This window comes from Pecten maximus, chromosome 17 (genome assembly GCF_902652985.1).
Source record: "Pecten maximus chromosome 17, xPecMax1.1, whole genome shotgun sequence".
Lineage (NCBI taxonomy): Eukaryota > Metazoa > Mollusca > Bivalvia > Pectinida > Pectinidae > Pecten > Pecten maximus.
This window is the reverse complement of record NC_047031.1, coordinates 32,393,956-32,538,134: the sequence shown is the minus strand read 5'-3', so window position 1 is coordinate 32,538,134 and position 144,179 is coordinate 32,393,956. Positions and strand designations below refer to the sequence as shown.

The 144,179-nt window shown below is 36.5% G+C and overlaps 6 protein-coding genes, 2 long non-coding RNA genes and 1 other non-coding gene across 10 annotated transcripts in view; 5 read left to right on the top strand and 4 right to left on the bottom strand.

Annotated features, from left to right (window-relative positions):
• LOC117315895 (low affinity immunoglobulin epsilon Fc receptor-like) overlaps positions 1–719 on the bottom strand; it is a 6,467-nt gene extending 5,748 nt beyond the window's left edge. For both annotated transcript variants that reach the window (XM_033870311.1, XM_033870310.1), the window contains exon 1: positions 1–719. This exon is cut by the window's left edge and continues 30 nt beyond it. In XM_033870311.1, coding sequence (XP_033726202.1) covers positions 1–595 — 595 coding nt within the window. In that variant the 5' untranslated portion in view covers positions 596–719.
• Positions 720–17,968: 17,249 nt separating this feature from the next.
• On the top strand, positions 17,969–24,123 carry LOC117315807. The gene is made up of 2 exons (XR_004529776.1): positions 17,969–18,170; positions 23,177–24,123. It is a non-coding gene; the product is annotated as an uncharacterized LOC117315807 (long non-coding RNA).
• Positions 24,124–34,606: 10,483 nt separating this feature from the next.
• On the bottom strand, positions 34,607–39,981 carry LOC117315330. Its single transcript, XM_033869478.1, has 4 exons — positions 39,970–39,981; positions 37,696–38,062; positions 36,213–37,364; positions 34,607–35,546 (listed from the first exon to the last, which is right to left on the bottom strand). Exons 1-4 carry the CDS (start codon positions 39,979–39,981, stop codon positions 35,185–35,187), a joined length of 1,893 nt encoding a protein of 630 aa, XP_033725369.1. The 3' UTR covers positions 34,607–35,184.
• A 6,100-nt stretch (positions 39,982–46,081) lies between these two features.
• LOC117315809 (galactoside 2-alpha-L-fucosyltransferase 2-like) lies at positions 46,082–47,700 on the bottom strand. Its single transcript, XM_033870206.1, has one exon. The coding sequence runs from the start codon at positions 47,295–47,297 to the stop codon at positions 46,215–46,217; it is 1,083 nt and encodes a 360-aa protein (XP_033726097.1). The 5' UTR covers positions 47,298–47,700; the 3' UTR covers positions 46,082–46,214.
• Positions 47,701–63,779: 16,079 nt separating this feature from the next.
• Positions 63,780–75,353, top strand: LOC117315329 (uncharacterized PPE family protein PPE54-like). The gene is made up of 3 exons (XM_033869477.1): positions 63,780–63,893; positions 69,052–69,894; positions 75,252–75,353. Exons 1-3 carry the CDS (start codon positions 63,780–63,782, stop codon positions 75,351–75,353), a joined length of 1,059 nt encoding a protein of 352 aa, XP_033725368.1.
• A 51-nt stretch (positions 75,354–75,404) lies between these two features.
• Positions 75,405–125,612, top strand: LOC117315445 (UPF0394 inner membrane protein YeeE-like). The gene is made up of 10 exons (XM_033869635.1): positions 75,405–76,678; positions 102,883–102,966; positions 103,318–103,475; positions 104,708–104,756; positions 105,151–105,253; positions 119,961–120,084; positions 120,499–120,559; positions 121,273–121,442; positions 121,763–121,914; positions 122,139–125,612. Exons 1-10 carry the CDS (start codon positions 76,450–76,452, stop codon positions 122,284–122,286), a joined length of 1,278 nt encoding a protein of 425 aa, XP_033725526.1. The 5' UTR covers positions 75,405–76,449; the 3' UTR covers positions 122,287–125,612.
• On the bottom strand, positions 103,175–122,234 carry LOC117315446. Its single transcript, XR_004529701.1, has 2 exons — positions 121,752–122,234; positions 103,175–103,473 (listed from the first exon to the last, which is right to left on the bottom strand). It is a non-coding gene; the product is annotated as an uncharacterized LOC117315446 (long non-coding RNA).
• A 3,337-nt stretch (positions 125,613–128,949) lies between the features above and the next one.
• Positions 128,950–129,113, top strand: LOC117316033. Its single transcript, XR_004529811.1, has one exon. It is a non-coding gene; the product is annotated as a U1 spliceosomal RNA (small nuclear RNA).
• A 1,408-nt stretch (positions 129,114–130,521) lies between these two features.
• LOC117315328 (protein hinderin-like) lies at positions 130,522–143,196 on the top strand. The gene is made up of 9 exons (XM_033869476.1): positions 130,522–130,622; positions 131,484–131,525; positions 132,629–132,756; positions 134,603–134,814; positions 135,137–135,252; positions 137,447–137,553; positions 137,952–138,922; positions 139,815–139,997; positions 140,682–143,196. The coding sequence occupies exons 1-9, from the start codon at positions 130,574–130,576 to the stop codon at positions 140,893–140,895; spliced, it is 2,022 nt and encodes a 673-aa protein (XP_033725367.1). The 5' UTR covers positions 130,522–130,573; the 3' UTR covers positions 140,896–143,196.
• Positions 143,197–144,179: the final 983 nt, after the last annotated feature.

The window sequence follows — 144,179 nt, the reverse complement described above, 5'->3', positions numbered from 1 at the left end:
CCTGAACAACTGCCAGCGAATCCTTCATTTCCTCATTCTGTCGTCTTCTTTGTTCAAGCTCTGACTGAATTACATCTAGAGAAGCCTTCATTTCCTCATTCTGTCGTCTGCTTACTTCTAGAGAAGAGTTCATCTCCATCTGAAGTTGTCTGCTTGTTTCCAACTCTGCTTGAAAAAGTTCGAAGGAAACGTTCATCCCCACAATCTGTTTTCTGCTAGTTTCCAACTCTGACTGTATAACTCCCAAGGAAACGTTCGTCTTCTGTTTATAGCGGCGATTTATTTCCAATTCTGCCGTAATCGCTCCGAGGGAAGCCTTCATTTCGTTATTGTGTCCTCTGTACGTTTCCAGTTTTGTTTTAAAAACTTGCAGGGAATCATTCGTTCCACTCAGAAATGATTTAATTTCTTCACGCTTTCGTCTACTGGACTGTAACTCAGACTGGAAGTAACGACGTATCTCGGGTAAGGCCTTTTCCATAACCTCAGACGACTGAAGCGCATTACATTGGCGCCTTTTGTGGTCAGGAATGATATTCTGCTGGTAAGATGTATTTACAAGTAGAACTAACAATACAATGTAGATCGTCGCCATTGTTGGTTCTAATACCTATTGTTTCTTCCTCGATTTGATAATGTAAAATACCACACTAGTAATGTTTATTCCCCCCACGTGTTGATACTGTAAGCCTCTGACTAGTACCTCCTTATCCGTCAATGTTGTAGTTGTTTTGCATGCTATATATAACACAACGTACATTTGTACTTTAAGAAAACAATGTGATTGAAGTGCCCCAAAATGGATGTAAGTGGAATGTATTGCCTTCATTGTTTATAGCTGTATCCGATTGCAAGTATCGTTTCCGACCAATGAAAGTGGTAATATCAGTTACAACATCGATGCAAGTGGAGTGTTTGTATGATTCAGTGTATATACTGATATTGAGTATATACGAAATCCGGTAATTGTTCTAATAAAACTGTTTTTACCCAGCTTACAAGAATTAACGTCTTCATTAGAGTATTCTACCTAGCCTGGTGGTTTCGCTCTGTTCATTCAGCTTAGTCATGTTGACATGTTAAAGACTTTCCCTACATTTTTATCTAGGTCCATATTTGCTTTACATGGACATTTTCCGAATATTTGGGTCCGGTCCCATATCATTTTTTACAATCAGGATGTTACTTCCCTCTTCAATTGATATTTTTTGGCAATAAAGTGTGTCATTGAATTAATACATTCATCTTTTTCTGACTTGGAGAATAATTGTCCTGACAAAAGAGGTGGTGTCAGAGGAAGGGCGTTATTCTAATAATTATGTAAGGTCATAATAGAAAATAATCGTGGCCTATTTTGTAGGTGTTTATATCGAACCAATGAGCTCACACCCATATTCTCAACGTTTGGGGACAACACCGGATATTGGTACTTATCGAAGCGAATAAAGTTGTCAGCAGGCCAAACAAGAGGTAAGATTTTGGAAAGCTACTAAGTTTCTAAGGATCCAAGAGGACCCAGGTTCGACATGTTGATTTATAACGATTTCCGTCGTCAGCCCAACCAAAACTGATGTATTGACATATCTTCCATATCGCTGTGTGTCCAGGCTGTGTGTCCTGACTTTATGTCCTGACTGTGTGTCCTGACTCTGTGTCATGAGAGTGTGTGCTGACTGTGTGTCCTGAGAGTGTGTGCTGACTGTGTGTACATACTGTGTGTCCTGACTGTGTCCTGATGAGTATCCTGACTGTGTGTTCTGACTGTGAGTTCTGACCGTGTGTCCTGACTGTGTGTCCTGACTGTGTGACCTGATTGTGTGTCGTGACTCTGTGTCCTGACTGTGTGTTCTTACTCTGTGTCCTGACTGTGTCCTGATGACTGTCCTGACTGTGTGTCCTGACTGTGTGACCTGACTTTGTGTCGTGACTGTGTGTCCTGGCTGTGTGTCCTGACTGTGTGTCCTGACTGTGTGTCCTGATGAGTATCCTGACTGTGTGTCCTGACTGTGTGTTCTGACTGTGAGTCCTGGCCGTGTGTCCTGGCAGTGTGTCCTGACTGTGTGACCTGATTGTGTGTCGTGACTCTGTGTCGTGACTGTGTGTCCTGATGAGTGTCCTGACTGTGTGTCCCGATGAGAGTCCTGACTGTGTGTCCCGACTGTGTGTCCTGACTGTGTGTCCTAACTGTGTTTCCTGACTACGTGTCCTGACTGTGTATCCTCAGTGTCCTGACTGTGTATCCTCAGTGTCCTGAGTGTCCTGACTGTGTGTCCTAACTGTGTGACCTGACTGTGTCCTGACTGAGTGTCCAGACTGAGTGTTCTGACTCTGTGTCCTGACTTTGTGTCCTGACTGAGTGTCATGTGTGTCCTGACCGTATTTCCTGACTGTGTATCGTGACTGTGTTTCCTGACTGTGTATCGCGACTGTGTGTCCTGACTGTGTGTCCTGAGTGAGTGTCATGTGTGTCCTGACTGTAATTCCTGACTGTTTATCGTGACTGTGTTTCCTGACTGTGTATCGTGACTGTGTATCGTGACTGTGTGTCCTGACTGTGTGTTCTGACTGTGTGTCCTGGCTGTGTTTCCTGACTGTGTATCCTGACTGTGTGTCTGGATTGTGTGTCTGGACTGTGTGGACGAACTGTGTGTCCAGGCTGTGTGGCCGGACTGTGTGTCCTGAGAGTGTGTGCTGACTGTGTGTACAGACTGTGTGTCCTGACTGTGTGTACAGACTGTGTGTCCTAACTGTGTTTCCTGACCGTGTGTCCTGACTGTGTGTCATGACTGTTTGTCCTGACTGCGTGTCCTGTGTGTCCTGACATATTTATCCCGCGTTATGTTATTCGTTCAACACTAATCTGCGCATTTAATGGATCAAAGGTCATTCAACACCTACTCCGATATCGCCATGACACTTCAGTGAAATCGTTGGGATGAGGAATTTGCACTTGTGGAAACAATTATAACTCTGTCTACGTTGGACAGCCATATCATCACAGAATTAAGTGTGTACTTGTCGAGTGATCACATTAACGGAAATGAAAAGGAGAACTGATGTGCTATCCATTTGGGAACACTGTAATTGATAATAAAGAGAAAGTTAAGTGCCCACTAGTTAGTCGTGTGACGTACCTTTTATTTCAAGATGAAATGTCCATCTATCTAAAGAGTACCCCTTCAATCACTACTAGAGATGTATGCATGTACATGTACCAAACAAATTTAGATCCTCTATATTAAATGCTGTGAATATGACAGAAAAAAAAACATTACACAGGTCCAATCAAGTGCATATTGAGTTTCAGAATATGGTTTCAACATAAATAAAATAATTTTGGCATTCCTCTTAAAACTATACTAGTTCTATGTCAATTCATCTGCTGATATATCAATATGATGGGAAAATATATGATGATCTAAAGTTATGATGTTTTTATTTTTAAGATGTTATGATTTGCATGCCAGCATTGCCCACGTAAACCATCTTTAACTTTGTTGAAAATATTAATAATTAACACGGGCATGCATACATAAAGTTTACACGCCAAGACAACAATACAATTTGAATTATCCCAGAGTTATCACATATATTGGTGGGACTGACGGTTTCGGGGGGTATTGTGGTAGGCTGTAGATGTATCCGTTTAACATATATTGGTGGGACTGACAGTTTCGTGGGGTATTGTGGTAGGCTGTAGATGTATCCGTTTAACATATATTGGTGGGACTGACGGTTTCGTGGGGTATTGTGGTAGGCTGTAGATATATCCATTTAACATATATTTGTGGGAACTGACAGTTTCGGGGGGTATTGTGGTAGGCTGTAGATGTATCCGTTTAACATATATTGGTGGGACTGCTGACGGTTTCGTGGGGTATTGTGGTAGGCTGTAGATGTATCCGTTTAACATATATTGGTGGGACTGACAGTTTCGGAGGGTATTGTGGTAGGCTGTAGATGTATCCGTTCAACATATATTGGTGGGACTGACAGTTTCGGGGTGTATTGTGGTAGGCTGTAGATGTATTTTTAGGTTGTTCTTATCCTCAGTCGTATCAGTACATTCATCAATGGGGCGTTTTCTCACATTGGTTGCCACAACCTCCATTTCAGCCAAAATTTCTTATGACGAAGATGATAAATTTATGTTCTGAAAATACAAATATGTCCTTCTTCTATGTATGTCATATGATAATGCAGATACATGTACAAATTCAAGTGGCTTAATTCTGCGCGTGGAATGGATTAGGTGTTTTCATGGAGAAAGTTAAGTAATGGTGACAGAGTATATCAAATCAATTCAAGGGGAACTGAAGCGTAGTTCTATGATATAAGCTGCTGCAGGTTACTATCGTTGTACTTGTAACATTTTGAGTGTTGTATTTAGGGAGATGGGGAGACCATGACTTATTGATACACATAGAAAAAGAATACAAAAGTCTTTTGTCGAGTGTATATAAAAGAAATGCAAACATTAACGATACAAGCAATAATGAATCATTGATGACTTCATTGCATTATTTATCCTGATTTGGAGATAAAAAAAACGCAGTTTTAAACATTTTCGTTTTGGTCCATATTTTCGTTTTTCGTTCTATGTCAATCCATATGCCGTACGCTAAAGTACCAATTTGCCGTACACTAATTTTCAACAACCAGTCAAGCCGGCGTTCACTTTCGAAGAACATTTCTAGGTGATATTTTTACGATAATTTGAATTAACATCAGGTATTATGTACAGTATACGTTATATTGAAAAAACGACAAAATAATCACGGATCTGGCTAGAAATGAATGTTCAAACTGGATATGTAGTTGACAGACCAAATGTTTGGTCTGTTCCAGATGGCATGTTTTATGGCAGATATGTCAATACATCAGGTTTTGTTGACGTTTTTTGGCTGACGACGGTATTTGTCATAAATCAACATGTCGAACCTGGGTCATGTTGGATCCTTAGGAAATTTAGTAGCCTTCCAAAATTTTACCTCCTGTTTGGCCTGCTGACAACTTTATTCGCTTCGATAAGTACCAATATCCGGTGTTGCCCCAATACGGTGAGAATATGCATGCGAGCTCATTGGTTCGATATAAACACCTACATGTACAATAGGCCAAGATTATTTTCTATAATGACCTTACATAATTATTTGAATAACGCCCTTCCTCTGACACCACCTCTTTTGTCAGGACAATTATTCTCCAAGTCAGAAAACGATGATTGTATCTATTCAATGACACACTTTATGTCAACATGACTATGCTGAATGAACAGAGCGAAAACATCAGGCTATGTAGACTACTCGAATGAGTTTCATTAGAGCAATGACCGGATTTCGTTGATACTCAATATCAGTATATACACTCAAGCATACAAACACTTAGCTTACATCGATGTAACTGATATTACCACTTTCATTGGTCGGAAACGATACTTGCAATCGGATACAGCTATAAACAATGAAGGCAATAAATTCCACTTAAATCCATTTTGGGACATGTAAATCAAGTGTAGACCATTGGACAATGGCATTGTTGTCTTGCGGTACGTTGTGTTATATAGAACATGCACTACCACAGCATTGTCGAACACGGAAGTACTGTAAAAGACTTAAAGTATAAACACGTGGAGGAGTTCGCATTACTATTGTGGTATTTTACATTATCAAATCGAAGAGGAAACAATAGGTATTAGAACCAACAATGGCGACGATGTACATCTTATTGTTAGTTCTTATAAATACATCTTACCAGCAGAATATCATTCCTGACCACAAAAGACGCCAATGTAATGCGCTGCAGTCGTCTGAGGTTATGGAAAAGGCCTTACCCGAGATACGTCGCTACTTCCAGTCTGAGTTACAGTCCAGTAGACGAGAGCGTGAAGAAGTTAAATCATTTCTGAGTGGAACGAATGATTCCCTTCAAGTTTTTGAAACAGAACTGAAGACTTACAGAGGACACAATAACGAAATGAAGGCTTCCCTGGGAATGATTAAGACTGAGTTGGAAATAAGCAGACAACAGAAAGAGGAAATGAATGGCTCCCTCGGAGCGATTACGGCAGAATTGGAAACAAATCGCCGCTTTAAGCAGAAGACGAACGTTTCCTTGGGAGTTATACAGTCAGAGTTGGAAGCAAGCAGAAAACAGGTGGCGGGTATGAACGTTTCCTTCGAACTTGTTCAAGCAGAGTTGGAAACAAGCAGACAACTTCAGATGGAGATGAACTCTTCTCTAGAAGTAAGCAGACGACAGAATGAGGAAATGAAGGCTTCTCTAGAAGTAAGCAGGCGACAGAATGAGGAAATGAAGGATTCGCTGGCAGTTGTTCAGGCAGAGTTGAGAATTACAAGAGAACATCTGCGTAAGTTGAATACTTCCTTTGAATGTAATATCGATATAATTTCGAATGTTTGACATGTTGCCTTTATAATTTATAGCATGATGTGGACAGAATGAAACATCAGGGAGGAAATATGTGTTAACATTTGTGTCATCAAATGCGTTACAGTGGCCTTGTTTGAATGTGCATGTTTGATGCCATAGCCAAATGAGGTATTTGATCACATGTAGAAAATAAACTATTTTCAAAATGACTTTTTGAAAACAATTTATTATTCTAAAATTAAACAAGAAACATATGCCCCTCGTATGGGACGTTTCTGCAAGACGGACGTGATATTGGAATACAATTTGAAACGCAATGGATGTAAGAGACATTCTCCCAAAACCAAAACCCATTTTCATTGATATTACTTTGTGTAATGAAAAACATAAGGAAAAATCTGTAACGAGCTCACGGGTGAAAACGCCCAACGTTGCTTAACTTCGGTACACAGACACCCCACCCAACGGCACAGCCGCACGAGTTAGACATTGAACTATGCAGCTGAAATGCCCATATCCCTGAACCATCACACTATAAATGTTTATTGTAATTCTGCTTACGTACAGTTGTGTGATCGCAGAACGTTCCAAAAACATCGTGCGCACAAATGTGCGATACAAACCGCACAACTGTGCGATGTAAACCGCACAGCTAACGATAGGGTTATAAATATTACGGGATAACTAGTTATACGAAAAGATATAAGGAAAAATAAAAATTACGATATAATTAAGATGGTCGCTTATATATATGTGCTGCATAACAACTGTTTTCATTCATGGAACATGTATGACCTGTTAAATTTTGCAATTTAACTACCGTCATTTTGTCTCGCAAGTATTCGTGATGTTTTCGACGGCCTGGTGATACTGTAGAGAAAACTGGTGTGGGTTCTCACCAGCCTTCTCTAGAAGACTAATGAATGCTCCCGTATCCCAAAACCCATACAATACAGTGAGTACTCACGTTTCGTGGTCTTGCTTGTGTGGTGGTTCAGGATAAAGAGGGCGCTCTCCGTCACCTCGCGGGATTACATACGAGAGCGCACCTCCAGCTCGTGCACGGAGCGAGTTCCAACCAGGGGATATCACTCTCCCTGGATTTTCACTACACTCCTCCTCGTTTTATGAAGGCCCCCTTCTGGACGTTGGTTCCTCAGGCCGAGCAGATGGAGAGGAGTCGTTCAGGATGCTCATGGGTCCAAGGTTAGCCTGTGGGTGTCCGGGTCGAGGAATCTCCCGAGAGAAACAAGTGGTACGAGCCCCCTTAAGCTAAACTTTTAGTTTTACCCATGAATGGGAACGTTACTTATTTTGAACCGTTCCCTTCATGGAACTTTATGTTTGTATAATTTATTTAAGCCCTATCATATTACCTAGGGTATAATGAGGAAAAGAGGGGAACTATTGTTTATTTTCTCCTTTACTGGCAGTTCTAGACATAACTGCCATATAGACGACGGATGGCGGGGAGCTCTTACTCCCAAATTCCCTAACTATCAATCCTGCTCCCTTTGAGCGGACACCTATAATTTTATACTATAAGGGTGAGATTGAGAGCTGTTCCGAAGGCCCCAGCCTGAGTTCCTTGAACAACCTTAATTTACCCTTGATTTACCATGACTTTATGTCCTTACTGTAATTATACTGTAATATTATTACTATTATTAAGTTTCAAAAAAACCCATTATAACTTTTCCCCCTCCCTTCGTAAAGGGAGATACTTTGAAGTTCAATAAAATCCATAATAAGACCCTATAGTGGCTGTTGGTCTGGACTTCCCCCGTAGGGGCGTAGGTGGCATACTGGATTATTCGAACCTTCTGAGGGGCGGCTCTACAGGAGGGAGTAAACCCTCCTGGCGTTGGTGTTGAGGACCTCCGCCAGCTGGCCTGGGTCCTCCCCTATCAAAGAAGCCAACTCCCGGAGCTCGTGCCCCAGGAGCCAGGGAGTGTTGGGTCCCTCCCCTGCCCCAGAAGGTACCAGATAGGGGGCATCTGACGCCAGCAACAGTCTACTGGATTCGTGCTCCCTCAAGGCCCGGCGAGAGGCTTCGGTCCTAAGGGACACAGCCGTCACCCCCAGGTACAGGTTTGGAAGGTACCTCTCCCATTCCTGCACCTGTTCCACTGATCCTGTGACACAGTGTCAATGTATCACAAGCTCGGTGGCGCCGGGCACCTGGCGAATACATTTCAGGGCTAAAGCGGCCGCTCGGCCGCTTCCCCCATCCCTGCAGTGAAGGACCAACGGTAGGGAGGCCTTGACCACTGCCCTTGAAGGACCGTGGTCAAAACGACCTCCTGACCTTCCGTTTGACTCCTCCTGCAGGCGACCGGGTCTCTGCATCTCGGCCGGCACGTGCAGTTGGAGGTGAGGTCTATTCCGACCTCCCCCAACGACCCGCCGGCCGAGTTGTCCAAGCACCTTAAAAATTGTAGAAGGTGCTGGCCCTCCCCCACCCGATGAGGGTGCAGGCCCACGGATACCACGATCCTGGCATCTCCCTGGACCTGGGTCCTCATCAGAGGCCAACCCCTCGGGTAGGCGTAGTTAGCTACCCCCCCCCCCCCCCCCCCCCCTCCATCCTCAGCTCTCTCCAACTCGGCAAAAGACCTGTCCCCCGTCCGCACTCATAGACTGCCACTCGGGAAGATCTAGCCTGTAGGGGGGGGGGGGGGACACCGGAGCACGGGACCAGAAAGCGCCCGGACTCACAGTAGCCCTCACTCAGGCGTGGGGGTATCTTGTCCAATATGGTCAGCTGGAGCCTCCAGTGGAGGAGACTTCCAACGGACCGAGGAGGCGAGGGGGATACATCCCGGGGATCTCGGAATTCAGTATTGATGGCCTCTGCCACCTCTCCTTCTCGCAAAGAGAATCCCCGGGAGGCCCCTCCTCTGTAGGGAGATGTAGGCCCTTAATCAGTCCTAACAGCTCCCCGACCTCCTCGCACCCGCAATCGTGGGTCTGAGCGCAGAGCATGCGCTTCAGGCCCGCGATCCACGGGGCCACATTCTCCTCCAGGGTCCCACGATGACCAGAGTGGCCATTTAAGTGAGAGATCCTGGAGGCCCCCCTCTGCTGGCAGGTGAAACAACCACCGTCCACGCTGGCTAGGAAGTTCAAATGAACTTCCAGCGCGTGGGACCGAAGGCTGGTCACCTCCCTATCGCAAAGGGGGCATAACTCACCATCCTGGCAGACACGGACGGTGATTGAATCACCGTCGGTGTTTGCCAGACGCGGCCGGGATCCCAGAGGCCATTCTGGGCTAGGCTAGGGAGGTCGCCGGCAATGCTGTATAGGCTGAACGGCGAAGCCCAGCTGTGCACTGGACGCGGCCTCCCTCTCCCTCTTACGGGCCCTCTGCTGGTTTCTTTTGTGTGTCTTCGCTGAGCCCCCTCCTTGTATAGGAGGGCGGCCCAGAGAGGGCAGAGGTCGTTTTGGGCCCGGAGTTCCTCCTAATCCCCCTCCCTGTATGGGAGAGTTGGATAGGAGGGACTCTGAAGCGGGGAGCCCGGATTTTGGGGTGTTACCCCGCCTCCTCCGGGACCTCCTCCTCTTCCTAGGGTGGAGGGCACGTTCGGTGTCCTCCAATCCCCAGGAATCGCTTCCTGGTCTAGATGTCCCTTCGGCTCCTGCGGGGATCACCCCAGGTATTAGCATGGATGTCTCATCCGCAGGAGTCGAGAGAACTGGTGGGGATATATTATGGCTCGTGGAAGGTGCCACGCGGGGTTCCGATGGAACCGCGGTGGCCTTAATTTCCTCCACGAGCCTAAGGGTGGGCAACGGTACCCCTAGGGGTACCTTCGGGACAGCCAATGGCCCGTCCGGGCGGTCAGCAGTCCTGAGGGGTATCCCCCGCGGATACAGTCGGGGTTCTGGACTGGCCTCCCAGGGATCAGATTTTGTCTCCCCAGAAGGCAGGTCATGTATTTTAGTGGGGCCCCGGGTTGGTGAAGGGGCATCCCCCCGGACGTTTCAGGGGGAATGTTGTCGCCCTCAAGGTCCGTCTTCTCCGGCTCTGCCAGAAGAGCACGGACGGGCCTTGGGGGCGAGGAAGTCTCCGACTCCAATTGAGGTGTCGGGTTTTCATATGTTTTGGACTCCTCTGTCCCTGTGGACAGTGGAGTCCCTTAGGGATAAGTCCCACCCACCGGCCCCTTTGGGGTCGATGGCCATGGGGGTTCGGGTTCCAATAACCCTTGGACCTCCCTAAGGAGGTCCTCGAGTCCATCTTCCCGGTGGTGTAACTCAAGGATGTCCATTTATAATCCTGCAACAGAATTGACTGAGAGTTGCATTGTATGGATCGGAATAGTAGCATTTCCTATCTATATACTCCTATACACCACCTGCATTTGTGCCTACACACACCACCTGTATTCGCTTGCCTAACTTACCTTCCCCCCTCCCGTAGTGTAACCTAGGGTAGAAAGTAGTTGTCAAATCTACGGGGTTGTCTGGTTTGTCTCCCCGAACGCGTTACTGGTTTATTCTGGTTCCCCCTCAAAGGAGTGCTATCGGGAGAGCCAACGGTATTCGGGCGGTTTGCGACCCCGGGGCCTGTTGATGGTTTGTTTGGGGACACCACATTTGGCGGTATGTTACTACCGCTTCCGGGGTGTCTTCTTATTGCGGGTACATGTGGTACAGGAACGGACATGCAGTTTAGCGTCCAACCTCATAGTGTGCCACCAGACATGGTGCTTCAGTCTTTTGTAGGTCTTGTTTTTCCCCATATGGCCCCCTAATGTGTGATCATGGGCACAGGTCAAGGCCATCGCTTGAAGTTGTTGTGGAAGGACCACCCTGGGACGTTGGTGTCCCTCTGGAACGACGTACAGCACTCCCTGCCTGATGGATAACATGGCGCGTAGCAACCACAAAGCTTTCACGGATCGCCCATACGAGAATAATTCTCCTTCCGTCGGTTCGATGTTCTGGTCTAACCAGTGGTAGGTCACGGGTATAGTCAGACTACTCCCTTCCGAGACTACTAACTTTATTTCCCTATGAGGGGACGAATCCCTTGATCCCTTGTTCGCGGGTGACGGTGAGCGGGACCGAGTAGGAAAGCTTTTCTGGCGGTCTGGGGACATGGAATTGTTTACCGGGACGCGGCTATCTTCCGTGTTGCCCTGGCTCCTACCATTACTCCATCCTGGTGGCGTAGAGCTACGTCCTCGGTCCCACGTCTTCCGGTCAGCATTAGGGGAACGATCCCGGTCCCTAGGCAGAAATTGACGGCCTTCATTACCCGTTGACTGTTGGAAGCGCCTCGGGGATCCCTCGTACCCGGGAGATCGAGGTCTTCGGTCGGGATTTCGATTCCCTTCGCGATACGGAGGATACCAACGCGGATCCCCCGCTGGCGGATAAAACGGAAATACCACCTCACCTCCACCCTGATTATGGTATGGAGGTGGGGGCCGAGGCTGGTAGTACGGTGAGTTAGCCGTCCCACCGCGCGCGAGCGACCGTTTGAGATCATTTACCTCATCGCGCAGCATTTTAATAACCTCCTGCTGGGTCTCACCATCTCCGGCTTTGGTGCCTTCGGCGAACTCCACCTGTCTACTCGGAAAATGGGACGAGCGAGTACCAAATAAAGCGCGCTGGTTCGCTACCGAGGCTCTTATGTACTTAAGGGCCTTGTGAACCGTTTTAGGGTTCTTCTCCATAGCCTTTTTGGCTGCCACCTTTTCCCTGCATCCCTTTAAAAAAGACTCCGTCGCGATTTGGTCCTGCGTTGTTTCGTCCGCATACGCATAGCCAGCATTGGTGGTCAGCGTTTGAACGCGCTGCGCGTACTCGGCCAAAGTCTCAGACTTCTCCTGCTTGGCGTACTGGAGCTCGCGCCTGGCTACTACCGGTACATCCTTGTCGCTAAACCTTTCCTTCATCTACTTTTTTAGGCGATGAAAGGAGAGTGTCCCGGGTAGTTTGTCTGCATACTCTAACGTGTCCCTGCTTAGGCAATCGAAGAACCAGTTAATGGTCTTACGCTCTGACCATGCGTTGTCAGCTACTATGCGGTCAAATTTTAGGATGAAGGGTTCCCATCTATCCTTACCAGTAAATGTTGGCATCTTGTGGCGCTGCGGGCTTTTACTGCGGTGTCGGTGATGGCGATGTCCATCTCTCCGATGTCTGTTGGAGGTGTCACTGGAGGAGTCCACATTAGGTTCCTCCTGACTCGAGAAATCCAAGCCCCTCTGGGTCTCTATGGTATACTGACTGCCTGTCTACTGAACCCCTATGGGTATATCTATTTGGTGTATCCCCATGTGGGTCTCTATTCCCAGCTTGAATAATATCCCCTGAGTTATCTGTTTTAGTACGGCTTGGTGTTGTGAGGCCATCTATGTACCCTAATAAAGGAGCTTCCACTTTGGGCCTACATACAGGGGCTGCGGGTAAATCATGTATCTGTGGGTGTGGTATGGGTGTAGACCCCCCATAATTATCCGGTGGTAGATTGGTGGTAATGTTACCACCATAACCACCCAGGTCCCTGGAACATAAAGGGTCTAAGTCAGCAAATGCCTGGACTGCAGCAGATACTGTGTGCCTGCCTGTTACCTGGGGACCTGGTTGATATCCATAACCTACAGGTATGTCATTGCCTATGGGTTGAATACCTTGACATGGTAGATTGTCCCCAACATAGGATTTGGTAATGCCCATAGTATCCCTAAATACTGGTGGCTGATCCACAGAACTATTCATGTTGTTCTGAGTATCTGTAAAGCCCCACGATGTTTTAATTTCTTGTGGTGGGGGTTGGACTTGTATCCCCCATGCATTGGCTTTAGACTGGGGAGGGTATGAGTTACTAGCTTGAAAAGGTGAAGGTCCTAGAGGGGCATGTTCTCGCATGTATCTACCATTCTTGGGCAGTACATTTATTATACTGTCCAAGTATAGGTTGCTTTGAGGGAGAGTACTGGACATGTCCAAACCCCCTTGTACATCCCGGTGTTGGGTGGGTTGGTCCCCCCATACTGACTGGAGCTCGGACCCTGTAGGTCCCGTGGGTTGGGGCTCCAATGGTACCCGGTCCTGAATGTACTGTGCCCCACTAGGGGTAGTTAATTGAATTGTCCCCGGTTGTAAGGCCTTACCAGGAATGGACCTGGTATCAGCGGACTCCTCCTTTAAGAGATCCGCTGTCTCCCTGTCTACTATGAATTTATCAAGCTTACCCCATAACTCTGTAAATTTGAGGTGCATGTCCCTGATCACATCGTCCTGTTTATCCAGGCGACTTTCTAAGTTTTTGCTAGGGGAGTGTGGCCCTCTGGGAGGAGTGGGTGAATGGGGTGGTGAGGTTGGCATTAAGTTAATGCCTGTAATTTTCCACTGCCCTATCCATTCTAGCCAAGTGCTCTTTGTAACCCTTATTTCCTTTAGGGCAGACAATGTTTAGTCCCCATTTCCCCTAATTTCTATTATCTTTCCTGCTGACACCTCCCCTATACCTGGGAGGGAACAGAGTTCCTCCTCTGTTGCTTCTCTTAAATTAATGCAGGGCATGACTTAAATATGATGATAAATGACACAGGGTGGTGTAAATAAGCAACACAACACAGTTTATATATGCAAAATGGGTGGTGTGGAAATAAACAACACAACACAGTTTATATATGCAAAATTAGCTGCCTCGTACAATGTTAATCGCTGTATATCTTTTACAAACGTTCCACACGTTTACATAATAAGATGACGCGTTCCTCATTTTATATCGACCACGATACATATCGCACATGTACCGTTACAATCGCCGATTGTGCGCACATTTTCCTGCACGATCCGTATCGCACATATCGCACATCGTGCGTGCGCACATCGCAGAACTTTATGCGGTCACATAACTGTATATACTGTTTTCTAAAACGTAAGATAAAAACAATTCGGTGCGACAGCTATTGTCATCAGTTTACTCTTAACGGTCACCAGTCCTCATTCTACACTTCCCGGCACCAGTCCTCAGTTTTCACCTCCCGGACACCAGTCCTCATTCTACAATTCCCGGCACCAGTCCTCAGTTTACTCTTAACGGTCACCAGTCCTCATTCTACACTTCCCGGCACCAGTCCTCAGTTTTCACCTCCTGGACACCAGTCCTCATTCTACACTTCCCGGCACCAGTCCTCAGTTTTCACCTCCTGGACACCAGTCCTCATTCTACACTTCCCGGCACCAGTCCTCAGTTTTCACCTCCTTGACACCAGTCCTCATTCTACACTTCCCGGCACCAGTCCTCAGTTTACATTCCCGGACACCAGTCCTCATTCTACACTTCCCGGCACCAGTCCTCAGTTTTCACCTCCCGGACACCAGTCCTCATTCTACACTTCCCGGCACCAGTCCTCAGTTTTCACCTCCTGGACACCAGTCCTCATTCTACACTTCCCGGCACCAGTCCTCATTCTACACTTCCCGGCACCAGTCCTCAGTTTTCACTTCCTAGACACCAGTCCTCATTCTACACTTCCCGGCACCAGTCCTCATTCTACACTTCCCGGCACCAGTCCTCAGTTTTCCCTTCCTGGACACCAGTCCTCATTCTACACTTCCCGGCACCAGTCCTCATTCTACACTTCCCGGCACCAGTCCTCAGTTTTCACCTCCTGGACACCAGTCCTCATTCTACACTTCCCGGCACCAGTCCTCATTCTACACTTCCCGGCACCAGTCCTCATTCTACACTTCCCGGCACCAGTCCTCATTCTACACTTCTCGGACACCAGACCTCAGTTTTCACTTCCTGGACACCAGACCTCAGTTTTCACTTCCTGAACACCAGACCTCAGTTTTCACTTCCTGAACACCAGACCTCAGTTTTCACCTCCTGGACACCAGTCCTCATTCTACACTTCCCGGCACCAGTCCTCATTCTACACTTCTCGGACACCAGACCTCAGTTTTCACTTCCTGGACACCAGTCCTCATTCTACACTTCCCGGACACCAGACCTGTTTTCACTTCCCGGACACCAGTCCTCATTCTACACTTCCTGGACACCAGACCTCAGTTTTCACTTCCTGGACACCAGACCTCAGTTTTCACTTCCTGGACACCAGACCTCAGTTTTCACTTCCTGGACACCAGACCTCAGTTTTCACCTCCTGGACACCAGACCTCAGTTTTCACTTCCTGGACACCAGACCTCAGTTTTCACTTCCTGGACACCAGACCTCAGTTTTCACTTCCTGGACACCAGACCTCAGTTTTCACTTCCTGGACACCAGACCTCAGTTTTCACTTCCTGGACACCAGACCTCAGTTTCCACTTCCTGGACACCAGACCTCAGTTTCCACTTCCTGGACACCAGACCTCAGTTTTCACTTCCTGGACACCAGACCTCAGTTTTCACTTCCTGGACACCAGACCTCGGTATACATTTTCCGTCGTTTTTAATTGCCTTTTCCTGAAACCCGAACTCAGTTTCCATTTACAGTTTCAAATTCGCATTAAGGAAAACATATATTAAGATTTATATACAGTGTTTATGATTACATGATGTGGAATTACATTTCGCTTTTATGATATATGTGTTGCTTTAATTGATAGAGACGATTATATCTTGGTATATATTTTTGTAGGTTTACTCATACGGGAATGTGAGGACAACTGGGTACGCCATGATATATATTGTTACCTATTTGTACAGACAAACGTAAACTATGAAGGCGCCAAAGTAAGTATGTCTTGGTGAAATAAAAAAAAAAACATCGATTAAATATAAAGATAGCCAAGCAAAATACATGAACTGTTGTGTCTTGTATTCGGTCTCAATGAGTTCGTCCTATTTTAACTCTGTGACCTATTGACCTTCACTGTGTATTAAATGTATCATTGACGTGTATATTATGTATGTAGGCTCGATGTGAACGAGACAACGCCTATGTTGCGGATATCAGAAGTGAAATGGAGTATCGATTCATCAAGACGGAATTGAATAAAATCGACAGACGTACGTACATTCTATCTTGTTTTCTCAACGCGAACATTTCAACAGCAAATTATTTAAACACGTGTTGATTGTATCCGTTTTGGGGTTTGAAATTTCCTTGTTACACCCTGGTGTAGGGAAGATTGTATTATTCCAACATACATCACATGGAAGCGAGAGATCTTCTATTAACTCTCTAGTATAAACATAAACTTTTAAAATAGGTATGGTATTGACTACATTGGAATTACAGTTTTACCAATGAAATATCAGAAATTATCGTTTTGATAAAATCGCAATTAATCACTGCTCTGTTGTCACCATCTCAGGTGATGGTATGTTTGTTTGTTTTTTAAATGTTATACCGTTTTATTTCAAAATATTTCTCTCATACGACAGAATGTATCGTTATTTCCCACGAAATCTGACAAATAGCGATATCCGGTGATATTCATTAAATATGCAGGGTTACAATCGTGATCGAAACAGGTCACGTGGTCGAAACAGGTCACACGTGATCTAAACAGGTCACGTGATCGAAACAGGACTAATGGTCGACTATCTACTAGTATTGTTCTGATGTTTTCTGTTCCCACATCGTGAATGAGTGATCTCCTCGTTTACATTTTCCTTGTGATGGTATGAATTAATGTTAGGCAAATCCATTTTTAATGCTTGTTTGTTTGCTTATTATTATTATTTACTATCACACCCAATAGAAAGTTAATTAAGTTGGACTTTTAAAAGAGTTAAACTACCCAGATCTAACGGTTTTTCTAACGAAAAAAGGTAAATCCATAAAGAAAACTGAATAGATCAACTTTTCACGGAGAAAAAGTAGTGACTTTCCGAAAAGATAACCATCCTGTTCTTCCACCACCGCAACAACATGATGGTAGGACGCACACACCACATGATGGTAGGACGCACACACCACATGATGGTAGGACGCACACACAACATGATGGTAGGACGCAGACACAACATGATGGTAGGACGCACACACAACATGATGGTAGGACGCACACACCACATGATGGTAGGACGCACACACCACATGATGAAGACTTGGAGTGGATGATTAGTCGTACTCCAATGGTCATTGAAACATTGCGCGAACATGGATTAACAGAGGTGTGGGAAAAGTTTTATGAACTGATGAGTGATAACTCCTTTCCAATGGATAATATTGCATTTCTGCTGTTTCTAGATGTGGTTCAATGGTACAGCAACTCGACAACAACCAAAATGCGATATGACACCACTGTAATAATAATCATCCTGTTCTTCAACAACGAATCGGAACGAATAAATACATAAATATAGTAAATAAAAATAATGGTTATCAACATGTTTCTAGTTATTCATAATAATGCTAGTTCATTTACAGCTTCTCAAATATATATATAAATTTTGAAGTTTGAAATAAAAATGAGTTTAAGTCTGCAGAAGAATTTAATTTTCCTTTTACAAATATTATGTACCTTTTTGATTTTACCTTCAGGATGGTATTTTTTTCTTCTATAATATATATATTCTTTGGCAGAAGTCACACGTTCATTTAAACTATTTCCAATCATTTATAGGAAACAGGCGTAATTATTACCTTGGAGGACATTATAACCGTGGAGAAAATCAATGGGTATTGGAAAGGACAGGAGCGAGGATGTTATACACAAGATGGAAGCCCGGAGAACCTAACGACTCGGGCAGGAAAGAGGATTGTGTCCTTGTGTGGAATATTGACAACCGTCGTCTATGGAATGATGCTACATGTAATATAAAAAGTAGCGTGATATGTCAGAAAAGGTAATTTTAATTCAGAATATGGTCTGTCTACAGCTTCTCAGGGTATTATTACTGTTTGTGTTTTTATTTCCCCGTATCACCTCAACGCCTAAACAATCTTATTTTATATTAAATAAATCTATAAAGGCACATTTCCGCATAAATAAATTGGAAAGTTTAAATGAAGCTGTTTATTGGTTATCAGCAATAAAGCTCCATAATGTATGGATGTTGAATTTCACGATGCTAATATTTCGAACTAGTTATCGGACTGATAATGAATTTACACAAACATAACTTACTGTAGTGAAATCTCATTCTTCGCTCGGTATACATTTTCATGCTTATACAATCCCGACGAAGGCTACTTATACCTAACAACCAATCTTCCTGCAGTCACCCCGATTTATGGCGCTGTACTTTCATCCGATAACATACACACATTGTGTACACACATCGTGACATTCTTTGTTAGATCTTGCGGAGTGTCACGTGGCGTTTCGCGAGTCTACATACATTACCGAGTTAACGAATCAGACATGTTGGGCTTCTTACGAGGGATTATTGATAAGTTGTGAGCCTCGTAGTAAAGGAGGCTCTTTTTAAGTCCTACTGTTCTCTGACTATATAGGCTGTGTACCAAAGGACTTGTCTAATTTGGTTACTTTATTTCGACGAGGTAGCAATCTTAAGTAAACATAACAAGTGGCTTTTGCAAAATCGGTGAAAGAGCAGTGTTCAATTATTTGCAAAAGAGCGGTTTAACACTGATGGTATGCATAATGATATGGAAGCAGCACAAGGAAAAGATAAGCCCTTCATATGCTACAGTGAAAATGTAGGTGGTGGAATTTAAGTGCGGCCGACAGAGCCCTGAGGATGACCCCCGTTCTTGAAGTCCTGTCAATGTTGCAACCCCAGAAATGGTCAATAAAGTTCATGATATTTTTATGATTGACAGACGATTCACAGACAGATATATAACCAGTAGAGTTGGCATTTCACAGGAAAGAGTACATTACATTCTGAAGGAGGATCTTGAAATGAGAAAGCTTTCGGAATTGAAATAAATTACAATAAATTATAAAATCCACAAAAACAAACAAGACTTACAAAGTTTAAGTCTTCAGTAGGATGATTTTTTCAGAATCCTTACTTTACTGACCTAAATCATCAGCATCCTCGCTGGCCGCGGTAACCGTAAGGTGTCCGACACTTTAACGGTAGCCTTCCACCTCTTGGTTGCGAGTTCGAAACCTACGTTGGACAGTTGCCAGGTACTGACCGTAGGCCGGTGGTTTTTCTCCGGCTCCACCACCTCCAAAACCTGGCACGTCCTTAAATGACCCTGGCTGCTAATAGGACGTTAAACAAAAACAAACAATCAGCATCCTTGAATTCTCGCATCCTCGCGATAGCTCTCCGAAAAGTATCATGGCGGATGACTGAGGCTAATCCGGGATATATGATAAAGGAATATGCTAATAATATGTTTCCGGACGTGACGTTAGGCTTATAAATTGCAAAATTGCATTATACACGTACATGTTAAATCATATTACAAAATTACACAACATCTGCTATTTGTATCACTTTCGGGGTGTCAACACTACCACCATAGGGAGGGAATAGTAGCCCTGACGACGACAATTTGTATCACTTTCGGGGTGTCAACACTACCACCATAGGGAGGGAATAGTAGCCCTGACGACGACAATTTGTATCACTTTCGGGGTGTCAACACTACCACCATAGGGAGGGAATAGTAGCCCTGACGACGACAATTTGTATCACTTTCGGGGTGTCAACACTACCACCATAGGGAGGGAATAGTAGCCCTGACGACGACAATTTGTATCACTTTCGGGGTGTCAACACTACCACCATAGGGAGGGAATAGTAGCTCTGACGACGACAATTTGTATCACTTTCGGGGTGTCAACACTACCACCATAGGGAGGGAATAGTAGCCCTGACGACGACAATTTGTATCACTTTCGGGGTGTCAACACTACCACCATAGGGAGGGAATAGTAGCCCTGACGACGACAATTTGTATCACTTTCGGGGTGTCAACACTACCACCATAGGGAGGGAATAGTAGCTCTGACGACGACAATTTGTATCACTTTCGGGGTGTCAACACTACCACCATAGGGAGGGAATAGTAGCCCTGACGACGACAATTTGTATCACTTTCGGGGTGTCAACACTACCACCATAGGGAGGGAATAGTAGCCCTGACGACGACAATTTGTATCACTTTCGGGGTGTCAACACTACCACCATAGGGAGGGAATAGTAGCCCTGACGACGACAATTTGTATCACTTTCGGGGTGTCAACACTACCACCATAGGGAGGGAATAGTAGCCCTGACGACGACAATTTGTATCACTTTCGGGGTGTCAACACTACCACCATAGGGAGGGAATAGTAGCCCTGACGACGACAATTTGTATCACTTTCGGGGTGTCAACACTACCACCATAGGGAGGGAATAGTAGCCCTGACGACGACAATTTGTATCACTTTCGGGGTGTCAACACTACCACCATAGGGAGGGAATAGTAGCCCTGACGACGACAATTTGTATCACTTTCGGGGGTGTCAACACTACCACCATAGGGAGGGAATAGTAGCCTCTGACGACGACAATTTGTATCACTTTCGGGGTGTCAACACTACCACCATAGGGAGGGAATAGTAGCTCTGACGACGACAATTTGTATCACTTTCGGGGTGTCAACACTACCAGAAGGAAAAAAAAGACCATAGGGGAGGGAATAGTAGCCCTGACGACGACAATTGTATCACTTTCGGGGTGTCAACACTACCACCATAGGGAGGGAATAGTAGCCCTGACGACGACAATTTGTATCACTTTCGGGTGTCAACTCTACCACCATAGGGAGGGAATAGTAGCCCTGACGACGACAATTTGTATCACTTTCGGGGTTGTCAACACTACCACTATAGGGAGGGATAGTAGCCCTGACGGACGACAATTTGTATCACTTTCGGGGTGTCAACACTACCACCATAGGGAGGAATAGTAGCTCTGACGACGACAATTTGTATCACTTTCGGGGTGTTAACTCTACCACCATAGGGAGGGAATAGTAGCCCTGACGACGACAATTGTATCACTTTCGGGGTGTCAACACTACCACCATAGGGAGGGAATAGTAGCCCTGACGACGACAATTTGTATCACTTTCGGGGTGTCAACACTACCACCATAGGGAGGGAATAGTAGCTCTTGACGGACGACAATTGTATCACTTTCGGGGTGTTAACTCTACCACCATAGGGAGGGAATAGTAGCCCTGACGACGACAATTTGTATCACTTTCGGGGTGTTAACACTACCACCATAGGGAGGGAATAGTAGCTCTGACGACGACAATTTGTATCACTTTCGGGGTGTCAACACTACCACCATAGGGAGGGAATAGTAGCCCTGACGACGACAATTTGTATCACTTTCGGGGTGTCAACACTACCACCATAGGGAGGGAATAGTAGCTCTGACGACGACAATTTGTATCACTTTCGGGGTGTTAACTCTACCACCATAGGGAGGGAATAGTAGCCCTGACGACGACAATTTGTATCACTTTCGGGGTGTTAACTCTACCACCATAGGGAGGGAATAGTAGCTCTGACGACGACAATTTGTATCACTTTCGGGGTGTTAACTCTACCACCATAGGGAGGGAATAGTAGCCCTGACGACGACAATTTGTATCACTTTCGGGGTGTCAACACTACCACCATAGGGAGGGAATAGTAGCCCTGACGACGACAATTTGTATCACTTTCGGGGTGTCAACACTACCACCATAGGGAGGGAATAGTAGCCCTGACGACGACAATTTGTATCACTTTCGGGGTGTCAACTCTACCACCATAGGGAGGGAATAGTAGCTCTGACGACGACAATTTGTATCACTTTCGGGGTGTCAACACTACCACCATAGGGAGGGAATAGTAGCCCTGACGACGACAATTTGTATCACTTTCGGGGTGTCAACTCTACCACCATAGGGAGGGAATAGTAGCTCTGACGACGACAATTTGTATCACTTTCGGGGTGTCAACACTACCACCATAGGGAGGGAATGGTAGCCCTGACGACGACAATTTGTATCACTTTCGGGGTGTCAACACTACCACCATAGGGAGGGAATAGTAGCCCTGACGACGACAATTTGTAAGCGCCTCTCCGTCATCCAGAGCTATGCTATCTCAGCCAGCGTAACATGAATTTAAGACTAATGTATGTGAAACGGGGAGGGGACTTTGGGCAAAGGCGGAATGAATAGTGATGCAGAGTTCTTAGTGATCACATTTATTCCGTAGCCTCAACAAGACACCCTATAACAGTAGAAACAGGTAGATTTAACAATACAATAAATAATTTAAAACTTATATTTATATTTTTTTGATTTGTACAGGTGACCACATAGTTACCATACTAATAATACAATTACACCATCAATGGATATGTTTTTCCAATATGGCCGTCAGCTGAACACCTACATATTTTTGAAATTTTGCAGATAAAGTTAATATTGAACCTATTGATATTTAATTACAAGGTAATATGTAATTTAATACAATTGTATGTACAAATGCAATTCCTAATTGAATGAAATACTTAAAACTAAATTAAAGAACTTTATAATTGGAAATACCTTATCATGAGTCTTCTTCATGTATACCTACATCTTCCCCCGAGGTCTGACCAGTTCTGTCCAGTTCTGTCCCAGCTCTGCATGTGCACATTGGGCCAGGTGTGCAAAAGGTGGTCAAATTGTCATATGTGAAGTGTATACATTATAGGGTCATGGGTCACAAAAACAAAATATTCTGTTTGGCTTGGTTCTGTCAAAGGAACAAAGTTAACAATATGAAATCCTTACAATTCAGCGAGAAGTTTTGAATTGTGATATCAAACTTCGATAAAATATTTGACGAATGTAACATTATCGTTTATTTCTAATAAGATTTATTTATTTTCAGTATCATCACTTCATGAAGATGATGGATACCACCGACCAAACCAGTCAAAGACTCTATCAAGTGATGAAGCTCACCAGTCAAAAACTCTACAACTGATCAATCTAGCCAGCCATAACTCTATCACGTGATCAATCTAACCAGCCATACCTCTATCACGTGATCAATCTAACCAGCCATAACTCTATCACGTGATCAATCTAGCCAGACATAACTCTATCACGTGTTCAATCTAACCAGCCATAACTCTATCACGTGATCAATCTAGCCAGACATAACTCTATCACGTGATCAATCTAACCAGCCATAACTCTATCACGTGATCAATCTAACCAGCCAAAGACTCTATCAAGTGATCAATCTAACCAACCATAACTCTATCACGTGATCAATCTAACCAGCCATTACTCTATGACATGATCACCGACCAAACCACACATCACGTGATAACTATTGATTGACCAACGGAATAAACTCTGGATTGAGGGAAAAACACTAAGGAAGACAATAAAATAGAAAAATACAAGCTAACAAAAACAAATAATTAAAAAAACAAAAACAAAAAAAAAACAGAAAACAAAAATAATTTTGTATATACATTTAATAGGGCCATTGTTTATATAATGATTTTTTTCCGGATTCCAACAATTTCAATTTGTAATATTACTAACAGTCCTTGCTTTTAATATTATATAAAACATTTTACAATGTATTTTATATGCATACACAATCATTCTATGCCGTATCATTAGCTAAAATTCATTGCTATATTACAGATATCATTATATTAATGATATATAGTGTATATTGTTATATGCACTGATTTTCTGGAGAAATAGAATGAAATCAGCACGGACAATGAGATGTTAGAGGGAGAAGGGTACATGATGATATGACAATGGACTTTGCTGTATTTAATCACGAAATAAATGAATATATACTTCAATCGATGGCTAATGTCTCCCATTTTTATTATATTGATACAGATTGTTGCCAGGTAATCAGACCAGATTTTGTGTCAACTATATATAATCTACGATATTTACTAGTCAGCGAAAATATGTATCAATGTTCTAAACATTTTACATTGGATAGACTAGCAACGAGCTTAGCAAGCGTATGGCAGTACATAGACAGCAACTTAGAACAGACCGTCTAAGATTCTTACCAGTCAGCAAACATATGTACCAATGTTCTAAAAGTGATTTTTATATTACATAGAGGTTACACAACGAGTGGTTGTTGGATATGGAATTTATTTCACACTCGTAAGTTATTTTTTTAAAGTTACAAAAGACACGAGCTTTAGCGAGTGTTTTTTGCAACTTTTAAAAAATAAATTCCATATCCAACAATTCCGAGTCGTGTGACCTGTTTCTACCACAATAATATCGGCTTGAATCAAAGGGAAACGTGGTCAAGTATAATTTCGCAAATAAAGTGTACCGGTGACGTCCGGGACCCGGTGATGTGACGTCATTAGATTATTGATGACGTCAATAACAATGGCAGCTTGGGTCAAAGTTCACCGTGTCAGCCAATCAAAATGCGTACAGAGTTTATACCACGTGTGGTATAACAGATTGTTAATCAACAGCTGTAATAATTAACTGATGGTCTGAGAGTTGAATTACACAGGGTATTGTGGTAGAAACCTATTTACCTAATATCTAGCTTAGATGCTCTAGAAAGGGAATCAAAAGAAAATATGTTTATTTATCTATTGAAACCAAGTCTTAATTCATGTAGTTCTCCGTAATTTCAAATAAATATTACTGTAAAATCAGTTACTTTCCTTACACCATTGATAAGTGTGTATCTTCTTTATAATGACGTCATCAATTTTGTATTTCTGTGATTTTATTATTATTATTGTTATGTACATATCCACCACAAGGAAACTATTCACCTTTAATTATATATACATTTATTGCATTTTTACCAGTGAAATATATACAGGATATCTAACAGTGTACCAGATGTATTTTACTGATGTGTGTGACTAATATTTTGATATATAAATAAATATCAAAATATTAGCCACACGAGTGAAATTCATTTTGGTATAACTGAAGATAATGCTTGATGTTCTGTTTATTACATTTTATAGCAAAACATACCGAGGCAGCTCAATCTCTCCCAGAAGTCATTGCAGTCCCCTGTAAACGGCTCACAAATGTAGCCCAAATCGTGACGTCATGAATTCTATCTTGCATTATGACGTCAAATAACATAACGGCGACCTTAAATCTTAATTTTTCTCATTGTCGTTTCTAGGCAGTGTTCTGATTGATGAATAAGAAAAAAAGAGATTTTTACAAGTGAGAAATATCAGAAAAGGTGATATTTTTCAATAATGAAAATTACCACTTATCTAGAAGTATAATGTTCGATATGTCACTGGTATAATGTAATAAAGAGATTAGTAGTATGTACCATACAAACTGTTGGTCCTACTTCCTCAGTGTTGTTGGTAAGAGGATTAACGTCAGGGTACCTACCTTTATCGTAGGGTAAGGGATTAGGAAAAGATGGTGGAAAATGACGGATATGACTACTTCTGACTTTCTTGTTATTTTTGGCTTTAGGGGGATTAACTTTTAGTGTACCTACTATTGACGTAGGGGTAGGTAAAGATGACAGAAGTTAATGGACATATGCCCAATTATTAAGATATCCCTAGAACTGACAGGAATTTGTTCTTAGCTTTCGGATGGTTGATACGGTATATACATGTATGTGTTAAGGTTAATTACCTATCACAAGTCCACGGAAATCTTTGAATGAAATATATACTAATTTTTTGGAAATCATATTATAGACCAACACAAACATAGTTTTGTCAAGTTTAAAATTTTGTAATGTGCCAGCTCATTACCTGTCACACAATTCTACGGAAATTTTTTAATTAAAGATCTGTAAACAATTTGAAATATTAATATACACTAATTGGGCGAAAATCATAATATAGACCAACAAAATCATTATTACGTCAAGTTTAAAATTTTGTTTATTGATGAAAAAAACGCAGTCCTCAGTACCACGAGAGAGTCTATGGACAGCTGTCAGAAGTAACAATCACCAGGGAGTCTATGAACAGCTGTCAGTAGTAACAATCACCAGGGAGTCTATGAACAGCTGTCAGTAGTAACAATCACCAGAGTCTATGAACAGCTGTCATAAGTAACAATCACCAGAGTCTATGAACAGCTGTCAGTAGTAACAATCACCAGGGAGTCTATGAACAGCTGTCAGAAGTAACAATCACCAGGGAGTCTATGAACAGCTGTCAGAAGTAACAATCACCAGAGTCTATGAACAGCTGTCAGTAGTAACAATCACCAGGGAGTCTATGGACAGCTGTCAGTAGTAACAATCACCAGAGTCTATGAACAGCTGTCAGAAGTAACAATCACCAGGGAGTCTATGAACAGCTGTCAGTAGTAACAATCACCAGGGAGTCTATGAACAGCTGTCAGTAGTAACAATCACCAGGGAGTCTATGAACAGCTGTCAGAAGTAACAATCACCAGGGAGTCTATGGACAGCTGTCAGAAGTAACAATCACCAGAGTCTATGGACAGCTGTCAGACGTAACAATCACCAGAGTCTATGGACAGTTGTCAGAAGTAACAATCACCAGGGAGTCTATGAACAGCTGTCAGAAGTAACAATCACCAGGGAGTCTATGAACAGCTGTCAGTAGTAACAATCACCAGGGAGTCTATGAACAGCTGTCAGTAGTAACAATCACCAGAGTCTATGAACAGCTGTCAGTAGTAACAATCACCAGAGTCTATGAACAGCTGTCATAAGTAACAATCACCAGAGTCTATGAACAGCTGTCAGAAGTAACAATCACCAGAGTCTATGAACAGCTGTCAGGAGTAACAATCACCAGGGAGTCTATGAACAGCTGTCAGTAGTAACAATCACCAGAGTCTATGAACAGCTGTCAGAAGTAACAATCACCAGGGAGTCTATGAACAGCTGTCAGAAGTAACAATCACCAGGGAGTCTATGAACAGCTGTCAGAAGTAACAATCACCAGGGAGTCTATGGACAGCTGTCAGAAGTAACAATCACCAGAGTCTATGGACAGCTGTCAGAAGTAACAATCACCAGGGAGTCTATGAACAGCTGTCAGAAGTAACAATCACCAGGGAGTCTATGAACAGCTGTCAGTAGTAACAATCACCAGGGAGTCTATGAACAGCTGTCAGTAGTAACAATCACCAGGGAGTCTATGAACAGCTGTCAGAAGTAACAATCACCAGGGAGTCTATGGACAGCTGTCATAAGTAACAATCACCAGGGAGTCTATGAACAGTTGTCAGAAGTAACAATCACCAGGGAGTCTATGAACAGCTGTCAGAAGTAACAATCACCAGGGAGTCTATGAACAGCTGTCAGAAGTAACAATCACCAGGGAGTCTATGAACAGCTGTCAGTAGTAACAATCACCAGAGTCTATGAACAGCTGTCAGTAGTAACAATCACCAGGGAGTCTATCAACAGCTGTCAGTAGTAACAATCACCAGAGTCTATGAACAGCTATCAGAAGTAACAATCACCAAAGAGTCGATGATCAGCTGTCAGTAGTAACAATCACCAGGGAGTCTATGAACAGCTGTCAGAAGTAACAATCACCAGGGAGTCTATGAACAGCTGTCAGAAGTAACAATCACCAGAGTCTATGAACAGCTGTCATAAGTAACAATCACCAGAGTCTATAAACAGCAGTCATAAGTAACAATCACCAGAGTCTATGAACAGCTGTCAGAAGTAACAATCACCAGGGAGTCTATGAACAGCTGTCAGAAGTAACAATCACCAGGGAGTCTATGAACAGCTGTCAGAAGTAACAATCACCAGAGTCTATGAATAGCTGTCAGTAGTAACAATCACCAGAGTCTATGAACAGCTGTCAGAAGTAACAATCACCAGAGAGTCTATGAACAGCTGTCAGAAGTAACAATCACCAGGGAGTCTATGGACAGCTGTCAGATGTAACAATCACCAGAGTCTATGAACAGCTGTCAGTAGTAACAATTACCAGGGAGTCTATGAACAGCTGTCAGTAGTAACAATCACCAGGGAGTCTATGAACAGCTGTCAGTAGTAACAATCACCAGAGAGTCTATGAACAGCTGTCAGAAGTAACAATCACCAGAGTCTATGAACAGCTGTCAGAAGTAACAATCACCAGGGAGTCTATGAACAGCTGTCAGTAGTAACAATCACCAGGGAGTCTATGAACAGCTGTCAGAAGTAACAATCACCAGGGAGTCTATGAACAGCTGTCAGTAGTAACAATCACCAGGGAGTCTATGAACAGCTGTCAGAAGTAACAATCACCAGGGAGTCTATGAACAGCTGTCAGTAGTAACAATCACCAGAGTCTATGGGCAGCTGTCAGACGTAACAATCACCAGAGTCTATGGACAGTTGTCAGAAGTAACAATCACCAGGGAGTCTATGAACAGCTGTCAGTAGTAACAATCACCAGCAAGTCTATGAACAGCTGTCAGTAGTAACAATCACCAGGGAGTCTATGGACAGCTGTCAGTAGTAACAATCACAGCAAGTCTATGAACAGCTGTCAGTAGTAACAGTCACCAGGGAGTCTATGAACAGCTGTCAGTAGTAACAATCACCAGCAAGTCTATGAACAGCTGTCAGTAGTAACAATCACCAGGGAGTCTATGGACAGCTGTCAGAAGTAACAATCACCAGAGTCTATGAACAGCTGTCATAAGTAACAATCACCAGGGAGTCTATGAACAGCTGTCAGAAGTAACAATCACCAGAGTCTATGAACAGCTGTCAGTAGTAACAATCACCAGGGAGTCTATGAACAGCTGTCAGAAGTAACAATCACCAGGGAGTCTATGAACAGCTGTCAGTAGTAACAATCACCAGGGAGTCTATGAACAGCTGTCAGAAGTAACAATCACCAGAGTCTATGAACAGCTGTCAGTAGTAACAATCACCAGAGTCTATGGACAGCTGTCAGACGTAACAATCACCAGAGTCTATGGACAGTTGTCAGAAGTAACAATCACCAGGGAGTCTATGAACAGCTGTCAGAAGTAACAATCACCAGGGAGTCTATGGACAGCTGTCAGAATGTAACAATCACCAGAGTCTATGAACAGCTGTCAGTAGTAACAATCACCAGGGAGTCTATGAACAGCTGTCAGTAGTAACAATCACCAGCAAGTCTATGAACAGCTGTCAGTAGTAACAATCACCAGGGAGTCTATGAACAGCTGTCAGAAGTAACAATCACCAGAGTCTATGAACAGCTGTCAGAAGTAACAATCACCAGGGAGTCTATGAACAGCTGTCAGAAGTAACAATCACCAGGGAGTCTATGAACAGCTGTCCGTAGTAACAATCACCAGGGAGTCTATGAACAGCTGTCAGAAGTAACAATCACCAGGGAGTCTATGAACAGCTGTCAGAAGTAACAATCACCAGGAGTCTATGAACAGTGCTCAGCGAGAAGTTAACAATCACCAGGGAGTCTATGAACAGCTGTCAGAAGTAAACAATCACCAGAGTCTATGAACAGCTGTCAGTATACACAATCACCAGGGAGTCTATGAACAGCTGTCAGTAGTAACAATCACCAGGGAGTCTATGAACAGCTGTCAGAAGTAACAATCACCAGGGAGTCTATGGACAGCTGTCATAGTAACAATCACCAGGGAGTCTATGAACAGTTGTCAGAAGTAACAATCACCAGGGAGTCTATGAACAGCTGTCAGAAGTAACAATCACCAGGGAGTCTATGAACAGCTGTCAGAAGTAACAATCACCAGGGAGTCTATGAACAGCTGTCAGTAGTAACAATCACCAGAGTCTATGAACAGCTGTCAGTAGTAACAATCACCAGGGAGTCTATCAACAGCTGTCAGTAGTAACAATCACCAGAGTCTATGAACAGCTGTCAGAAGTAACAATCACCAAAGAGTCGATGATCAGCTGTCAGTAGTAACAATCACCAGGGAGTCTATGAACAGCTGTCAGAAGTAACAATCACCAGGGAGTCTATGAACAGCTGTCAGAAGTAACAATCACCAGAGTCTATGAACAGCTGTCATAAGTAACAATCACCAGAGTCTATAAACAGCTGTCATAAGTAACAATCACCAGAGTCTATGAACAGCTGTCAGAAGTAACAATCACCAGGGAGTCTATGAACAGCTGTCAGAAGTAACAATCACCAGGGAGTCTATGAACAGCTGTCAGAAGTAACAATCACCAGAGTCTATGAACAGCTGTCAGTAGTAACAATCACCAGAGTCTATGAACAGCTGTCAGAAGTAACAATCACCAGAGAGTCTATGAACAGCTGTCAGAAGTAACAATCACCAGGGAGTCTATGGACAGCTGTCAGATGTAACAATCACCAGAGTCTATGAACAGCTGTCAGTAGTAACAATTACCAGGGAGTCTATGAACAGCTGTCAGTAGTAACAATCACCAGGGAGTCTATGAACAGCTGTCAGTAGTAACAATCACCAGAGAGTCTATGAACAGCTGTCAGAAGTAACAATCACCAGAGTCTATGAACAGCTGTCAGAAGTAACAATCACCAGGGAGTCTATGAACAGCTGTCAGTAGTAACAATCACCAGGGAGTCTATGAACAGCTGTCAGAAGTAACAATCACCAGGGAGTCTATGAACAGCTGTCAGTAGTAACAATCACCAGGGAGTCTATGAACAGCTGTCAGAAGTAACAATCACCAGGGAGTCTATGAACAGCTGTCAGTAGTAACAATCACCAGAGTCTATGGACAGCTGTCAGACGTAACAATCACCAGAGTCTATGGACAGTTGTCAGAAGTAACAATCACCAGGGAGTCTATGAACAGCTGTCAGTAGTAACAATCACCAGCAAGTCTATGAACAGCTGTCAGTAGTAACAATCACCAGGGAGTCTATGGACAGCTGTCAGTAGTAACAATCACCAGCAAGTCTATGAACAGCTGTCAGTAGTAACAGTCACCAGGGAGTCTATGAACAGCTGTCAGTAGTAACAATCACCAGCAAGTCTATGAACAGCTGTCAGTAGTAACAATCACCAGGGAGTCTATGGACAGCTGTCAGAAGTAACAATCACCAGAGTCTATGAACAGCTGTCATAAGTAACAATCACCAGGGAGTCTATGAACAGCTGTCAGAAGTAACAATCACCAGAGTCTATGAACAGCTGTCAGTAGTAACAATCACCAGGGAGTCTATGAACAGCTGTCAGAAGTAACAATCACCAGGGAGTCTATGAACAGCTGTCAGTAGTAACAATCACCAGGGAGTCTATGAACAGCTGTCAGAAGTAACAATCACCAGGGAGTCTATGAACAGCTGTCATTAGTAACAATCACCAGAGTCTATGGACAGCTGTCAGACGTAACAATCACCAGAGTCTATGGACAGTTGTCAGAAGTAACAATCACCAGGGAGTCTATGAACAGCTGTCAGAAGTAACAATCACCAGGGAGTCTATGGACAGCTGTCAGAAGTAACAATCACCAGAGTCTATGAACAGCTGTCAGTAGTAACAGTCACCAGGGAGTCTATGAACAGCTGTCAGTAGTAACAATCACCAGCAAGTCTATGAACAGCTGTCAGTAGTAACAATCACCAGGGAGTCTATGGACAGCTGTCAGAAGTAACAATCACCAGAGTCTATGAACAGCTGTCATAAGTAACAATCACCAGGGAGTCTATGAACAGCTGTCAGAAGTAACAATCACCAGGGAGTCTATGAACAGCTGTCAGTAGTAACAATCACCAGGGAGTCTATGAACAGCTGTCAGAAGTAACAATCACCAGGGAGTCTATGAACAGCTGTCAGTAGTAACAATCACCAGAGAGTCTATGAACAGCTGTCAGTAGTAACAATCACCAGAGAGTCTATGAACAGCTGTCAGAAGTAACAATCACCAGAGTCTATGAACAGCTGTCAGAAGTAACAATCACCAGGGAGTCTATGAACAGCTGTCAGAAGTAACAATCACCAGAGTCTATGAACAGCTGTCAGAAGTAACAATGCTGCCCTTTCCATGTCGGGATATAAATTCTTGTTATGGTTGTACTGAGTCTCTGTCATCTGCGCGATATATTATTACAATCTGTGGCAAACGTTTGGGAAAATCATATACGTTTCGGTGTTAATAACCAGATAATTTGGAAAATATTATCCACTCTAACCCAATATTTTCACATTCTAAGCGATTGTTTTTGTACAGATATCCTAATTAAGTATAATTACTGATTTTTCATCAAACCTTCAGTATTTATACTCGTAAACCGAATTTTAATCCCAGACGTTTTAAATGTGTAGCCATGCTAGAGTAACATGTAATATCTATATGAACACCTCTGTTAAAAAAGTTTAACGATGATCGTATCATAGCAATACAGTGCAATGTATATCGATTTTATTCATGCACTCTTTGAATGATATTTTGAAATTATAAAACAAAAACAGGAGTATCGCTTTCGGTAAAGACAATTTTAATCAAACTTTATAATAGTCTGTATCTTTTCCCTAAAGAACTAAATATACAAACGATTATAGTATAAAAACAAGTTATTAGTTTTTACATGTTCAAGTATTAAGAAATAGCAGAAGAAGTAGCAAATTGCAAACTTATTAATTTTCAGAATTAATCAGTTTTATAAAATGAAATCACTGCTGAAAAGTGAGGGAGGATATACATCTAATATGGTTTAAACGTCGATTGGATTGGAAACCATTACAAGCATAAATCTAAATTAACATGTATTATTCTGCAATGGTATCCAACAGTTCAGGTAAAGGGAGATAAATCAAACTTTTTACATGCTTAATTTGAGAAAAAATAATGAATAAAAATATATAAATAAATAAATAGATTAAAATATGCATGTCATTTATCCTTATAATTAAATTGTTGAAAATTTAGTAATTAATTATTATGGATAGGTCCGTTTTATAACAGTTCAAAAAGGTTGATAAACACATCGACCTTACACCCAAAAGAGATACAAGATAATTCGTGGTTAAGTGTACATTTTAAGGTACAATTGTATGTCAGATTAGTAATATACAATTACAGCCTTTGGATGAATTTGATATTTTTACCTTTTTGAGCCAAAAAGTAATGTTAACCGAGGACAAAGGTCAAGTTAATAAAACCATGTTTCGGCCGAAATAAAAAGCCTATGTTAGTTTTAATATAAAAGCTACGTTTGAGTTTCAATAATCATGCAATAAATACGAATAACACTTTAACATGCAATGATAGAGACTGATTTGTAAAGCTTTTTTAGATATCAAATTAAATGTGCATCTTTTACACAAATTACACAATCAGAAGTACACATTCAAATGCATTCAATACACTAATTCTTACATTCTTTCAATAGAAGTCATTGCTCGTCATGTTTCAAAAAACATCCAAGATATTTCACACTGCTGGACAATACCTGGGGGAAGTAATTCTTTTTTCTTACCCTTGAAAATGACTTTTTATTGGGAATCACATGAAACTATTTTTGAGTTCGCCCGCCTATCAGCAAAGGCACATTTTATATATATAAAAATATGATAATGTATAATTTTGTAAAGACAAATATGCATAGCGTAATCATAGATTAAAATAAAGTCATAAATTATCAGGCACGAGTTCCATGGAAAATAGGTTACAAACACATCGATTATTCACCTAATAGAGATGCATGAGAATTCATCGATTACTCCACAGTTAAGGGTATATCATATTACATTAATGTACATGTATAAGTTTATAAATATGTAGGCGAATTTTCCCTCAGTGTTTTATGTTCATTCTCCTAATTAAATCGATAGTATAAGGCGCTAACACTTATTTTAGTCATATACTTCTTAAGAAAGTTAGTCAAAAATTGATATGTTTTGTATTGTTTCATTCATAATGTATGTAAATTGTAAAAATGTAAATATTTATCTTTTTTACAACATTTGCAAAACAAGTTATATCAGATGATGTTAATCACTCTGGATGACCCAGATAACTTGAGAGGTCTTACTGTGAACCACAAAAAACCTGTAATATCTGAGAAAACAAAAAACAAAAAAAAGGAGAAAAAACAAACAAAAAAACCTGTAATATCTGAGAAACAAAAAAAAAAAAAAAAGAAGAAAAAAAAAAAAAAAAACCTGTAATATCATGGTAAGGTAGGTAACTGTCATGCCTTTTCTTCCTACGGCCGCCTCATTCAAAGGCAAGTGTGTTACCACTGAGTACCCTAACCGTCCCTAATGTCTGAGTTGTGACGTATATTATCCATTAAAATTAAAAAAAATAAATTAATTCTACACATATACTTAGTTATACTTGTTTCAAATTGACAATAAACAATAGGAAAATAGATAAAGCTCTCATTAAATATGCAGTTGTTCTAACTCAGAAAATACACACACATGTAATTCATATCATTTGTAGAGGAAGTTTGGTTATCGTAATAACAATGCCATTGTATTCCTGTCACAGAACAATCAAGTGCTTATACCATCACAGTATTGAACTTCACCTCTTGCTAATAAATGATCAAATCAAGTATACAGTATTAGTTGAATGAATGGTTAGTCTATATGAATGTATATAATGTAATGAAGTACAAACAGAAAGACAGGATCCAATACTTTAGGGATATTGGACGTTTTGGTTGTATGTGGTAATCTCGCGAAGACAAAGCTTGCTAACACAATAATGTCCACTGTTATACAATCCAGAGAGGCATGTTTTAAATGAGCTAGTTAATCAATACGACGCAGAACTATTGTGTTTTTGATGTGCACATGTATATTTACGAAGTAATGACTTTAAAACCATACTAGATCACGTTTGGCCACACGTTGATATAGGATTTCTGTTTTTAAAGAATATTCAGGGTTTTTTTGGGGTTTTTTTTCATTTTTTTAAAAGCTTATTTAATACACGTACATGTACACTTCATCTTCTGTAAATTGTTGTCACTGTTGTATCCGTTTAAGTTCGCAGTTACCACATTCCCTAAGTACGTCTCTGATCGGAATGAAAAACCCTTCACGACCCCTTCCGGCAAAAAAGATACCAACGCATGCAAGATCGCCATTGTCTCCCTGTACGAAAACTCCTGCTCCGGAATCACCGTGCTGATGGTGAACTCGACACAATATCTTGGACAGTCCTTTCATTAGGACCTTTCCTTCTGGGTAGGTAATACTCTCTTCATGCCCGGTGGCGGAACATTTACACACTAAAACTGACGAGAAGGCGCCGAACTTCAGTACTTGGGTATGTGGGAGACAGGTTCCAATAGCTCCAGTGTTGAACGTTAATCCTTCTCCAAGACCTACAATATAAATGACATTACTATCATATACATTTTGATTTATATAACACTTACACATATGTGTTATATAATGCACGTATCAAATTTTGAAATAATTTTTCATCAATATCCGCAAATTGAAATTTTGGTGAATTACGTAGTAGATCTTTGTTTAGTTAAAAAGTAGACACATTGAAATTCATTTTCAACCTTCATTACACATCATGTTTACACTGATGCGCAATATTTGCATTTGTTATTACATGCTAACATTTCCATATTGAAAATATTCTGCTAAAATCTTTTCAATAATTTTTATAATTTCATTATATGTCATAAAACATTTTCTGTCATTTTCTGAATCAAAAAATAAAAGCAGTCATGAAATTTTGAAAACTAACTAAAGCTTTTCCCCAAAAAACAATCCAGATCATCAGAATAAAGCTTGAATTAACTCAACGCGCTTGTATAATCATAAAAAGGAAGCTCCAGTGCGTTCATGAAATGATTGGGAAAGAGCTGGCATTCCTGGTTATTAATAAGCTTTAAAAAAAAAAACGGAAAGGGAAATATATTAAAACAATTACTGTAATGTTCAGCACCCCCTTTTGCTGCATGTGTACGATTCACCTGGGCGTGATTATGGCAGAGAGATATTCGATAAGATTGTTTAAAGACAACACAAACCTGCTTTAAAGAACGCTGCGTTCCCACTCGCAACAAAGTTGATAGATCGCGGGATTCTGCTTTCAGCTGTGACCTTTACGATAGCGGCATCCATGGATGGATAGCTACTTGGTTTGAAAGCCATTTTTACAACTTCACCACAAAGATAGTCCGTGCTCCTCTCCGGTTGATAAATAAGGTGATTGTGGTCTTGAACAACTCCAAATCTAGGATTGTTGTCAATTATGTGAGCACAGGTAATAAAACCTGTCTCCTGATCCGGCAATTGCACAAAAGGTCCAATGGTCCCGTAGACCCTGTTTGCTTTACAACTGCCACTGATGCGACCACCACAAGCTAACGGTTCAAGCATATCTGAAGGATTATTGGCCAAACTCACGGTGTGATCCTCACGAACGTCGACAGGAAAACAGATACCAGCACACTTCAATATTCGAGGAAATTCATCTTCGTCCCCAGATAGGAATCCTTTGAATTTACAACATAACACTATGCAGTCTTCTCGCAGTGCCTTGCCACCCCTAGTACGTACTGCCGATATACGGATCCCGTTCAGGTTTTTGTGGCAGTTCCAAAGAGAGTCACTATTCGCTCTCACTACATATTGCATAAGAGCATTTTCGTCCCGTGACAGACCTGGCTCTTCCATATCTAGCTCGAAATCGATGGCTCGTTCGTTGTCCTTGTCAAACCCTTTTGTGCTTCTATACATTGTCCTTATCCCTGCTGTTCGGAAACATTCACCCTGATTTTGGTCATTATCGGTATATAAAACTATGACATTTTCGCCAGTCGCAATCAGTTTGCCATACTGAACATCCTTGTGTTTACAAAGAAGCTGATCCAATATTCCTCTTACGAGGATATTGTGAATTTCCGTACTTGGAGAATCCGCTAGACATTTTTCGATTGATGTGAAAGAGGAATACTTTGCTATGACTTCCAGAACAGATACATTTCCACTATACATTGCCAGTTCTAGTGGTGTCACATTTCGATGTTTTGGTAGGTCAAGGTCAGAATAAGGATTGAAAGTGCTGTCAATCTCAGTATCGACATCGCTGTGTAAGTGTTCAATTAATATAGAACATTCCTCAGCAGATCCACGAACAGCACAGTGATGTAGTTCTGTCCAGCTGGACACTGGTGTATCTAGAAAGGAAAAATATCGTCGTATGTTATGGAATACTTTTTACTTAGTACCTTTCCATTTATTTTTTTTTTTTTTTTTTTTTTACAATTTTGAGGATAAAACAAAATCTCTTCTTATTTTTACAAGATTGCTAAAAATTATGCACAAGATATTAGCACATTTTAATGCAATTTAGAGTTAGATACAAAGAGTGCCAAGAATTAATAAATCTGTATAATGCAGCTGTTGCGTCCATCGAGGAAATATCAAAATGTGGATGGGGATGTGCAACAGAACCTCGATTTTTTTTTTTCCCCCCAAATCCCTTTTTCTCAGAATGAAGGAAATTACCTGTGACGTCTGTCCTGTTCCACATCTCAATGAGGTGCTTGTGATGATATTCATTTGCTATGTCATGGATAGTTTTTCCATCTTTAGTGGTAATATTGGAATCAAAGCCTGCCTTCAGGAGCAAACGATAAATGTCAATGTCCCCGTTTTTGACGCAGATATGTAAAGCATTTAATCCTTGAAGGTCGAGGTCAGCACCCTTACCGATACAGTGAGGACTGAGGTGGAGCAGATGTTTCACGAATTCACTGTGTCTGTGTGTCACAGCAATGTGTAATGCCGTTCTCCCCTGTCTGTCTTTTAAGCTAATATCCACATTGTCACGAATACATCTGTCTAACTGTTTAATATCGCCACGACTTGCTGCCTGGAATAGTGTATTTCGGGTACACCCTAGGACTTTGGTATCATATGTTGTACCTATAAGATGACAGATTAAAATTCGTTAGCCATTTTCTGATCTTTTATGTATTCATTTTTGCAAAAATCACGACTTAGATTCAGGAAAAAATCAAATATGAGAAACAATTGTCATTACCAACAATATACACATGTTGTCACAGTTTAATGATCTCACTCAGTGATAATACAATTATTGCATTCTGATTTTACAATAAACATGTACAATGTATATGTGCAATGTATATCATAATTACACATTGTTCCATAAATATCATATCTGATATTGAACTATCATCATAAGAACGTATTCCTATTACAAAAACGTATGACATTACATTATAATTGTCATCAAGCATTTGTATAACAAACAATACATATATGATATTATATTTTAATGATAATTAAACATTGGTGTATTACAAACAATACATATATGATATTACATTTTATCATATGACTACCGTTATATACGGTACCATAAATCCATCACGTAAATTTTCTTTATGACACTAGTGTAATAACACCTTTCGCTACGCTGATTGGCTGGTTCCGTGAGAACTGTATTCATACGCGTGGGATCGACCTACTTCTTTTTACTACGACTCGTAAAAATGGCGACTAGTGCTTGTAAACTTTGAAAAAAAATCAACTGAACGACAAATCGGTCTATTAGTATTAACAGAACATGTTGTACAATCAAAGATAAAATCCTAGATGTACACAGCCGAAGTTTTTTTCATTTTATTTATACTATAAGATGTTAATAAGGCCTATCAAACATCTATTTTATGACCCCTAGTAACATATTTTAACTCCGATAGAAAATTGCGGTTGCGTTGTCCGACGAGACATATCTAGTCTAGATTCTTTTCAAATAAACAAATAATAACATTATTTAATAAAATCCTCATGAAAAACGGCAATGTAGTTTGTTACAACTTGCCTTCAACGGTTACTCAGAATAACATGCTGACACTGTCGTCGACAAACACGTGTAATGTCAACACAAACAACACTGCCAACAAATCGGCATCCAACGTCGCTTTTCACGGCAGTCTGAACACAATGTTCAGTGGGAATATTCACGGTGGAACATTTCACATCTCCATAACCTCCCGTGAGGAAGAGGATAAACACAAAGCAGTGAAAAGGCGCCGTACAATGGTTCTGTACGACAGCGACAGCGAATAGACATGTGTACAACGAAGCCTCCATTATCGCGCCAAGTGACGTCACGGCTTCGTCACATCAAAAACAGTCGCTCATGAACTTTCAAACTAAAATATTTTCGTGATTGTTTCAAACACCAAGGACAATTTATCTATTATAGATTAAATGAAAAAATGCTGAAATTTTGTTTTGAGACGTGTATTTAATAAAATGAATCCTTTTCAGGAGTCAGTTGTGTTAGAACTATTTCTTCTCTCTTCGGTATAATTGACCTACTTCGAAGGTTCGGGTGATTTGGTTGAGATGTGACGATTCAAGGCAAAAGAGAGAACATTTTTTGATGGGGAACGATGAAAGAAAACGTCATATGATAAAAAGAATCTGTCATTCGTTTACCTTCATATTAGATTTATGATACTCGTTTAGAATTTTTTATTTTTGCTCGCCAGAGGCTCGCAAAAACAAAAAATTCAAAATTCGTATCATAAATCTAATATGAAGGGAAACTCATGACAGATCCTCTATATAATGATAATCAAACATTGGTATTACAAACAATACATATATGATATTACAGTATAATGATTATCAAAAAAGACATATCTGACATAACGGTAAAGTTACGGTTACATATTATTTGTACAATCAATAGATACATTTCATGATATTATTATGATTATTTAACTTTGTTATTTAACTTACCTGAGCTAACATTATGATATGTGTTGATTCTTGTCACTCTTGATCCATATATACATGTATATTTCATTTTCAACGTCTAATCAACTGCTCATCAAACATCTAAATTTCATAAACCCTGTGCAATAGATTTAAATCAGTCCTCAAACGCAGCCTTATAAATGTCATACGTATGAAGAACTGTTACAAATGGCTGCAGGGTTATATACTTATACATATATGTGGTTCAATGTACAAGCCGTTTCCGTCACAAAAGAAATACATGGAACTATTCAACAATACTCCTATTGTTTACATTGCGACATGCGAAACACGACAGGTAGAGAATAAAACAATAGAAATTCCGAAGTACATTTATACAAAACACCGAGGTAGGTCTCGTTAATTATTAACTTACAGAATGTATAGATATTTCCAGAACGGAACATTTCTTCTGCCAACTGTCGAGTATCACGTGATCTTGTAATTACCAACTACATTGAATTATGTCTAGGGTTAGTCAAATATCCATGGCCGTTTAAATTTATTCAAGATCAAAACATGTTCATACAGTCGTAAATGCTACCTTATCATTAATGTGATTTTCTTGAAAACAACGTAAATATTCCAAATTATAAGAGAAAACATACACACCCCTAGATTTTAGTTCGGTACCAAGTTTGTAATCAGATTCAGATTCTTTATTTTGCCGAGAGCCTTACGGCTCATAGGCGCACCAACAATACCTGTACAAAGAATACAATTATTCACGTCTAATAAATACACTTGCACACTTTCACACTCATTTACACACTCTCACATACACCAACATAAGTAAATAACTGCATAATCAAGGAGAGTGGAAATCAATGGAATGACCTTATGAGATAGAATACATATTTAATCAACCATCGAGGCAAGATGTATTTTTGTGGTAAGTACAATGAGAATTAAATCATCAAAATATCAGATTATTTATGTAATACAAGTTTAACTTAAATCAACAAAAGATAAATAAATATAGATAAAGGAACATCTGTAACTGCTAATTCAACAGGAGGTAAATGATATCGCGATGTCGTTTTTTACACAACGTATACAAGTTTTCTGAAAAATAAGGATGGTAACACACATCAAAATTATGTATTTTGAACAATCTGACCCGAACCTTTGAATATCTACACTTTTTCTAACGTCATTGGACCCACAATATTCCCGTGAAAAAAAAGCTTCTGTTTAATTTCAAGAGAAACGACTCTCAAGTTGAATGAATGAATTAAAACAAATACCTTACATCGATTCTGTTTGCTCTCCTTAATGACCCGTTTTTTCCGCAAATTCATAATCTGTGTATTTAATAACTACGCAAACAATCACATTTATCAAATATTATTCAAGGTAAAATAAACGTTCATACTCATCTTATAATGATATCAATTGAAATGTATTTGTGAGGATATACCGTAGTCCATATATAAAGTGATATCTATAGATTTGTATGAGGATATACCGTAGTCCCTATATAAAGTAATATCTATAGATTTGTATGAGGATATACCGTAGACCCTATATAAAGTGATATATATACAATGTATGTATTGATGAGGATATACCGTAGACCCTATATAAAGTTATATATATGTATTAATGAGGATATACCGTATACCCTATATCAAGTGATATATAATGATATGTATGAGGATATACCGTAGACCCTATATAAAGTGATATATATGTATGAATGGGGATATATCATAGACCTTATATAAAGTGATATATATAGATATGTATGAGGATATACCGTAGACCCAATATAAAGTGATATATATATATATATATGTATGTGTGAGGATATATCGTAGACCCAATATAAAGTGATATCTATAGATTTGTATGAGGATATACCGTAGACCCTATATAAAGTGATTGATATATATATATATATATATATAAGGGTCAAAGAAGTAATATGAACAGTATAATCCAGATAACACTGGATCCTCACATAAATGTATGGAGGATACGAATTACTTGTAATGATTATATGGGGCAAAGAAGTAATTCAAACAGTGTAAACAATAAGGTTTGTTAAATTTTCGAGGCAAACACGTTTGCCGAAGGGTTCATTGTGGTTTCTCCAGTTACTAAAACATTATTCTTATTGTATTTTATTGTATTTCCAGTACTTCTTATATATATTATGTGATTGTATTTGTGATTTTTTGTGTTTTGATAAAGGGGCGGATTGCCTCGAAAATTTAACAAACCTTATTGTATATATATATGGGGTAAAGAAGTAATTCAAACAGTGTAAACAATAAGGTTTGTTAAATTTTCGAGGCAATCCGCCCCTTTATCAAAACACAAAAAATCACAAATACAATCACATAATATATATATATATATATATATATATATGTGTGTGTGTGTGTGTGTGTGTGTGTATTGATGAGGATATAGCGTTATAGTGATATCTATATATATGTATTGATGACGATGTATCGTAGACCCTATATAAAGTGATATCTATACAATGTATGTATTGATGATGATATACCGTATACCCTATATAAAGTGATATCTATATATATGTATTGATGAGGATATACCGTAGACCCTATATAAAGTGATATATATACAATGTATGTATTGATGAGGATGTACCGTAGACCCTATATAAAGTGATATATATAGATATGTATTGATGAGGATATACCGTAGACCCCATGTATATAAAGAACCACACACATATGGACGTTACAGTACTTACCTTGTCTGATATCTACTGTTTTGAGACATGTATCTAGCTGGGTATTTATATTTGTTTTAATTATACATATCAAGAGTGACCGCAGTGTTTACATGTATCTAAGGTTATGAAAACAGGACCACCCTGGTATATATTCCTCGATTAATCATACTTTGACCCCGTATGTATATAAATGCTTCATTTATTTTGTAAATCTCATCTAATTGAGGAATAAAAGAATTGATTGATTGATTGCACACCGGTCGACCATGTTACGAATACATTTAACGTTTACGGATTGACAGGATATGACAACCAACACAGCTATTCCCCGAGTCTTTAATTAATACAATTAATATTAACAATGACCAGAAACCTTATAATCCGACCTAAGTAATTTGTCTACATGTGGTCGTCGCCTCTAAAATTAGAATCGATATATCCTTTGTTTATTGAGTAACCATACACTCACAAGTGTTATGGAGTATTTTACAGCCTATCCCAAGTATGACCAAACATAGAGCATGATATAATAATGTACCTTATACTGTAAAAGTACAATTGATCTGCTTCTGAACGCTTTGTGGGGCGGCGGTGGCCGAGTGGTTAAGGTGTCCCGACACTTTAACGCTAGCCCTCCACCTCTGGGTTGCGAGTTCGAAACCTACGTGGGGCAGTTGCCAGGTACTGAACGTAGGCCGGTGGTTTTTCTTCGGGTACTCCGGCTTTCCTCCACCTCCAAAACCTGGCACGTCCTTAAATGACCCTGGCTGTTAATAGGACGTTAAACAAAAACAAACAATGTAGCAGACGATACCACTCTGACGGAGGAACGCGCTTTACAGCAATTTAATGGAGCATGGTACATAATGCTAATGTTAACCGCCCTAAAACCTGTAATAACACCAACCTGCTCACTGTTATCCTTCAAGATGAATAGTTACTTTGTTAACAGATCGGTCATGACAAATTAAATATATAGTACTAATACATTGAATTATTAATAAATTGTATACGTTTCTTTGTTGCTTTTTTCAACGTCTTATTACTAGCCAGGGACATTTAAAGACGGGCCAGGTTTTGGAGGTGGAGGAAAGCCGGAATACCCGGAGAAAAACCACCGGCCTACGGTCAGTACCTGGCAACTGCCCCACGTAGGTTTCAAACTCGCAACCAAGAGGGATACCTAACAACTCGGCAACTGCGGCCCCACATTGTATGCGATGAATACATATTAGTAAGTACTTATGAAAAGGGTAGGTAAAAGGGGATTTTACCGTTTTAAAACGTGTCTGTTATTTAATTTTTCATTATTAGTTAGGCATGATACTGCTTTCTTTATGAGATAATATAATATTCACAGTATTGTAGACACATCAATTTATACCTACATAAATCGTTCTATTGATGAATCTACTTTTGGCATGCTGAAGGACGAATTCAAGTATATATCTAAAGAACTGTCTATATCAATGGGAGATAACTCGTTGATAACATAACGCTAAATTACATAACAATTCCTTTTGTAGGTATAAATTGTATTGTTATGTTAGCTGTGGTTTTAAATTTATTTTCTGATCTGATATTAATGTTAATTAAACAATGTTAACAGTTTTTAACGCTGTTAATGTTTAACTAAAGGACAGTAGTATTGTGTTTGTAAAACACTCAATGTAATGTTTTATATCACGATAAATATAATCATTACAGAATTTGTGTACTAGGTAAACAAATCAATATTTAAACATCATAGCGTTATACGGTGTTATAAGAAATGGTTTCGAGTGGATCTACAGAGTAAAGTTTTTCATGGAATGTGCATAACGGACAAAGTTTTAAGAAAGTGTATTGATCGATGTTTTCCAGCCTGTCAGATAACTATTTACAACTTATCGCTACTGTTAATATGTATGTGTATGTAAAAGAGTATTTGTACATAGAAAATGACTATTAAAAAAGGCAATTATTCTTTTTTCGTCATCTTAATATCTGGTGAGAGCTCCAACTTGTTTTTTTAATATTTTTTACAGACTGTATTTCCAGCAGTAATGTTTGGCTGAAGTATTAATGTGATAAAGATACATAAGCAAAGTACACGTATTCAACACAGGGGTAGTTTTACCCAACTATGTGTATCGTGTGATCGGGGATTGACTTTAACTAATCTGGTATATGAATCATTTTTATGATTCGGGGAAAATACTTCATTGAATTCAAACTTTTGTCTACGATTTTAATCGGCAAATAGTATACAGTTGTTTCATGCCTTATCCGTCAACAGTCAAAATACTTCTTCGGAGGAGGGAAACAGTTCAGTCGTTCGTCCCATCACCCTGGCAGGAGGTCGAGGCAAAACAGTTCATCGGGATGGTCACAACACCGAGAGGGAGAATTTTGACTGGATTGATCTGGCATGAAACTATTGTATTGCTACACGAATAATCAACAAGATCTAGATAAAGGCTTTAGTATCTACAAATGGCTTAAACGCTTTTTTGTCCTTAGCTTCTCGTAAATGTTCTTCAGTAGACGGGCTTTTGTGCATTTTCGAACTCCAAAATTGACTTTCCTTTGGCCTCTCGGTGCGCTGTAACAATTCCTACATGCCATTTTATAACATTCTTTTTGTTAGCCGACTCCCTGTTTTCAATTAGATACAAAAAATCCTGGTCGGAGATTTCTTCAAACATTTCTGACTTCGAATTAGCAGTCATCAATTCGCTTTTCTATTGGTAATGTTTAAAAATCACGATCAAAGACGCTTTATCGTAATCCTTTGAATGTTTGGGATGTTCTTTATCACTTAATAGTAATGAATATTGACCGGTCACTGTTTAAGTATGACAGGTTTATTAGATTTGTCTTGAATATTTGCTGGTAAACAGACGAAAATACCTTATTTATATTTACTTTGTCACTCATGTGACACATGTGTTTGATGTATACCAAAGATAACTCATTTATTACACAATTTCTACAATCCGGGTTTTATATGTACAAGGCTGGAATGAAAAACGACTCGGCAGGTTGGTAGAGTCGGAACACAATAGAAATTCTCTGGATGCAGGCAATCAATATATACAATTAGAAGTTAAACTTTTGGAGGATGGAAATAGCAAAAAAGTATTTTACTTTAGGTAAAGTATAAAAATATTCAACATATATCTATAGTTCCAATTTTTCGTTTTCTTAGCCTTTGACGAAGAGAGGTTTGAGGGATGAAGAAGACATCATTGAAAATGCCAAGAATGTGACTTTAAAATGTGGGAAGTGTCTGTTTCAACACCAAAGGCTATGCTACCAAAAACATGAACTGACTGTAGAGGTATCAAGGAGATGCCTGGAACATATTTATTAAGATATAAAACACATACAAAGGTCTTTATATAAAAGTTTGCATAGTTTACTAAGAATGTCATAGTATTGAATATTTAATATTATTTTTAAGCGTTATACAGCAAAATTACGAACACTTCAAGTTAAAATAGATGAACATTGAATCTCAATAATTGTGAGAATGTCACATTGGTATCCAGCTTGGCGGGTAATAATCCAACTTGTTGTACTGCTCAGATAACCAAGTTTTTGGCTTGGGGTAATCTTTGAAATACACAGTTGTTCCGCCGGCTAGGTATGCACCCCACCATCCGAACGTTCCGGAAGTGATGATGCTATGCTTGCACTGCGCAAGTATGGCCATATCCAAATACGCAATTCCTGTTTCACTGATGACTACGTCATCGCCATCCAGGTTCTTTTTCACCCAACCAACTGAATCACTCACGACAATGAACATAACATTTTCGAATTCATACCGGAAATACTCAAACACCTTCCGGAAGTACTGTGGTTCGGCTACATTGTATCCACGCTTCAGCTCTCTTCTCGAGCTCATATCACCGCGACGCACGTGCACGCCAACAAGTGTTTTATTACCAGGTTTGAATTTATCAATCACCCTTTTGGCTCTTCTAGTAATGTCGCCCGTGAATCGAAACAACTTCCGCACCTGCGCACTGATATGTTGAAAATATTTCCAGGACTGAAAATATCCATGAAGAGTTATATTTTTCGAATCTGTTAAGTTGTGAATTCGGCAATCGTATATCCCAGCATGCCGTTCACTGAATGAAACATCATTTGTCATGGAAATGTGCTTAAAATACTTCAGTGATTCGAAGGCAGAATATAAGAGGGATTTCTGACGTACGAACGGTGTATATCCCTGTTGAGCAGCAATTCCAAGTAACGATGCATACTTAAACATTTGATTACCAAGGCGACCGTTCATACCGACCGTCATGTAATGAAAATTGAGTAAATCCCGCGAATTATTTGATGAACTGGATTTATAATGCATACATTTGAGTGATTCAGTTGATTCACGAGGTGTAGGTTTTACCCGAAGGTTTGATTCTAACTTAAGACGGGGCGAATTATTACGCCAGTGCGAGGAGTTGAAGAAGGAAATATACCACTTGTCTTCTGAGTAGAGGGCGATGGCTAGCCACGTGTTTATCACAACCACTAGGAGAATGCATATCACCAGGAATACTTTTACTAGTTTCAGTATCAGACTACACCGTTTTCGTTTAACCTTCATGGTCACTACACACCGTCAGATGGCCACGCCTTCAAATATCAAAATAACGCTGACGCCACCTTCAACAACACAGCACATCACATCTGTAAGTTCTTTGACACTTAAAAGTTCATTGTCAAATCTATTATATCTTTCACATGAAACCAAATGAAATCCTTGAATATTCCTGTTCTGTATATCCCAATGCTTTATACTTTTGGCCATTATTCATTATGAACTTACATACAGAAGTTCCCATTACACAGACCACTCATGGTATACGTGGGTGGTGTTTGTTCCCGAATCGGTGAAACTTAAACGCCCTCAATCAGTAGTGTTGTCCAAATCGATATCATTTCCGGAATGCATTTAATTTTGTCAGCAAACGAAATTGGAAATAATCGATTTGCTTACATGCACATAATGTCTGCTGCCTTCTACACCATGTATACCCGTGTTACCATTGTCCGTGTAGAATGTACCTATTAGGAAGTCACGTGTATAACACCCTAGACCTAGCTTGGTAATATATTGTATGCATATTCATAGGCTAATTAAAGAATTCATGTAAAATTTTCAGTGGTATTTGATGAATATTGAAACCAAAATTATGAAAATCTATTTTAGTTGTGTTTGAATAAATCTCCACATAGTACCCGTAAAATATGAATGTTCTATTCTGTACAAGACTAAATTAGAATATCTATATATGGTTAAGTAAACCATAAGGCAAACCTAACAAAGCTTTTTACAAAACATTTTAGATTTAAATCCCCGATGTGATACTAACTCAGCTATTGTTTACAATTCATTGTTCTTCACAATGTATAGATATCTGAACAAGTTATGATTGTTCGCCAATGGAAAAAAAAGCATTTAAAATCATTTAAATGGATCCGTTTGTCTATAGTTGATCAAACGTTGCTGCTATCAGATTGAACAAAGAAGTTTTAAAAAAGTCGTTTTCTGGACGTTAACACGACATTATGACCAGAGTTGTATCTGAACAGGACTGTGAAATGCACATACATATGAAAGAAAACATTTCATAGGAATTCATTTTATCTTTGTAGTAAAATGTCCGGGATTATCATTTAAATAGACGTGTTGTTTTTACTGCAGAAAACCATCAACCAATTTATCAGCAGTAAAAATAGACATCACACTCAAAATATTAAAAAAAAGATATGATATGCTGTTTAGAATTATACTGACATGTAGCTGTGCTATCACGGAAGTATGTAGGCCTGGATTAATTTGAGGTTGTTTATTTTCCATATCACATACCTCCCAGGAGATGGTAGGAAACTGTAAACAGATTGACAACACAATAAGTACTAAAACAATCTAAAACAATTTGACATATTTGACATAAAATATACAACTGCATAAACATGCTTTGAGTGACACAAAGAATTTTGACTGAATGTCTAATATTACAGCGAGAATACAAAGAAATATGACCATTACATATCGTCTATAGTGTGAGACACTATGCATTTATGGCCCCGGATGCAGGGTAATATGAAGGTTTGTTTACATATTTCCCGAGGGCCATTAATTGTTTACTATACCGAAAAATAATCAGTACGCCTAATCAGTAATGATGATACTCAAAAATAAACAGAAGATATGAAATATCATTTTTATCACAAACCCCTGTGATGCCGGACGCTCAATTGATACGAAACCAAGTCAAGGTGTTATTGACAGTTTCTTTTAGAAACTCTTGGAAACAGATGGCCTGTACATTTGTTGATATTTTCGTGTTCTGAGCAATGTTGTTTTGCAGAATTTTATCTATTTCTGCTTCTTCGACTACACGAAAACGTTTGCGTTTCTGTTCGTCTACCATTTGTAAATAACTGGAAGGGAGACAACTCCTCGCAACAGAATGTAGGGGTCGCCATGGGGGCATGCGGTCCAGGGAGATATGATATTTGTCTCCCTGCCTCAGGGATATACAGTATGATGTTTTGTCCCCCTTCCACGTGATGCGTTTCGGCTAATCACAGGCACTGTTATAAACATGAGGTATAATAATACAATATATCGTCTATAGTGTGGGACACAGCACGCTGTTGATACGTTTTTAAATTACCCAATGGCGTTATGTATGTATTCAGGACCATTATCAGTATTTGAGGTTCAAAGATAAGAAAGTTTATCAGCTTATGTATTGTTAAACTGTTTCGGCCGACACTGAAGAACAATGAACGCTTTCATACTTTTATTCGCTTTAAACTTTGTTTTTCGTGGTTTGACGGCAACGAACTGCGAATCGATTCTGTCAAAGGTCAGCATGGAATCTGCTATAGAGAGAATCATATACCAACGTTTGTCTGATATGGAAAAAAAATTACATTCCAAGCTTGAGAAAGAATTTTCTCTTTTGAAGAATGATATTCTGGTTTTAAATCGCGAAAATTCAGTTTTGAAACACGAGAATGATTTACTTAGGTCAGATTTAGTGTTGTTAAACGTAGAGAACAATGAACTAAACTCCAATATAGAGTCTCTTGACAGAACAATTGAAATGTTGGAATTAGGGCTATCGGAATCACCACTAGTTAATCCGGCAAAAGAAACCAACGGAAAAGAAAACTTCCGAAGAGTCGCTAGTAAGTAGAGATTATTTAAAACCCAATCTATTGTCAAAGGAAAAAAGGATACCTCTTATTCTAATACTAATTGATTGCGCAAGATAAGTGTATTTAAAATTTGAGTTTTCAATTTATATTTGATATTTATCAATCTGATATAATGCTGTTTCATAAAAATTTCTAAAATATCTTATTAATAATACATATTAACCATATGATGAACATGATGTCAATTTGCAGTTTTTGTTTAAAATCATGATGATTGTCGCGATATGTTGGTACTGTTGGGGGTTTTTTTTTGGGGGGGGGGGGGGGGTTTAAGTGGTTCATTAACATATTAAGGATGTAATAGGAAGAAAAACGTTAACATTCTATGGTTATATTCTTGCAGTCACGGGGGATCAACAAATAGCTTTCCAGGCCAGGGTGGATCACAAACTGACCAATCTCGGTCCGGATCAGACAATTGTCTTTGGAGGTGTCGATTTCAATATTGGAAATGCTTACAACTCCGGGACAGGTGTGTTTACGTGTAGAATTCCCGGGATGTATGTTTTTCATTTAAACTTGTTTGTATATCCTAGGAAATATGTTGAACTCTTTTTTATGAAAAATGGCCAAAACAATAGCCCATTTTATGTTGGGGAGAAGGAAAGTTTAGGTGAAGATTCAACTACAGTGATGATGCAGCTTGAGACGGGAGATACCGTCTGGTTAAAAACAGATCAGTTTCACTCATCGAGACATCTTATTCATCCCGACAACAGCCTCATGTCAGGATTTCTGCTCTATACAAAACAGTAAATAACAGTTCATGGTTATGATTGACAGGAAGTTTTGTTTTTTGGTTTTTATGTCAGCATGTGGAAGTAAATGAATCAATACAGTGTACATGTATGTGTTTTTATCATTTACATGAGTGTGACATTCAGATATTTCATTCTACAAAAAGTGATATTTTTCAATAGTGAAAGTGAAAAATATCACTTATTCTGATTTAACAAATGCAGGAACTTTAAAATTTTCCTGGTAGATTTGCTATAAAATATGACAAACAGAATTTCAACAGCATTCTTAATGATACTCCTGTGGCCACGCACTTGGGAAAATAACAAAATATTAGCCCACTCGTGAAATAAAGTTGGTATTACTGGAGACACTGTTAGTTATATAGTCTATATTGGAATTCCGCCATTATTAAACATATCTATATCAAACTCCCTTTGACATTTTAGAAGGATAGTAATTAGATATATTACGGAATTAGTTTCCTGTCGGAATAAAGTTATATGCCAATGTCACGTTTGTATATATAGTTTAACGTAAATAAAGAGCCATTGTGGGGAAACAAACAGTGTTTCACAGGCTAGTTTTGTGGCGGAGTTTGGCAACCCCCACACAGGCGGTATGTTCGTGTTAAGTCTCCCTGCGATAGGTCGGAACTTTTGCCGATTTAAAGTGCTATCTCACTGAAGCATACTGCCGAAGACACCCAGCAGCACAAGCCTCCCAAAACACACATACGCACTCACCACACTCATACATGTCGCACGCACGGGAGGCCGTCCTTAAATGACCTTAGATGTTAATAGGACGTTAAACAAAATAAACCAAACCAAACCCACACAGGCTTTTGTTGTAATTTACTACCATTGTCAGTTTTAGATGTTTATTTTTAGACGTTTTTTAATGATTGTGTTATGCTATGTTATTTTTGTATTGTTAAATTATAATATGTTTAGAATTTATATTAAATGTCACCATATGCCATGTATGGTGGCCATTTTCAATCTATACATTCTTTTTGTTGTCTGTGACAGGACCGAAGATGCATAAATAAAGAATACAACGAGTTTTCACGAACGCACGTACATCAGCACACACTTTATAGCATTACACATATTGCTATACAGTAATGAATGTATAAGCCCTTGACCGTGACCACAACCTCAGCCTTTCCTAGACTAGCTATCTTAGAATAAAGTTAGACTTGAGTATTGTTGCAAAAGATGATCGAATATACAATGGTATATACTCAATAATTACATTGCCGACAGTAGCAAGTGTAGTCTACGATCACAAAAGTATAGGTGCGTAAAATAGGCCTTAATACAAGCTTGACCAAGTGTAGACTACGCCGATTGTAGTCACACACGGCCGAACACACCTTCGCTTAGAGAAGTCAGCTCGTCACGTACATTCACAACACTCCTCCCCGTTTTGATAATAGAATGTGCTATAAGCATCAACATCTGCAGGTGAAAAGGTACAATAAAGTCAGCTTTGAGACTGTCACGCTTATTGATCATATCATTTCCATTTGTATAAACGACCCCAGTCGTAAGATCTTCTAAAATAATAAATTTTACTTCACAAAGATAAATGATACGTCGATTATCCCTTAAACATTGTCATTCATCCATTACAATGCAACATGTTAATGCACATATAAAAAGCTCATATTGTTACATTTTTACATTATCTCTACATTTTTTTCCCATTGATGCAATGATAAGAGGCAGGTGCCACCATGCGCCTATAACAGTTCCAGTTGGTAAAGGGGTAGAAATTAAGCTAAAGCGTATGGTAATCCATTTTACAATGACCCAGTGTCCCGTCAGAATATCATGCATCCATTCTCTGTTCATTGTGATCAGTACGTTTTCTCCCGAATCAAAACAATGAAAGGGTTGTGCAGATATTTGATTACAATAAAATCAACTCATACAGTGGAACCTGCTTATAAAACCCAGTCATGAAAGACAAAATATTTTGATTAACAGAGTTATATAAAGATCGGTAATCCGGACGGAATACCGGGGATACGAGGGTTGGTATCCCGAGGAGCAATTTGCCATCCAAATGTCTACGGAATACCGCCAATTTCGAGCCTTGTGGAACTAGCTCGGGAGTATTAATTTTCGCGCAGCACCGATTTTCAGACATTCTGCAGTAAACATTGATGTGTTTACAGAAATATTCACCATGTATTTATTTTTTTCGCTATATTCAATGACCGCGAATTTAAAACTTTCGTAAAAATTACCAACTATACAGCAATGGCTCACAATTTTCATTGAATCATTTAATTTTAAAATTTCCACGTCGATTAAATTACGAAATTATCCATCAATGACTAGATTGTTAAACCATTTCCTTTGCTTCCTGTCTGGAGGTCTATATTTAGAGTCACTTTGCCAGTTGCACGTTCACGGCATTAACTGTAATTTGTGCTAGATTCATATTTTCATTTTTTTTTTTTTTTTTTTCATTTCATGCGTTTATTGAAGACTCCTTAACCCAAATATGACCAAGATTTAATGGCGGCATCGCCGATAAAGCAGCCGGCGCTTAGTCCATATGAACACCTGGACCCATATTCATGAAACCATTCCGATAATCAAACATGAAATCTGTGTTCAACCCAACCCATTGGGGGTCTCGATAATATGTCGGTATTTTGTATTGTACTATAGGAAGTTTTCGGTCTCGAAAAGAACATGTCCATCTTCCCTAGCTGGTCCAATTTGAACTAGTATCTCGGAAGTCCATGTAACAATTTATTTCTCGTACCCCATACACAATAGGCAGACATGGGAACAGCCATTTCCAAGCCAACCATATACTCCAATAGAACACAATAACCTTCTGCCATTTCCGTATTGATGCATTTTAACGAAAACTGCCGAGAGGGGGTCTACAAGGATATGTCAGTTTTCTTAACAGTAAGAAACAGGCGACAGGGAATTACGATCCGAAAAAAAACGGAATGATAACGACGATACATTTTCATTGACAAGAAATGTTTACATGAAGCAAACTATGTAGCTTTAATTGCAGAAAAAATATGCAATTTCAATTTCTTAATACTTCCTGGATAGGTGTCCCCTATGGTACATACTGCAAGTATCTAGGGCGGAAATATTATATATATGCTCGACGACGACGTATTATAGGATACTTTTTTTCAAGTTTGAACCAAGGACAAAATACCAACAGCAACTAAGAATGTACACGAATAACTTCGTGACAATTAAAAACAAGAGAAGCATATAAAATATTCTGGAAAATTGCATTGCACTGCTTCATCGACGACCCGCAATGCGATTCTAGGTCAATCCGGTCATATCGAACAATGGTTATCATCATAACTGAACCATTAGGCTTTTCAACAAGCATGGGCAGGTATTACTTCATATCATAACAATTAATATATATCAGTTGATCAAAAACCCGAAATCCTGATGTCAACAATCAAACTTTCGCGTGGTCTTAAACCTGCATCTCTGGGGGCCTTGTGTTGTTAGTTTTTCCATTAGTAGTCACCATCTGTCATCGATAATCGTTTTAACGGAAACATACCATTGGATACCATAACCTTGGATACCTAATAAACTTGGGCATGTGGGGAAACAGTAATGTTACCATCTAGAAATAGGAAAGTATTAATTTAGAAACCGATATCGATCATCACGCCTATACTGCAGCTGAGTCATAAATCGACTGATTTTGAAGATCATCCATTGCCCTTGTATTGTACGATTCTAGTTGAACTACAAGGTCCTTTAATATCATATCATTTTAGAAGGACGTTACGCAAACACCTTAGCACTATGATCAACTTAAAATTATTTGCTTAATGCAGTTAGTCATGCAATGTACTTTTTTTCAATGTATTAGCTATATCTCGCGGTCAAAACTTACTGATGCCGATGCTAAAGACAAGGACCTAGCAATAGAAGTCAATGATACAGCCAAAGCGATGGGAATCAAAATCGAGTATCTGCTTAGTGGAAAATGTAGTCGTCGACAGAGAGCTGCAGGTAGGCGAACATTTTGTGTGGGTTCGATCATGCATGTACATGTAGGCAAGACGGGGAGAGCCCACCACTAAACTGTACAAAATCTTCAACACGATGATTAGATAACTAGTAAAAGCAATAAAAGGATCATGGAACACCGAAGAGAATGGTCAAATGTAAGAAGGGGGGGGGGGGGGGGAACCGCCATGTATGTGTGTTCATCCCTCAAAAGCGGTGTCAATAGCTTGCTAAATTCATAGCGCTAAAATACAGCGCTACCCACTTACCATCGCTTGAAATAGTAATAAAATTATGTTCCGAGAATTATCCATTGGTATAAATTAGAAAGAACTACAGACAATTTAATGCTGCAGCAAAGGAAACATTCATTGTGACTCTAAATTCGATAGGGAAAATAAAAACAAAATTCCAAGGGAGGCCATTGAAAAGGAGAGTAATACCACATGGTACGGAATAAGTGTTTCTGCTAAGCATGAAAACAATATTTTTCTTGGCATGTTTCTTTCTGTTTTGCTGTTGTTGTTTTTTTTGTTTGTTTTTTTTTTTTTTTTCTGTTTATATATATATATTACCTAAATCCATACCTATTGACTCTTTGGTAGAAATCAATATTGAAATGCCTGCTAAATTCATTACAGACAAACCTAAGACTGTGTGGATAGCATCACAATATAAAGTACACATCATCTGAAATGGTTTACCAGGGCCTCTGATCTCGTCTAGTGAGTAACACCCAATCAAACTCCTCTGGCTTTCTTAGAGTTGTATCTTGTCGATATAGTAGGAGTAAGAACTAATATTTTCATTCCGACAATGAAGCTTGTTGTGAGATTTTCAATTTTGGTGTAAGTTGGACTTATAAGTACTTAAATACAAAACTTATGTTTTCTTTTCCACGTCATTCAGAGATATTTCAATTTCTCTTTAGACATTTGTTTATTAAGGATATTTTTACTCACGACTATATGGAAAACACTATCTGACTTTTTATCACGGTTATGACTAGTTATCCGCATATATCATTTAATCGTCCATATGTCAACGCAATAATACTAAAGCTAGTCTGGTGAAACGTCTTTTGAAATAATAGACTAAATATTGGAAAACTGTTGGATCGCGTGAAATGGTGATAGCAAATTATAGTCATCTTAAAATAATACTATTTAGTTGATAAATAGGGTAAATTCCCCAGTCAGAATTACTATGGATGATTAAGTGTTCAAATTGCCATTTTTTATTTTTATTTCCTACTGTAATGTTATATTTCAGCATACATGAATTTTGTTGATAATTTAATTTTCCAACCAAAATAGTAAGAGTCGGTTTAAAATACGGTTTCTGAAACGCAAGGGAGACAACCGGTGTTATCTTGGAACAGCAACCGTGATATTGTCTGGTACGTTGTAAACTATTATTTTACTCGAACAGAATCAGGTGTCCAAACTGGGAGTGTTAGAGAGACGTCCTAAAGATATGATGATGATGTAAATTGACACTTTAGAGCTGACCAAACATTGCATAAACATTTTAACCGTAAAATCAGGGAAATCAATCAATGGCAAATTAACGAATCATTTACTGACGTCTGTCTCCTTAAACGTATTCGTTCCATCTAAAAAAAAAAATAAAAACCTTCCACTTTCGAAAAGGGCGTTTCCGCATTTGACGATACCTTCTGCGAACACACTTAACGTACTGAAAACCAAATTCTGGAATAGAATATAAAACAGATATTTATTAAATTGTAGAATAAGAATTAAAATAAACTACAATTCAATGTTTCATACAAACATTTTTATCGTGCACATATCAGATCAAACATATATTGAATATCATTATATATGTAAAGAATTCCATTTCACGTAAATGCTATGTCCAACAGGGACAAAAACAGGGTCCATAAGATAATCACGTGACATCTTTTGGACTAATATTAACTATTCTCCTAACGGTCACGTTCGCAATAATTCCCACCGTTACGAAATACACAGCATCTACTTACGTGACCAAGTAAACAAATATCACGGTGAAATGACCATTAAGTACAATGTGACCACTTAAAGAGAAGGTGACCATTTAATACAAGAACAACGCCTTTAACAAATTTGTAAAGGATTGCCAAAATGTCGACTCACCCTCATCCAGCAAATCAGGGTCACGTCCTGTTTGTCTATGTCACGTTCCTGTTCTACATGACAATCTTCTCTTGTCATTTGATAAAGGGATTTCAATTTGCCAAGGGTACAACATCATTTATATCATTGTTGTTGTTATGGACTGAAGGCAGTCTATGTAACATATAGATACATATTTTATTTAAAATATGCTTTATGCATCAAGACATATCTAAACATAAATGTAAATATGTGTTATACAGGTCCGATTTCTGTTAGTATGGTTTGATAAATTACTGCACTAGATATACAATGTCTATGTAATGAATACTGTTCTCATTAAATCTGAGCAGAAGACGATATCTTTTATTTAATACTGTCCTATTTAAATCTGAACAGAAGATAACGTCTTTGTATTGAATACTGTCATCATTAAATCTGAGCAGAAGATGATATCTTTGTATTCAATACTGTCATCATTAAGTTTGAACAGAAGATAATATCTTTGTACTGAATATTGTCCTAATTAATCCGAACAGAAAATAATGTCTTTGTACTGAATATTGTCCTCAGTTAGTCTGAATAGAAAATAATGTCTTTGATACATAAATAAATCAAGGGAATTGGAAAAAGTGACCCGGTCTAATTAAAACCAAGAAATATATCTGTGAATCGTTGATAGCTAATCTTGTTGCATTATGCTTACGAACGTAAAGTTTCTTTTAAATCCATTATTGAAAATTACAAAATGTGTTTCTGTTTTGTTTTGCTGACAATGAATATATATTTTCGGAAAGCAGTGTATAGCCTGTCGAGGGTGTATACAGGCAAGATGTCGTCAGGAAAATTAGACCTGAAAAAATAGCTATAGACCTGAAATTGACTTGAATTGATATGAAAACATTTTGGCTGTGTGCCATCCTGAGGTTTCCAATAGCAATTTACATTAATGCTATATCAAATTATCTATAGGTGGCTACAGTTTATTAGTAAATAACAATTGACATACCACAAATAATAAAACTGCCCTGCAATATTAATGATTAACTTTCTACTGAACCACACATTATCATTGATTTCCAATTATTCATCTCCCACTAACTGCCATAAACCGTCAGTAACAATTGGAAAAGTTTTTCTTCATTAAAGTGTTTTGACCGCTGAAATATTTGAGATTAATTATTCTATAAAAGTGGTATTTTTTACAAGTAAAACATCACGTTTTTTGATATTTTTCACTAGTGAAACATAGTGAAACATATTATTTTTTTCTGATTTGACCAATCAAAAAACAAACAACAATGGGGAAAATTTTAAAATGTGACCCAGTATGTTTTGCTATAAAAATGTAATTAACAGAATACTGTTGCACTAGTGAAAAACATCAAAATATTAGCCTCAATCGTGAAATCTATTTGGTATTACTGAACAAAAAGTTAGATATATCCTCTATTCGTCTTTACCCTGGGTCCCATTTCTTATTATTATTTACTATCTTTTATTATTTCACTTTTTATTTTTTTCTGCAAGCAGTCAATGTCGCCGGTAATACCGGCTAAATGTTTTCAACAATATACAGTTGTATGTTAACATGGACACCACAAGCAACAATAATGCAATTGTTCTGGAAGTAACTAACTTCATTTTTCATAATGATAGTTAATTTCGTTGACTTCATTCATGCATTTATCAAAGTATTACGTACAAGTCATGTTCTTAAATACAAAAATACATAGCTCATCTATATTGTTTGTAAAAATACATCGCAAAGTGAGATTCTTCAAAGGTTAAAATCATAATTCTTATACAATAAAAAATGTTTAAAATAATTCGAAACATTTCCTTCTGTAAATAAGTATGGTATATACATGCAAATAGGGTTAAGCTGTCATAAAAATACAAGTTACGATGCACGAAAACCTGTTTCGAATTACGACAATTATAATAACTAGAATGTATCCACTGTACATATGTTAAGTTTTTGTCGTTAATTTGGTTTGTATTTACGATAATGACGATATCAACACCAATAAGATAAATTACAATTACAAAGTACAGTCAGCGCTACCTTGTTCGTGATACACTGACACTTTAAATCATTGAGCTACAGACAATGCATTAGTTTATGACGTATTTGCATTGTTCATCAATTTATCTTTTTATTTATTTTTTTTATATATATAAATATATAGATTTCTGACACATTCAATAATTCGATGTTAAATATCAAATAAACAAAATCCCTTGAAACAGTAATCAGCTTATCATAAACGAAAACAACAGTATTCTGCAATGTCAAAAAGGCACCTGTGTAATGTAATAGATATGGATAACATCCGCCGGATAATGCATATGAATGAGTTGTCAGCAAAAGTAAGGCAATTCAGAAGGAAAGTCGATAGTAGAAAAGGGGAAGTGAATTTACCAAATATTTGAATCTATGTACATATTTTTTTTATTTTTAAATGACTCCAACACATTTGTTTTCGTTACTTATGGTTACAATGGAAGCTATATACACTGAATCCCATTGATTTCTTGAGATGCTACATCTCCGACTGTAATTGTATTCGATTGAAAAAAAATATATTCCTGTATGTTTCGATACAACACCAAAAGTTATATACTTTACACTTTCGCCACCCTCCGAAAGTTACATACTTTACATTATTATGAACCTCCAAAAGTTACGTATACCCATCAAAATTGTTACATACTTTACACTATTACCGCCCTCTAAAAGTAACATTCCCAAAAGGTATATGCTTTACGCTATTAAAGCACTCTTTTTATTTCAAGTGAATAGAAAATTAAATGCATTCCGGAAAAAAAGTATACCGTACTCTGGTTCAAAAATTATTAGTAACGTTCGGTCCTATACGCGCGACCATTATTGGACACAATGCATGTAACTTAGTGTGAATCTAATATAAAACTGATTAAAACAATAATAATAATAAACTTACTTCTTAATGATTAATTAACTTTGACTTCAAAGAAAGCAACTTGCATCCACATATTACTCTTGGTAAATACAGATGACATATATGTAAATATTTTTTTTATTAATAATAGTTTTGTTATATTTATTTATTTTTTTATTGATTTATTTCATTCATATATTTTTTCTGATTAAATATATTGCTATACCCTTTTTGGTGTGACAAACAGTCACAGGCGTTGTTGTAGCATCTTATAGTTTTCAACAATATTAAATTGAAGCCATTTGACGAAAACCTGAAACAATACAAATACAATTGATTGGAAACAATGCTAATCCAATTAATTATATTGACAAGTGTAACAGTGCCATCATTTGAAGTATTTTACGTAGTACACAGCTGTTGTTAGAAAACAAAATGTATATCATAATAATGTTTGTAAAAATACTTTGTAAAGTGCGATCCTTCAAAGGGTCAAATCATTCTTATAAGAAATATATGGGAAAGATGATATCTTTCCTATAGGTTGGTAAGTAATTAATGCCAATGACTTAATTGAAACCATTTGACTAAGTATTAAATACAACACTTGTTGTTAAATACAAAAATGTCATTTCTAATTTTTGTAAAAATATTTTGTAAAGTGCGTTCCTTGAAATGTTTAGATAATTCTTATCAGAAAATAACGTAAAAAAATAAATGATATATTTCCAACAGGTTGGTAAGTATACATAAATGTAAATAAATGTTGTCTACCTCAACAAATACCAGTTATGATGTACGAAAACCAGTTCAGATTTACAACATTAACGATCACCAGAATATGTAAAATTGTTGTAGTCGCAAACGTTAGTTTAATCGGTGTAGACATCAATTATATCAAGATAAACTACAACTATAATTTACAGTCAAAGCTTCTTGTATTATATTATATGTGTACGATGTCTGTACAAAGTAAATGTGAACATATTGACGGTAAAATCACGTTCAAGGTTACACAGTCACGTTCTTACACGGTGACGAAGCAGTATTAACATGCCCATCTTAAGGTTTTAGATAATGTTGATACTAAAGCCATTTTAGCGGACACCCCAAACAACAGTAATACAGTTGTTTTTAAATAAAAAATAACTAACTGGAATCTTGACAATATCAATCATAATACTAACGACCTTTGGTTGGTCTAGTTCCAGATCTGAAAAATTAGAAAAGCGCAACGTGAAGTTGCTAGAATCATAACGGGCCTCCCATCTTATACAAGGACACATTCTTTACATTTTGAAATCGTGTTAGAAAAAGTATCTGCAAAAAGAAAAGAAAAAAACCTACAACTGTTTTTATAAAATGCATACTCATCAAACATCTGACTATCTTTCTTCATAATATGATGATACATCTTCTCCTTCCTATTTTGGTATAGGAGAACGCAAGTTAAATGTTATACATACCAAGCTTAGACACCAATGTAGTTCTCTCAACTATGACTTATTGAGAGTAAACCTTGTAGAAACCCCTAGATGTACCTGTGGACATATAGGTGAAAATGTTTATCACTTTTCCTTCCACTATAACTTATAAAGTGTTGAGAGAAACGTCCTTTTGCAACACCTGAACAATATGAATTAAGAAATACCTTTTGATTAAGATTTACTTTTATTCTGTAATAAATATACTTACATATTCAAAGTTTAATCAAAACGAGAAATAGATTTTGATAATTGAATAATGGTGACTGTTGTATTTTCTCCATTTTTCTCATTTTGCTTCGTATAATATACATGTATATAACTTTGCTTTTGAATACAAAATTACAAACCTCAGTAATATCACACAAAATACATTGTAAAGTGTAAACTGGTATCCTTCAAAGGTTAAAATAATTTCAATTTAAAAAAAAATAGGTTAAAACATTTTCTTTGGGTTATAAGCATGGTACATTATACATGCAAATAGACTTTCGTATGTCGTTAAAAATAACCCACTAAATATAATGTACGGAAATCTATTCATGTTTGCAACAATCACTCGATATAAAGATATAAATATGTTATAGATATTAGTTGCATAGTTACTGAAGGTTTCTCGGTAGTGACGACGCAAATATCAACGATACCAGGCCAAACTACCAGCGTTATATGACTAGGCCGCGGTGGCCGAGTGGTTAAGGTGTACCGACACTTTAACACTAGCCTTCCACCACTGGGTTGCGAGTTCGAAACCTACGTGGGGCAGTTGCCAGGTACTGACCGTAGGCCGGTTGTTTTTCTCCGGGTACTCCGGCTTTCCTCCACCTCCAAAACCTGGCACATCCTTAAATGACCCTGGCTGTTAATAGGACGTTAACAAAAACAAACCAAAATCACTAGGCCATGTTCATACACAATGAGTATTAAAACATCGCCGGTTACATCACGTTCGAGTTGGCCATGTCACACTTACCTTATAGGCCCAGTGACGTAGTGGTTTTAACCTATTCTCCGTCATTAATCGATAAACCTTCCTAAGTAGATACCCCTGTTCACGGTACACTGAACACAAGAATTTCAAACAATATCGACATAATAACAAAACCATAACTCCAACTCAACATACATATAAAACGGAAGATAAAAACCAAAATATAAAAAAGTATGAAGCACGGACACTTTAGAAGTTACGAGGTGGTCTGGATAGTAACAATCTGTAGTGTACAGACATATGAAGTATTTCATGACATATTTACATTGCTATGAATGTTAATCAACTTTATATATAACACCGAGTTAGGTATTGAATCATAAATAATACCCTGACGCCTTTAAGTAAAGTTAGTGTCTCCATACGAATTGTAAGATAGCTATAAAATTAGCACTATTTACCGCATTTCTGGATGAGTGAATGTTTAAATAGAGGAAGATATTGTCTAAAATATTCAATTAATTTTATTTCTTATTTTGTTATTGATTTGTTACATGTTTACACAGTAGAGTGGAATATATAGACAATGTTAATATATATACCAGGTATTCTAGTCTCAGGGGCCGCCGTGACCGAGTGGTTAGGGTGGCCTGACACTTTATCACTAGCCCACCACCTCTTGGTTGCGAGTTCAAAACCCACGTGGGACAGTTGCCTGGTACTAGCCTTAGGCCGGTGGTTTTTCTCTGGGTACTCTGGCTTTCCTCCACCTCCAAAACTAGGTACGTCCTGAAATCATAAAATCCTTGGAAGGACACTGTTCGCGTTTTCACTTTATTGTAATTACTAAATATTATTTCCATTATCAAACAGGGGTAAAATTGTCGTTAACATCAAAAGTAGAAGTTTTTATCAGAATTACCTACATGATATAAGTTTACGAATAAAAGAAACACTTACTCTCCTATGAAAATACTGTAACCGTACTTTATTTGGCATACTTAAATTTAAGCTCATTTCCGAAATCAAACAAATTAGTGCATTGATGAATAGGTGGCCAAAGTTATCTTAATATATAGAAACAGTATATAATAGAAAGTGCAATTAGCGAAATTTTGATTTAGCGTAATGTGTCAAGCGCGAAAGCCGCCAAAATAATATTACCGCTAAAATCATATTAACAACTAAACATATACATCTACAGTATACTATTGCTACATTATTTCTATGTAGATAGCATAAGAATTGTACTCCTGTCCCCATTCTAAGATTCGTCAGATCTAATTTTAGGGGATATTTTTGTATCATCTTTTCTCCTCCTTAACAATTTTTTTCCACATATCATACTTAACACTGCCTATGTAAGGACTTTATTTGAGCGATCGCCCGCCTCTGTAAAACTATTGGTTTCCCGAAAAAATAAAGTATATCATTGAAAACATGACTGCTCCTTGCTTATTGAAATCAACAACAAGAAAAGAAAATTGAAACCAGCCCTGTATAATGATACAGCCTCCTCTGTTAGCTCTTTCAAGGACGCGCCGTCCTTCAATGACCCCCTGTTCGTACAATGTTGAACAACTAACTCAAAATCGATAAAACGACAAAACATATATAAATGTTCATGGAGGCCATTAAAAAGGAAAGGACAGAAGATCAGGTGTTTCTGATAGTATTCGTCTTCTACCTCAGTACGACGGCAAATATGAGTCCAACTAGAAACCCATTCCTTAATGAGGTTTGTTTCTCATCTAAACATAATCCATAAACAGCTGTCAAAATAAACATATCCGTCTTAAGTTGTTGGTTTGAATGGTGGCAGCAATCCAGAAAATGATTAATTGAATTAGAAAAAGTAAAAAGCGGAACTAATATAACTAATATTCCTTCATTGTATGGGAAATTGTCGATACGAGCATAAATTTGGCAATAAGGTTGCTACCTCGTCGATATTGCAAATACATATTGGTTATTACAATCGTTCGTTACTGCTAAAAAGTCTATTTATCATTTGTATGGACACAATCATGTTGTGAATTAGGACGTAGTGATTATATTTAAGACTTTATAGTACACAGTCATAGAAATAACGAAGTTAACAAGTAATTACCAACTCGAAATAAGTTTATTTAATGACGTTGTTTATTGCATTATGCTAAAATACAGTTATCTATATTTATCAAAAACATTAAAACAAAAGCCGTGATTTATCGCAATGCCTTTCTACCTGAATACGGCTATGACGGCAGAAAAGCCTTGTGGTAAATATTGGTTTTGTTTTATTTTTCTTACATATATATTGTAGACGAACATCAGCCTAGGTCTTTGTTCTGTAATTTAGTTTTTGCCATAAAACAGGTTGAACATAATTTCCTCCCTTGCACGAAAATTGAAAATATTAGCGAAGATCTTTGGCGTCTTTGTTCGGTTTCATCCTGAAAAAAAGTGTTTGTTTTCCTTATCGAACCCCACTCGTGTTTACCTTTATGGGATATCAATGGTTATATTTGAATTATGTTGACTTTTCTATTATGTGAACATTGTATGATGTTGTATTCAAATTATGTTGACTTTTCTATTATGTGAACATTGTATGATGTTGTATTCAAATTATGTTGACTTTTCTATTTTGTAAACTTTCTGATGGTAACTTTGAATAATGTTGACTTTTCTACTATGTGAACTTTATATGTGTCTTATATATTTGAATTATGTTGACTTTTCTATTATGTAGACTTTGTAAGTTGTCTTTTATATTTGAATTATGTTTACTTTTCTATTGTGAACTTTTTATGTTGTTATTTGAATTATGTAGACTTTTCTGCTATGTGAACGTAAAATAATATCATCTTTTTTTTATAATTCATTTTTTATTTTGAAATCATGGTGTATAATACATATACATGTATAATCACATACACACAACACACAGCGACAGTATTACATTAATGTTCATATTTTTACAATTGCATTCTCATTCACTCATAGAGTACGTAATATATATTCCTACATACACACATATATCCTCACATACAACATTTTAAAACTTATTCATTGTATCAATATTCATATTCATTTATTGTTTCATTTACACCCATACACCCATGCATACATACTAGTATATCCACTCTCACACTGAAACATAACATATTTAAGAGAAAGGAAGAAGGGAAGGAGGAGGAAAAAAAGAAAAAAAGTAGTGATAGAAACAAGGAGAATAGTTGCGGTTAATTTGAATACATGTACAAAGAGAAAATTATTTATTTCTGTAGAGAGATAGAAATTAAAAGAGTTTCCTTTAGGGTAGAGATGTGGGGAGTAATATTCATAATGGCATAGGTTTAGTTACAAATAGAATATAATAGTGTTTGTAAACTGTCAGGAATAAGTTTTGGCTATTAAATATCAAGACAAATAAGGTTTTTTCCATTTACACCAAGTATTCGCGAATTTTGCTTTGAAAATATCATTCTGACCGTTTGATATGAATTTCTGCGTATTGTAGTAATCTTTTATGTTGTTTGATAATGCGTTGACATTTAAGGATTTATTAAGACACCTCGTTCTATAAATGTATTGTTTGATGATAAGAATTACTATATTATATACTGTTGCATTAATACCATTGTTTGTGAGTCCAAAAAGAAAAGACTGTTTATTTATTGCAAAAGGAATATAGAGTGCATCTACCAGTGATTCAAAATTTTGTACATGTAATAGATTTTGCACTCCCTTGCATTCCCACATCAAGTGAATTATTGTTTCTCTTTCAGAGTTACAGAAAGTGTACATAGGGCTATTTACTATACCATATTTAAACAAATTAGAATTGGTGGTAAGAATATAATGAGATATGCGATATTGAAGCCATTGAAGTTTAGTATTTTTTGTTACTTTACGTGGAATATTGTATATTTTACTCCATTCTCCTTCTTCAAATAAGAGCTGTTCATTCCATTTTGATTTGCCAGTAGCAACAGTGTCTGTTTTATTGAAAATATTATAAAAGAGTTTTGAATCACTGATACTTGAGAGAAAACACTGTATATTAGGAGGTAGCAAAGGGCGAATAACTGGTGGGATATTTTGGGGTAGAGGATCTGGCAGACATTCCCGAACTGCAGATATTAATCCATCTTAATTAAGATTACAATTAAGAATAATTGATGACAAAAATATTGACAATACTACCGTAACTATACATTATATATAATAGCTGTGTTAATTAAGATTGTGATACCAATCTTTTTAGATTCCGGTTTCTGAGGATATTAGGAGATTATCCTGTAGCTAGGAAGGTATTTTCAGATTCACTATTATTTAGTATTGTTTTGGATAACTGCCAAATGTGTTCGTGTGTATAAACAGGGTGGGTCGGGTGACTAGTCCGGACTCCAATGAGAACGTGACTATATGACCTTGACCCCGTCGTCAGGGACTGATTACATTAACGTATCCCTGACTGACCCGTAACAATACCGTGTACTTATACACCACAAATAGCTAAGGTCGTAAAAAATTAATAATTTCGGGAGTAAACAGCAGCTTCCTAAAATCACACGCTCACTCGCCACACGTATGTAGCTAGCACAGGGGGTAGGCTGTCCTTAATCAGCAGAACTACACATAATTAAAATACATTAACACTCGGTAATTATCAAACACAATAGACTGGCGCTTATGCTACCATTATTATGTATTAACGTCTTCCAAACATTCCCTTAAGATGGCAAATTATTGATCTTATTGGACCATTGGTGTTACACGAACAATATGCATTGCACGAGAGAGAGAGAGAGAGAGAGAGAGAGAGAGAGAGAGAGAGAGAGAGAGAGAGAGAGAGAGAGAGACAGAGAGAGAGAGACAGAGAGAGAGAGACAGAGAGAGACAGAGTCCATTATTGGTGCGTTTGAATAAACATTAACACGTATGCCTTGACTTCACCAACATCAAATAAAGCATACAAACCTTATTTAGTTCAACCAACTCAAATAAAATTAAATATCAAGATTAAGATTTTCATAGTCTGTGTATTCTACCGTATACGTATATAGGTCGTATACGAAGTTTCTCAATCGTTTCAGCTGGAATTATATCTAATTGGCTCCATTTAAATGAAGCTATGTGACATTCGAGTGAAGAGTAATTTAAAACATTGTTTGAATAACTATTAAGTATGACATTGTAAATGTCAGTGTGGGGAATATGGGTGGCGTGTGTCATTCAGGCGTACTATTTAGGATAATAACATTCGGTGTGGTGTTGTCGATGTGAAAAAATACTGAGGGTTTTTCAGCGTGTACGTTAAGCTCGGGGTGCTATCGATGTGTAAACAGAAAAAAAACAGTACGGGCGTTGTCGATATGTACAAAAATATTCAGAGGGTTGTCGATATGTACAAAACCATTCAGGGCGTTGTCGATATGTACAAAAATCATTTAGCGGTGTTTTAATACGAACAAACGAATGAAGGGCGTTTTCATTGCTTACAAATGTATAAAAAGCGTTTTCTTTACTTACAAGTGTATAAAGAGAGTTTTAATTATGTACAAATGTATAAAGAGAAGTTTCATTACGTACAAATGTATAAAGAGAGGTTTCATTACTTACAAATGCATAAAGAGAGTTTAAATTATGTACAAATGTATAAAGAAAGGTTTCATTACGTACAATGTATAAAAAGCGTTTTCATTACGTACAAACGTATAAAAAACGTTTTCATTACGTACAAATGTATAAAAAAAACTTTTTCATTACTTACAAATGTATAAAGAAAGGTTTCATTACGGGCAGATGTATTAAAATCGTTTTCATTACGTACAAATGTATAAAAAGCGTTTTCATTACGTACAAATGCATAAAAAGCGTTTTCATTACGTACAAATGTATAAAGGGTGTTTTCATTACTTACATATGTATAAGCGGCGTTTTTATTGCGTACAAATGTATAGAATGCATTATAATTGCGTACAAATGTATTCATGGTGTTTTCATTAGTACAAATGTATTGGCTAGTAAATTTTAACCCTCTGAAACCTGAAACTCATACTGTTACTAGGAAAACAAACCCACCTAATTATCCCCCTTTGACAATAAACAAGACTATATAATACAACGTGAATTCGTATAAACACTTAGGTGTATTTTTCTCATGTAATGGTGGGATGGCAATCTCCTATTGAATATATTACTAAAAAAGCGTCTGCTAAATTGAATTTTCTCAGAAAATTAAAGTATACTGTCGATCGCCAAACATTACAACACATGTCAATTCACCATCAATCAACTCATTTAAAAGCAACCTTAACAAGTACTGGACTAACAAGGAGATCAAGTTCCACCCATCCTGCTACACGTACTAGTTAAACAACGACCCGCCAATATTCTGTATAACACCTACCACCTATACAGTCTATACATGTATATAAAGATAGTGACCCTAGATACAGATGGTGGGTTAACTGTTAATAGTCCAAATATGAAACTGAACACCAATTCGTCTTTGTGAATGATATTTGATGACCATATTGAGGAAATTTGAAACTAAATTGTACAATATTTAAAAAAAAAAAAAATAATGATAATGTTTTAATGAGGAATCTACTATACTTGATACATAATCAAACATGCGCGCTGTAATTAGAATTATATAAACAGGTGGTCAAGAAGCGGACACGCTTATAAGAAGACCGATAACTGCTATTGCTATTGCTATATATGCACTTTACCTTTATAAGACCAATATTAGAGTATGGAGACATTGTTTGGGACATTGACCAACACGGAATCACTAATGATAGAAAACATATAACTGCACGCATCATTAGAGAAGGCACTTAACTCACTAGTCACACAAATCTGTACACCGACACTGGATGGCAAACTCTGTATTTTAGGTACTAACACCACAAAATGATCCAATTCCACAAAATAGTACACAACGTTACACCTCAATATCCCAGAAAACGTCTTCTAGACCGACACTCGAATATCCACCAACATATAATACTACAACATATAATACTACAACATATAATACTACAACATATAATACTACAACATATAATACTACAACATATAATACACCAACATATAATACACCAACATATAATACTACAACATATAATACTACAACATATAATACTACAACATATAATACTACAACATATAATACTACAACATATAATACTACAACATATAATACTACAACATATAATACTACAACATATAATACTACAACATATAAAACTACAACATATAATACTACAACATATAATACTACAACATATAATACTACAACATATGATACTACAACATATGATACTACAACATATAATACTACAACATATAATACTACAACATATAATACTACAACATATGATACTACAACATATGATACTACAACATATAATACTACAACATATAATACTACAACATATAATACTACAACATATAATACACCAACATATAATACTACAACATATAATACTACAACATATAATACTACAACATATAATACTACAACATATAATACTACAACATATGATACTACAACATATAATACTACAACATATGATACTACAACATATAATACTACAACATATAATATTACAACATATAATACACCAACATATAATACACCAACATATAATACACCAACATATAATACTACAACATATAATACTACAACATATAATACTACAACATATAATACTAGAGACGTAGACAAATTCGTACCTGTACGTTGTAGAACTAACATGTTTAAAAAAAATCCTTCTTGTTTGTTTCTGTCAACTTACGGAACGAACTTCCCAAAGACACACAGAACGACGCATCTCTTACTAAAACTTAAGACACGTCTTTATAGAAATCTGCAACAAAAGGAATCCTATTATTTCTGTGGTACATGTACTAGAATAGGGCCAAAAGTATCATGCCAGACTCCCAATGAAATGCAGTTCTTCAAACGATCATCTTTTCCACAGTAATTTAACAGCGAGCCCACTCTGTTCCTGCCGTGAGGCAGCTGAAACAAACGCCCTATTATCTATTATCTTGTCAGAACTACGAACTGATTAGGCAAATATGCTTTCAACCTATCCAAAACCAGATATCATTCGAAGCCCTGCAGTTTAGCGACAGGAACCTTTCATCTGGTCAAAATAAAGATGTAGTCTATGTACAAAACTTTATAATCAACTCTAAACGTTTTCCTTAGCCCTTTTCACCAATATAATGATTTCTGCTTTCAAATTTCATCATTGTGAATTATTTCTCTTTAAGCTCGTACTATGCCATGTGCTATTGGTTTATATCTACTAGCAGTATTTTCACAACATCAAAAATGTTTTTAAATGTTTCAACTGAAATAGCTCATGTACGAGTCAAGACTCAGGCAAATATTCTCCTCTTCCCTTCCCTGTCAATTTTTCTCTTTCTTCTTCCACTCTCCTTTTCAAGTAATCAAATAATGCTGTTAAATTTTTCAATAAGTTTTGTATTTTTGCTAATCTTTGTTATCAACTATAATGTCTGCTTTAAAGGAAACAGATTTATATAAGTTAAATAACTTGTTTCTGGATTCTATTTCATTGAATATTATATTGTTCGGATGATAAACATGTATTGTACCTATTTATGAAATAAAATATGGTTTATGCTAAATGTATTCATGGCGTTTTTAATACGTACACATACATAAAAGTGCGTTTTAAATACGTACAAATGTATATGGGTTGTTTCAATACTTACTTAAGAATTGAACTGTTACCAAATGGTAATATACAGTCAATATGAATACAATTTGGATGACAGATAGATGGAATGTAGGGCGACATGAAATATTTATCTGTTGAACGGGTATCACCGGATAGACTCGATTCATCGGAAACACTTCTGTTTTTATCGACTAGATTTGCGTTATTTTCAGAAGAATATCGGGGAGCCTGAAGTTGGTTCCGAGTTCCGAGTTCCGAGTTCCGTTTAAGTAAAACTGAAATATTATGTATTAGCTTTATTGGTTTTGGTCCCAGTTCCGAGTTCCGTTTAAGAAAAACTGAAATACTATGTATTAGCTTTATTGGTTTTGGTCCCAGTTCCGAGTTCCGCTTAAGAAAAACTGAAATATTATGTATTAGCTTTATTGGTTTTGGTCCCAGTTCCGAGTTCCGTTTAAGAAAAACTGGAATACTATGTATTAGCTTTATTGGTTTTGGTCCCAGTTCCGAGTTCCGTTTAAGATAAACGGAACTCGGAACTGGTTTAAGAAAAACTGGAATACTATGTATTAGCTTTATTGGTTTTGGTCCCAGTTCCGAGTTCCGTTTAATATAAACGGAACTCGGTACCAGTTCCGAGTTTCGTTTTACTTAAACGGAACTCGGAACTCGGAACCAACTTCAGGCTCCCAGAATATGAGCACTTGAATTCTAAATGAAAGTCGTCTTGACAGTGGGTGAAAACGATTCCAATGATATTTCTTTCGAAACAGATTCCTGTCAAATCCGTTACATCAGTGTCGCTAACTTAGCAGACGATGTTCAATTTCAAATGGGCTCGATTTTGTAAGGTAGGCCTTTGGCATCAGTGAATACACACAACCGGAAACCATGTCGATTTTTCACATTTTTTTTTTTTTTTTTACAAATGCTGGACTTTTAATGTTGTCGTGTCGAGCATTTTTGAAACGAGCCCCTGTGAGTGTGATGACATTGACAATTTCGTATCTATATAGCTTATGATAATTTTGTGTCGACTAAATTTTTTTTATTATAAAATTTTACCCTCATAACTTGTGAAGTTGCTTTATTTTTTGTTTTGGCTTATGTACATAAAACAAATAAAATGCTAGCATTCGAAAGCTCACTAGGCCGAAAGTACATGTAATTGGCGGCCATTGTTTTAACCTACAACACCTGGAGCTGTATTCCTACACTGACCGAATCACTGTAAATTGTAGTATACACTCTCATGAATACAATTTGGTTTACTAACGACATATAGGCAAATACAGAGTGTAAATATTAATGTATAAAAGGCGTTTACGTACAAATGTATGCATGGCGTTTTAATGCGTAGACATGTATAAATTGTGTTTTCATTCAGGACAAATTTTGTATGCAGGGTATTTTCAATCCGTACCCATACATAAAAGTGCGTAATATATATATAACTATCAAAGTATCTCAACGTTAATATATAATCATACAAATATTTATATTAAAATATCGTAACATTTATATATAATCATATAAATACTTATATACCGCTGAGAGCCCACTAGATGACCGTTGGTATGATATACACTATAGTTTGTGACTACCAACACGTACATATATTTATGATTTTATGAGCTCCATAAAGCGCCCACGCGGCAGCTTTATTGTAGATGTGGATATACTTCATATTTTAATATCATTAGGATCAATCATAATAAAAACGTTATAGAGTAGCTCAGTTTGTAATGTCAGGTTGGTGATTTAGGGAAGTTTTAAGTGTTTGAGTCAATAGATCGAGCTTTATCATTACAGGAAAGTAAAACTCTTGTTCAACATTTTCTTTTAATCATATGATATTGCTTATCAAGCTTCAATTGATTTTCGGCAGTTTCCGTATTTCTCCGCTAATTGTCGTCGTCGTCGTTTTTATAATTACATGTATTAACAATAATGAAAATCAAATAAGTTAATGATTAAAAGGTTGAATGAAAATTGAAAGACTTTATGTTAAATTAGTTTACGTAGTATACTAATGTTCACACATTTAGATAATTAACCTTCAGGTTTTTTTTTAATTCATCAATCAACAGGATGTGAACATTGATCATTTCCATCAGCATGTCAATTTATCTATGTCATACTTTGCCAATACATCTCAACACGGAACTGTCCTTCTACAGGTAATGCTACAACAACACTAATCCATGTAAATATACCTGAAGAATATAATTGAAGAAAACACATGAGGAATACACCTGCAGGATATTTAAGGATTAAACTGTCTTTTTTGTGTCTATGGTCGATATAGATGCCAGAGCTTTGCAAACAAACGTCATATTGTACGCTAGCACAATATGACATGATTGTTTGCAAACCTCTGGCATCTATATCGACCATAGACACCAAAAAGGACAGCTTAATGCTTATATTTACATTCTCGACATATTCGTTTTGTTATTTTTGAAAATTAGCATAAAAAATGCCAATATTCAGCGATTTCGTCAATGGGGTTCGACAAATTGAACAGCCTATTTTTTCAAAATTCATTTGTCACGTGCTGATTACCAAACAAAAATGTGCATTGAAATAATACGAAAAAAACACAGTCTGTTCAATATTTTTTTGGCTTTGCCACCAAAATGTAAATATAATTGAAGAAAATACCTGAAGAATATCATTGTATTTCGTAATAGGCGATTTGCACACACCCACACCTTCTACATTACACCTTCTACATTACAACTTCATATAGTCTGAACTAGTGACTAGTGGTGCTTTTTCTGTGTTGGGGGGGGGGGGGGGTAAGTTTGCATGTAAACTCCTTAGGAAAAGGTAAAAAGAGAATCATACCATGGGTTCCGGAAGTGTAAGCGTCTTTTGTTCGATCATAATTGTAAAAACAAAAGCTGTAGGATTATATCAAAAAGAAAAAAAAAAGATATAATTTTATAAGCCGTAAGGAAATGTAATACCTCCCAATGTGGATATAACGTGACCATGAAAAGTTCCCACAAGACAATGTGTTGGAAGCAGCATGTATTGTTACTGCTTCCACTAGGCTAACTTGTAGAAACTGGCTTCCCCTCGAACGAGGGTGTAAACAAAATAAAAGATTTAAGTTTAAGAAAATACAAATAGAGTCTCTGATACCTCATTCAGGTCATACTTCCTTCCTTACCACCCCCCCCACCCCCGAGAATGCCTTGCCTTGATTTTCTTATGTGTTAAAAATTCATGATTAGCTTAAAAGGATGATATATTTAATACTGGAACAGTTATCTCTCCATTTAATGTAATTACCTGCTCGATTTCAACTCCAATCACTGTTGTGTGACAATGATGAACTAACATCTGATGGAAATGCTTTCGTTTTCACATGTGATCACAATTTCACAATAAATTTTAAAAAATAAAAGACAATTCGCTTAAAAGCATTGCACTGAATAATTGCTTTCTTGTTTTATGCTATATTTTTCCCTCTCCGTTTCTCCCCGAATCCTAATACGCCCCATCTATATCAACATATAGACCCCGGTCCTTATATAACCCTTCAAACTATCCTAATGCGCTTCATCCCTTTTCACAAATGGTCCCAATTCCCCGTTCCTTATATAACCCAATACACTATCTTTAAACGCCTCACCCCTATTGACATAGGGCCCCGATACCCGGGTCCTTATATAACCTTATAAATTGTCGTAATGCGCCCCACCCCTATCGACATAGAGCCCCGATTCCCTGTCCTTATATAACCCTATACATTGTCCTAATTCGCTCCACCCTACTGACATAGGGCTCCGATTCCCCGTTCCGTATATAACCCAATATCCTGTCCTAATGCGCCCCACCCCTTTCAACATATGACTCCGATTCCCTGGTCCTTATATAACCCAATAGACTGTCTTTATGCGCTCCATCCCTATCTACATATGACTCCGATTCCCTGGTCCTTATATAACCTTATAATGCACCCCACCCCTATTGACATAGGCCCCGAATTCCCGGTCCTTATATAACCTTTTATCAAGGACGTATACTTATCGTACATTGACATTTCCCCGGCCCACGTTACGAGTTTACAATGTACCTGGTATACACCATTCCCCAGGTCCACCTATAGCCGTGTGTCTAAACCTTTTTACTTCGTCCCCTCCCCCGACCTTCCTTAGCCTACATATGTACTCTGTATACACCCTCTCCCTCTGGCCCTGAGTCTACTGACCCAGTGGTGTAGATTAAGATTTAGATACCGCTAATAATAGTGTCGTTATCACTAGCTCACCGTTTTACTACACAACGCTGGCTCGTGCGAACGTGACTACAACTATGCCACTGCGCATGCCCGGAACATTTTGTAACCTACAACAATTTTCATTCAGGTTTCTGTGGTTTATCGTCGGAATGAACTCGCACTGGTCACGGCTAGTTTACCTCTAATGGCCCGCAACTTCTACCGACCAATCAAAACTCTGCTAATATGAGAAGAACCAATCCGAGATGTTGACAGGCTGCAATATTTACAGTCAGAGTGACAAAGCAAAATACTATCACGGTAGAAAGTCTGTCAATGATACACCTGGTAGTTCAGGTGAAAATAACACAGGTAATACATATCTACCAGGCGTAATTAAGAGACGTACGTATCACATATATACCTGTGTAGCCTGTAAATAGATTAGTTAGGTACATGTAGGTAAATACAGGTATATATGTGTGTCAGGTATACGGCCAGCATTAACGCCGAGAACACCGACGCTGAAGGAGGAACTTTTACATTGATTACAACTGAAGAATGGAGCTTATATAATATTTATATTCTACCATTGCATGATTCGAACGTGTTGGAATATTGATGCACAAAATTTATGGATTAAATGCATTTTTTCTGAATGAATGGATTTTTGGTTAATCTTGCACGTGTAGTTTGAAAATCAAACGACTGCAGAAGATTAACAAACGTTTTGCACGTAACGTTGGTAGTCAGCGGAAAAAATTGACTCCATATATTGAAAATAGGACGACCTGCACCTGATAAACAGAAACTATCGTCCAAAGTAACTGTCTGTGAAAATCGTCATAAATCTGGATGGGGATGATGACGTCGTCATGGAGTGCGTGTTACGTCACGCGAGGGATACATGATGACGTTATAACGTGATCACCACTGTTGCAAGAACTGAGGTATCGACTAGGACTGTGTTGTTTTTATTTTATTTCATAAGCTAAAATAAGACGGAGGAATTATCGTAAAGATAACACTATACTCCTAATCACATTAATCCGAAGGTCAAATGCCGTCGCTCTATGTAATATCAAAAGGAGATATATTCATAGATTAGTGTTGGGAACTCTTCGAAAATTATCAAATCAATTAGCAGGACATTGCTTTTGGAAGTACGTTCGATATTTGAGGTTTGACAGATTCGGTGAACATTTCGACGGATCATGATTCCATAACAACTAGTTATACTGGTACTCCAAGTCGGCTACAGTTGACTTATTTAAACGTATAGTGTGTGACGACAGGACATTTTAACGTAATTGACGTCATCGCTAGTCACGTGACAGAGTGACAAGATGTCGGGCAAAACATCCCCGTCTAATCGTGTGTCCGACATCCACCTGGCGGAGACTGCCAGCATGTCACGGCAAAGTTCCACCGCCGACGAGTTTGATTCCGAACCTAGTAAGACAGGTTTCGGGGATGACAAGGAGAAAAGCACGAGTGTCGGACTAGTGGTCGTCAAACTTCTGGTGGCGTCCGTGTGTGGTTTTATATTCGGCATTGTAGCAGAAAAGGCGCGAGGTAAGTAACTGATCACGTGTCTGATGCACGTGAATTTCTTGTTATCAATTTTGTTTTGGTGTTCATCTCTAACACTAAGATCCCGATATGTAAGACAGAGTACAGGGGAAACACGGTCTCTCTCCGAACCTTTCGTTATTACATTCTCCCACGTATCGCCTCGTCCTAAAATGATTATCTCCCCTGGCTGTTGTTTTATCTCCCTTTTTTCTACATCTAATACTCCACTTTTTTCTCCTGTACATATTTATAAAGATCGTTCTCTCTGTATTTGTCCCTATCATGATTTAATCAGTAATTTTCCATTGTCTATCTAAATAGGTTCCATTGTTAATAAAAGTTATCTCGCCCTTACTTATATTCTCAGTCTCCTTTATGTATAGAATCTACCCCCGTTCGTACCACACTGTATACAACAAGTATTTCTCATTTTTGAAGTGAACCACTCCTGTCATAGTCGCTATATCCCTCCCTTTGTAGAGTTATTTCCCCTTGTTGTTATGATACCTCACCCCTTGTTAATAGACAAAAACTACATTCCCTTGACATAAAATGGTTAAACCGCTACCCTATATGATTATCTCAGCCCTCTTTATATAATGTGTTGTAAGTAAAATAGAGTAGATAGAACTACAGAATATAGTAATTTATTTAACTTTGTCACACAAACACATATCCATTTATCATTCAGATCAATAAATTCTTACACGTCGTATCCTGTAACTTGTTACAAAGCCAGAAACACTATTATAATACCTTATGAATAGGTAGTCAACGTAACCGGCGCAATGAACACGCATAAACTGAATACACATTTTCATAAATTGAATGAATTTTGAATGAAATAGTTGTATAGCATATATTGACTATTTAGATGTCCTTAACATTTCTGTGTTGATGAAATTAAAAACCCAAAGTAAACAGTAACCCATGTAAATAAGGGTGAAATTAAAACACAAAGATACATTAACCCATATAAAAAAGGGTTTATCTTGCCTGCTGTTTACATATCATATGTAGTACCACTTTATACTAACGTCTCAATAAGTCTAGATAACTGTGATATAGGGTTGGAATTAATATAGATAATTAAATGAAAACATTGAAATCATTAGAAATAAATGTAGTTTATATTATTTAAACTAATTTACATTCCTTCCCCAGTTACTAATGTACTTTAACTGTCCAAACGGGGGGAAATGATTTTAAGAAAACAAAAATTGAGATAAAAATGATTTAACTGATAATTGAAAACATTTTATTGATAATAGCAAACATTCAAATTCATTGCACAGTTGCTAAAAAAACATTACTATTCTAAACATGTAACAGAGCCCGGTGATAATATCTGAACTCATTTTTTTTTTTTCAATAACTAGTGCTTACATATTTTGATATTCTAAATTGATGCTGAAATGAAACATTTTAAGTGCCACTGTTAAAATAAATAAATAAATAATTTTTAATTCATTGACCTATCAGACACCACAACTTATATACCAAACATTCAAAAACATATGCAGTAGAAATGGTGAATCCCACGCGAAATATAAGTGATTTACAGTATTCAAAAAAATCTTTTTGTGATTTATAATTTCTTTGTTAAAATTATTATCTTTTGAATTATAAATATTACAGCAATATCTATATATATATTAAATATTATATTTCTACAAACAAGATAAAGTAATATCGATCTATATATATATAATTAAATGTTATATTTCTATATACAAGATAAAATTATATTTACTGAGGTCATAACTATAATATCGCATATTTCATCCACGTGATATTTGAACAGGACAACAATTATACTTCTTTTTTGATATATAATAAATAACATCGAAAATCATAATTATTTATTCAGGTTTTAAAGTATATTATGTATCTATCGAAACTTATTTTAGTTATACTATATCCATTATTGAACATATATAAAGGACTTGTCTATGTTTTGTAAAGTTCTGAACAACATCACAAACATTCTGTTTTGTTTTGTTGTTGTTGTTTTTTTTTTGTTTTTTTTTTACAATAACATCTGTGTCATCTACACAGTTTTCACAGCCTATCATTGATAGGTGTGTGGCTTAAAATAACGAATGATGAACTTTTAGACTTCAATCTATCTCCAGCACCATATCGCCAAATCTGAAACATATCAGCGTGCCAATCAACAACAGAATCGTTTTGTCATTTTCTGTGAATTTCAACATCTAAAGCAATGATTGCTTTCAGATCAATAACCAAATTATCATTTGCATTCTGGGTATAAAAAAATAATGGCAGTTGGAAAACAAATATTACATCGCAAAAAAAATCAGTAATGATTTTAATCAACATCATTTTCTTTCTAACATTTTTAAGCATAAAATTGTAACTTGAATATTTCTCCCAATACTTCAAGCTATCCCATCCTTTATTCAGATGGAGAAAAGCATGGGTTTCTGCAGATATTTAAGTTTGTCTACTTCCAAATCGTTAAAGAAGGGTGGCAACAATACTTTGATATTGGCTCTAACAGAAGTCATTCCATCAGATATGATAGTACGCTGAAAATGGTAAATAAGTAGTTAGTTATTTTAAGTCAGCTTATCTTTTTCTCTTTTTTTTTTATTCAAAACTCTTGCTTTTAGGAAAAACATAATAACGTATTATCTTACATAGTCTTCCTCACAACTTTCATCCAGATACATTACAAAATATTTGATTGCATAAGGATTCATTGTAGTAATTTTTGCGTATACAGTATGAAAATATTTAAATTTAAATTAAATTTACAGTGTATTTTTGAGGCTTAACAATCTTGAACCTAAATGCTTTTTGAAATGACATACATGGTCTATATGCCAAATATGTTTTTCAATGCGTGCCATACATAGTAAAACAAAATTGAAGTTTTAAGCATAAACACAATATTTTTTATGGAATTCATGATGTTATTCACTATGCGTATTTTGCTTTCCCCTTGGTTTTCAAATTTTCGTTTGTTTCTGGATTTCCAAATATGCCATTTTGTAACAAAGATGATAGTATTCAAAATTAAAGACGAATTAAAATCTAAATGATAACAACAAACCATAACATCTGTTTCAGAAATAGTATAAAACATCTAAAGGATAACAAGAAAACACAACATCTGTTTCAGAAATAGTATAAAACATCTAAAGGATAACAAGAAAACACAACATCTGTTTCAGAAATAGTATAAAACATCTTAATGATAACAAGAAAACATAACATCTGTTTCAGAAATAGTATAAAGTTCTTCTTGGTATGAGATTCTGTTGATTGCTCTATTTATAAATGGTGCTCATGTTTTCCATATTCCTTTGGCAAAAATACAAATAAATCTTAGTCCGCTGATCTTAATCTCCCAATTATTACACCCTATATCACCCAGTGCGATGGCGAAATGAAGAAGAGTCTTATACTCTTAATAAACTGTTAGAATGCATAGTCGGCAACCTTCTAGTAGTAACACCGGGGCGATTTACCGAGTGCAAGCTAGTAGATTTGTAGCATTTCGTTTGGCGACATAATCCTGCTTAGATAATCGGGTTTTTAAAATAATGAATTATAAAGAAATGCCTTTGATAACGCATGTTTTATATAACTATTAAAATGGAAAGTTTCCTTCCTAAAAATAGAGGATTGGTAAATATTTCAGTGAATAATCATTTGTTAGTAGAAGATGTTTGTCCATAACATAGGTACGAATTGTTCAAGTTATATGCATTAGATAAGTGTATATGTATATATTTGAATGATATATATTTACATAATATATAAATTATTCAGTCATTTCTCAATAACTGTATACTATAAACAATCAATTATGTATTTTCCGTTTTTTTATTATTTTATTTTATTAATTTTTCTTGTAATGTTCCAATATTGATGTATTGAGGAGATGACGTTTCCAAGTTGGCAAAACTTGTGTCCAATCCATGTTTGTCATATTAATAGTAAAACAAATATTTTCTTGATACAGTAACGTAACAGATAAAAACAAAACAAAGAATAAATTTTCACGGATACTCATGAAATGTACAAGGAGAGTAGGACCAGGTTTCCCAGAAGAATAGGCGTCTTCTACCTCATCTCGACACCCGTCATACTAATCTGGCCAAATCCGGGTAAAGTAACATTCTCAAAATGAAAACTAGTGTGGTCACAAAGGACATCGAATGAGGAAATAGTTTACTTCAAAATGACATCTTATGTTGATCTTAAACATCCCATTGTCTTCGTCAAAATAATTCAAGCTATTTTAAAGAATTAATTCTATGAGGAATTGACTTAAGATGTTTTGTCATCTTAAAAGGCCTCTTTCCCCGAACGAGTTCGCTCCGCTGATATTGTAGCCAATCAAAAGCGGCGTTATAAACCGCGACATCATCATGTGTTATTGGATGTTAAGGTAGTCTTTAACCGCCGAGGAACAGGTTTGAATCCAGCTAGATTATGTTATATAGACATATAGATGTCTTGGGGATTTTGTTTCAGTCACTAACAAAAGTGCAGTTCTTATTTCATTTGCTATATGTATAAGTAAGAACTTCTATCAGCTTCTTTTTAATGAAAAAGAAAAAGGTTACGTAATATTATGTAGATTTCTGATACATGAATTCGACATACATTCCATAAATATCATGATTCGTCATCTATACAATTACAGGAGTAAAAGATACTTCATTTATATGATATTGGAGACGGCTTATGTCGTCGATATACCTGAACACGCAATTTGCAAGATGATAAAAGACATGTTGACTGTATCAAGATATGTTTTCACTTATAAATGTATCTGGTAAAAAGGTATACCATATCGTCTTTTCGTCCTTGTATAAATATCCCGCCCTGTTGTGTTATCTTTCATAGAAATTGTTGTCATTGTTTAAAGTGCTTTCTGAGGGATACTATTTTCCTATAGCTTAAACATAACAATTGTATTATCAAAGTAATATGATAAAATAAGAACCTGAACTTGAAATAAAGATTTCTGATTCATGATTTAGGTATCTTATATTGATACTGAATTCATTGTTGTCACAAATACAATTAAAGTACATGTACGTTCATATTACAACAATGCACTGTTATAACTACCAATTACATTTTCAAAATATCAGTTTTTCATCGACGTCATTATGAAATCGAAAACGTGATAAAGAAATAATTAAAAAAAAAGTTATATGAACTTACCCAATAATTCAAACAATCTGGTAAACCTAGGTGATTAGTTTTGAATCATTATAAAAGAACTATAATACAAATCTGAGAACATACCCTGAGCAGGTGTCTGTATTTGGAAGAAATTAGAGGTGATGAATAGGATAACGTTAAACCTCGGATACTTAAACATGAACCCATAGAGATTACAACAAAAATCTGATAATATCACAAGATATTCACAATATATTTATGACCTCTTGGACCTCGATTATGGAGACAGGCTTCGTATCATTATTACCATCGTAGTTTTATTACATATTTGTATAGCAATTAACTACCAAAATAACATTGAACACTAATTGATTGAATTTGGAACAATTTTATAAAATGTACAGTTGGTAATGTTCTGTGATATCATTTGCAAGAAAAAGCATATAAATCACTAAGTCAATTGTATTACAAACACTTTTTTATAAAAAAAAAAAATAGAAAATAGTTTTAAATCGACGGCATGATGATAAATACTCGTCATCTGAAAGGCCATAACGTTGTAGTAGTGACGTAAAAAAAAAAAAAAAATAAATAAATAAATAGATAAATAAGTAATTGAATAGATAAATCAATAATTAATTTTTCTTTGTTTTCATGGTAAATACTCAAATGGGATTGGTCGAAAAATTCTTTTCATTCTTCTGTGAAAGAAATTCCGAGAATGGCGAGAAAAATGTGACGTCACAATACGACAATTGACGTTGCGTATTGATTTGAGAAAAAGAATCCCATTTAAAACCAGTAACATTGTACATAAAACATGTTTTAAATTAGAAAATCATTTTCAAAAATTAAATATAAGCATTGATGTCAATTTTTGTTTAGTTTCATTGGGGTATGAAACAAATTTTGTTTGCAAACTTCTGTAAGAATCCGCTACGCGGATTCATACAGTTTGCAAACAAAATTTGTTTCATACCCCGATGAAACTAAAAACAAATGACATCAATGCTTAAATAAACAAAAAAAAATAGAAAATAGTTTGTGTAGATTAAATCGACGGCATGATAATAAATACTCGTCATCTGAAAGGCCATAACGTTGTAGTAGGTGACGTAAAAATAAAATAAATACATAAATAGATAAATAATGAAATAGACAAATCAATAAATAAATCAATAAAAATTAATCGCAACCGCCATACCGCTACTAAAATATGTAATAAGAACTGGATTGCTACCTCAGAATTAACATATAAAAGAACAAATTCATTCAATGATAAATTAATTAGTAATGCTAACAAAGATTAACTGATTAGGTTACATGAAAGAATAATTTATTACGCATAAGGAAAGTTGATGCCCAGAGGAAATAAAACGGATATACATCAGAGAAGTAATTTAAGCTCCGGATTACCATATATCTGGTCAATGACGAGTCCCAGAAGGAAGAAAAAAATGTATGATGCAGTTTTATTTTAATGATTCAGCACAAACTCCTATTACCTTTGTTTATGAAGGTGCTATATATAGTGTATGTAGTTTATACAATCCCTTAAACAAATGCTATGCAGTGGGGGTTTCTTAGAGGGCAGATGTCATTCTACTACGTAGTCAGGGTTTTCTTTAGAGGACAGATGTCATTCTACTACGTAGTCAGGGTTTTCTTTAGAGGACAGACGATCAGCTGGTACGTAATCAGGGTTTCTTAGAGGACAGATGTCATTCTACTACGTAGTCAGGTTTTTTTTTAGAAGACAGACGATTAGCTGGTTCGTAATCAGGGTTTCTTAGAGCATAAACGCCAAGATTCTATGCAAAAATCGTCATTAAGACCAATTGATATTTACTGATGTACATTTTAGTGACGTTAACTGTGTACAAGATTACTTGATGAAAGAATTATTACAAACTATTAAAACAAACGAAAATATAAGATAGGTCACACGAGTTGAGTATATTTTTCTTAGTTGAAATTATTATTAAATATACTGTCTATAGTACTTGTCACCTCCCGAATCTTTAAAATACCATTTTCCCGGGAATCTAGTATGAAGCATGAACAATTGATATCAACCATGTACTTCTGTGCATCGAGCTCTTTGATTGGTCCTTTGTGTTCTCTGTTTTCATTGGTGTTTGGCTTTACATGTACGTTTCATCAATGATATTTTACTGATTGGTATTTTTCTATATACTTATATCACTGGTGCTATGTAATGTATCTGTTTGTTTGGGTGTCGCCAAGGTTACGTTTTATCCTCTTGTCCCCTACTGTAGCAGTGTGGACCCCCTCTATCATTTATTTTCTCCGTTATCTACCTGTGCCTTTGACACCTGTCTTCGTACGACCTTTAAAGTTAGGACAGATTAAAGAACCTACATGTTAAAACAAACAAAATCACGTTATCTTTTATATTGATTTATAGTTCAGAATTAATGCTGTCTTTGTCAATGGGTGTTTCCACTGAAATATGTTTTCGTTTTGTGTTTATGCTGAGTGTCGTCGCTATGTATTTATGCTTTATGGTATCTTTGAGGTGCACCTGCAAAGAAATTACATTTACACAAAATATACCACAGCGTCGCCACACAGCTACAAAGTATACTACAACGTCAACACAACTACAAAGTATATCACAACGTCAACACACAACTACAAAGTATATCACAACGTCAACACACAACTACAAAGTATATCACAACGTCAACACACAGCTACAAAGTATACCACAACGTCAACACACAAATATACCCCAACGTCAACACACAACTACAAAATATACAGACTTCTATACAGAAACAAGCAAAGGCTTTATATAAACAGAAACTCATTCATGAATTCGTTGTTGTTTTTTTTACATCAAACTATATTATGTTTTTATGCAAGTTGACAAAGCTTATAACTTATGTATTAGATTGATGGAGTAAAAGCTTGGGAAAATATCAACTACTCTCAATACAAAACTGACAACAAAGGATTTAACACTAATATAGCTGTCTGTAGACTAATGATTAAAACTGGCCCGTCATACCTGTGTTAGAATAGCGAGACCAGGTCTAATGAGAACAAACCCATGTCTACCCGGTCTACTAGGTCAGGGTGGCGTTTTTTGTCCGTCTTTCCTTTTCATTTTTAACACTTAAGGTCCTGTTAAAAGTGTTCGACACTTTAGGCTCTTAGCATCACTGACGAGTCCTAAACGGACTGAACTAGCTGTATCATGTCCCTAACATCACTGACGAGTCCTAAACGGTCTGAACTAGCTGTATGGTGTCCCTAACATCACTGACAAGTCCTAAACGAACTGAACTAGCTGTATGATATCCCAGAATCACTGAAGAGTCCTAAAAGACGGAATAGCTGTATGATGTCCTTAGCAATACTGACGAGTCATAAAAGGAGGGAACATATTATGTATGATGTCCCTAACATCACCGACGAGTCTAGAAGGACGCAACAGCTTTACGATGTCCCTAACATCACTGACGAGTCCTAGAAGGACCAAACAGCTGTATGGTGTCCCTAACATCACTGACGAGTCCTAGAAGGACCAAACAGCTGTATGGTGTCCCTAACATCACTGACGAGTCCTAGGATAGAAAAGCTGTATGATGCAATTTATTTTTGTTCCTGTCTCACCTCAAATTCATGAAAACCCAACCAATAACTGAAAAAGAATGTTTTACTTAAGGTCAGTTTTGATCAAAGCCTTCGTGATAAAGGTTTCCTATACCGATATCTACAGCAGACCAGGTGATTTTACTGTTGTGACGTCATTCTAAACCATGTAAATGAGATGTCATGTTACTGAAAACAGCGGAACAAAACAACCTTTAAAACAGAAAAAGGTAGGGTGTCTTAATCTATACACTCAAATGAATATTAGATATTGACATAAGATAAGTGTTTTCTCACACACTTCACACGTGCATTCCCGCTTTGGTAGGTAAACACATACACATTTGTCATTCCCAGAAGACAGTTATTCTGTAAATGTCACGACTAACATAGGACCATGTCATCACTGTATGCAGTATAAACATATACCGTACCTTTCTCAGATTAAACTGAAACTAAATTCGGCTCCTTAACATATCTAACGTCTTGTATCGATAAATCCAACAGTTTCCTCTTCTCGACCCCTACACCCATTCCTTCCCTCTTCCCTGTACCTATAAACCAATTTATAACATCATTTTGTCAGTACTGTTCGTTTGCCTAACTTATCATACTGACACAGATTAATATAAGTACATATACTTTGTACTTGTTTCTAAATCCGACTATTTACATTAATGTCGTTTCACTTCTTGCTGCTTGTATTGATATATCAATGAAATAAAGTTTAAACAAACATAGCATAATCAAGTGACGTCATCGAATTTGTTGCACATGAAATGCGCCATGGAAAAATTTCCGATGTATTTGGTTTGTGTATTTACAATTTTAATATCTAATGTTTTGTTTTGTGTAGTTACAATTTGTAATATCTCAAGTCATAAGATATAAAATACCCATGTCCAATGTTCAGGGAAGTTCGATAAATGAGTTTTAAAAGGTTTTACATTGATAAACCTTTACTACCATAGTTGTAATTAAGGAGGTATTGCTTTATTAGGAAACATCGCAGCTCGTATGCGTTTACCACAAGGTATGTGGTCAATAATCAATCACAAATCTATAATTTAGAGGATATCTCAACTTTGAGGACAAGATGTTTGGGATAAGGGGTCACTTTAACCTTACCTCGGGGTAAGATAGGGCTGTTTACACGACACAAAGGCGAAAGATCTGAGTAATCAAACGTAACAAAACATATGTAAAAATTCTGAACTTTGACCTAATTGACTTTAACCGCCCGTGGATCATAAACAATACGACTAAACCTAAAAGATATGACGAACCTACGCTGCCATTTAATGACTTTGACATGGCGTGTAATGTGACGGAAATCTCGCGAGGTCGGAGCTCACCAGCGGAGTTTATCAACTGGGAATATCAAAGTATACACAGGACAAAATACGGAACAATGAAACACATAGTTGGAAATTGTACAGAGGTCATTATGAGTAAATATCAACTAAATAAATCGTCCATTTCGAACACATTGATAATTAAGATCAAAGAATGTTTTGTCATAATATTTTGTCCTTCTTCTATCATCTTTAGTGCACTGTCTATTGACCTTAGATTTGTCGTTGAAGGGGTGCTGTTGTCTCATTAAATATGTAAGTAAAACTTGTAAGTCCCCTTAATAAGCCACCGATAATAAATATAGCCAAAATGTATTCGTTAATACACATAAAGCTTTGGCAATATTTTCAAATTTAAAAAGTCCTAACAGTTCAAATGCACTAATCTTTCAAATTTCATATTCATAAAAATTCGAATTACGTTTTCATGAAAAATATATGTTTGAGAAAGTAAAACATTTAGATATGCCCTTGAATGGTTGGAAATGTAAAGCATGATATAGGTAGAAGCAGAAACTGCTATTATCCATTTAATTGAAGATGTCATTAAAATGTTTTGATAGGTTTTATCGTGATTGAAGTGATCGGTTACTGCTATAGGAGATGAGTGAATCATACAAAAATATTGATATAAATATATAATATGCAGAGATAAATATAACGCGAAAAACTTTTTCTCAGTATTTTGCGCTTTTTATCGATTTTGAGATTTTCCGTTCCAAATATGATTTTAATGTTGTTGCTATTATTTCCCTCCTAACAGTCCGTATACAGTTGTTAATGCTTTATTTGTCGGCCTCGGTAAACAGTTCATAGGGTCGGGAAACAGTTCATAGGGTCGGGAAACAGTTCATAGGGTCGGGAAACAGTTCATAGGGTCGGGAAATAGTTCATAGGGTCGGGAAACAGTTCATAGGGTCGGGAAATAGTTCATAGGGTCGGGAAACAGTTCATAGGGTCGGGAAATAGTTCATAGGGTCGGGAAATAGTTCATAGGGTCGGGAAACAGTTCATAGGGTCGGGAAACAGTTCATAGGGTCGGGAAATAGTTCATAGGGTCGGGAAGTAGTTCATAGGGTCGGGAAACAGTTCATAGGGTCGGGAAGTAGTTCATAGGGTCGTGAAACAGTTCATAGGGTCGGGAAATAGTTCATAGGGTCGAGAAACAGTTCATAGGGCCGGGAAACAGTTCATAGGGTCGAGAAACAGTTCATAGGGTCGGGAAACAGTTCATAGGGTCGGGAAACAGTTCATAGGGTCGGGAAATAGTTCATAGGGTCGAGAAACAGTTCATAGGGTCGGGAAACAGTTCATAGGGTCGGGAAACAGTTCATAGGGTCGGTAAACAGTTCATAGGGTCGGGAAATAGTTCATATGGTCGGGAAATAGTTCATAGGGTCGGGAAATAGTTCATAGGGTCGGGAAACAGTTCATAGGGTCGGGAAATAGTTCATAGGGTCGGGAAATAGTTCATAGGGTCGAGAAACAGTTCATAGGGCCGGGAAACAGTTCATAGGGTCGAGAAACAGTTCATAGGGTCGGGAAACAGTTCATAGGGTCGGGAAGTAGTTCATAGGGTCGGGAAACAGTTCATAGGGTCGGGAAATAGTTCATAGGGTCGAGAAACAGTTCATAGGGCCGGGAAACAGTTCATAGGGTCGAGAAACAGTTCATAGGGTCGGGAAACAGTTCATAGGGTCGGGAAACAGTTCATAGGGTCGGGAAATAGTTCATAGGGTCGAGAAACAGTTCATAGGGTCGGGAAACAGTTCATAGGGTCGGGAAACAGTTCATAGGGTCGGGAAATAGTTCATATGGTCGGGAAATAGTTCATAGGGTCGGGAAATAGTTCATAGGGTCGGGAAACAGTTCATAGGGTCGGGAAATAGTTCATAGGGTCGGGAAATAGTTCATAGGGTCGAGAAACAGTTCATAGGGCCGGGAAACAGTTCATAGGGTCGAGAAACAGTTCATAGGGTCGGGAAACAGTTCATAGGGTCGGTAAACAGTTCATAGGGTCGGGAAATAGTTCATAGGGTCGAGAAATAGTTCATAGGGTCGGGAAATAGTTCATAGGGTCGGTAAACAGTTCATAGGGTCGGGAAATAGTTCATAGGGTCGGTAAACAGTTCATAGGGTCGAGAAATAGTTCATAGGGTCGGGAAATAGTTCATAGGTTCGGGAAATAGTTCATAGGGTCAGGAAATAGTTCATAGGGTCGGGAAACAGTTCATAGGGTCGGGAAGTAGTTCATGGGGTCGGAAAATAGTTCATAGGGTCGGTAAACAGTTCATAGGGTCGGGAAATAGTTCATAGGGTCGGGAAATAGTTTATAGGGTCGGGAAACAGTTTTGACTCTTGACACTTTGACTCTTTGACTCTTAATTTTTTGAAGACATCAGAAAATTGTCTAGATAACCCAATATAATCAGATATAGGCCATATTTATTAAAAAAAAATTCCTCGTCTGATATTTTCTCAAACCGCCCTGCAGCAGCTATACGCAATCAAAACGACGCTTTATAATCATAATTACTTCACTTCTAGGGCGCGTGCGGATGTTCCACGCCTGTTAACAGATTTTAGCAATTTTGCTGAGTCGGCAAAACTTAATTTACATTTAAATAGAGAGTCAGGTAACAAAAAACATGATGCGGGCGAGTTGGAGGTTTTGTCTGATATTGTCTTACGGGCATTTAACACAAAAACGTTACTTGAGGACGGCGGTCATGAAACTGTCAGTCAGTGGGCCCCATAATTCACGGGAAAATCAGTCCCTACCGTAAAAATCAAAGAAGATCGTTATGAATCAAATGCCAGTTCCATATACTTGTTGTCTCGCCTAAAGGTAGAACCCTCATTTGATCAATATGCAGACCTTATTTTTTAAATTATCCCACATCCTCATGTAGGAATCAGGATAGAGAACCAGTCTAACTATATTATATAACTATATAAATGATTTTTAGTCACCTCTGTTTTCAGTACGATATATATATATATATATATATATTCTTTTAAACGCCGATGTGGCGCAGCGCTATAAGCTTCGGGTATTTCTTTCTAGGCAATTGGGTGCCGTAGATCGTGATTTCGGGGCCTGATCAGGGCACGAGTCATTAAGTTGTCTTCCTTCGTCAGTTGTGTTACTATGTTATATATCAAATAATATATCATGTATCATGCACAGTGTATCATATGCACTCTGTGTTGGTGATCCGAAGATAAAGATTTGAATTTCCTGTCGTAGTTGTACTGTGATGAATATATATATTTATATTTACATATAAATGACTCAGCGGCGAGTCATAATGTGGTACGTATGTGGCATTTCAGTATGATTACACTATAACGTGACTATTTAGACTTAATATTCGTGGTTACTGTCGTGATGGCCTGAGGAAGACACATCAGAGAAAAAAGAAAAAGGAAGGAAAGGATAAAATAAAGAACACTTTGATATGTTAAAGGTCTATCAGTAGAATTCACAGAAGCAACGTTAACACCACGGTTATGTTAGATGTCCCATGTGAAGCTGACGCCTATAATTGTCGTAAAATTCAGATATATAAACTTCTATACATATCGATACAATATAACAACATGCCTAAACAGGCAGGCGATATAACCTGATCGATTACACACGTACTTTAAATTAGAATTTGAACTATGTTATTTAAAATTCCTTTGTATAAACTGATTTAGCTTGATTTACCGGCAAAGATCAAACACCACGGCAAGATAAGCCTGTTACATTAAGTGTGAGTTAAATAACACCGTATTACCGACATACGTCAGCGTTCGTGTTTAACTTCTGAGTACAACGTTAATCCCCTCAATGTCATAAGCAGCCTCGGAATCTCCTATTGTATTATCAGCTATTGTCAACAAGGGGTTACTGCACGAACAGAGTTCAGGTGAAACGTGTTAGCAACTTGCTGGATGATTGATGTAAACAGCAGGGATTTATTATAAAACAATAGGCTTTGTTATTAGTTGTGTAAACAATGATGTGTCATGTTAGTAGATAAAATGTGTAGTTAACTGATGCAGTAGCGTGTCACCGTGATAAGATATGTACAGTGTATTGACACAATAACGTGCCATGAGACAACAATATGTCATTTGACATCGTAACCGACACAAAAAAAAGTGTGGCTGACTCTGATATTAACATCAGATTATGTCATGTCCGTTTATTGCTATTTTACCGCCATATCCACGTTTTCCGTCCAGATTTCCACAAAAACAACAGAGATTACCGACATTAATTCCAGCTTAAAATCGATAAAAAAAAGGGGGGGGGGGGCACCGTCATGATAACAAATCGTAGTTCAAACTAATAATAGAAGGATAATAAGACCAGGCGTTCCCAGTAATTAAGCGTCTTCTGCTTCAGCGACGGTGTCATCCATACAAAAACAGATCAATCCGACTTCAGGCACATTCTCAACTGAGACCGAAAGTGGCGATAATGGAACCAATAGTCATACATATGTATCAACAAGATGATTTTAGAAATACACTTTCACTTATACGAAGCACTTACCAGTGGGCTGGACGTCTCTTTGTTTGGAAATTCCTTATCTTCGTACATTGATCGGGTTTGATAACTCTCATTGTAATTCAGTCACTCAAAGGGGCCGCGGTGGTCACGTGGTTAAGGTGTCCCGACAATTTAACACTACCCCTCCACCTCTGGGTGGGCCGCGGTGGCCGAGTGGTTAAGGTGTCCCGACACTTTAACACTAGCCCTCCACCTCTGGGTGGGCCGCGGTGGCCGAGTGGTTAAGGTGTCCCGACACTTTAACACTAGCCCTCCACCTCTGGTTGGGCCGCGGTGGCCGAGTGGTTAAGGTGTCCCGACACTTTAACACTAGCCCTCCACCTCTGGGTTGCGAGTTCGAAACCTACGTGGGGCAGTTGCCAGGTACTGACCGTAGGCCGGTGGTTTTTCTCCGGGTACTACGGCTTTCCTCCACCTCCAAAACATGGCACGTCCTTAAATGACCCTGGCTGTTAATAGGACGTTAAACGAAAACAAACAAACCAAACAGTCACTCAAAATTTTCGTTTTTTTTTTTTTTTTTTTTTTTTTTCAATTTTGGACAAAAAAGCCCATCCCAGCCTAAGATTCCATTAAGATAACACTGTAACAATAAGAGGGAGGTCATGCTACCTTTGTTTGTAATCCTTGTTAACAATGAGTGTTTTCTATACTTGGATTCGGATACGTCACCAATTAATCAATATTCACAGAATACATGTATATATCAGTTAATCTTACAGCGCTTTGCATTTTAAATTCCATTTACTGTTTTCCTTTGTCATTGTTAACAACAGAGTTTGTAATGGCCTAGCCGTTAATGAGTGTTAAATCAATACCTCGTGCCTGGTACGATATCGCCCGCCTTCTTCACAGTAAAACTGGCGTGTTGTATTGTGGTTTAGTATTGTAATACAGGCGACCTCCACCCGATCAATAATGATTATGATTATAATATTTTTGTCATTATTTATTAATACATGCCATACTGATAATCGTCAGGAGTGAGTCGGCAGATTTCTGATCCTTATTTATAATCCCATACATACATAGAAATAGCACGGTGAACTCTTACCCACCTGCGCGATCGGGTGATACAGTGGTCACACACTTGCCTTTCACCTTAGCGACCGGGGTTCGATTCCACGATCTTGAAAAGTTATGGAATCACCTGTCCGACCACAAGGGTACTCCCACTGTAGGACTTATCGCGCGTTTCTATTAATGTCAACAAGCGTGATTAATTTAAATTGATATAACTTGTTTCGTGACTGTTATAAAACTCTTACTAGCTGTTCTATGATTAAATCACACAATGTCTTCTACAAAGACTGACAACTACAACTTAATATGTCCGATCAATTATCACGTTTAGTCTATTACTCACAATGTCCTATGTTAAGATTACCGAGAACTTAGCTCAACCTTGTCATCACATTACTTTTTACAAATCACGGTATTTTGACTTTAGACTAGCTCATGCTAACGTTATTATTTTCTAGATCAGAAATTTGGTGATATATACATGCTTGTCCATACAACACAGGGTCGTAAGACATATATTACAATACTATAAACTTACATATCTTAGCGGTATGGTCGTAAGAATTATATGATACTATAAACTTACAACACAGGGTCGTAAGACTGATATTATGTTACTTATAGTTTATCTACATTGGTTTATATAGCAATTATTGATGATGCGTTAATTCCTCGTTCCGCTCATCTGTTTTAATTTGATTTTACGCTAAAATTTGAGTGCGTTAGTACGTTAACAGTACTTTATCAAGTTGTCGATGTAGGCTCATGTATACAATATCTATAATGTAAGGACAGTATGTTTAACAAGAGGAAATAAAAAAAAGAGTTCAAAAGATACAAAACATAATGAACGAACCAATATAATTTAAGCATGTTCAGGGGATTTCATATTCCCGTTAATATCATGACGACCTTGACTTACTCAATTAATTTTACATGATGGAACTGACTGTTAAAGCAAAATCCCATATTGTGTAAATGTATATATCTACAAGTATGTAAAAATGTCTATAAAATAACAACCAGCTAGTACTATCTATGAATTAAACATGACCTTCTACATACACATAAATAGCTAACCTAAGTTTATGTGGAGGTTTGTCCTAAAAATAACTCCACGTGTCAGATGTAGGAAGTAAATAATTGGTTACAGATGGTAATTAGTACTAATGATTAGGGTATAAATAGTAGGATGAGTGATTGTGACGGCGGCGATACAAAACAGGGCTCTAATAAGGAATCTATAAAAAGACAGAAATGATTAATATTATCATTTCATGGATCGTGTCGAGTTGGAAACGTGTGATTACCTGGTTTATAAGATGTCAATTGAGGATGGTAACCTCCCTAATCTAGTTTACCTGGTTTATAAGATGTCAGTTGAGGATGGTTACCTCCCTAATCTAGTTTACCTGGTTTATAAGATGTCAGCTGAGGATGGTTACCTCCCTAATCTAGTTTACCTGGTTTATAAGATGTCAGCGCAGGATGGTTACCTCCCTAATCTAGTTTACCTGGTTTATAAGATGTCAGCGCAGGATGGTAACCTCCCTAATCTAGTTTACCTGGTTTATAAGATGTCAGCGCAGGATGGTAACCTCCCTAATCTAGTTTACCTGGTTTATAAGATGGTAACCTCCCTAATTTAGTTTATACATGGCCAGGGTTCCCCGTGTTCCATTCATCCACACGTTGTGACATTGTTTTACGGATATCGGTCATAAGAAATGTTGCGTTGACACTTAGTTCTTTATTTTTCTGTATTTCAATTATTGATTTTATTTGTTTATTTTACTTTCTTACTTTTTTACCTTTTTATTAATTTTACTTTGAACAGAAACTTCTTAAAGAATCATGGTTTTCTTTATTAATGCTCTTTCAATATTTTTTAAACTTTCGGCGATTTTATTGTATTTTCGAGAAAAACCTCACAATTAATCCAGGAAAATAACATTCACAGTAAATATCTCCGACATGTAGGAGGGAGACTACTAGGGTGTGGAACTCCTTCTCGAGATTATTAAGTGTCGCCGTGGCACCAAAACAGCTTCACGTGCGTATTAATTACAAATGCAGATCTTTAAATGTTTCGACATGGACGTGAAATGATATTATTACATAATATGCAGATAACAATTTAAAATCGCCAGAAACATTATCTTTTACTTGAAATCATATTAGTCTTAGATAAACAAAGAGAAACACATTTGTACTTCCAGCTGGGGCATTATCCCGCTTAGTCATCCCGTATATGTGATAGAACCGGACCTGGCAAGTTTAAATACAAATATAATGTAAAGTGAAATGTAGTCAAACAATAGTATTGTTATGTTGTCTGTCTCGTGTAACCATTGGAATTTCTATAGTAAATATTGTATTATGATAAAGTCCACTTCACGTATACCTCTGGACAAACCAATTTCTGGACAGGTACAATAAATAAACATTAGGTAGTCCCAATAACAAAGTTGATCTACTTACCGTAGACAAGTGTTAAGGAATTGTTTTACATCACTACCATGTGAACACTGAGAACAAAAGACGTCAACATATTTGACTTGGTGTGGATTAGTGTGTATTGTATAAAGTTCATAGGCTAATCCTCTAACCACCCAATCCTGGTATTCATTACGTTGTGTTCAATCCTCACTTCCGTGACTTGCATTTTCCGAGAGATTACCTATATATAGTGTCGTGCTTGTACAACAGATACACAAGACAACAGCACCCTTTTCGGTTGGTTTCCGGGTACTCCGGTTTTGTCCGAATTAACTTATTTCGGAAAATAGATAAATAAATGAATACAATAAAATTAACAACGTTTATACTCTCAGTGAACGTAATTTGACACACTCGTTAGCGCAAAACTAAATTAAAACATATTAGAGGAATGTTGAATCACGAACCAACAATGATTGCCATAGATAGCGCAATTCTGATTTAGAGAAAAGTTGTCAGGGTGAAAAACGCTAAAATAAGATACCGCTAAAATAAGATTATCACTAAAATGATATTACCACTGAAATTAGATTACAACTGAAATTAGATTACAACTAAAATAAGATACCCGCTAAAATAAGATTACAACTAAAATATGCACGTTTACAGAAGTCGATTTTTAAAGAGTATTGTAAATAAAAATTAGTAGCTAGGGTGTAACTTAAGCTGGAATAATGACTACAAACTTCAATCAGACAATTGTTCCATCTTCAAGGATTAATCAGTAATTTCATATGACATCCAAATTGCTCATTTTGACATCTTAAAACACTAAAAGAACTCATTTTGAAAAAAATGAGGACATCACATGAACTCATTTTGATGAATGAGGACATCACAGGAACTCATTTTGATGAATGAGGACATCACAGGAACTCATTTTGATGAATTAGATATCAAAGGAACTCATTTTGATAATTAAGAACATCACAAGAACTCATTTTCATAAATGAGAACATCTAATATCAACATCGTATGACATCTACAATTGTATTTTTTACACTGTGGGGCTGTAGTACACAATGACGATAGCAGTTCGTGCGTTGTAAGGCTTTCAACTAGAAAACATATTTGAATGTTATTGAGATTGATGGCTAAGTCTGCTTCAGAAATCTTAAACATAGAAAAGATATTTCAAACTATAATATGAAATCAGTCCATTACCAATTAAGAGCTACAATGAGTTTGCGACCATGTGTTCCGGAAGGATGACGCCTGACGAGTATTATCCTTATCTAATGAACACTTGTTATTTATCTCTAGTACATTATCAATGGTTTCTATGTAAATATATTTATCCTGTAACTACCACCGCATTGTCGGAATACACCCACCATATACATTTTTGCTGTAAACGGCAGTGACGGAAAACAGCTGTATTTTGGAACCTTAGAACGTGCGTCAATTCGATTAGCCTACTTCCAAGTGAAACAACGTTTAAAAAGCGAACATATTTGGACTATTATTGATAACGTTTGTCTTCAAAATTAATATTTTTTATGACTGTTGCAGGATAAATAGAATGCATGGTTAGTGTCTTAAAATATATACTGTATAAAGTGACTCACCAAGGCTCGCCACTTTTGTCTTTCTTTACTCTCGCCAAAATACAGCTAATATTTTTGGACACTGACCATGTATTCTCTATATGTATTATGTTTATGATCCTACAGTCCCAATACAAAGCGATAGTTTGATGCAGTGGAGACAAAGATCATTTAAACTTCATCATACAGTTGTTTAATTCTTCTTAGACTCATCAAAACTACTCAGAGTCTTAAAGTATACACAATCGGCTGTTCCCACAGGCGCTTGCATAGAAAATGTGATTTAAAAAAAATATATTTGACAGTGGTACGTGTTATCTGTTAAGCTCATAACAGTTACACATACCACTGTCATACCAAAAAGAAATTGAAAGTCATATTTTCTATGCAAGCGCCTGTGGCTGTTCCATCCTTCGTAGTCTCAACAATGATATTTAGGGCCTTAACTTACATTGTTTCATCCTTCTAAGACTCATTAATCATGCTGAAGCCTTAAATTACATCAAACAGCAGTTTCACCCTGCTAAGAAACACCAATGATGCTCAGAGCCTTAAATTACATTAAACAGCAGTTTCACACTGCTAAGAAACACCAATGATGCTCAGAGCCTTAAATTACATTAAACAGCAGTTTCACACTGCTAAGAATCACCAATGATGCTCAGAGCCTTAAATTAAACAGCTAGCTGTTTCAGTCTTCTAAGACCCAATGATAATACTCTCAGAGCCTTAAATTAATTATAATACTGTTTTATCCTTCAAGATACATCAATGATGCTCAGAGCTTAATATGTAGATTACAAGGATGCGACGGAGGGGGAAAATGTAGCAAGTTCAAGTTCAAGTTCATTTATTACTTTGAGTCTTACGACTCATCAGTGTAAACATATGATATACAGGATATTTACATATATACAAAATGTTAAATTGGCCACAGGAGAATGAACAAAGCAATAATATAATATAATAGTGACATCAATCAATATCATTATTGCAATATATATATATATATCACAAGCTTGTGATCGGCACTTATTTGCCGCTAACAGATATTTCCCAAGATTACACAAGTCTTTAACATTATTTGTATTAAGTAATTGAGTAAGCTTATATACACTTGGATTATTTCTATAAAAATATTTTAAATACTTCTGTCTTAAATCAAAATACCTAGTACAACTTAAAAAAAAACAAAATGAAATTCGTCTTCTATATCATTAAGATTACATAGAGTACAAACTCTTTTACTTCTATCAATGCCAACATATCGCAGAATTTCCCAAATTCAGCTTAGTAAACATTTCAAGCTAATGAGGAGAAACAACTGCGAAATTAGCACCTACAAATAAAAATAAGATCTATATACGGTAGAGCCGAAAAAGATTCAAAGGACTTAAGATAAAACACAAGACATCGGATTGGAATTGAAATCTAGATACAGTAAGTCAATAATTTATCAAAACACGGCCTGCAGCTGTTTCATTCTTCTAGCTTAATTTTATTCTTCCCTTTTTTCTCAGAGAGAGTATTAAAGTGTTGTTCGTGACTGTTGGATATTTTCGTGACATGAGAGAGGTATCACTAACAAGATCGAATTCCTTTGATTTCATAGATCACGTAGATCAATGTCGAAGCTGTTCATTCTGTATATATATACTTTGTATTAGATCTCTCTAACTACCATTTGGGGTCCTTTTGAAAAGAGTTGCGTCTTTATTTCACGACCTACATTAGAAGTTTAAGAACAGTTGAAATCGTTTTTCTGGTGAAAAGAAGAATAATATAGGGTGTGTGAAACCGAAAATAAAGGCATGCTCCATTGTAATCTCGCAGGTGTAGGATCAGAGGAATTGACTCCGGCATACTATGGTATTCAAATTGTACCTCTCTACTGGTGCCGACTATTGATACAATGCATTCAATTTTGGATTTAATAATAACAATTCTAACCAGCTGTAAGATTTGTTATGTAGGCCTAATACTGTCCCTCAAATGTTCTTTAACAAAGGAAAGGAAATGTATACGATAAAAAACAATACTTTTTATCTTAGTTTTATGACCATATCACGTCGTTGCATGTCAAGCCGTAAATCATATCAACTCTGAAAGTCACGTGATTGCTTTATACGTATGAAACGGATCTCAGTACCTTTGTAATGGTTCCTTTGTCTAAAGATTGAACAAAAGACACGCTTATAAAAACACCCTTAAATAGGAAATTAGCGAAAGACGCAGGATATTCCGAATAATAGATATAAAACTGTACCATACAGGGATACTTACAGCTGTTGCGTCCTTCTAGTACTCGTCAGTCATGTTAGGGACATTATACAGCTGTTTTGTCCTTCTAGTACTCGTCAGTGATGTAAGGGACATCATACAGCTGTTTCGTCCTTCTAGTACTCTTCAGTAATGTTAGGGATTCACACAGCTGTTTACTCCTTCTGTGACTCGTCAGTGATGTTAGGGACATCACACAGTTGTTTCGTCCTTCTAGTACTCGTCAGTCATGTTAGGGACATCATACAGCTGTTTCGTCCTTCTAGTACTCGTCAGTGATGTAAGGGACATCATACAGCTGTTTCGTCCTTCTAGTACTCTTCAGTAATGTTAGGGATTCATACAGCTGTTTCGTCCTTCTAGTACTCGTCAGTGATATAAGGGACACCATGCAGCTGTTCCGTCCTTCTAGTACTCATCAGTGATGTTAGGGATTCATACAGCTGTTTTGTCCTTCTAGTTCTCGTCTGTGATGTTAGGGATACTTACAGCTGTTTCGTTCTTCTAATACTCGTCAGTGATGTTAGGGACACCATACAGCTGTTTCGTCCTTCTAGTACTCGTCAGTGATGTAAGGGACACCATACAGCTGTTCCGTCCTTCTAGTACTCGTCAAAGATATTAGAGACATCATACGGCTGTTTCGTCCTTCTAGTACTCGTTAGTGATGGTAGGGCCTACCAATTTGATACGTAGGAGGCGACTATTTTCCTGCTTTTAGCATCATGAACGATTTCTGTTTATATACATTTTAATGGAGGTTCCAAGTGTAAATATAGAAGATGACAAAAATGGCCTTAATAAAGTATTAGCTTTAGGGGTTTCCTTCTGCGTTGTCTAGGGGAGGGGGTATAGTTGACCCTTTTTTTCAATGGATTTATTTTTTGTTGGTATCTCCTTGCCTCACGCCTTCCCGTACAAAATCTTTGAAAATAAACTGATTAGTTACAACCGATGAAATCAACGACAATCGTATTTCCATCTGTGTAATCGCAGGATTGTTATTATTTGTTTTAATTATTGTTGAGGCGTAATATGTCACGGAGTAGGACATTCTGTAGAAAACTCACGATATTAGTCACAAAATAATGAAACGAAGGTTTGGGATATTTACGTGTGATTTTTTCTGTATACAATTTACAGCACATGGCATAAGTGTCATTTCAAGTAAATGTAATGGCCATATCTATCTGATATACTACAGTGAATGAATAACCATGATTATATCCAAGCATACTTGTGGCAAATGTTGCTGACACACAATATGTTACTGAGTATAACAATACCACGGAATCAGCGATGTGTGACCAGTACCCCGATAAACTAAGTTGAAAACATCTACTCTTGTTAAACAAGCTATGTATACATCTACACTTGTTAGACAAGCTATGTATAAGAACGAAAGCACAGAACGTCTGGAAATTTTACATTTCACATCATGTTGTTTAGCGATTGACTGCTCAATTGGGTGGTCGGGTGGCGCAGTGGTAATACACTCACCTTGGTGACCGGGATTCGATCTCTGGATCGGACATGAAATGGTATAATAGTCACCTGCCCGACCACGTGACTTTCCCCGGGTGCTCTAGTTTCCTCCCACAGTAACACACACACACCAAGGCCAACAAGACTAATTAATATAAGTTGATATAACTGGTTTGGCAATCCTTGTAAAATATGTCAAGTTTATAGTTGTTTATGTTTTAATATACATTCTTCAATGTGGAGTAAATCATGATCAAACTGCGTCATTTAAATTTCAAGAATTGTGCGCTTGTTTACCAACTTTGTCAGTGTCAGCGAGAACGAGATATTTGAAAATTAATTATCTCTCGGAAACCGCTCAGAGTTTTTATATTACCATGCTTTAATACCCCGCCAAATATTACTCGGAAACCACTCAGAGTTTTTTATATTACCATGCTTTAATACCCCGCCAAATATTACTCGGAAACCACTCAGAGTTTTTATATTACCATGCTTTAATACTCCGCCAAATATTACTCGGAAACCACTCAGAGTTTTTATATTTCCATGCTTTAATACCCCGCCAAATATTACTCGGAAACCACTCATAGTTTTTATATTACCATGCTTTAATACCCCGCCAAATATTACTCGGAAACCACTCAGAGTTTTTATATTACCATGCTTTAATACCCCGCCAAATATTACTCGGAAACCACTCAGAGCTTTTATATTACCATGCTTAATACCCCGCCAAATATTACTCGGAAACCACTCAGAGTTTTTATATTTCCATGCTTTAATACCCCGCCAAATATTACTCGGAAACCACTCAGAGTTTTTATATTACCATGCTTTAATACCCCGCCAAATATTACTCGGAAACCACTCAGAGTTTTTATATTACCATGCTTTAATACTCCGCCAAATATTACTCGGAAACCACTCAGAGTTTTTATATTACCATGCTTTAATACCCCGCCAAATATTACTCGGAAACCACTCAGATTTTTCATATTACCATGCTTTAATACCCCGCCAAATATTACTCGGAAACCACTCAGAGTTTTTAAATATACCACGCTTTAACCCCTTAAACCTTGAATCGTAATTTAACAATATATGTAAGGAGATGACGTCATAAGTTCTAATAACTTGTACCAAATGCTATTTTCCAGTTTTGGTAAAAAAAGAATATGATTCGGGTCATGTCCTAGATATTGTGGGTCTCGAGATTTTCTCAGAAAAAAAACTCCAATCTCCCTCAGAGATAGTTATGTCATACATACATAACAAGGTATATTGACATTGTACTGGGTACACATCGTTGAGTATAAAATCTCTGTAAACATTAACAGCAGATAAGTGTTGATATACAATCTGGTAAAAGATTATAGGTGTACTGTACAATAAACTGACAATGACGCATGGGAATATGTATTATAAATTTATGTCAATGAATTTACGATTTAAATGTCCTATTTTACAAAATCTAGGCCTTTTTTTCAGCCCATGTTAGCATAACAAAGTGTTCATTAAAAAGCTTGTAATAAAATTCTACACAATTACCGATAAAGCACTCACCTATCTTAGATTTCTCGCCATTAGATAGGGATACACAATACTGATGTGTACAAGGTTTGTTACACGTTTTGATTGTAAAAATAAATAGTGTTACGCCATTACTGAGGCCTGTTAAGCTGACTAGACTTTGATCAGTCGGACCTCGGTATCGTTTTGTACTCGGTATTTAATCTGACCTATATATCTATCATTATATACTATGTAGGGGTAAATGTCCGCCAGTATTGAACATTGTAATTCTAATGTAGGGCGTTAATAAATCAGGAATTAATTCGAATGCGGTAAATATTCACTAATTTTACTGTGGAATGGTGTTCATCAATTAGTAGTTCACGGAGGTTAACCTCCACCCATATCAAACAGTTTTATATCATTACGATAGATTTCACCTAAAGGTGAACGTTTAATTCGTTTACTGAAGTAAACATCTAGTCGTGCTGAACACGATAGTTACTATTACCATTCACATAGAAAGCTGTCCATTTATGATGAACGATTTTCTGTGGTAAAAATACATTGGTGATGAGCTAACACATTATACTGTAAGGGTATAACATTTATCGTTAGTCGTTTAATGAAGTAAATATCTATGCAGTGAATACCAATACTATAAAATGTCCATTCATGATGATGTGTCTGTACTATTACGGTAAATATGCGATAGTGGTGAACGTTACCAACTGATACTGTACGGGTATATCTAGTGCTTATTGTTTACTAAAGTAAATGTCCACTTGTTTTGAACGTTATGTTCACCTCTTATATGTATCTATAGAAATACTGTGCAGCGTTAATTACCAGAATATTTGAATAATCAATTAAGGAGATTTGTCAGTGCTCGTTTTATCAATGATTACCTCTTCCCAGACTTTAGAGGTAGTCATATTCAAACAGACACTTGGAATGCACGACTTCTTGCACAAGAACCTTGCTCCAAATTATCTGATGATAGTCACGTCGTCATAACAATGTTTGTGGCCCGTGACCTGATACTAAACCGTGTCATGTTGTCATTTCCTTGTTTCAGCCCACTATTCAGCGTCTGAGCCCTTTTCTGACTATGTCTTTAACAAGATACTTTTGTCGTTTCAGTATTTGAGCCCATGGCGATACGACAACAGATGGTATTTGAAAATTTCATTATGTTGAAGGTGTTTCTGGCAGCAACAGCAATGGGTAAGTATTGGAATCCAACAGCTTTAAGAACGGGGCCGCAGATATTTACAGTTTACAGTAACTTATTTTCGCTTGTTAATTTACAATAAGAAGCAGATAATGCAAATGAGGAAAAATCGTGATCATAAAAAAATAATGTCATCAAAAGTAAATAATTAAAAAAAAAATAATAATGAACCAAAAACAATAACAAAAATAGAAAAGATAATAACGAAACAAAATTGCATGTTTAATGAACAAAACAAATAATGAAAAAAGGATAATGAAAAAATTAATAACGAAAAGGTCTATTCTGTTAGCATTACAACATTTATCAATATATCCTTTATAAAGACGTTCTTCCTATTCCAGGTCAGATCTGCTTTCTCGTGATGTCGGCTATCCCGAAAGCTAGATCGTATTTGGACGACGCCATACATGATTTCGTTTGTTGTTTCCAAAACAAAGGAATCCTCACCAGCATCCTCGGCCCTGTAATTCTGGGAATAGGGATGACGATGGCAGGATCTGTGAGTAATAGAATATCATACTCGTGTGTTTTGAAAACAATTGTACGACAGATAAGACAACACATTTTTACCACAAATCGTGAGTTATATTTAGATACAGTATAACCAAAATAGTTAATACAGCGGCACCATTCACCTGTTTCGTCCTTCTACGCTGACGAATTTTTAAGGAAAATTGTTTAGGAGCTGAAGTATTTCTTTCTTTCTTCTCTTCTGTATTTCCGAAATTCAGTCACTGGTATCAATGAAGATTCGTGTAAATGCTAGTCCGAGTTTCCTCTGGCCCTGACACCTAGTCTGGTGGAGGGTCAGAGTACGCTACTATATAAAAACGTGGATTTCTCAGACACCATTTGGTTTCGCTAAGATTTTGTTCCGGATGAAATAAATTAGGCTTGACATAACACCTACATTATATGTAGGAGTTGGAGGGTGAGGGGCTATATGGACGGACGAAAACGTCTATGATATGGGACTGAATGAATGTTTTGGGGTAATTAGATGTCTCATTTATCAGTATATGTAAAGAAGGTGTTCTGTCATTTTAATTTAATTTATCTGCATCAAAATCTTTGCGACACCAAACGGTGTTGGAAAAATTCATAATTTGTATACACTAATGCGCTCTTGCCCTCCACGATACATGATGTCGGGGCCAGCAGAAACTCGCACTATATAAGGGCGACTCTGCTGTATGATAACCCCTCTCATCCACCCTACTCCCTCCTTTTTCTCCATACTATACCCCTTCTGCTCATTTTCCAGTCTTTTCTCGTCATCTGATAGACCACAAGGCCGTAATGACGGGCGTAAAACCCGTTAAATAAAATAATGATATTAAATGTACGATGCATTCATTAACCGACATATACTGTATCTATTATCGAATACATGCTAGTGCTATACATGTGTGTGTGTGTGTGGGGGGGGGGGGGGGGGGGGGGGGGGGGGGGGGGGGGGGTCTTGTGTCTCTATGATACGAGCTGGAAAATAAAGTCAGCTTTTGTTTGTCGATATCACTTTGTAAGAATATTCCTGAAAAAAAAGATCAAAATAAAAACTAAACAAAACAAAATATTATCGTGCATTAAACTTTTAATTATACAATAGCAGTATTCTTATAACTACTAAGCGTTATAACACTGATCATAACTGTTCTACCAGTCCGTGACATTTGTTGAGGGTTATGATGAGGAGAAATAATACTGATCAGTTTGTGTTTTTTATTGCAGTGTCCCGGTATGGTTCTAGCACAGATAGGTGCCTGGGTCCCTAATGCAAGTACGTGTAATATCATAATTTAGCTATGTTAAATAGTTAAATACTTTTTAAACCATATTCACATGATAGGTACGGTCATTTATTTGTTAAATCAAGACTTTTATAGTAGCAGTAATTTGTTGGTTTGTTCTTTATTCCGTTCTTCAATTTATTTTATGTATTTAATCTTTGTTCCATTGTTATCGTCGACAAGACGCGAGTTAATGGCAAACACCTTTGGATGAAATATATTATTTATATGCTGTGATGTTAACTTTGATATCAGACACCTGTTAGTGTTGTTTATACGAACACTAATAAATGTCTACCTGTTGTTGTTATTTATACGAACACTAATAAATGTCTACCTGTTAGTGTTATTTATACGGACACTAATAAGGTTCTACCTGTTCAGTTTTCAGCCTAATCGGGGTATTTCTAGGCGCATTAACCTATGGCCTACTTGACCCCTTCATCTCCAGACTGACCAAGCCCAAGGAACCGTACACGTGGTCACAGTACGTAAAGTGTTACAGGTGTAATCCCCTCAGATTAGACTTGTTTCTACCGCATCATCTACATGGGGATATATATAATGTCTACAGTAAAGCTTCATCTACATGGGGATATATATAATGTCTATAGTAAAGCATCATCTACATGGGGATATATATAATGTCTACAGTAAAGCATCATCTACATGGGGATATATATAATGTCTGTAGTAAAGCTCCATCTACATGGGGATATATATAATGTCTGTAGTAAAGCATCATCTACATGGGGATATATATAATGTCTACAGTAAAGCTCCATCTACATGGGGATATATATAATGTCTATAGTAAAGCTTCATCTACATGGGGATATATATAATGTCTACAGTAAAGCTCCATCTACATGGGGATATATATAATGTCTATAGTAAAGCTTCATCTACATGGGGATATATATAATGTCTACAGTAAAGCTCCATCTACATTGGGATATATATAATGTCTATAGTAAAGCATCATCTACATGGGGATATATATAATGTCTGTAGTAAAGCTTCATCTACATGGGGATATATATAATGTCTACAGTAAAGCTTTATCTACATGGGGATATATATAATGTCTGTAGTAAAGCTCCATCTACATGGGGATATATATAATGTCTATAGTAAAGCATCATCTACATGGGGATATATATAATGTCTGTAGTAAAGCTTCATCTACATGGGGATATATATAATGTCTACAGTAAAGCTTTATCTACATGGGGATATATATAATGTCTGTAGTAAAGCTCCATCTACATGGGGATATATATAATGTCTACAGTAAAGCTCCATCTACATGGGATATATATAATGTCTATAGTAAAGCTCCATCTACATGGGGATATATATAATGTCTACAGTAAAGCTTCATCTACATGGGGATATATATAATGTCTGTAGTAAAGCTTCATCTACATGGGGATATATATAATGTCTATAGTAAAGCATCATCTACATGGGGATATATATAATGTCTACAGTAAAGCTTTATCTACATGGGGATATATATAATGTCTGTAGTAAAGCTCCATCTACATGGGGATATATATAATGTCTGTAGTAAAGCTCCATCTACATGGGGATATATATAATGTCTGTAGTAAAGCTCCATCTACATGGGGATATATATAATGTCTGTAGTAAAGCTCCATCTACATGGGGATATATATAATGTCTATAGTAAAGCATCATCTACATGGGGATATATATAATGTCTACAGTAAAGCTCCCTCTACATGGGGATATATATAATGTCTATAGTAAAGCATCATCTACATGGGGATATATATAATGTCTATAGTAAAGCTTCATCTACATGGGGATATATATAATGTCTACAGTAAAGCTCCATCTACATGGGGATATATATAATGTCTACAGTAAAGCATCATCTACATGGGGATATATATAATGTCTACAGTAAAGCATCATCTACATGGGGATATATATAATGTCTGTAGTAAAGCTTCATCTACATGGGGATATATATAATGTCTATAGTAAAGCTCCATCTACATGGGGATATATATAATGTCTGTAGTAAAGCTCCATCTACATGGGGATATATATAATGTCTACAGTAAAGCTCCATCTACATGGGGATATATATAATGTCTACAGTAAAGCTCCATCTACATGGGGATATATATAATGTCTGTAGTAAAGCATCATCTACATGGGGATATATATAATGTCTACAGTAAAGCTCCATCTACATGGGGATATATATAATGTCTACAGTAAAGCTCCATCTACATGGGGATATATATAATGTCTACAGTAAAGCTCCATCTACATGGGGATATATATAATGTCTGTAGTAAAGCATCATCTACATGGGGATATATATAATGTCTATAGTAAAGCTCCATCTACATGGGGATATATATAATGTCTGTAGTAAAGCTTTATCTACATGGGGATATATATAATGTCTGTAGTAAAGCTCATCTACATGGGGATATATATAATGTCTATAGTAAAGCTCCATCTACATGGGGATATATATAATGTCTACAGTAAAGCTTCATCTACATGGGGATATATATAATGTCTATAGTAAAGCTTCATCTACATGGGGATATATATAATGTCTACAGTAAAGCATCATCTACATGGGGATATATATAATGTCTACAGTAAAGCATCATCTACATGGGGATATATATAATGTCTATAGTAAAGCTCCATCTACATGGGGATATATATAATGTCTGTAGTAAAGCTCCATCTACATGGGGATATATATAATGTCTACAGTAAAGCTCCATCTACATGGGGATATATATAATGTCTATAGTAAAGCATCCATCTACATGGGGATATATATAATGTCTATAGTAAAGCTCCATCTACATGGGGATATATATAATGTCTACAGTAAAGCTCCATCTACATGGGGATATATATAATGTCTATAGTAAAGCTTCATCTACATGGGGATATATATAATGTCTACAGTAAAGCTCCATCTACATGGGGATATATATAATGTCTGTAGTAAAGCTCCATCTACATGGGGATATATATAATGTCTACAGTAAAGCTCCATCTACATGGGGATATATATAATGTCTGTAGTAAAGCTCCATCTACATGGGGATATATATAATGTCTACAGTAAAGCTCCATCTACATGGGGATATATATAATGTCTACAGTAAAGCATCATCTACATGGGGATATATATAATGTCTGTAGTAAAGCTCCATCTACATGGGGATATATATAATGTCTACAGTAAAGCTCCATCTACATGGGGATATATATAATGTCTGTAGTAAAGCTCCATCTACATGGGGATATATATAATGTCTATAGTAAAGCTCCATCTACATGGGGATATATATAATGTCTGTAGTAAAGCTTCATCTACATGGGGATATATATAATGTCTACAGTAAAGCTTCATCTACATGGGGATATATATAATGTCTGTAGTAAAGCTTCATCTACATGGGGATATATATAATGTCTGTAGTAAAGCTTCCATCTACATGGGGGATATATATAATGTTCTACAGTAAAGCATCATCTACATGGGGATATATATAATGTCTGCTAGTAAAGCATCATCTACATGGGGATATATATAATGTCCTAGTAGTAAAGCTCCATCTACATGGGGATATATATAATGTCTAAGTAGTAAAGCTCATCTACATGGGGATATATATAATGTCTAGTAGTAAAGCTCATCTACATGGGGATATATATAATGTCTATAGTAAAGCTTCATCTACATGGGATATATATAATGTCTGTAAGTAAAGCTCCATCTACATGGGATATATATAATGTCTATAGTAAAGCTCCATCTACATGGGGATATATATAATGTCTATAGTAAAGCTCCATCTACATGGGGATATATATAATGTCTATAGTAAAGCTTCATCTACATGGGGATATATATAATGTCTACAGTAAAGCTCCATCTACATGGGGATATATATAATGTCTATAGTAAAGCTTCATCTACATGGGGATATATATAATGTCTGTAGTAAAGCTTCATCTACATGGGGATATATATAATGTCTGTAGTAAAGCTCCATCTACATGGGGATATATATAATGTCTACAGTAAAGCATCATCTACATGGGGATATATATAATGTCTATAGTAAAGCATCATCTACATGGGGATATATATAATGTCTACAGTAAAGCTTCATCTACATGGGGATATATATAATGTCTATAGTAAAGCATCATCTACATGGGGATATATATAATGTCTACAGTAAAGCTCCATCTACATGGGGATATATATAATGTCTGTAGTAAAGCTTCATCTACATGGGGATATATATAATGTCTATAGTAAAGCTCATCTACATGGGGATATATATAATGTCTATAGTAAAGCTCCATCTACATGGGGATATATATAATGTCTACAGTAAAGCATCATCTACATGGGGATATATATAATGTCTACAGTAAAGCTCCATCTACATGGGGATATATATAATGTCTATAGTAAAGCATCATCTACATGGGGATATATATAATGTCTACAGTAAAGCATCATCTACATGGGGATATATATAATGTCTGTAGTAAAGCATCATCTACATGGGGATATATATAATGTCTGTAGTAAAGCTTCATCTACATGGGGATATATATAATGTCTATAGTAAAGCTTCATCTACATGGGGATATATATAATGTCTAGTAGTAAAGCTCATCTACATGGGGATATATATAATGTCTATAGTAAAGCATCATCTACATGGGGATATATATAATGTCTGTAGTAAAGCTTCATCTACATGGGGATATATATAATGTCTGTAGTAAAGCTCCATCTACATGGGGATATATATAATGTCTACAGTAAAGCTCCATCTACATGGGGATATATATAATGTCTACAGTAAAGCTCCATCTACATGGGGATATATATAATGTCTATAGTAAAGCTTCATCTACATGGGGATATATATAATGTCTACAGTAAAGCTTCATCTACATGGGGATATATATAATGTCTATAGTAAAGCATCATCTACATGGGGATATATATAATGTCTATAGTAAAGCTCCATCTACATGGGGATATATATAATGTCTATAGTAAAGCTCATCTACATGGGGATATATATAATGTCTATAGTAAAGCATCATCTACATGGGGATATATATAATGTCTATAGTAAAGCTCATCTACATGGGGATATATATAATGTCTATAGTAAAGCTCCATCTACATGGGGATATATATAATGTCTATAGTAAAGCTTCATCTACATGGGGATATATATAATGTCTATAGTAAAGCTTCATCTACATGGGGATATATATAATGTCTGTAGTAAAGCTCCATCTACATGGGGATATATATAATGTCTGTAGTAAAGCTCCATCTACATGGGGATATATATAATGTCTGTAGTAAAGCTTCATCTACATGGGGATATATATAATGTCTACAGTAAAGCTCCATCTACATGGGGATATATATAATGTCTACAGTAAAGCTCCATCTACATGGGGATATATATAATGTCTACAGTAAAGCTCCATCTACATGGGGATATATATAATGTCTGTAGTAAAGCTCCATCTACATGGGGATATATATAATGTCTGTAGTAAAGCTCCATCTACATGGGGATATATATAATGTCTGTAGTAAAGCATCATCTACATGGGGGATATATATAATGTCCTGTAGTAAAGCTCCATCTACATGGGGATATATATAATGTCTGTAGTAGAAGCTTCATCTACATGGGGATATAATAATGTCTACAGTAAGCTCCACCATCTACATGGGGATATATATAATGTCTGTAGTAAAGCTCATCTACATGGGGATATATATAATGTCTGTAGTAAAGCTCCATCTACATGGGGATATATAATGTCTATAGTAAAGCTTCATCTACATGGGGATATATATAATGTCTACAGTAAAGCTCATCTACATGGGGATATATATAATGTCTGTAGTAAGCTCATCTACATGGGGATATATAATGGTCTTGTAGTAAAGCTTCATCTACATGGGGATATATATAATGTCTATAGTAAAGCTTCATCTACATGGGGATATATATAATGTCTACAGTAAAGCTCCATCTACATGGGGATATATATAATGTCTATAGTAAAGCTTCATCTACATGGGGATATATATAATGTCTACAGTAAAGCATCATCTACATGGGGATATATATAATGTCTGTAGTAAAGCTCCATCTACATGGGGATATATATAATGTCTATAGTAAAGCTTCATCTACATGGGGATATATATAATGTCTGTAGTAAAGCTCCATCTACATGGGGATATATATAATGTCTGTAGTAAAGCTCCATCTACATGGGGATATATATAATGTCTATAGTAAAGCATCATCTACATGGGGATATATATAATGTCTATAGTAAAGCTCCATCTACATGGGGATATATATAATGTCTATAGTAAAGCTCCATCTACATGGGGATATATATAATGTCTGTAGTAAAGCATCATCTACATGGGGATATATATAATGTCTGTAGTAAAGCTCATCTACATGGGGATATATATAATGTCTATAGTAAAGCTTCATCTACATGGGGATATATATAATGTCTATAGTAAAGCTCCATCTACATGGGGATATATATAATGTCTACAGTAAAGCTCCATCTACATGGGGATATATATAATGTCTACAGTAAAGCTCCATCTACATGGGGATATATATAATGTCTGTAGTAAAGCTCATCTACATGGGGATATATATAATGTCTATAGTAAAGCTCCATCTACATGGGGATATATATAATGTCTGTAGTAAAGCTCCATCTACATGGGGATATATATAATGTCTGTAGTAAAGCTCCATCTACATGGGGATATATATAATGTCTGTAGTAAAGCTCCATCTACATGGGGATATATATAATGTCTATAGTAAAGCTTCATCTACATGGGGATATATATAATGTCTGTAGTAAAGCTTCATCTACATGGGGATATATATAATGTCTGTACAGTAAAGCTCCATCTACATGGGGATATATATAATGTCTGTAGTAAAGCATCATCTACATGGGGATATATATAATGTCTATAGTAAAGCTCCATCTACATGGGGATATATATAATGTCTGTAGTAAAGCTCCATCTACATGGGGATATATATAATGTCTACAGTAAAGCTCATCTACATGGGGATATATATAATGTCTATAGTAAAGCTCCATCTACATGGGGATATATATAATGTCTGTAGTAAAGCATCATCTACATGGGGATATATATAATGTCTATAGTAAAGCTCCATCTACATGGGGATATATATAATGTCTGTAGTAAAGCTTCATCTACATGGGGATATATATAATGTCTGTAGTAAAGCTTCATCTACATGGGGATATATATAATGTCTGTAGTAAAGCTTCATCTACATGGGGATATATATAATGTCTATAGTAAAGCTCCATCTACATGGGGATATATATAATGTCTACAGTAAAGCTCCATCTACATGGGGATATATATAATGTCTGTAGTAAAGCTTCATCTACATGGGGATATATATAATGTCTATAGTAAAGCTTCATCTACATGGGGATATATATAATGTCTATAGTAAAGCTCCATCTACATGGGGATATATATAATGTCTGTAGTAAAGCTCCATCTACATGGGGATATATATAATGTCTATAGTAAAGCATCATCTACATGGGGATATATATAATGTCTACAGTAAAGCTCCATCTACATGGGGATATATATAATGTCTGTAGTAAAGCATCATCTACATGGGGATATATATAATGTCTGTAGTAAAGCTCCATCTACATGGGGATATATATAATGTCTGTAGTAAAGCTCATCTACATGGGGATATATATAATGTCTGTAGTAAAGCATCATCTACATGGGGATATATATAATGTCTGTAGTAAAGCTCCATCTACATGGGGATATATATAATGTCTATAGTAAAGCTCCATCTACATGGGGATATATATAATGTCTATAGTAAAGCTCCATCTACATGGGGATATATATAATGTCTATAGTAAAGCTCCATCTACATGGGGATATATATAATGTCTACAGTAAAGCTTCATCTACATGGGGATATATATAATGTCTATAGTAAAGCTCCATCTACATGGGGATATATATAATGTCTGTAGTAAAGCTCCATCTACATGGGGATATATATAATGTCTATAGTAAAGCATCATCTACATGGGGATATATATAATGTCTGTAGTAAAGCTCCATCTACATGGGGATATATATAATGTCTGTAGTAAAGCTCCATCTACATGGGGATATATATAATGTCTGTAGTAAAGCTTCATCTACATGGGGATATATATAATGTCTGTAGTAAAGCTCCATCTACATGGGGATATATATAATGTCTGTAGTAAAGCTCCATCTACATGGGGATATATATAATGTCTGTAGTAAAGCTTCATCTACATGGGGATATATATAATGTCTACAGTAAAGCTCCATCTACATGGGGATATATATAATGTCTACAGTAAAGCTTCATCTACATGGGGATATATATAATGTCTATAGTAAAGCTCCATCTACATGGGGATATATATAATGTCTATAGTAAAGCTCCATCTACATGGGGATATATATAATGTCTGTAGTAAAGCTCCATCTACATGGGGATATATATAATGTCTGTAGTAAAGCTCCATCTACATGGGGATATATATAATGTCTGTAGTAAAGCATCATCTACATGGGGATATATATAATGTCTATAGTAAAGCATCATCTACATGGGGATATATATAATGTCTGTAGTAAAGCTCCATCTACATGGGGATATATATAATGTCTATAGTAAAGCATCATCTACATTGGGATATATATAATGTCTGTAGTAAAGCTCCATCTACATGGGGATATATATAATGTCTACAGTAAAGCTCCATCTACATGGGGATATATATAATGTCTACAGTAAAGCTCCATCTACATGGGGATATATATAATGTCTGTAGTAAAGCTCCATCTACATGGGGATATATATAATGTCTGTAGTAAAGCTCCATCTACATGGGGATATATATAATGTCTATAGTAAAGCTCCATCTACATGGGGATATATATAATGTCTATAGTAAAGCTTCATCTACATGGGGATATATATAATGTCTGTAGTAAAGCTCCATCTACATGGGGATATATATAATGTCTGTAGTAAAGCTCCATCTACATGGGGATATATATAATGTCTATAGTAAAGCTTCATCTACATGGGGATATATATAATGTCTGTAGTAAAGCATCATCTACATGGGGATATATATAATGTCTGTAGTAAAGCATCATCTACATGGGGATATATATAATGTCTGTAGTAAAGCTCCATCTACATGGGGATATATATAATGTCTGTAGTAAAGCTCCATCTACATGGGGATATATATAATGTCTGTAGTAAAGCTCCATCTACATGGGGATATATATAATGTCTGTAGTAAAGCTCCATCTACATGGGGATATATATAATGTCTGTAGTAAAGCTTCATCTACATGGGGATATATATAATGTCTACAGTAAAGCTCCATCTACATGGGGATATATATAATGTCTATAGTAAAGCTCCATCTACATGGGGATATATATAATGTCTGTAGTAAAGCATCATCTACATGGGGATATATATAATGTCTGTAGTAAAGCTTCATCTACATGGGGATATATATAATGTCTGTAGTAAAGCTTCATCTACATGGGGATATATATAATGTCTGTAGTAAAGCTCCATCTACATGGGGATATATATAATGTCTACTAGTAAAGCTCATCTACATGGGGATATATATAATGTCTGTAGTAAAGCTCATCTACATGGGGATATATATAATGTCTGTAGTAAAGCTCCATCTACATGGGGATATATATAATGTCTGTAGTAAAGCTCCATCTACATGGGGATATATATAATGTCTATAGTAAAGCATCATCTACATGGGGATATATATAATGTCTATAGTAAAGCTCCATCTACATGGGGATATATATAATGTCTATAGTAAAGCTCCATCTACATGGGGATATATATAATGTCTATAGTAAAGCTCCATCTACATGGGGATATATATAATGTCTACAGTAAAGCTCCATCTACATGGGGATATATATAATGTCTGTAGTAAAGCTCCATCTACATGGGGATATATATAATGTCTGTAGTAAAGCTTCATCTACATGGGGATATATATAATGTCTGTAGTAAAGCTCATCTACATGGGGATATATATAATGTCTATAGTAAAGCATCATCTACATGGGGATATATATAATGTCTATAGTAAAGCTCCATCTACATGGGGATATATATAATGTCTATAGTAAAGCATCATCTACATGGGGATATATATAATGTCTGTAGTAAAGCATCATCTACATGGGGATATATATAATGTCTGTAGTAAAGCTCCATCTACATGGGGATATATATAATGTCTGTAGTAAAGCTTCATCTACATGGGGATATATATAATGTCTGTAGTAAAGCTCCATCTACATGGGGATATATATAATGTCTGTAGTAAAGCTCCATCTACATGGGGATATATATAATGTCTATAGTAAAGCTCCATCTACATGGGGATATATATAATGTCTATAGTAAAGCATCATCTACATGGGGATATATATAATGTCTGTAGTAAAGCTCCATCTACATGGGGATATATATAATGTCTATAGTAAAGCATCATCTACATGGGGATATATATAATGTCTGTAGTAAAGCTCCATCTACATGGGGATATATATAATGTCTATAGTAAAGCTCCATCTACATGGGGATATATATAATGTCTGTAGTAAAGCTTCATCTACATGGGGATATATATAATGTCTATAGTAAAGCATCATCTACATGGGGATATATATAATGTCTGTAGTAAAGCATCATCTACATGGGGATATATATAATGTCTATAGTAAAGCTCCATCTACATGGGGATATATATAATGTCTGTAGTAAAGCATCATCTACATGGGGATATATATAATGTCTGTAGTAAAGCTTCATCTACATGGGGATATATATAATGTCTACAGTAAAGCTCCATCTACATGGGGATATATATAATGTCTGCAGTAAAGCTTCATCTACATGGGGATATATATAATGTCTACAGTAAAGCTTCATCTACATGGGGATATATATAATGTCTACAGTAAAGCATCATCTACATGGGGATATATATAATGTCTATAGTAAAGCTTCATCTACATGGGGATATATATAATGTCTACAGTAAAGCATCATCTACATGGGGATATATATAATGTCTATAGTAAAGCATCATCTACATGGGGATATATATAATGTCTGTAGTAAAGCTCCATCTACATGGGGATATATATAATGTCTATAGTAAAGCTTTATCTACATGGGGATATATATAATGTCTATAGTAAAGCATCATCTACATGGGGATATATATAATGTCTATAGTAAAGCATCATCTACATGGGGATATATATAATGTCTACTAGTAAAGCTCATCTACATGGGGATATATATAATGTCTATAGTAAAGCTCATCTACATGGGGATATATATAATGTCTATAGTAAAGCATCATCTACATGGGGATATATATAATGTCTATAGTAAAGCATCATCTACATGGGGATATATATAATGTCTATAGTAAAGCTCATCTACATGGGGATATATATAATGTCTATAGTAAAGCTTCATCTACATGGGGATATATATAATGTCTATAGTAAAGCTCATCTACATGGGGATATATATAATGTCTGTAGTAAAGCTTCATCTACATGGGGATATATATAATGTCTGTAGTAAAGCTCCATCTACATGGGGATATATATAATGTCTGTAGTAAAGCTTCATCTACATGGGGATATATATAATGTCTATAGTAAAGCATCATCTACATGGGGATATATATAATGTCTATAGTAAAGCTCCATCTACATGGGGATATATATAATGTCTATAGTAAAGCATCATCTACATGGGGATATATATAATGTCTATAGTAAAGCTCATCTACATGGGGATATATATAATGTCTATAGTAAAGCTTCATCTACATGGGGATATATATAATGTCTATAGTAAAGCTTCATCTACATGGGGATATATATAATGTCTATAGTAAAGCTTCATCTACATGGGGATATATATAATGTCTATAGTAAAGCTTCATCTACATGGGGATATATATAATGTCTATAGTAAAGCATCATCTACATGGGGATATATATAATGTCTGTAGTAAAGCTTCATCTACATGGGGATATATATAATGTCTATAGTAAAGCTCCATCTACATGGGGATATATATAATGTCTATAGTAAAGCTCCATCTACATGGGGATATATATAATGTCTAGTAGTAAAGCTCATCTACATGGGGATATATATAATGTCTGTAGTAAAGCTCCATCTACATGGGGATATATATAATGTCTTAGTAAGCTCATCTACATGGGGATATATATAATGTCTACAGTAAAGCTTCATCTACATGGGGATATATATAATGTCTATAGTAAAGCTTCATCTACATGGGGATATATATAATGTCTATAGTAAAGCTTCATCTACATGGGGATATATATAATGTCTACAGTAAAGCTTTATCTACATGGGGATATATATAATGTCTACAGTAAAGCTCCATCTACATGGGATATATATAATGTCTGTAGTAAAGCTCCATCTACATGGGATATATATAATGTCTATAGTAAAGCTCCATCTACATGGGGATATATATAATGTTCTACAGTAAAGCCTTCCATCTACATGGGGATATATATAATGTCTTACAGTAAAGCTCCATCTACATGGGGATATATATAATGTCTATAGTAAAGCTCATCTACATGGGGATATATATAATGTCTATAGTAAAGCTCATCTACATGGGGATATATATAATGTCTATAGTAAAGCTCATCTACATGGGGATATATATAATGTCTATAGTAAAGCTTCATCTACATGGGGATATATATAATGTCTATAGTAAAGCTCATCTACATGGGGATATATATAATGTCTATAGTAAAGCTCATCTACATGGGGATATATATAATGTCTATAGTAAAGCTCATCTACATGGGGATATATATAATGTCTATAGTAAAGCTCATCTACATGGGGATATATATAATGTCTGTAGTAAAGCTTCATCTACATGGGGATATATAATGTCTATAGTAAAGCTCCATCTACATGGGGATATATATAATGTCTATAGTAAAGCTTCATCTACATGGGGATATATATAATGTCTATAGTAAAGCTTCATCTACATGGGGATATATATAATGTCTATAGTAAAGCTTCATCTACATGGGGATATATATAATGTCTATAGTAAAGCATCATCTACATGGGGATATATATAATGTCTGTAGTAAAGCTTTATCTACATGGGGATATATATAATGTCTATAGTAAAGCTCCATCTACATGGGGATATATATAATGTCTGTAGTAAAGCTCATCTACATGGGGATATATAATGTCTATAGTAAAGCTCATCTACATGGGGATATATATAATGTCTGTAGTAAAGCTTCATCTACATGGGGATATATATAATGTCTATAGTAAAGCTCCATCTACATGGGGATATATATAATGTCTATAGTAAAGCATCATCTACATGGGGATATATATAATGTCTATAGTAAAGCTTCATCTACATGGGGATATATATAATGTCTGTAGTAAAGCTTCATCTACATGGGGATATATATAATGTCTGTAGTAAAGCATCATCTACATGGGGATATATATAATGTCTGTAGTAAAGCTTCATCTACATGGGGATATATATAATGTCTATAGTAAAGCTTTATCTACATGGGGATATATATAATGTCTATAGTAAAGCTTTATCTACATGGGGATATATATAATGTCTATAGTAAAGCTTCATCTACATGGGGATATATATAATGTCTATAGTAAAGCTTCATCTACATGGGGATATATATAATGTCTATAGTAAAGCTTCATCTACATGGGGATATATATAATGTCTATAGTAAAGCTCATCTACATGGGGATATATATAATGTCTGTAGTAAAGCATCATCTACATGGGGATATATATAATGTCTATAGTAAAGCTCCATCTACATGGGGATATATATAATGTCTATAGTAAAGCTCCATCTACATGGGGATATATATAATGTCTATAGTAAAGCTCCATCTACATGGGGATATATATAATGTCTACAGTAAAGCTCCATCTACATGGGGATATATATAATGTCTATAGTAAAGCATCATCTACATGGGGATATATATAATGTCTATAGTAAAGCTTCATCTACATGGGGATATATATAATGTCTACAGTAAAGCATCATCTACATGGGGATATATATAATGTCTACAGTAAAGCATCATCTACATGGGGATATATATAATGTCTACAGTAAAGCTTCATCTACATGGGGATATATATAATGTCTATAGTAAAGCTTCATCTACATTGGGATAAATGTAACCCTGTAATGTCTGTAGTAAATCTTTGTTTCCCGCGCATCATTTAAACGGGGATAAATCTTTTTTATCAATATTTATATTCCTAGTACCATCGGGTAATGTTTCTGAAACGGACCAAGTATAGTTGAGGATAAAAATACGTGTTATAATGAGTATATACTTTTCATTTGTATTGGGTGGGGTGAGGGGAGAGAAAGAGAGATAGTGTTATTTGCTTTCGTTTAATCGCCTGAAATAGACATATTTGACATATACTGTAAAAGTGGAAATATTCGCGGTGTGGAAATTTTCGCTTATTTCGCTATCAGTAAATCTCCGCGAAAATTTCCACACGCGAATATATTAACACATAAAAATACTAAATATAAAAGATACAAGTTAGCGCAAAAATATCTTGACGGCGCGCAAATATCCACACCGCGAACACTTTGGAAGCTGGCTAAGCGAAAATTTCCACACGCGAAAATATCCACTTTTACAGTATAATATTTCTTATTTAGAATAAACGTTTATCCCTAAATCCAAAGTTAACAAGCTTCGAGTACTTTGGCAATCGTTTATCACTTTCATGACGCCATTAAAAATAAACGGTATTGCCTCATTAGCACGATGTTTAGTGTGATGATCTAAAAGTTAATTGTCACGTGTTTCAGTGTCCATACGTCCGTTGACAAACCATTCGTGCTGATTGCTCTACCTATGGCGTTACTCATGGTGGTGGTCATCGCCCTCATCGAGTATTTCTGGTCATGGAAGAAGGACCTCGTTTCTATGGGGGTAAGTATCACCGCGGCAACAGCGGATCTCCATATGTATATATATACATGACTATCGACATGGACATATGCCAATTGCAAATACAGATATGATCGATACATATTTGTTATGGATAAATCGAGATTAATAGAAACAAACGGGAACATGCAAACGCGACATTTATCAATGACTCATTGTATCAGTCCCCTCCCCTAATTAACATTACATCCTGATGTACAAATGTATTGTTATTCGGAGAAAACGTAAAGCGAAAAATATAGATTCCTTAAAACAAAAATACACCATAATAATATCATTTTGATATCAGAATCTATTGTATAAAACCTTGAAAATTGATCTGGAAAAAAAATTTATTAATCACAGGTTTTCCTTACTTCGTCTGTAATGCTTATTTATTTATTTTTTTAATTACAGAGAGAAAATCCAGCTGGGGTAAATATTGCCACAGCAGTGGCATGGCCGCCCTATGCATCAGGTATGGCACAATGGCTGTATATTTATATATATTTACCATTGTATGGCACTGCACTATATAACCCTACCAATTCAGTTGCGAGTTCACCAGCTTATGAACTGCCAAATGAAATTTGAATTTGAAAATTTCAAAAAAAAAATCGCACGACAAATAAAAAATCGCAGATGGTAAATATAAGCATTGAACGGCTTTCAGTTGGCATTCATAGTCAATATGAATGCCAACTGAAAGCCGTTCAATGCTTATATGTACATTGTATATTGGCGTGATAACTAAGGAGGTTACTCGCGTCGTGATAGGCTGCATGTCGACCTCATCATCATTATAAAAAATGTGTAAAGAAAATTGTTATTAATATGTATGTATGGGAAGGGAAGTTACTCCAACGAAATGTACCATTTAAACCATGCATCTCGGCAAATTCCGCCAATTCTCGGATTCCCACAGTCCAGTGTGTTGTGGTTGTAAATGTACCATTTGTGTTCGGTGTTTAACGTCATAACCACAGACATGGTCAATGGATTTGTTCGAGATTGGCAAATAATGAGGGGCCATTTTCCTTATATTCTAAAGAATCTTCACAAAACAATACCAAGTGTCTCCAACTGCATCCATATGCCATTGTAAAGATAAAGGTTATTCAAAGCGATTGTCGTTAGCTTACATTAACTGCATGTAATTCCTATTTACTCGTGTTTTATATACTTATAAAGGCGCCATCATCGGCCTACTACAGATTCCCCTGGTGATGTTTATCAAGGACACGGTAGGTGGCAGCAGCAGTTACGTCACCATAGTATCACAGTGGGTCATCACGGACAAGCTAGCTAAGACATTTCCTTATTTGGCGAAGAGAAGGTCAGGTGTTGGAAACTGGTGGCAGGTGAGTAAAGTGAGAAGACATGGCTACCTGCTATATTCGTTTTAAATTAACTTTTTAATTATTCATAAAGTAAATGAATAATTATCGCAAATGTCAAGAGAATTAGATATCAATTTCCCGGTTGCTGTTTTGATTTTTTAAACTGCTTCATTCACTTTTTCCTTCTTTATCAAAATTCTCATTCAACGCTTTCAACGTTCAGTCTGTAATAATTTACTTTTTTTTTTATTTCGATGGAGAGAACCCGGACACTATTTAAAACTACTACTGATATCCCTTTTAATCGACATAAGGTAAAGTAGGGGTTACCTCTCTTGCAGGTTTTCTTCGTGTCGTTTGTGGTGGTAGGTGCCTGTCTATCCGGCGTCGCCTCTGATACCCTGACGACTAGTAAAGGACCGCAACTTCCGGTGGCGTTCTTTGGGGGCTTCTTACTCCTGTTTGGGGCTCGTTTAGGAGCAGGGTGTACGAGGTATGGTTAAATTTGTCACTTATGTGTTCATATCACGTTCTCCTTTGATTAAATGTGAGTAGACTGATACAAAATAACACATACTAGCAAAACCAAAACATGGTGCCAATGAACAATACCAGATCGAAACAACAACGAAGTGTTTAAATGTAACTTTCGTCATCTTTGAGTTATTGTGTTAATTGTTATAACCAGTAGATACATTATTGTTGTCATGGTTACAGTGGTCATGGTTTATCTGGTATGGCACTACTGACCTGGCTCTCCTTCATCGCTGTTCCCGCCATGTTTGCCGGAGGAATCGCGACAGCATTCGCCATGCAGGCTACGGGGGCCCTCGACAACTATGTTGACTACACGGGGGCCGTGTAAGATTCGTACATCCGGGGATCTGGACGTGCAGCTGTGTAGTGTAACCTCCGGACATAGTGTGTTTCTACATCCGGAAACCTTAATCAATATGTCCCGGACTACATGAAATTCATGTCACTTCCCGTATTATATATGTATCCGGGATACCTATAATTACCCGTGTCTTACATCCGGGAACAATAAGCAATAATTGACATGCCAATCAATGTGTGACAGCCAATCAAGACTGTTGATGTATATCTTATTTTTCTTGTTTATTGAAATTAGAGATCATGATTCATTTGTGTCAGTGTTACCATAGATACCGATATGTTTATCACGAGATAGTGTGCCACTTTTATACATATTTATATTACATTGTTATATATCATTATATATTTTCCTTAAGGTTGTACATCAATAATTACTGCCAATCATCTTTAATAATTGTCAGTGGGTTCAGTTTTAAATATTTTCGAGGATTTAGTCAAATTGCGAAAAATTGATATATTGAAAATAAAAATAGCAGGGGAGATGTAATTTTATCATTATCATCTAACAAGAAAAATATAAATTCAAATTTACGGAAACCAACTCAAGGTCTAATGAATGTTTAAGATCGGTAACGACATCTGACAATGACCTTCGTTGGCAATAGCAACAGGATCACCGTATCAGTATGATGATTCAACGACCAATTAATGTTATACAAAATATATATCAAAATATTGAGTGATGAATTGGACCATATAATCAACATTTTGATTTTAATAGTGATGATCATACCAGGCATTTTTTTTTTTGACGTAATCAACTATGAACCTGATTTGGATTTTAGTTTGTTCAGTTTCTGTTACAATGTTCAGTAGTTGATTAATTGATTGATAAAATGATATTACGTAAGTTTAGAAACTGTAATATTTTGCAGGTTTGATTTCATTTTTCTAGCATTGTAATATAAAATGAAACAAATGACAAAAATATTACAGCGTCAACAATCAAAGAAAACTATATACCTCAGTTTAAACAAAAATAAAGGGTAAAATACACTACAGTACACAATACGTAGGAACTGGTATACTATCAACACACAATAATATATTTCTACACGAGACAAGAACATTCCATGATATCCAAGTGCTATATTGTTTTTGTCAAGTACAAATGTATCATTACGCGATATTTGGCGCAACATCATGTCATAATTAATATGACGTCATATCTAATTATAACTGATGCATAGCCCACAAGGGAGATCGTTTATTTGAGAACTTGTAAATAATATTCTTAAACAACTATACAAGAAAAGAGATATATGCTTTTATTATATATGATGTCTTTTAAGTCTCGTGCTGATATTCTATAAAATACGTCAAAACAGATAGTGCGGCATTTGGTGCCCGCGAAAAACACAGAGGTCTGACAGGTACAACCGCGAATATGTTAGCCCCGAGAAAAAACACCTATACAGTATCATATAAAACAACGAATGCAATAAAGCGTGTTCCGGAGAGAAACGCGTTTCTTTTATGTTATATTTCTTGTTTCCGTTTTTGTTATTATAATACATATTCTATTTCCTGTTTTTCGTAATTGTTAGAGTATTTCAGCGTAGATTAGAGTGACTCCGGTAGTGTACCCATGATGTATAGTGTTATGGTGATGATGGATTTGTGGATGTAAACTGAATCTGTGCCAATCTTATTGTATGCCAAATCTTGTCTATGTTGTATATATGATAAGTTGAGTCGTCGGGACTCCTTAGTTTGTGTTTACACCAGTGTGAACACAGGGCCTTGTCACTATCGTATCGTTTGGTAAACACTTGATATGGCTGTGACACAGGTGATCAGACGTAGGATAAACGGACACATCAAGTGTTTACAAAACGATATGATAGTGACGAGGCCCTGTGGTGTGAAGGATGTTAATGTGATAGAAATCCATCTATATGATTTTACAAATTTATTCCAAGAGACAAAATTCTGTGTTCTCCAAGGGTCATAGAAGTTTCATTTCTCATTAAAGGGACCCAATGGCTGGTTCTCAGGGGTTGACTTACTATTACATGTTCTTAGAGTTTTTGTTACGTACTGATTATTGATGATAAATTTAGTTATAGTTTTTATTTTTTTAAATGACATTGATAAAACTAACACAATGGTGATTCATATTATTTTATAATATGACAAAAATAAGATTTTAATGATTATGTTTATCTATGACGAAAATTATGGTACATTTGTGTATTCCATCGTGATTCAGCTTTATTTCTATAATCAAATATTCATTATGCAAATGATTCATTCTTAAATGTCGTGTGCAGTGTCATATGCAATGTGTATTGTTTATGAGTTGTTATCTGTTTACTTTTATAATGTGTACGTTAAATTATAATATTTATTTCGACCACCATTCCCGCCCACCCCACTACCTACTGCCCAACCCTTTACCTGCCCTCTTTGTTGTAGTTCTAATTTACTTTTACAATATCTATCGAAACTGCAAATGTATCAAATCTCATGTTCTTTTCAATTTCCACAAAATTGTTGGTTATTTTTGTCCCTGAGCCCCAGTTCGCCAGTACTCTCAGCTGATTTGAAAACTGATGAGATATTTAATGTGTCGGCTGATGACGTCACGAAGAATGATTTGTTGAGTTCTTTATATCGTCCTTATGAGTGCTGACATTTGACCCCTCACTATGACCTTGTGCCATATTTCCTATGTCGATAGATCACTATGGCAACCATACGTAACATTTATTCAAGTAGCAATGTCGGTGCTGTATTTCATCAAATCTTACAACTTATCAAAACAAAAGTTTCTTAATTTTAAATTGCAAAGCAAGTAATATATCGACATGAAAATGTCTTGTTGACCGCGTGAAGGGTCTTGGTGTGGAAGGAAAGCGGAGTTTATGAAAACCCCAGGTAATCGGACAGATGACTCCATACCTTTTCACGTCCGATTGGGGAATCGAACCCCGGTCGATTAGCTAGGTGAAAAGCTAACGTGTTACCACTGTGTTACCCGACAACATACCTTACATCGTATATGTAATATCATCAAAATATATATGAGATTTGTTTATCCTTTTATAAAGTGCATGATATATCTGATATAAATTGTTTATTACTGATTTTATATTATATGAAATATATTGTGATTCCGTGAAAGATATTCCATCAAATGTACAAGATATCTTATTGAAATTGTTGAAGTTGGAGATCGACATTGCTATCTGTTTTAATGTTAACGTGGGTGGCCATACATCACTGTTCTTTGTTTTTGATTGTTATGATTCGTTATTTATTAAACATGATCAATAAAAAATGGAATCAATAGCGGTGTTTTTTTTTTATCATGATTGAATAAATCTTATTAACCTTATGTGTCAGGATAAGTCACATAATAATTAATTGAAACCTAATTAGCAGCATGTGTTTCATATGCCTGGTTTGGTAGAGCCTGAATTTAATTTTGAAAAATGAAAAACTGCGAATGGTTTCTTTACGTTGACCTATACTGACTATTGAAAAATAATGAACAGTTTACACAGACGCCAAGTTTTCTAAAATGAATAAAAAAATGAAGAAGCGTCTTATGCAAAGGAAGAGCAGCCTCATCAACTGAAAGAAACAAAACGAAACATAACATTATCATTTTCCTTAACATGCACAGTAATATATTGACACCACACAAAAAAAATATTTGAATTGGTCCTTAAGACGGACTGGATCGACAAAACTGCATATACTATAGTTAATTACATTATAAATAGACACTACAGCATGGATATTTTACCTCAAGTTGGCTGATTTCATTTCAATCAAAGAACGGCACTTGAGGAAAGTAATAAACGCTTGGGTTGCCACCCACAAAGGACAAAAAGCTGAAGGTTGTCATCGTTTAATCCAGGGAAGATTTATGATTCGCTATGTTACATTTTAAACCTTGTTAGCTGTCACACTGTGGTCTTACCAAAAAATAAATTATGTCGTTAAAGTTCACGGATTCGACCAAATCTTTATTTCAATAATTCGACGACTGTTTTGATATATCTTCTGTAACCTTTGTAAGTCTTAATACTTTTTAATAAAATGTATGTTAAATTAGATGTTATTCTGCAAAAATCAATTACCAAGGTACTAATGAAAAACTTGCGTTTAAAGATTACAACATGTAGAATCCTTAACTTGTTTTGTAGCCAGGAGCTCGTTTATCATCAGTTCCTGTTATATTGGTCACCTTTCCTTGGATAATAACTATAATCTACATCGCATCTGAAATACACCTATATATTATCAACTGACAGCTATCAATGATTAACATACTACTGATCTTCGACATCATAACCTTCGTGCAGTGAAATCACATCAACGCCACTGAGTGAGCTCTGAGGATGAATGACACTAGGAATCAAGGGACACTGGTTGGCAAAGGTTGACATTGAATTAAAGAACGAATTGATATTTCCAATCGAAGAGTTAATAAGAAAAAAAGATTGACCCTAACAATACCATTCTGATATTTAATATGATGTCATTCATTACCAAAGGTACATATAAGGGCTGGCAAACTCGTACCTCTATCCTTACCAGCATCGGCTTGACTTTGGTAGTACTCAAAGATTTGTGGTTCAGGAAATTTGTCTTGTCTTAACAACTGTGAAGAGAAAAGTTAACTACTTACTAACTTGGTTTTTCTTTTATATGATTCTCTTTTTTTTCGCGATTTTACCAATAGTTTAAAGAAATTTAAGAAGTATTCATGCGCTTTGAAATTAAGTAATGCATTTTTACTTTAATTCTGAGGGGTATATTTCCCACGAGTTTGAGAGAAGAATGATGCATTGTTCGTAAACCAACCTGACACCTGACAGATATTGCCTAAATATACTATATAATTGAAATATTCTCAAAGGTTGAACTATTCACAATTTTACCGAAAGTTTAAAGAAATACAATGTATTTTCACAAAAATTATGAAAGACGACTAAATAAGGTATTTTCCCACGGTTTATATTTATCATAGTTAGGCAAATGTGAATACGTTTTTCGCGAACAGTGATTTCTCCTGTGATTTTTTATATTAATTTTTCAGTTTCACACAATTGTATCATATTGTCCAAAAACATTTAATCGCATCAATACTACATTAGACGTACTTAATTATAATGTATATATATTGTGTTTTCCACGATGGCTAAAATATTTGCGTAACTGAAATAAGTTGATTTTCAAACTACAGAGTAGCTAATTTCACGAATTAATTCTCATGCGTTCCTTTAAAAAAAATCAGCTAAATAAGACACAAATTTTGAAAGATTTTTTTCTCTGAAATAATAAATCAGTCCATGACATTTCCCCGATATGAATTTTGCTCGATATCAATTTCTTTCCCTGAACCTTTACAATGCCGTGGTATAATCTAAGGTACCCATCGTATGGTAAATCGATAACCTTACATCTGTACATATGATTAAACAAACAAATGAAGAAAATCAAATATTAATTCTTCTGGTTAATAAAACTCACATGAAACAAAAGCTAACAACTTTAATGTAGTTTATCGTTTTAAAATGTATAGAGTAGTACCGGAAACTGTTAGTGTACTGTAAATGTATGTAATAAAACGTTTAGTTATTGCTGCAGTCAACATCTGTTTTTACCATTTTCCTTATGTTGGTTTGGTTTAAGGATGTTTATTATTATTTGTTTTTAACTTCCTGTTAAATGTTATAGTCATTTATCGATGGCCTCTCCTTTCAGCGAGAGGCATTCACGTGGTAGTGTGTGTATATGTTTGTGATTTGGAAGGCTGTGGTATGTTCGTGTTTTTTCTGTTTGTGGTAGCGAGGAACTTATACATCTTTATAGAGCTACTTTACTGAGGTATGCTATCAAAGATACTTATCAGAACATGACTTTTTGAAAATTAGTTATTAGAATCTATATACTAGAATGAATATTCACAACACATTTATTCTTATGAGATATACATTATGATCACTCTTTTTTCATTATTGAATTAGAGGTATTTCGTGATTTTATGGCGGATCTTTATTTTCTAATATTAGCATAATTCATTTAAAGTGGACAGAATGGGAAGGTGTGATAGTATGACTTGATATTTGAATCAACGAGCGCAAAACGACATAGAACGAAACTGATTGTTTTTTAATTGCTTTATATCCATCAAGCCTTTTTAGTCATATACATCCAAAAATGACATAAAACAAATACACTTGTAAACTTATACAACTTAAACTTACAGATAAAATATCAAATCTTGAAAATCCAAACACAACTTCATTCGATTGGAGTGAATATAAAAATCAAGTAATGTTGTGTTTCAGATAGCCAACAGACCTGAAATCGGAGTTGTCTCCCTTTAAATATGAAGTCAGGCATATTTGAGAGATTTACTTCCCTTGTTTAGTTATCCAATACTATTGTACATAACTTCAAATATTTACTAATTTGATGAAGATATGCATATGTTATTAATTTATGATTATTAAATATATAATACTTGATGTAATTTGGTAAATATTTATTGAGTATTACATAAAACATTGTAAGTAACTAGGTTTTATGTATGCTGTATGCTAATTTTTATGCACCTAGATCACGTGATATTACAATCAGTTCATATACTATATTTTTACAGTAACAACTCATACTTACCTGGTACAGGGGATACCGTGATCAGCTAGGCGGTTCCCCCAGGTCGAGGCCCTTCCATTGCACTCCGGTCGGGCTGAACCCTGCGATAATCCCAAATGCGGATTACTCGGGTACGCTATTTTTTAGTGTGGGGGTCTGCGTTCGCGCTAACCCCTGACCATAAACAATTAATGTAAGAACAATTCCCTCCTATTAAGGACAGGCCTATAGTGTAGATTTTGTTAGTCTTAACACCCAGATAGCTATAATTATGTGCTCACTCCAACCATTTGATTTTTCAGCGAACCATCAAGGGTCATTTAGTGCACTGTGTGTAACATCATGTTAAGATATTTCGATTCATACATCTCAGTCGAATATTTACCAGTATGTAAACTATCAATATAATTGTTGTGAAGCACTTATACATAATTACACTCAGCGCCTATTCATTCCGGAAGATCTAACCCTGAGTTCGACAAGGAATAATGAAAGATCTTCCTCTTAATTGCTAAATCGTCTAGGTGAAGTTCACCCTTTTTGACTGCAGAATTTGAAAAGAAGTAGTAATGAAAGTAAGATCCTTCTCAAATCTCGCGAACACATGTACATTTGTATGTCACTATCACGTCTCTCCGCCCTGAGGCATAAAGTGCACGAGAGCCACCAGTGTGACTAACAAGTTCAAAGTTTGGCAAATATATATGTTAGACTCATAGTCTTCAATTAGATTGTGTTAAATTAATCTATAACGTCCTCTGTATATATGTATACACGACTTCCCGTAATATTACATATTATTTATAATATATAATTAAAGATTTCTAAACGAATCAGAAAGTTTGCTCTACATACGCAAATATGAACTCTTACCTGTGCATGTAAGATGATTATATTCCAACAATGGATATCGTTCTTCATATGCTGTTAAAATATCGAGTTTGATTTAATTATTGTCTCCCATATTCTTGTACTTGATTATAAATAATGTAGATTTCTAGATCTACTTTTGTTTGTAGCCCTAAATCATCCCTCCTAAGTGCTTGTAATTAAATATATAATGGACTTTCAGATGTATCAAATTGATCAGGGCTGAACGAGCATTTTATGTAAATATGATACATATCATACATTATTTAATTTGATAATAAAACCGTCAAAACTATATTTTTGTGTGTTTGTAATATATATTGAAGGGGAGATATTTATAAATATCAGGGTTACTAGATCTATCTCCCAACAGAGACATATATATGTCTCTGCTCCCAAGTACTGGTTTGCTCTTATATGCTATTAAACCTATCTAATATTTAAACATAGTTTTTTTCTGATAGAAAAAAATCTTCAAACTTTAATTTGATATACATTTCACAACATTTGAACTTGAAATGAGCGATTGAGGGGATAGAGTACAAACATATCGTGTGAGACCCTCACTGTCATTTCGGCTACAATCTGTATCACGAGACGCTTCGATTTGTAACGTAGTTGCATACAAGCTTCCAATCGATCTTGATCGGGTAACGCATTCAAATTCTCGCACCTTAGTCATAGTCCCTTAGTTTCGCTTTGCTTAGGACAACGACTAAGCCTTCAGGTTAAGGCGGTAATGTTTTCATGTGGTAACGTCAAAATAAATGGCAGAAGTCGTTATGCCTGGAAGAAGGGCATACTGGTCTAAATACGGTGAGTTTTTGGATAGTCTTTGGTAGGACTCCAAAGGGTCAACAAAGCATCGTTACCTGGAAACAGAATGCACAGGGTTACGATGATTACGCATGTGTTACCTGTATTGTGGTTTTTCGTTTCTGTGTTTGGACTTGTTCAGTAGGCCTAATTTTTATTGTAGGCTTACATTTTTTAATTCAATTTTGAAAAATTTCGTCGACAAACTGAAGGAAAAAAAGCCTTATACTAGTTTTCATTAATAAGTAGCCGAAGCCGATACTAGTTAAATTACTAAATATTTTTTTACACTGACATCACATCAGATAACGAATCAAATTGAATCTGTTTTCGTGTATTCACAACAAGTGGTAGTATATATAACATGCCCCTGTGAGTGAAATGTAGACTACCTTTTATTGATAAATTCCAAAACTAGCGATAATGACCGATTGTTGTATTTACTATTCTTTAAAGCCAGTGCAGGTGATTGGTTGGGCTATTATAAACGTCCTTGTTTTGGTTATAACGTACCAATCAAGGTGATCATGATTGATACTTATTTTATCAGGTGGCCAGCTGGATAATACACTACTGCAGCTATCAGAAGATCTCTGCTTAATTATATGTTTTTGATGTCAACATTGCAAGGTGCCTGTCATAAATTTCTCGCCATGTAATCCTCTAACATCGTTGGAGTTAATCATGATATAGCATGTATATTTACATCCTTGATTCTCTACTGCACATGCATGTTTGTTTACATCCAAATTTTTCTGATACAGGTATATTTACATTCTGAGACTCACTACGCAAATAACTATCTACACCATGGCTCAAGAAACATGTTTTAATAATCTCAAATCATTTTACCTGTTTCAGCTTTAGATTCAAGTGAAGATTCAGAATCAGCATATGTTCCAGGTCTGTATTTTCTCGGAGCAATTAATGATTCCAGCAAAGAAAGTAAAAAATTAAGTCTTAGTCATATCACAGTAGGTTAAATTATTTTAAAAGATTAATCATTTAAGTGAATCCTTAATAAAACAACATTAAAGCTCTGGAAAATTGATCGAAATTTTTGAAATTGTCAATAAAATTTCATATTATATCTGAAATTAAAGCCAAAATTGGTTTTCAATATTTTCTCAGAATCAATTTTGTCAAATTGCCATTAAGAAACAAAATTTCAAAAGATATTACTGGTAAATACTGACTGTACTTCAGACATGCATATTTTAGGCCTATTTGTTGTTTGTTTTAGTTTTTCAACAAAGTCGAGATAATAAAAAAATAAATAGGCATGACCTGTTTCTGTTGTTCAGGCATGAAACCATGTCAGAATTCAAGTGTTTTGTGTATCTGCCATGCTAGACTTTGGTTTCGTCTTCGTTGGAGTGATTTTAGACACTCAATATCAATGAAATTTGGAGAAGTATCTGGAAAAAAATCTATTATTACAAAATTACACAGGCATGTTATTATAATTTGTCTTTCTTCATTTTCAAGCAATAATTGATTACCATATTGATTGCCCCTAAAGGTCCACATTGACTTTTCTAGATGTCTGATATGATACTGTCATATTCCTACTCTACCAATATTTTTCTTCATCCAACATAATTTTTCCCAATTTCAGAGCAGGGTCCCATTCCTAAATTACCTGGCAATGTACTTGGTCAGGGCTTTTTCTCACTGGTTTGGGAAAGGGCCTTTTTGTCTCATTTTGGGAAGAAAATTGGTGAATTGGGAAAGATTTTTCCAAGAGTAACCTACAAATTTTGGGAATTTGGTTTAAATATGAAATAATTTCAATTGGGAATGGGGCCCTTTAACGGCCCCAAAAAGGCCCCAGAAAAAGCCCTGTTAGTCCATGATTTGTCAATCTAAAAGTTTAACAGATTCCCGATGTTATATAACATAGAACAACATATATAGTACTGGACATATATGTAGTCTAAAGATGATAACTATATACTTTTAACATTTTATTGGGACTAAAGATTCTCTCAAACATTTTGTTGTAGGAGTATCAGCTCCAGGAAACAGACGTCCACTGAAAATGCTCGCTAGAAAAACTCCAGAGATAAAAGTACGGATTCCGATCACACAACCTATAGTAGAACAAGTAGCTGTGTCAATGGACACTGTCACAGTAAGTAACAATTTCCTGTCTTCACTATCTATATTAGTTTAGATAATATTGAAAATGTGATATCCTAGATATTAGAAAAAAGGTTCTAGACACAAAGCACAAATTCATGTGTAACCCTAATACAGTAAAACATGGTTATAAGTAATCCCAGGGGACCAACTGAATCAGTTCATTATATTAATAGTTAGTACTACATGTATTACAAATTCTATTGTTTTTTTCTTCAAAAAACTTCGCTGTATGAAAATATTAAAATAAAAATACAAGCAAGTACAAATTAAAAACGATATAAATAATTATTTTTAAGTCAGTTATAACTTTCTGGCAAAACTTTTTGCGTGATGCAAGTGTGTACAAATTATTAAAAGCATCTGACATATCATATTGAGACTCCAGAAAACGGCTTATCTTGTGTAAATAATCACTCGCGGTAGCTCCACTGATTACATAATGTTCCTCCTCTGTCTCTATTTTCTCCTCTTCTTCACTGTCCGAAACCTTCATTAGGTCTTTTACAACATCTGCATCAGTCATCTTCGTAGTATTACTGATGAAATTGGTCGCGGTGACCTTTGCCCCAGAAGCCTCGTTTTCGCTAGCTCTCAGTCGCTTGATGATAAAGCCATTGCGAAACATACGTGTACTGTGTACACACTAAGACATCTAAGAATGGATTAACAACTCAAATGACTTAATGCTCAACTGATTGAGCTTCTTCCTTTGCCTCCTAGATATCAACACTTCTCGGTTTTGATACAATATATCGTATTTGACCTAATAAGGGCATAGGGCCCATGTAATGGACAGTGGGGGCGCACTTATTAAGATTAGTTATTCTGAAGTTTCATGAAACAGAATATACCTTATCGCAGAATACCCAAGGCTGAGGAAACGATAAAATATTCAGTCATAAAAATATTGCAGATGAAGATATCTATTCATTATCATATATTAAGCTTAAACATCACTTGCATATTCTTGTAAATTTGTAAACCATGCCAGCTGATCTTTAGACCAGAAAACGTGTGTTCCACCATTTATGTTCAAATGGAACTCTTTTGTGTTCTATTTATAGATACAGGTGATTTCCCAGATCATATCAGACATCGTTTTCTTTGACCTAATAATTGATTTACAATGTCTTTTACTAGCTTTCTGTTCTGAACAAAAGTTATTTATCAACAAGAATGAAGTCTTTTACTTTATCTTCAAATAAAGATGGTGAGTTATCATTTGTATGTGTGTTTAGTTTCGGGTGCTCTTTGCACTGACATGTTATCTGTAGGAATAGACAAAATGTGGTGAAAACTTGTGTTCCAGTTACTTAATTTGCTGAAGAAAATTGAACACATAAAGTAGCAAAACATTTCACATGAATTATTAATTTTGAACACCATTTTGACACTCAGTCAAAGATTTATTTCCTTGAAAAAAGGTAGGGCCGCCCTTATTATGGCAGACACCCATATTAGGTCAAATACGGTATCTCAAATTTATATTGAAAGGTAAAACAAAGTATAGACATATATGTATTGTATATTTTTTGTTATTATATATATAGTATAGCTATATATAAATTTCTCTCGGTACAACTACGACAGGAAATTCAAATCTATATATTTGGATCACCAACACATAGTGTATATGATACATTGTGCTAATAAATAGATATATAGCTTAGAAACACAAATGACGAAGGAAGACAACTTTTTGACTCGTGTCCTGACTGGGCCTCGAACTCACGATCTACGGCACCCATGTCTAGGGCTTGTTCTCTCAAATGTTATCATATAAGATATTATACATGTTCAGGGCCTGACTTTACAAACTCAGTAAATCTTTTCAGGACGTGAGCTATGAGGAAGTCATACAGAAGAAACAAAAACCATTCCATTTCAAAGCTACTGCTGGGGTCAAGGCCACTCAAGGAGTGAATGCCAAGGACACGCAAAAGGTCAAGCCAGGTTTCTATGACAGCAAACAGAAGTCTGTATCACTTAAAGACTTGCCAATAGAGGAGAAGAAGAGGATTGCCAACCTCATAAAAGAATTGGCAAGGTATTTAAATATTTGTGTGGTTATCACAAGATTTATACACTACATATTAGGGCTGCAGTGGCCAAGTGGTGAAGTCGTCCCAACACTTTATCACTAGCCCTCCATTTCTGGGTCACAAGGTCAAAACCCACATGCATATGGGACAGTTGCCTGGTATTGACCATAAGCCGGTGTTATTTTTGGTTAAAAACCTTTTTAAACGTACTGAAATTTTAGTGAATTTTGGAGTTTGCTTAAAACTGATTACACTGACAAAATTATCTGTAGTTTTTGTTGTGTAGTAGAATTCTCAGGTACATAACAAAGTTGTTGTTTTTTTCAGAGTTGGTGATGAGAAAGAAAAAGCAGTTGACCAACTTCATACTGAAAGAAATCAGTTTGAGAAACAGGTGCTTCAACTTGTGGACCAACAGGAAAGAATTCTGAACGAAAGAGAAGGTAATTGTCTATAATATCACCCTCCTGAAGGGTAAGGGAGGTTATATCATGGTGTGTTGTCTATAATATCACCCTCCTGAAGGGTAAGGGAGGTTATATCATGGTGTATTGTCTATAATATCACCCTCCTGAAGGGTAAGGGGGGTTATATCATGGTGTGTTGTCTATAATATTACCCTCCTGAAGGGTAAGGTAGGTTATATCATGGTGTGTTGTCTATAATATCACCCTCCTGAAGGGTAAGGGAGGTTATATCACGGTGGTGTTAGTCTATATATCACCCTCCTGAAGGGTAAGGGGGGTTATATCATGGTGTGTTGTCTATAATATCACCCTCCTGAAGGGTAAGGGAGGTTATATCATGGTGTGTTGTCTATAATATCACCCTCCTGAAGGGTAAGGGAGGTTATATCACGGTGTGTTGTCTATAATATCACCCTCCTGAAGGGTAAGGGAGGTTATATCATGGTGTGTTGTCTATAATATCACCCTCCTGAAGGTAAGGTAGGTTATATCACGGTGTGTTGTCTATAATATCACCCTCCTGAAGGGTAAGGGAGGTTATATCATGGTGTGTTGTCTATAATATCACCCTCCTGAAGGGTGAGGGAGGTTATATCATGGTGTGTTGTCTATAATATCACCCTCCTGAAGGGTAAGGGAGGTTATATCATGGTGTGTTGTCTATAATATCACCCTCCTGAAGGGTAAGGTAGGTTATATCACGGTGTGTTGTCTATAATATCACCCTCCTGAAGGGTAAGTGAGGTTATATCATGGTGTGTTGTCTATAATATCACCCTCCTGAAGGGTAAGTGAGGTTATATCATGGTGTGTTGTCTCGCCCTCCTGAAGGGTAAGGGAGGTTATATCATGGTGTGTTGTCTATAATATCACCCTCCTGAAGGGTGAGGGAGGTTATATCATGGTGTGTTGTCTATAATATCACCCTCCTGAAGGGTAAGGGAGGTTATATCATGGTGTGTTGTCTATAATATCACCCTCCTGAAGGGTAAGGTAGGTTATATCACGGTGTGTTGTCTATAATATCACCCTCCTGAAGGGTAAGTGAGGTTATATCATGGTGTGTTGTCTATAATATCACCCTCCTGAAGGGTAAGGTAGGTTATATCATGGTGTGTTTGTCTATAATATCACCTCCTGAAGGGTAAGGGAGGTTATATCATGGTGTGTTGTCTATAATATCACCCTCCTGAAGGGTAAGGGAGGTTATATCATGGTGTGTTGTCATTTGACAATTTTCATTATGGTTTAACTTATTTTCTACCACAATACCCCGTGTTATTCAACTCTCAGACCATCAGTTAATCATTACAACTGTTGATTAGCAATCTGTTTATACCACACGTGGTATAAACTCTGTACGCATTTCGATTGGCTAACACGGTGAACTTTGACCCAAGCTGCAATTGTTATTGACGTCATCAATAATCTAATGACGTCACATCACCGGGTCCCGGACGTCACCGGTACACTTTATTTGCATATGCGAAATTATACTTGGCCACGTTTCCCTTTGATTCCAGCCGATATTATTGTGGTAGAAACAGGTCACACGACTCGAAATTGTTGGATATGGAATTTATTTCACACTCGTAAGTTATTTTTTAAAAGTTGCAAAAAACACTCGCTAAAGCTTGTGTCTTTTGTAACTTTTAAAAAATAACTTACTCGTGTGAAATAAATTCCATATCCAACAACCACTCGTTGTGTAACCTCTATTTACCATTGAAAAAATCATTTTAGTTTTGTTTTCAATGATCAAGATAATGAGTTATTCTATAGACATTAAATTTGCTAATTTCTTCTTATAGCTGAATATATCAACATACTATTTACCTCTCTAATAGCAAACATGATATAAAATTAAAGTTTACATATTATATTGATCAATAAATGGAGTGCTGTTCACCTCTTTATACACAATCAGAATGTCTTATTAAAAGCTTAAGACATTAGCAAGAGCAATAATTGTGGGTTCTTATTAAAGTTTAACACAGTCAAGTCATATCATCTGGCTAATGTCAATGACATCAGGCATAGTTAGCATTTTAGAATCGACCATTGTTATTTACCAGGATTATTTACATTTCATTTCACCATCCAGATTGGAGAAGTTTGTTAATGAAATTAGTGGTTGTGTTTTGATACAAGGGACATAACTCTGTTTCAGTCATACAAAACCAGCTGTTCCAGTGTCAGGACCTGTTGGGGAAATATCAGGAGAAGATTGAACAAAAGCAACAGGAGGTCGCCAGTCTTATAACCACGCCCACAAAGGTCAGGGATCAAATATGTGACAGGGCCAATTAGACCATTAAAAATCAATTTCCTGTTTCACAGACTACAGTACTTGGGAGGAGATTTTATGTAGGCCTGGAACAATGAATTAGTTTTTGGCCTTGATTAAAGTTGACTTTTCCCAAAATTATCTTACTTAAGGCAATAACCACACCCACAGAGGTCAGGGGTCAAATATGGTAGTAGTACCTTAGTTACTTAATTTTACATGTTTCCTTCCTCTTATGAATCAAATACCAATATTTTGATGTCAGGTTTTCTCATGCTCCTTGTAACTATTTAAACAAAATCTTTGAGCTTGTTATCAGGTTTTCCTCTGTTTAGATGTTGCTTGTGACTTTTAAAACATATCTAACAAACCATGTAAATATTTTCAGGGTCATAAAGACAAACAGCCAAGGTCAAAGTCACCAGAATCTTCCATTCCATACACTTCCCATTGTCATGGTAACCATGGTGATTTGCGTTCGTCTCAGGACAAGCTATACACATCATTAATAGACAAGGCGATAGCTAACCAGAGATCAGGTATCGGTGAGGACGGACTCAGTTCTATTGGGGGTCAATCAGAGGTCGGCGAGGGGTCAGTAAAAAGTCTATCACCTCCTCGGGTTCATCACCAGGTGCCTCTGGCTCTTAGGAATCCAGTCATGTCTAGTACGCAAAAAAGTGCTGACATAAAAGTGTTCAATTCAGAAGAGGGCAGTTTCCATTCATTGCAACCCGACCCCAGCCCAAGGTCATCACGCATATCTAATGAGTTTGTTCCAGGCATTGAGTATAATAGAGACTTATTGCAAAAATCTAAGGTAGGGTTCAAGGAGAAATTAGAGGAAGACTTTGATAAACTACACTCTCCAAATGTAAACCCGTCAGGAGTGTTTGGAGATAAAACCTATATGAGTTATTACAAGAAATTGTCTCAGACAGACAGGAAACGCGAGTTACTACGGCAACGGGAGAAATTACTTGACGAGCAACGGAGGTTAAAAGACATTCTGAGGTCACAAGAATCTCAAATAAAGACACGACAAAATTTGATAGAGCAACAACGAGATCTGCAACAAGACAGATTGGAATTCTTTGAGAAAAACGGTAAATTCCCTCTTGGTAGGGAGCCTGAGGTTCCTTCAACAAATACAATATCCTCCAAGGAAAACATCCCTCCTCCTCCTCCTGTGTCGATGCCCCTTCCTCATGCACAGGGAGATGACGATGGCAGTTTGTTTGATTACGGGGTTAAAAAACTAAATTTTGATGCAGAAGGAGATGATGCTGGAGAAGAGGCTATGAAAACTCCACCAAAATCACAGCAACGGAATCAGCACTCAATGGCCTACATCTCCAATTAGGATGGTTTCTCCGCGAGACCGAGCCACCAGCAGTCCCTGTCGAGGAATAGACGCGGCTACTAGTGTATCTCATATACACATCAGTCCTCGGTAAGTGCATTGTGTTTTTTTTTCTAGTTGTTCATAAATTTATTTGTTCCTTTTCTATTTACTAAAGTCGAAGCAAAAAAGTTTGTTCCACTAGAAATTGCCTGTAGGTTATGTTTGTCGATTACATTATAGTTTATACTACGAGGTTATTCATGTGTTGAGAAAGAAACTTGACTTTATTGAGTTGTTCTTGAATAGCCAAAAAATCCTGATGATATATAGGGTTGGATTTTAGAGGAAATATTTTTTTTATGCCCACCATGAAAGAAGGGGGCTTATAGTGTTACCTACTGTATTTCCATCCCGTCCCCTCCGGTCCGGTCGCGCCCTGTTGCATCCCGATACAATGTTACTAGCTAATCTCAGGAACTACCAATGCGATTCCTTATCAAACTTTGCATACATGTATTTAATAAACATGGTGTGTTGTTGTTAACATTACTCTTTTCACGGATCAAGCGTCCAACATGGCCGACACTGCCTCTGATTGGCCGAAAGCATATGCAGTAATAACTTCGGTTCTCTTCAATGAATCTCAATGAAACTTGATGGAAGGGATGATAGCCCTCATTTTAAACAAAACAATGAAATGCATTGTATAGGGGCAGTAGACTTACACGAAATGCATTTATCTTGTCTTATATCACAACTCCTCAACTCCATGACTGGCATGAGAGCAGTGAGAAAAATCTCATTATTTGACAGAATTTATTGTATAAACATAATTATGAATATTTGATAAAGCCAGGTTTTATTTTGATTGTTTTATTTAGATGTAACATTTTATTTACCCTATAGGACCCAGAGACACAATGAGTCAGTAGAGGACCTCCTGCTTGGACAGCAGCTGGGTAATCTCCCCTTACCTCACAGTCCTGCCACTAGGGGCAGCCCTGGTCAGCAATCCCACCAAAATAACCTCCCTTTACAGTCCAACAGAGGGCGCTCAAATCAGTCACCAGTCAGCAAACCATCAGCAGGGTAGGTATATATACCATGTTAAATTGATGAAACTCGATCCATTTTATTGACTGAATTTGAAATCCAAATGTTCATGTTCTTAACATACAAGTCTGGCATCCTTTGAAATAGCAACTGGTCAATCTAGCCCTTTTCCTTTTCTGCTAATGGGTAAATTTCTCTAGCTGAATTGATTTCCCCTGGCCTTAAAATTTCCCCGTTAAGCTCATGTACCTCTTGTTTATTAAACGGGGGGACTTTAGGTTTACCCGTCCGTCCGTCCGTCTGTCTGTTAGTCCGTCTGTCTGTCACGCAACAGTTGTCCGGACAACTCCTTCTAAAGTACTACTCCGATCTTAACAAATCTTGGTATACATGATCAGTATAACATGTAGTTGTGCATCCCACATTTGTTTTTTTCGAAAAACCATTTTTCAAAAAAAAAGATGGGAAATGAATAGGTGCACTTCTAGCTCAGGCAGGGGACTTTGTATTGCTGTTGCAATACTATCCATCCTTGTTATTTTTATTTGTTGTGAAGGCTGCAATAGGTTAGAGCACCGGCCACATAACCTCAGATCCGAGGTGTGTGGTTTGACGCTCCCTACTCTTGTCAGTTTGTGTTTCTCAGAAACCTGAGAAGAAAGCTTGTTTTGCTTCCTCATCAATATTCATATGCTGTCTTACCATTATTATCATTTACAGGAACAAGACTTTATCTGTGATAGAGATACTAAACACAATGGAGAAAAGTCCATCCTGGTCAGGGAGCGTGCGCAGTAAACGGAACAGCCCAATGTTGTCAGGGGACCGTACACAGAAATATAAACAGTCCAAGACAGTCAGGAAATTTACGTGGTCAAAAGGACAGTCCAGCCCCCACGTACAATACCCCTCAGAAATCGGATGCTCTTTATGACTTTGTGGAGTCTGGGGATGAGGAAGAAAGCCAGATTCTAGAGGATGTTTTTTTCCTTAAATGAGCTTATATTTTTAACTCATTTCTATGAAACTGAAAATGACTGAATCTCTTCAGTGATTAGTTAAGGGATTATCTCCCGCTTGTCCGGATATCTGGATGAACAGATATTAGATATACATGAATATGTGAGTCAGTCTGAAGACCAAACTTTGATGATGAAAACAGATTCTGTGTTAGGAGGTTGAAAGAGTTTCTTATTCCATCCAAATCTCTCCTGAACTGGTTGTGAAAGAAGATCAAGGGTTGTCTCCCCTTGCCAAAAGGTTATGATCAGACAGATCATTAGTATAAGATCAATTATGACATCATCTATATTTATTATGTCACATGAGCATGTTAATATCACCTTTGGCCAGATTCTGTGTACAAAGAGGCAAAGTGTTATCTCCCATAGGGCGAACAATTGCTTTTAAAGGGGCATTCCTTCGGTTGAATAATGTTTATGTCGTCAAAATTAAATTTACTGGAAAATATGTATTTTTTCCAAGTAGTAAAAGTTATAATCTTAACATTAATACAGCGGTTACACTTTCAAGATAAACCAAACTTTTTTGACACTGAAAATTCTTAATTCACCCTGAAGTATCACTAATTACCGCAAAGACATAGGCATTCGTCTACAATACGCCTTTTCCCTGTATATTTCAGCGTTAATTTCATTACTTTTAGGCACAAAAACTCATATAATCATCATTTGAACATAGATTTCATCAACAGAAATCTTACATGTTTCTGATGTCCAAACGAAGGTGCCCCCTTAAAAGAAAATACGAAGAGTTCAAAATATCCCATGTATAAAATAAATCTGATGAATCACATTCTGTGTAATGAAAATGTAAATATAGTAATGACTAAAAGCCAACATTTAATCAGATATTCACCCTAGGGCTGATGGGTATATTTAACTATGATATCTTTTGACGACTTTTAAATCCTACACCGGAAGTATGTTTATCGAGGTATGAAAAGAACAGCAACTCCAGATTCCAGGTTTGAAAATGATCCTGCCGACATGTTTCGGCCTGCTAGGCAGGAAGTATGTTTGTTACAGTACAATTAATGATAATACCACAATATTACACACACAAAAAATTAAAAGTCGCGTGATTTTAGGGTATAAATGACCTAAAATCATGCGACTTTTACTATTTTTAGTGCAGTGTTATAAGAGTGGCCTTTGGTTTTATCATTAATTGTGAAAGTGCCATGATTTTAGGGTATAAATGATCTAAAATCATGTGACTTTTACTTTTTTGTGTGTTATGTTATAAAGTTTGCCTTTGATATTATCATTAATTGTAAAAGTCCCATGATTTTAGGGTATAAATGAAATCATGAGACTTCTACCTTTTTTTGTGTAATGTGATAAAGTTGGCCTTTGGTTTTACCATTTAAAAGTCACATCATTTTCGGTTATAAATGACGACCATCCAGGAAGGCTGCCAATATATGTACCAAAGATATATACAGAACTCAGTAGAACTAGTTATACCTCATATCCTCACATGGAGATGGTCATTCATCTTTAGCTTACTGTATTTATTCTCAAATAGGCCCTCTTAAATTTCATAGTAAGAGTGAAGTATTTGGGAGTTTTGGGAGATTTTTTTTTTAACCACTTAAGTTAACTTTTTTAAAATTTGTGATTCTGCAAAAATGAAAGAAAGGGCTTATTTGTGGGTGGGATTTTATTTACATATAATGGTGTGTAGGTTTATTTTTAGTTACTTTATCAACAAAATCAGACATACAGTAACGGCACTTGTGCCCTGTAATGCCTTGATCTGTTTGTAACTGTATACCAATGCTTTAGTGCTATATGTATTACATGTACATTTATTTTGTGTTGCCACAATATATATAAAACCATCAAAGTTAATTGTGATTTTAATTCAATCTTACTTACTGTTATCGATCACATCTGCTAGCCAAACATATTATCTCCCTTTACTACCAAAACGGATTATCTCCCTTGACTACCAAACAATGTCTCCCTTACCGATGGTGACTCCACTAACCTGACCCACCTGTATGTGTTACTGGTTGAGTGTTTAAGCTGTAGTTCGATCACAATACCAAACATTTCCATTCAATGAAAAATAGAAACGAAGTAATTTCAGAAACTCACAAAATTAAGATTTCAAATGCTGTTTTTATGTATTATACATGTTATTACAATATATTGTTACCGCAGTGCATTATCATTAATAAAAACTGGGAGTTTCCCAAAATAATGTGTTGGATCTGTTGTTCTCAAAAAATATTAACATTGTATTTCATGGATTTAACTGCTAATGTACAAACTTCATGTTAACACGCTGTATATCTATTGGTATAGTTGACCAACTGTTTGAAGATCCTTTGGACCATGGAACAGGTATCTATTACCAGGTAGTGACTCTGTCGCTTGTTAAGAGGAATGGAGAAAAAACTTTGATCACTTTTATGACATTGACCTAAGTGTCAAGATCGCAGGTGAAATATTTATATACTACAGGACTTGATGACAAATCCATACCTGTAATGATTTATCCTTTTAGACATGGTTTTCATGTTAATATTTATTTCGGTAAGTACAAGAGGTACTACTATATATTTTCACTACCCAAACTACATTCACTACCCAAACTTGACAGCTGATCAGAGTTTACAGTCTATACACCAAGATTAATTAAAACTTCAAAATCCCCAATTAGATTATTCATTTTCTCTCACACATCATACATGATGCTTTGATAGAATTTAAATCAAAAATAATATTGCGAATGTAGCGATTTCATATACACTTTGTATGTAGGAACATACAGTATGTAGAGGAACCATATAAGATGGTGTTATGTCTTGTAATGAGAATAGGAAGTAGCCCTGCATATGTTAGAAATTGTTATAGCTATCACATTTTATCCTGCAACTGCCACCGCATTGTCGGAATACACCCACCGTATATATTTTTGCTGTATACGGCAGTGACGGAAAACAGCTGTATTTTGGAATCTTAGCACGTGCGTCAATTCGACTGACCTACTTCAAAGTGAAACAACGTTTAAAAGGCGAACATATTTCTGTCATTTTTGACACCGTTTCATTTCAAAATGGTTATTTTTGACGATTATTTTTATTATTGTTGCAGGATAAATAGAATACATTGTCAGTGTCTTAAAATATAAGCTGTATTTTTTGGCTGGGGATAGAAAGACAAAAGTGGCTCGCCAAGGCTCGCC

Coding starts and splice junctions, on each gene's coding strand:
- LOC117315330 (XM_033869478.1), bottom strand. Junction 37,365..37,695: donor GAACAGGACAGACGTCACAG/GTAATTTCCTTC, acceptor TTTCCTTTCTAG/ATACACCAGTGTCCAGCTGG. Junction 35,547..36,212: donor CGCAGCGTTCTTTAAAGCAG/GTTTGTGTTGTC, acceptor TTTATATTGTAG/GTCTTGGAGAAGGATTAACG.
- LOC117315329 (XM_033869477.1), top strand. CDS start 63,780: ATGGAGGCCATTAAAAAGGAAAGGACAGAAGATCAGGTGTTTCTGATA. Junction 63,894..69,051: donor GAAACCCATTCCTTAATGAG/GTTTGTTTCTCA, acceptor TCTGTATTTTAG/GTACTAACACCACAAAATGA. Junction 69,895..75,251: donor ACGTAGACAAATTCGTACCT/GTACGTTGTAGA, acceptor ATTTTCATTCAG/GTTTCTGTGGTTTATCGTCG.
- LOC117315809 (XM_033870206.1), bottom strand. CDS start 47,297: ATGAAGGTTAAACGAAAACGGTGTAGTCTGATACTGAAACTAGTAAAA.
- LOC117315445 (XM_033869635.1), top strand. CDS start 76,450: ATGTCGGGCAAAACATCCCCGTCTAATCGTGTGTCCGACATCCACCTG. Junction 76,679..102,882: donor TGTAGCAGAAAAGGCGCGAG/GTAAGTAACTGA, acceptor TTGTCGTTTCAG/TATTTGAGCCCATGGCGATA. Junction 121,915..122,138: donor TTAGGAGCAGGGTGTACGAG/GTATGGTTAAAT, acceptor TCATGGTTACAG/TGGTCATGGTTTATCTGGTA.
- LOC117315328 (XM_033869476.1), top strand. CDS start 130,574: ATGGCAGAAGTCGTTATGCCTGGAAGAAGGGCATACTGGTCTAAATAC. Junction 130,623..131,483: donor GGCATACTGGTCTAAATACG/GTGAGTTTTTGG, acceptor TACCTGTTTCAG/CTTTAGATTCAAGTGAAGAT. Junction 137,554..137,951: donor TTATAACCACGCCCACAAAG/GTCAGGGATCAA, acceptor AAATATTTTCAG/GGTCATAAAGACAAACAGCC.